The sequence below is a fragment of the Primulina tabacum genome, chromosome 1 (assembly GCF_025594145.1).
Source record: "Primulina tabacum isolate GXHZ01 chromosome 1, ASM2559414v2, whole genome shotgun sequence".
NCBI lineage: Eukaryota > Viridiplantae > Streptophyta > Magnoliopsida > Lamiales > Gesneriaceae > Primulina > Primulina tabacum.
Window position 1 is genome coordinate 52,259,149 of NC_134550.1, and position 144,179 is coordinate 52,403,327.

At 36.6% G+C, this 144,179-nt stretch overlaps 14 protein-coding genes, 1 long non-coding RNA gene and 2 pseudogenes across 18 annotated transcripts in view; 10 read left to right on the forward strand and 7 right to left on the reverse strand.

Annotated features, from left to right (window-relative positions):
• Positions 1-1,045: 1,045 nt before the first annotated feature.
• Positions 1,046-2,299, reverse strand: LOC142548278 (F-box protein At2g27310-like). Its single transcript, XM_075656596.1, has one exon. The coding sequence runs from the start codon at positions 2,221-2,223 to the stop codon at positions 1,231-1,233; it is 993 nt and encodes a 330-aa protein (XP_075512711.1). The 5' UTR covers positions 2,224-2,299; the 3' UTR covers positions 1,046-1,230.
• A 3,500-nt stretch (positions 2,300-5,799) lies between these two features.
• On the forward strand, positions 5,800-6,681 carry LOC142519533 (phylloplanin-like; annotated as a pseudogene).
• A 263-nt stretch (positions 6,682-6,944) lies between these two features.
• LOC142548289 (mRNA-decapping enzyme-like protein) lies at positions 6,945-12,784 on the reverse strand. Its single transcript, XM_075656605.1, has 8 exons — positions 12,505-12,784; positions 12,363-12,403; positions 12,168-12,217; positions 10,531-10,675; positions 9,782-9,838; positions 8,641-8,767; positions 7,312-7,785; positions 6,945-7,228 (listed from the first exon to the last, which is right to left on the reverse strand). Exons 1-8 carry the CDS (start codon positions 12,661-12,663, stop codon positions 7,172-7,174), a joined length of 1,110 nt encoding a protein of 369 aa, XP_075512720.1. The 5' UTR covers positions 12,664-12,784; the 3' UTR covers positions 6,945-7,171.
• A 500-nt stretch (positions 12,785-13,284) lies between these two features.
• Positions 13,285-17,701, reverse strand: LOC142548299 (OVARIAN TUMOR DOMAIN-containing deubiquitinating enzyme 6-like). The gene is made up of 9 exons (XM_075656612.1): positions 17,527-17,701; positions 15,997-16,973; positions 15,601-15,762; positions 15,318-15,395; positions 14,505-14,583; positions 14,269-14,414; positions 14,047-14,112; positions 13,799-13,973; positions 13,285-13,624 (listed from the first exon to the last, which is right to left on the reverse strand). Exons 2-9 carry the CDS (start codon positions 16,693-16,695, stop codon positions 13,401-13,403), a joined length of 1,629 nt encoding a protein of 542 aa, XP_075512727.1. The 5' UTR covers positions 16,696-16,973; positions 17,527-17,701; the 3' UTR covers positions 13,285-13,400.
• Positions 17,702-17,976: 275 nt separating this feature from the next.
• LOC142519541 (casparian strip membrane protein 3-like) lies at positions 17,977-19,030 on the reverse strand. The gene is made up of 3 exons (XM_075622589.1): positions 18,616-19,030; positions 18,385-18,508; positions 17,977-18,316 (listed from the first exon to the last, which is right to left on the reverse strand). Exons 1-3 carry the CDS (start codon positions 18,921-18,923, stop codon positions 18,101-18,103), a joined length of 648 nt encoding a protein of 215 aa, XP_075478704.1. The 5' UTR covers positions 18,924-19,030; the 3' UTR covers positions 17,977-18,100.
• Positions 19,031-22,446: 3,416 nt separating this feature from the next.
• LOC142519549 (NAC domain-containing protein 90-like) lies at positions 22,447-23,557 on the reverse strand. Its single transcript, XM_075622599.1, is given in 5 exon segments — positions 22,447-22,804; positions 22,978-23,127; positions 23,129-23,255; positions 23,408-23,517; positions 23,519-23,557. Coding segments are annotated over 5 exon segments (552 nt in total). The 3' UTR covers positions 22,447-22,678.
• A 2,099-nt stretch (positions 23,558-25,656) lies between these two features.
• Positions 25,657-26,211, reverse strand: LOC142512465 (uncharacterized). Its single transcript, XM_075619685.1, has 2 exons — positions 26,092-26,211; positions 25,657-26,043 (listed from the first exon to the last, which is right to left on the reverse strand). Exons 1-2 carry the CDS (start codon positions 26,209-26,211, stop codon positions 25,657-25,659), a joined length of 507 nt encoding a protein of 168 aa, XP_075475800.1.
• A 7,244-nt stretch (positions 26,212-33,455) lies between these two features.
• On the forward strand, positions 33,456-35,910 carry LOC142519558 (uncharacterized). The gene is made up of 2 exons (XM_075622607.1): positions 33,456-35,648; positions 35,701-35,910. Exon 1 carries the CDS (start codon positions 33,500-33,502, stop codon positions 34,652-34,654), a length of 1,155 nt encoding a protein of 384 aa, XP_075478722.1. The 5' UTR covers positions 33,456-33,499; the 3' UTR covers positions 34,655-35,648; positions 35,701-35,910.
• Positions 35,911-37,315: 1,405 nt separating this feature from the next.
• Positions 37,316-41,618, forward strand: LOC142519567 (uncharacterized). Its single transcript, XM_075622612.1, has 13 exons — positions 37,316-37,674; positions 37,779-37,987; positions 38,078-38,170; positions 38,353-38,469; positions 38,552-38,962; positions 39,045-39,633; positions 39,721-39,920; positions 40,007-40,114; positions 40,197-40,266; positions 40,341-40,448; positions 40,555-40,641; positions 40,754-40,800; positions 41,470-41,618. The coding sequence occupies exons 7-11, from the start codon at positions 39,838-39,840 to the stop codon at positions 40,639-40,641; spliced, it is 456 nt and encodes a 151-aa protein (XP_075478727.1). The 5' UTR covers positions 37,316-37,674; positions 37,779-37,987; positions 38,078-38,170; positions 38,353-38,469; positions 38,552-38,962; positions 39,045-39,633; positions 39,721-39,837; the 3' UTR covers positions 40,754-40,800; positions 41,470-41,618.
• A 12,648-nt stretch (positions 41,619-54,266) lies between these two features.
• On the reverse strand, positions 54,267-55,797 carry LOC142519573 (peroxidase 60-like). Its single transcript, XM_075622619.1, is given in 5 exon segments — positions 54,267-54,650; positions 54,652-54,722; positions 54,873-55,032; positions 55,284-55,463; positions 55,555-55,797. Coding segments are annotated over 5 exon segments (987 nt in total). The 5' UTR covers positions 55,786-55,797; the 3' UTR covers positions 54,267-54,305.
• Positions 55,798-62,318: 6,521 nt separating this feature from the next.
• Positions 62,319-64,894, forward strand: LOC142548309 (uncharacterized). 2 transcript variants are annotated; one of them, XM_075656625.1, is made up of 2 exons: positions 62,319-64,421; positions 64,535-64,894. In XM_075656625.1, exon 1 carries the CDS (start codon positions 62,938-62,940, stop codon positions 64,330-64,332), a length of 1,395 nt encoding a protein of 464 aa, XP_075512740.1. In that variant the 5' UTR covers positions 62,319-62,937; the 3' UTR covers positions 64,333-64,421; positions 64,535-64,894. The 2 variants fall into 2 exon arrangements, with proteins under 2 accessions (XP_075512740.1, XP_075512736.1); XM_075656621.1 differs by having other exon boundaries at positions 62,320-64,459.
• A 3,078-nt stretch (positions 64,895-67,972) lies between these two features.
• Positions 67,973-69,775, forward strand: LOC142512511 (putative calcium-binding protein CML48; annotated as a pseudogene).
• A 3,398-nt stretch (positions 69,776-73,173) lies between these two features.
• LOC142548322 (transcription factor TGA9-like) lies at positions 73,174-78,273 on the forward strand. Its single transcript, XM_075656631.1, has 12 exons — positions 73,174-73,776; positions 73,898-73,992; positions 74,298-74,371; positions 74,577-74,861; positions 75,615-75,662; positions 75,823-75,882; positions 75,985-76,062; positions 76,208-76,253; positions 77,073-77,344; positions 77,443-77,664; positions 77,750-77,892; positions 77,988-78,273. Exons 1-12 carry the CDS (start codon positions 73,655-73,657, stop codon positions 78,076-78,078), a joined length of 1,536 nt encoding a protein of 511 aa, XP_075512746.1. The 5' UTR covers positions 73,174-73,654; the 3' UTR covers positions 78,079-78,273.
• Positions 78,274-95,084: 16,811 nt separating this feature from the next.
• LOC142519581 (protein CENTRORADIALIS-like) lies at positions 95,085-96,475 on the forward strand. Its single transcript, XM_075622625.1, has 4 exons — positions 95,085-95,291; positions 95,411-95,472; positions 96,018-96,058; positions 96,147-96,475. Exons 1-4 carry the CDS (start codon positions 95,085-95,087, stop codon positions 96,362-96,364), a joined length of 528 nt encoding a protein of 175 aa, XP_075478740.1. The 3' UTR covers positions 96,365-96,475.
• Positions 96,476-99,510: 3,035 nt separating this feature from the next.
• On the forward strand, positions 99,511-119,653 carry LOC142548366 (uncharacterized). 2 transcript variants are annotated; one of them, XR_012820960.1, is made up of 3 exons: positions 99,511-100,017; positions 113,698-113,803; positions 119,424-119,557. It is a non-coding gene; the product is annotated as an uncharacterized LOC142548366 (long non-coding RNA). The 2 variants fall into 2 exon arrangements; XR_012820961.1 differs by having other exon boundaries at positions 99,512-100,017; positions 119,502-119,653.
• Positions 119,654-131,168: 11,515 nt separating this feature from the next.
• Positions 131,169-134,800, forward strand: LOC142548328 (fatty acyl-CoA reductase 3-like). 2 transcript variants are annotated; one of them, XM_075656634.1, is made up of 10 exons: positions 131,169-131,311; positions 131,571-131,674; positions 131,894-132,096; positions 132,207-132,307; positions 132,500-132,692; positions 133,214-133,375; positions 133,472-133,553; positions 133,653-133,919; positions 134,216-134,343; positions 134,475-134,800. In XM_075656634.1, exons 1-10 carry the CDS (start codon positions 131,233-131,235, stop codon positions 134,629-134,631), a joined length of 1,476 nt encoding a protein of 491 aa, XP_075512749.1. In that variant the 5' UTR covers positions 131,169-131,232; the 3' UTR covers positions 134,632-134,800. The 2 variants fall into 2 exon arrangements, with proteins under 2 accessions (XP_075512749.1, XP_075512756.1); XM_075656641.1 differs by lacking the exons at positions 134,216-134,343; positions 134,475-134,800 and adding an exon at positions 134,030-134,209 and having other exon boundaries at positions 133,653-133,984.
• A 6,857-nt stretch (positions 134,801-141,657) lies between these two features.
• The window catches only part of LOC142548344 (fatty acyl-CoA reductase 1-like), a 10,170-nt gene continuing 7,648 nt past the window's right edge, over positions 141,658-144,179 (forward strand). The window contains exons 1-7 of the mRNA XM_075656650.1: positions 141,658-141,847; positions 141,943-142,046; positions 142,194-142,393; positions 143,011-143,111; positions 143,302-143,503; positions 143,583-143,744; positions 143,868-143,949. Coding sequence (XP_075512765.1) covers positions 141,769-141,847; positions 141,943-142,046; positions 142,194-142,393; positions 143,011-143,111; positions 143,302-143,503; positions 143,583-143,744; positions 143,868-143,949 — 930 coding nt within the window. The 5' untranslated portion in view covers positions 141,658-141,768. The remainder of the gene's footprint in view (positions 141,848-141,942; positions 142,047-142,193; positions 142,394-143,010; positions 143,112-143,301; positions 143,504-143,582; positions 143,745-143,867; positions 143,950-144,179) is intronic.

Genomic DNA, 144,179 nt, shown 5'->3' on the forward strand with positions numbered 1-144,179 from the left:
CAAAACATTTCGTTGTCTTGTTGAGAATCCCGACCATTTTCGCGGTCTTTTGTGACACGTTTATAAGTGAGTCGGGTCATTCTTATACATATTTACAATTAAAAATAATATTTTTCGTAGGTTATCCAAATGGTAGATCCGTCTCATAAAATTAATATATGACTCTATCTCACAAAAATTTTGTATCATTTTTATTAATTTCCCCGTTTTATCAACTTATCATCAACACTAGATTACTTTTTATTTGACATTTTCAATTTCAATAAAAGAATATGTTGGGTGTGTATTTAAGGTTGCACTCAAACTTATATTTTGTATGATAAATTACAAAGTACTTTTGAATTCAATTATATCTGTTTTATTCTTTTTTCTCTATTACTTTTGAAAAAGAAAAATATTATCATGTGTATCATTCACATTTAATATGAGTATTTGGCTAGTTATTGCACATCATTGAAAGTTGTTTTTAGAGAAAATTAATAAATTGTCATTATAAAATTATTAATTTAAAATATATAAAAAGTTAAATCTGTATGTTAAATGTTTTAGAAAACAAGGTTGATTATAACCTTCTTATTCAACAAAAAAAATTATAGTTTACATGTTAGTATATTATTAGTTCAGAGGTTTATATATATATAAAATTTTTCTCCACTTGTCTAAATAAATTCAAGTTGAATCTGGATTAAAAAAATTGATTCACGTAACAAAATTTTGATTTAAAATCTGTACGTATTGGATATTTTTTGTAATAAAATATCTAAATAACTAAAATATATTTAAAACCAATAAATTTAAAATCCCTAATTTCAAAAACATCAGTATAAATCAAACCACAGGATGTGGTTTGTAGACACGTAGTTTTGAAAACTTTCTTTCCGTACACACATTTTCTCTCGCATCTTTAATTTTTATTGAACATTCAAAAGTTGAAATTAATCATTATTTTTAATTCTAATAGCATACAACTAGAGATAAATAATGGTTAATATTTACATTTTAATTAATCAATAATTTAAACAAAAAGCAAAAATATTCCATTAACTTCATGTGAAAAAGTATCTATATATTTTGAAAGCAAAGGGTTTTTTAAAACCCTTTCAAAGCTTTTACATTGAGCGATTCCTCACAAAAAATAAAATTGGAAAAAAAAAATAATTTTAAGTGTAAGATTTTGAAAAAATATAAGAATAAATGTAATAAATAGAACAACCTAGCTAGGCTCAAATTTCATCTACTCAGAAAATGTATCAAAATAGCCAAGAAAATGGAAACTCCGGTGGCTATGAACGCCAAATCCAGACTTCTCTCCCTCCTCTGCTTTCTCTCTATATACTCTATCTTCATCTTCATCAACATTTCATAGTTCTCTTTCTCCGTTCTTCGGCTACTTCTGCATCTCTGCCCTTCCATGGCTTCCCCTAAAATTGCCAAACTCTCCATCCCGCAAACGATCTTACCCTCCATGTCCTCTACCTGCATGTAAACCTCCCTCACGTGCATCTCCTCGCCTTCTCTTCCACCGCAAGTGACCATCACGGCACATTGAACAGCCTCGCCGTCGCCTCCGGCTGCCACCGTGGCGAACCGAAGCCGTACTTCCTCGGTTAGCCAGTGCCGCCGCGCCTCCACATCCTTTAGGCTGGCCACGTTCACCGCCCGATTCTTGGCGGGGTCGATTAGAACCCAGCTTACTCTCAGGCGATCGGATGCGATATCCATGCAGTTCCCATCCTCTCCGTCGAATTTGAGAGGCGTTGGAACTGTTTCTTTAGGGTCTAAAAGATCTAGCCTGAAAGGCGAACATATAAACCAGCCTGAATGAGTTTCCGCAACCATGACTTTGGAGTATACTAACTGGTCATCACAGTAAATATCCACCGCAGAGATCAATTCAGACGTGCCCGAAGGACTCCGTTTCTTGGTTCTCTTGGCGGAATGTTGGTAGCCGACTGCGGGGAAGGCGTCGCAGTAGAACGAACGGTAGCCAAAAGGGAAGCCTGAGATGACATCCCGGACACGTGGGTCGGTGGTGGATGGCCAAGTGGAGTTGCAAATCTCCCGCCATAGATGATCGTCGTTGCACAAAGAAAGCAACTGAGTGGAAGCGCAGCTGGTGGACGCGAGGGTGGGGCCATCGAGCCTGTTCAATATGTGGGATCGAACGATATCTGAATGGATCGCGGTGATCGGATCGGCGGCGGCGGATGAGGAGGGTGACATGGTTGTTGTATTGATCACTGTAAGCTTGGCGGACACTAGGAGAAGCGTTTGAATGAATATAGTCAGGATTTTTGGTTGTTTTTATAGGGAGAGGGGATTTGGTCCAAACATGGAGGCAACGGTCTCAACACGGAGCAATATGGCAATTGCTTGGAATATTCGTCCCACCTATTAATTACCATTATTATAATAACATATTATCATCATTTCTTTATTTTCAAATTAATTAATTAATTATAAAATTATTAAAACAAAATGTTAGATAAAATAAATATGTCTACTAATTTAATATCATATTTTCGTATCAAACGATTATATAACAATTGTAGTGAAGTTCATGTACTGAATCCATTCAGTAAGAGTCTTTTGGACGAGTATGTTGTCTCGAGTTTACCAAATGTTATTTATTTGACTAACATAACTTACAGGATACTTCACGTAAGAGTCCGGATCACATATGACCCGATACATTAATTGGATAGTCCAAACCATAGTCAATATGTATAGCACTTTCCTCATCATCCGGGCATGGAGATGCCCGGGACATTCACTTCCCGGGCAATTGAGCGCCCAGGCTCTCATACAAGCTCCCGGGAACTTCTACCCGGACCGCCTCGAGAAGCTCACCACACTCGATTGTATTAATATGAGCAATCTCATCTGTCAGAACAACATGTATTTGGCGTGTTAGATAAGTCATCAGAAATTATGGGCAGACGTCTTACTATACTTAGCGGGTGACACTGAAAACAAGATAATTATGAGATTTATTACTATAAATAACAGATATACTTCTCATTTACGGATTCTGAAATTTTGAATTCTCAAGCACCCACATATATTCTCACATTTATCGCTTGTATTCTTCGTCTTCAACCTGCTGACTTAAATATCGGAGTGACCACGCCGGACATCCCTCCGGCGCCCATCACGAGTTCTTTTCTTTGGTTGCAGATTTTATCTGAAGCCATTATCCTTACTCATATTTCCTAAACCACAAATTTGCATTGCCCACAAATCTTATACCCGATTCACCCGGATCTCAACAACAGCGATAGTGAGTTTTATCTTTATAAAAATATATGCGGACTAGATGCTTTAATGTAGTCGAACAAAACATATATACAGAGACTATTTTGTGTATTATTATGTGTGTGTATATATATAATCGAAAAATATTAATCATAACAAATGGCAATGAAAAGAGGAGAGAGATTCACGATTAATACAAAAGAAATAAACAAATTGCTAAATTATTAATTAAACAGAGACAGTTATCCACGGAAATATGGTAAATTCCATCCACCTAGTCCGTAAACTTCGTTATACAGTCGGCCAATTTCAGCTCTCACTACAATAAATAAATATTAAGTCATCTTTCAAAGCTTTTAATTAAATAAGCTTTTAATTAAATTTATTACTTTTTTTTTTCCCACAAATTTTGTAAATTCGGGTGTACTAAGTCAAAGCGATTATAAATCTCAAATTTGATCTTCCAATATTTTAATACAATTTATCGCTAAAAATAAAAACAAAAATAGTATGAAATCGAAGAAATGAAAAGGCGTAAAATAATTGAAAATATACTTAAAAAAAACACGAAAAACAAATGAAGCTGAAACTGAAATATTGCAGAGAGTTTTGCAAATGTTTCGCGATTGAGTTTTGAGTTGTTTTCTGCCGATTGATCTCCCTGGTTAATGGGGAGTTTCTTCAACTAACCACAACTTCTCACTCGAAACTGTTCGCTCGCTACTGCTAGACGAATTCAGATTTAGTGGAATTATTGATGAACTTTTCTCACTCGATCTATCTCATTGGCGTTCAAATTCCCAAAAATCTGAACGCCAAATGCCCATATTCATAATTTTCAAAATTCTAATCGAACTCGATGATTTTTGTAGATATTTGCTCTCTTTTGATGCAATTATGCATGTTTACCTTGCTTCTGGCCACGTCAAACATTGATCATCTCATGCATTCAAGAACTTCTTTGCTTGCTATTCAAAAAAAAAAAAAAAAAAAAAAAAAACTTCTTTGCTTGAGATCGATCGGGGACTCAGTACCGAAGAGTTTTTCCCACTTTCTTCCACAAATCACAACTTCTCCCACGATCTTTTCCTTGGAATTGTTCGCCCACTACTGCTACACCAATTCAGGTTTTGTAGAAATAAATTAATGGATTTGAGTTAATTTAATAAAGGCAAATAATTTTAAGTCAGACATTACTCAAACCCGAATATTATATTATATTTCTAACATTTTTAAAAAATTAGAATGTAAGATATTATTAAATATTAAGGATGAATATGGTACACAAGTTGTAGCTTTAAAAAGTACTTAAATAAATCAAGCCTTTTAAAATGTTTATATATATATATATAGTTTTTTGTGTTTTTATTATTCAATAAGAGATATTGATGTAATTAGCCATGACGGGGTGGGCAGCTTCTAATTAGGGCACGTGGTTGTGCAGTTTCACGTGTTGCATTTTGATTCGTTTGAAAAGCGGTCAAATTTGGATACGCTCAACTTGGGCAGCTTCTAATTAGGGCACGCGGTTTCACGTGTGGCATTGTGATTTGTACGAAAATCGGTCAAATTTGGATAACGGCCAACTGGACTACATTCATTCATCCGAATCCATGCGATATTATTAAATAATTGTTTTATTATTATTATTATATATATTACTAATTTATTTGTTTTGTATTGGAATAATGACTTCATTTATGCTTCCATCGAATCTTGAGATACATGGTAGTTTACTTTTACCAGAACCATATTTGGCTATTAGTAGGCATGAAATTACACGGTGAGTTCGGATTACACGGTGAGTTCGGTTATGGAGCCAAGTTTTCATTTTTACTCGAAATCAGAATTTTCTAAACTAAAGTTGAGTTAATATTGACAAATGAAGTCTTCGGACTACAAAAATATTAGACAAAATTTTATGTTAAAAAATAGAGAAAAAATCGAGCTGCCCGAACGATGCACATGGCTCCGTCCGTGTCACACTCATATATATCCGGGTTTTAGCCCGAGTGACCCAATTTTTTTTTTAAAAAAATTATATATAAATTTTGTATAATTTTGGAATAATATGATATTAGCCCGGGTAGATCAATTTAAAATATTAAAATAAAAAGAATCAATCATAAATCAATTAAAAGAAAGTTAAAGGCTGAAAATAATGGATATTTGATTTTCTAATTATTTAGATTTTTTAGGCTGCCGCCGAGGAAGAAAATGCGATTAACCAGCTCATTTTTCACTAATCTGCAGAGTATATGAATTTCCAATCTTGAAAATTATTATCAACTAATGTTGTGTTAGTCCTTGTCCAATTTGACTTCTGACATCGAGGCATATGACCGGAGAAAGTCTCTTTAAAATTGTGTGTATTCGATATTATGCATTTAAGATAATGAGAATGGACCGTATAACACTATAATTTTAGTGTCTATGACTTCCATCAAATTGAGTTATTCGACTTTGGCCGCATTATTGCAATTCGTAAGTTGTATTTTGACCGATACCATTTCATTATATTCAAGAATTAGCACATCCGTAGCCCAAAAAACGAAGAAATTCAAGTCTATAAATTTAAGTAAATGGAACCCTTTAATTTGCAATCAGTACTCAAAAGCTAAGCGAATTGAAAGCATCAAACTTAGTCCCAATTTCTTGACAATATGGCCATTAAAAATGTCTTGATTTTCCTCTTAGTTGCAATATTGGCAACAAGTTTTGCAGATGCCCAAAGTACAATTGGGAATAATACATGTTAATGGAACTCTGTATTGCACCACGAATGGCAATATTACTGCCGGCCCCAATGCCAGTGCCACTCCAGTGTTTCCAAGTAAATCCCCCCTCACTTATGTTTTTATATATTAGGATAGGATAGAATTATGATTAATCCCATCTCAAAAATGAAATCTTTTTTTTTAATATATAAATGAAGAAAATAAGTACAAAAACCCTTGCAATTGTATATATATGGCGCATGTATTCCGGATTCCTACTTTGCCTGATACAAGTTTGACACCCATTTTGCCTGCAGACGCTGCCTTGCAGGTTGCATGCTCGGCAGAGGTGGTGGCGTTGGCACCGGTGAACGGAACAACCAATTCAAATGGGGCATATTTGGTGGTGTTGATCCCTCGACCCAACGCAACCGTGAATTCAATAGTCTCCAACTGCCGATTGTTTGTTCTGACGCCGCTCTCAAGTTGCAATGCAGCACTTCCGGCCACGGGCCTCGTGTCGAACTCGCGCTTCGTGAAAACAGTATACGGGTTTCTTCCACTCACTTACATGGCCGCCGCAGGTTTTGCGCTCCAGCCGTAGCTGCCTTTTTGTATCCATACATATTGGAGGAAGTCTATGTATTCCATTAATAAATATAGTGTAATACTACGTGTACAATCATATTTATACAATTATTTTTACAACGCAAAAAATTCAGTACAAAAAATTTATTTATCAAAATCTCATGAAAAATTCAATACAAAATATCATAATATAATGAATACATCTCACGATATAAATATTATAAATATCACAATAACGATATATTTGTGTATTTTAACATTAGTCGTAAATGTATGCTTCGATTTGACAGGTATAGTGGAATAACATTTACATGATATTAATTTTATATATTTTTTCTTGGTTCAAGGTTAGATTTCTTCAAACAAAATCAGAAAGGCGTAGTGTAATAGCAACCAAGGTATTTAATAAAATTATGAACGATGATCTCTTCCATAGCCCAACAAACCAACAAAATACAAACATTCTTGAAACTGAAATCAACTAAAAAATTAACACAAACGTTATACAAGAGCTCAAGTACACATATCGTCATAGACAGAGACCTACGAATATTTTCTCCCCACAAGGTATAAAGTAGGAAACGATTCACCACATATTTTCCAAACTATTATCACATCTGATGAGCATTCAGCACTGCTCGGTAAACCATGTCTATAAATTGATTGTCCTGTGCACGCAAATATATGCAGAATAGGTAAAAATAATGTTTAATGATGAAAATTGAAGCAAAATCTATCAAGATTTGAATACCTGAACAAGCATTTGAAGTGCTTCCTGGACTTTTTCTCTGCTTATAGAAGGCCCATAATTTGGCGAAGGAAGAGGAGCTGGAGTGAGTGACAACGGAGGAGTTGGTGGTGGAAATGGCTGGAGTAAAGGAACACCATAAGGTCGTTGTAGATTAACAGGGGGATTCAGTGGAGGCGCAGTAGGTATAGATGAAGAAACCGGAGGCATGATAGTAAGTTGAGAAGAAGGTGGTGGGCCAAAAAATGATGACGGCTTCACAAGGTCGGTTGAACGCTTCATTGTGGCATTGGCTTCAGACGAGTCCAGAATTGACAGTATAGGTGTAGAAGTAGACAAGGCAGACGGAGCCTGAGCAGTTGCTATAGTGGGAAGAGTAACAACTTGTGGATGAGATGTAGTAATCACAGGTGCAGAGGAATGGTATGGCTGCCCAGATATTGCTGCATTTGAAGCAGGTCCTATATTCATAGCAGTCTGCAAACATTTAACTTTAGCTTGTCAAGTTTATCACATGCCAAAATAATTATATTACTGATGCAAGAGTCAGAATAACAGTCTGCTAAGGAATTAGAATGAATTAAAGTCAAACTCGAACACTTAGTCTCAGCACCACTGGAATAAAAAGAGAGACAAATCAAAATTTTTCGAACATGAGTCCATACCTCAAGAGTTTGAGGTTGGTCAACCTATACTATCCCTATCTTACAATTGATTGGCTTCTTGCCAACTTATTAGTGTACTTGCTCATTTAAATATAAATGAGGATCTAATAAAACAAAAATGTAAATGAACTTTGAAATTTTATGAGAACTTCAGAAAACATGACACCAACTAAAGGTCTTAAATGTACTTTATAGATTTACCAAAGATCATTGAGAACTAATTGCTCCCAAAATAACAAAAAGCCAGGTGCTCCCACATGTTTGCGAGTATCAAGACACATTTGTACGGACAAAATGTATCTTTCAATTTGTCACTCAGACCAAAAAGCACAAAACCACATAAACTAATATACTTTATTGGTAACTTCTATGAGAATGGCCCTCGGGTTGTTTTAACGAAGAAGCCTCTGTCAACAACTCGATCAAACCAGGAAGCACAAAACCAGCTGAATTGCACAATTTTTGTTTGAAACTTTTGCAATGACAGCCTCCTGGTTCCAACAATCTAGACAATTAAGGTTCAGAAAGATGCACAATCAGAAGAATGAACGCAAACAAACTTTAATAACAGTTCAAATATCTGACTTGATAGTTGTTCATTAGCTCATATAGCCATCCACAAAAAAACAGCAAACTTTGGAAAACTTAAAAAGGAAACGAAGCATACACTGAAGAAGTTCACAAAGGAAGGATCATCAGGGACATCATTGAAATTGGAGGCGGCCGAAGTTGATGGCTCTAGAGGGCCATCCATCACAGAAAGTGTTGGAACTGCTTCCAGTTCTTCAAACTCACTGCAACAAACAATCCTATTCAATATTTCTTTTTCAACAAACAAAACATGCTATTTAATTCCAGATATTAAAAAGTCCAAGATTAGATTCACAAGATAGAACACACAAAACATGCTATTTAATTCCAGATATTTAAAAGTCCAAGATTAGATTCACAAGATAGAACAGCACACTCGAGGCATAAAACACAATGATCCTAATAAAAGATGACAAAAGGTTAAAGCATAGCCAAGATTTGAAAACCCTAGTTCAATAAATTAATTTTGATTCAAGAAAATGACTGTTACTTTCAATAGAGCCCTAAACCCACAGACTGAACCCAAAACAAACCCAACCCTAATACATCATTTAATCTTCTCAATAATGCCAGAAAGGACCTTCCCGTTGTTCAGTTCCTTCATTCGCCCAATGGGTCTTTTCAAATTTAGCACTCACAAAAATCTCCACTTTCCCCACATATATCCAAGCGGCTCTTCCTGGGCCTGTCAGAGTTGACAAAACAGTTGACTCCTACAACCTCGTAATTAGTTGAAACCTTTTCATTTTTAGTGATGTTTTATATCCTTGTAAATAATAATAAGACCTTAACATTTCATTTCTACAGATAAAATTCTGGCATATTACTCACAAATAGGAGTTCAGACTTCAGCGATAAGTCATTAAAGACGAAAAAATAAATTCTATTTTCTCAGGGTGAACATCAGGAATGAACTGGGATGGGAGTAAATAGAAGCCCCGATGAAAAAAATGCATGATCCTGTTTGATTCCTTACCTAAACGAAGAAGAAGGGTAGCTCACTCAGGGACTAATGGGGTGTCACAGTCCCAGGATTAAAGTTCAACATAAATTACTCCTAAGTAATAATCCAGGTCCACGTCATTGTATAAACAGATAATAACTGCAGTTCTGTAGGAAAAATATGTAGTCGCCACACAATTTTTTGAACTACATCGAATTTGGTGCACTCAAATTTACTGTATCCATGAATTAAATAAACATAAACAGGCAATTACCTTTTACTAGAAGAAACCTTAGACTTCGTAGGCACCTTGGAAAATGCATTGAGTATCCTAATCATAAAATCACAGGATTAAGTAGCAGAATCACAACTTCCAACAACACAGATAAAAAAGACATGAATAAAAAATACTATCAAATTTCTAGCCAAAAAAACCAAAAATAAACTTGAAACATTGCTTATACTGTTTTCCGTCACCTATGTTACCATATAAATTTAAATGGAGAATTTTATATCAGAACAGGTGATGATCCCTTAAAATTCCAGTAAAGTTCTCATAATCAACACTTAATTTCACCCAGGAACCAAAAAAACTCAAGCAAAAGAATCTTGTGATATGGAACATCTTGCACAAGTGAACTGCTCTTATTCTTCTCAGGCGTTTTGTATATAATTTAAATATTTGCGGTAATCCCTAACCCACCCGAGGCATTTAATGAATATAATATGCCAACATCAGCGGCACCCAAGAAATTGATTTTATGGCAGTAAATGTTAAAGTATTTATATCAATGCAGCCCCATCTGTTTCATTTACTACAGTGACGACTATCAGTTGCTTGCCAATCATGCAAAAATAACAGGAATTTTTTTAAAAAATCCAGACAACAACCACACAGATCAATCAGCTGCATCTAGAGGGTCCACAAGTTCATGAAAATCAGGCCACTTACCAAATTACCTTGTCAGGAAAAATTAAAAAAAAACACAAAGTAACTACAATCTTTGATTATTATATACCAACCTGTTAAATAGATTTGCAACCTCTTCACATTCACGAGCATTGTAGAACCATATTCCATTTACCTCTTGAGAAGCATTTCGATATAATAGATATGGAACCTGCACTTCATACTCAAAATCTCCCAAGAGATTCTCAACAAGATTATCTGCGTACAGCAACAGACGGAAACGTCTCAATATAGATGGAGAGATATAAGTGCCAAACGAAGTAAGAAACTGCAGCATGAGATGCTTCTCTGACACACTAACAATGTTAACCTAATAATTCACGCAACATCTTTGAAGATAAGTTGATATTCCAACCTTCGGAAGATTCATAAAGGTGAGACTTGTTATGCAGATACATAATGATCTCATGTCATTTTATTCCAAATGATTCACCTAACAGGCACCAATGGCTTTCTTCTTTTCCTGAAACTCTATACTTTTCAATAATTATTTAATTAAGAATGAAGCAACTTAAACTTGCAGCCTCGGAGAATCTTCAAGGAAGATGTCTCATGTGTCTTTTTCATCATTTACCTAGTCTTTGTCTTCTACTAGTGAGTTTTTCAGGTTGTAGAATATTTTCCCAATTGACTGAGCATATTTTTTAAACACTCTATCAAATGACAACATTGTGCATACTTTCAAAGCATTGTGTTATAAAATGAATTGGTGCGGTCTAACATGCTGCAAACATTTCGAGATAACGCCCTCCACACATGATATCACTACCATAACAATTTGGATCACGCTTCCACATCATCTTCTTCTTCTTCTTTTTTTTCCGATCAATCCCCTTCATAATAATTATTTTTTCACAAACTCCAAATTTTTTTCCTTGCCAACTCATGGGAGTTTTTGAAAACTTCTAAGCATTAAAGGGGTTTACTTATCTCAAAATTTATTAACATTGGGTAGATGATGCGGAATTTTAAAAGAACGAGAATCGGCTAATTGTGTGCCACTGACACACCATTCAATTTTTATCAGCCTCAAAAGGAGACAATAGGGAGAAGAATGATGTGTCGGTAGGCTCGAAATGCTCAAACGATTCAAAAACCGCTTAAAACACCCCTAAATCACTATAGTCTGTATTCTCGTCTCGAAGGGTGATCAAACCAATTCTAGATTGTTTTAACTTTTTCGATTTTTTTACACAATCAAATTGAATAAGTTTGACCAAAGTGCATAAATGGTGTTCAAAATTTTGATACAAAACTAGTTCATGCCTAAATCTCTCGATTACGGATACGACTCCTCTCAATCAAATCAAGAAATATAGCAATCTCTCAGAGTGATCAAAAGTCTATCATGCTAATTAATGTATCATGTAATCACAAGTGTTTTGTGCCAACCAACCATGAACGCAACACAACCACTTTAATGTAAATTTTAGTGTTCTTCAAGTAATATAATCAGAATGAAACTAAAGACAAGATTTCATCATCTCAACATTGTCTAACTTTTTTAATGTCTTAGACAATATTAAGCTTTGAGACATAATTCATCAAAAATTTATCATGTGATTGTGGCCAAACAATGATAATGTTCGGCAATCAAAAAGCAACAATACTTCATCAATGTCAAAGGTCTCAATGTCACAGGTCTCACGTTTCGAAAGAAAATCTAAATAACAAGAGTTGAGAGACATACCGGTATTCCGCCTATTCATGACTATAAACTGGAAACGTGGTTGGGTATTCCTGAAACGGATCAAAATTCACATATTTCACAACCCCAACCTCAAAACAATATTATGAAGTAAAATCCACCAAATAACCTGTCTCTTCTATCTCAATAAAGAAAACGAAAAAGCTAAAGTTCTCAGAAGCCCAAGTAAGCCCTCACCTTTTAACCACAAAGAGGGAACCTTCCACATCCTTCCGACTCTAAAAAACCAATATAAAGAACTAATCAGCATCACTACCCCCCAAGAAATCAAACTCAATCAATAAGGCGAAAATTTACACACACATCTATGCAAGCATACCCATTGGCTGGTGTCGATGTTGAATTCGTAGAAGGTGACGTGAGCGGCAGTGATGAGAATTTCCTCCACGAAGGGATCGATTCTCTGTAGCACCGTCAGATTCAACATCTTCGTGCTCTTCTCATCTAGATTCGGCGTCAATCTCCCGTTTTGAGACATCGATTAAGGCGCTTTCTCCCCACTCTTTTCTTACCATACGTGTGTGGAGAGAGAAACCCTCTGGGGAGTAGAATATAAGAAAAGGTAGCAGCTTCAGTTCGTGATCTCGATAGATGACTGTCTCTGTGTGTGGGCAGGTTTTTTTTGCTACTGACAAGGATCATATCTTGCATATTCCCTATATTGCCCTTCCGTTGGTCTAAGAAAAGGCAGCAGCTAGCGAAACACTGTTTTCTCGGTTCGTACTCGTCTCCTGGGTATGGAAGAAAATTCATCAGCCAACTTTCTGCAGCCTAATTTTTCTATATGTAGTTTTATTTATGAATGACAATGCCACTAAAAAATTTCAGATGATATTTTAGTAATTTTCCACGACATAATCCAATCAAGCTTACAAAAGTGAATTGAAAACGATCTCTGCATACAAAAAAAGTCACGGTTCTAAAATTTGCTTTGGTCGAGTGATTCGGCATTTATGAATTAGTTCAAAGCAGAGATGGTTTTGTAAAGAAACTTCATTTGATTATATTATTTCTCGAAATTAGTTTGATCTCGAGAGGATTGAAGACAATAAAGGATGAGAAATAACCACACAAAATTATATGCGTGTAGTGAGAAATGTGAAAATTCAAATGTTCATTTATTGAGTTTCCTCGTATTCAGACAGCAAGGTTAAAATCTACAAAGCGGTCGTGTAGTCAACGAAATAGGATGTGTCGAGAGCACGGAGATTTTCATCATTTGGTAGCCTTGCCTTTCCATCGTCCATTGCTGCTGGTTTCGATCAAGTAACAGACCATCGAGTCGATATCATCCCCGAAAATACTGTAAGCTTCGATCACCTGCAAATAGCTGAATCCCATAGACAACATAATATGCAAGCTGTCATTTCGAACTGAGCCTGGCAAGCCAAACTTTAGCCCCACTTCCTGCTGCTGTGTGTCACTTCCTGAGGATGACTCTGAAATTCGAAAAGGTCAAAAACGACCGGGTGAAGTGTGAATTTCCATTACGTGAAAAATAAAAATTTACAACAGTAATACATCTTAATGAACTAAACATTAGCTGCAAGAACAGCAGCTACAGAATCATGGTTCAACTAATGGTAGATGGATCGGCATAATGGAATTCTTACTAGCTGCAGAAGATGATGGTTCAGCTCTAGAAGTTGATGATTCCTTAAGAGGTAGCCGTTGCTTGAACTTGTTATCCGAAAGATACTCGGCCCTCGAAGTTTCCATCACCATGCGTTCTATTTCTTGTTCGGTGAGCTCAAGATCTGAGTAGAAGCGTCCCTCAGCTACGAGTGCCTAACAAAGCAAGCCTCGCATATTATTTGGCGTACATTACATAGTTTGTTTTGCAAACAGGAAATAAACTTACATGATCAATCTGTTGATCCTGCTGAGATTTGATAGCTGCTTTGACCTGATCCTTGTCAATGTTATCCTGTCATATAAACCAATTAAGCAAGATATTGTTAATAACAAATATACCCTAACGATGAGGGTAATAACACACTTTAGTACAAAGATAAAGAACAACAAATATCAGTCAATCACGTCCTGTGCTAGAAAATATTTGCATTGAGATGCAGGCTCTCACCCCCTGCAGACTGCTAAATCCAAGTCCAGCACCAATGTTCAGCCGACGTGGATCAACAAGGGAGTTATAATGGTTTCGACGATGGTAACTCAGCCGTATTGGAGGCGTGTCCGTATTATAGCTTCCATGGAATATGTTAATGGGTTCTATCAAAAGATTATGTCATTCAAATGGAAGAAAGACCAGAAGGGACAAATGAATGCTGTAGAGAACATAATCTTATACAGGTAAAACACCTGTGCTGTAAGAATATATGTGGATAGGCCGATTGTACATTTCAGACAGAGCTTGAATCTCCATATTGTTTCCGTATACCTGCAAAAAATATAAATGAACATATTACATATAATGACGGGAAAGAACTATAAATTCTTAAATAACCATTCTCAGCCTGGTATTACTCTTCCCTTTTAAACCTCCGCTTGTTTGGGAAGTGAGAAAACAGGGCAATGGAAAACATAAGTGGAGGCTTCTTGTTAACAAACCTTTGTTAAAAGCAGTTCAAGAACCACTAGAATTCCTAAGGACTATAATTCAGGATAAAAGCACAATAATGTGCCACATATATGATGTGAAACTTAAGACTGCGGATTCACTGTACCATAAATGACAGAGAGCAGGTGAGATTGTCAATTTTCATCCTAATTCAATAATCCGTTCCCCACTCCCTTTCTCTTAGTACGTCAAGTTTGATGCCTTACAGCAACGTGGTCAATATTTTAAACAAGGAAACGAAAGCAAATTCATTGTTTGTGCACCTAAAATGCACAACTGAAATCTGACAATCCTCAGACCTACAGAGTCAACAAAAACTTTAAATAAACAAGCGATGCTGCTTATCACTTCCATCCTAATTTATACAAGTGTAAGCTTACAATCCATCAACTTCCTCTTAATTTGACCTCTCGATGTTGCGTGATCAATAACATATGATGAGATTGCATATATTTCTTAAAAAGAAAACCAGATGGATTCACAAATTTAGCAGCCAAAAAGTTTTCTTGAAGTTCGGATATAACAGTTTTTTAAGAAGCTTCAGTTCTGTTTACCTCATTTCTCCTCTTCCTCTTACAGTAGGTAGTGAAACCTTCTGTGATAAACTGAGAGAAGTGATCTCTTTCTCGCTCCTGAACAAAAAGAAATTTTTTACTGGAGGAAATTTTAGTACAAGGAAAAATGCCCCTCTCAAAAAATACATGAATTTTATGCAGCCATTTTTTAAATGCAAAATATAAATCAAGATGGAAATTTAAATTGCAACTTGTTAAGGAACAAACAAAGTTAATATACAAAAAAAAAAGACAATTATAACAAATTTTACTTATCTCATACCATGTAATCAATGCACATCTGCCTAACCAAATCACACTGTTCAGAATCACCATACACTTGATCTGCAACAGCGCGAAAAAGACAATTTCCATCCTCTAACATTTTTCTCACTTCCAACCCTTTAACCCGTTTTAATTCAGTCTCAAACTGATGCTCTCTCTCCTGCAATAAATATAACAAACTTCCCTTATTCCCTTATACCACATTGATCTACCACAAATCTAACTCTACAACAAGGCCTTTAAGATAAGAATAACTTACCTGATTCTTTATACATATTTTGGGGAAAAAACATGGACAAAAAAATTGTACAATATTCTCTAAATAAACTGAATAAACCAAAGACAATAAACTTTACAACTATATAGAGAATAAATGAAACCAGGGCAAACTCACTGCATCATCATAAGAGGAACTAAAGCATGTGTGCTGCTCATCAGAGCTGTTATACCCTTCACCCTCACAATGAGATCGAGGAGAAGATGGACGAGACTCAGTTGGAGATGACATGCTTGACACACCAGGCCGACCTGCTCCTCCTCTAGACGAGCCTATCCGCACAGCATTTGAGTCATTAGATGCATATATCCAAGAATTCAAGTTTCCCGAAGAAGACCTTGGGGATGGGCCGGAAGGTGGAGGTGGATACAAAATACGAGAAACCACCTGGAAAGAACCTCCAGTTATTGCATCAGTTTTTCCTTCTGTGACTGCATCTTTGCTGGACCCTTTTAACATCTTCCCCGAATCCACAGAATCACCAACACAACAAACCTCACGATTGTCAGCAATAGTTTCAGAATCTTGATTCAGATCAGGGTTCAAACTATGTGGAGACAGATCTTCACTTTTCTTTTCCTTGTTTTCGCCTTCACAAATGTCACAGGACTCTGTTGACTCTTCCACTACAATCTTATGTTGCCCTTCCACCAAATCATCATCTTTCATAGCTGGAGCAACCGGCGTAGAACTAACAACATGCTCTTGCAGTGAAGTTGAAGAAGACAAGGGACCAGGCACAGGAACGGAAGTTGATGGTCTGTTATGGTTAGATGACGAGCCAGAAGAACCTCGCTGGACTAAAATACGAGTCATTATTGCCCTATTTCAAATTCCACGTGGGCAGTTTATTCCTTTACTTCCACACAAATTAGATATATAAAATTGTAGGTTTCAATTTGCCGCGTGTTCTAGCCTTGGGGGCAGCGACACCAACACCTTGACTGAGTGATTTGTTCTTCACACCTCCCTCTACAATTTGAGACTCCTGAAATAATTTCTGCATTCCCCTAACAATTCTCATGAAACCTTGAATTCTTAATCTTTTTTATTCTTGAACTAAACTCTATCCGAGATAAAGAACCGGAATTTACCTGTGATAAAGCTCCGATTACAAACTTCACTAACTACAAACTTCACTAACAATCTCAAAAGTGCAAATTACAGAGAAGAAATAACATATACCACACCAACAAAAAGAACGATTAAAGGAAGGAATGAAAATCTATAAACTAAAAGCCCAGAAAAAAAAAACATCAGCAAGAATTTCAAATTGTGATGCCCAATTCACAAACTTGATAATAAACAACGTATCTTCAGAAATTATAACCAAGATAATGAAATCTTAGAAATATATCAAGCGGATTCCCCAACTGAAATTAAAATAACTCACAAATCTTCCACAAAAACAGAAACATCAGACGCGAAACAGATGCGAGAATATCGATATCCAAATCAAAATAAATAAATAAGAGCTCTCGCGGAAGTAAAACAGAGTTCAAGATTCTATAATCACGTAGAACAACAGTCAAATCAAAACAAAATTAAAACATCAACCGTAACGCACACGCAAACCTAATGAATCAAATCAAATTCAGCAAAAAGACGACACGAGAGTTGGCCGGATTCCAGTAAACCCCGACTCACCTGACTATGGAGCAATAGCGAAGACAACAGGGGCTTTAAGATGCGTCAATACAAGACGGTAGCTTCACCGCAAAGGAAAATCCCCAGCGTGCGTGAAGACGATACATATATGGGAGTGTGTGTATAGATAGGTTTGGCGAGAGAGAAATGGGAAAGTGATTTAGTTGGAGAGAAAAAAAGTAGGCCACGTGACTCTGGAATTTTATTAAAAAGAAAGAAGCCCTTTATCCACGTGGCAGGGATTATTTGTTACACGTGTAATCGCAGAAACTTTTATTTATTTAATTATTTATTTTTCCACCATATTTGTTTGTTTTTTCGAATTATCGAGTTTTTTACATGTTAGTAAAAATAAAATAAAAATAATGATAGCCAAAGTATTGAATTATCATTTGAGTTATTAATTTATTGACTTAGGCGTTTCTTTAATATATTCAAAAAAAATTATTTATATAGTGATTTATACGTAAGTACACATCAAACCAAGAGAAGAAAACGAGTGATCAAATCATGAAAAACAATACATGCACGTAGAACACTTAAATGGAATTTCTATTAACATTCCTTCGATTTCTCAGCTTCTGCTAAGACCCACAGCAGAGATTAACACCAGGAATATGAAGATGACGGCCGTGATAAAAGAAGCTACCACGGCGCCGCTAACACGCTGGCAGAAGTCGTTGAACTGTTGGCAAATAGCAAGCCAGTTGGTGTTGGAGTTCCCGTTGTGAGCTAGATACACAATGGCCGCGGCTGAGGCGGCCGCCGACGTTGTAAAAGTCACCAGCACCTGCAACATTGTGAGATTAGTTTTGATCGTGTGAAGAAATATGAATATGAATTTGGTCGATGTCTTACTGTGTCAAATATGATAAGGAGAAGCTTCACTCCTCTTGCATGTGGACGAACAATGCTCACAATGGAGAAAGGCAGAGACAGCACCAAATATCCGCTAGCAATCGCATTTGCCACCACAAAAAACCTGCAGATGTCGTCATAGTTTCGATCAATATATCTCAATGTGTATATATATATAAGCGGTGAAGTACTAAAGACAGACAGAAACTTAGGAAGAATATGGAGCATAACGTGAAAGTGGGGAAGTCATCATATTCGGCTTGGAACTGAAAGAACTGAGTGAAGAAAGGGAGAGTTTGATCGGTGGTTCCCATGGTGGTTGTGGCAACCAGAGCGGCAACAAGAGCACATATCCTCAGTATGAAGTCGAAAATGGCGACTCCTCTCCCCCATCCTCGTCCCGCAGGTCGTACATATGTAGGATCTGTTGCCTTGGTTATGGAGGTGTAAGTCGCATGGTTTTTGGATTTGGTGGACTTGGATTCAGGAGGAGGCATGCTGATTGCTGTTTCCTCGGCTCTCTTGCTCGAATCCGCCATCGAGTTATATATATGTTTAGGTTGTGATGGGGTGTGAAACTTATATAGGAGGGATTGAGAGAATAGTTTGATGGATTAGTTTTTATAGTGATCAAATGTTGTACTGATTAGTTCATATTTCATGAGTGAGGTTACACTTGTGTGTCTGTTTCAATTGGTGGAGGAGTAGTTGATGATACTTGCTCCACGGTTGGCGATATAGAATGATAAGCAACTATTTATTACAGTTGGCATCATAACTTCAATCATATTTACAAGATTTGATTTAAAATATTATATAATACCTACATGTTCCAAAAAAAAAAAAAAACACTCACATTAAATCAATTATATGATATATTTAATATATCACTTTTGATATGCTGCACACCTACGTGAGCACCGATGAGGTGTCACTCACCCATTGGATGCGCAATTTTTTCTATATTTCATCACATCCAATGGGTGAGTGACACTTCATCGGTGCTCACGTAGGTGTGCAGCATATCAAAACTGTTTAATATATTATTAAAAAAATATAATAGTAAATGCAGTAAAAAAATTGAAATACTATCACACATACTTCCATAAATAAAAAAATGGTGAAGAAAGTGAACTCCAAAATTTACCTCACATGCATCAAGATAAAAAAAAAATGAATTCCGTTTGTATGTGTTTTACTTCGCTGACCCTCATTTAATTTTGCACCATGTTTGGATTTTAAAACCACGGAATTTAATTTTGCACCATGTTTCCTTTAACTAAATTCCGTGGTTTTAGAATCCCAGAATGGTAAACTATCGTTGCTTCACCTACGTACTGAGATGTAGAAGAAAGATAAGCAGGAATCCTGCATCAAATGGTAAATTTTTAAGGTATTAAATTTGGTAGAACTTTCAGTAATCCACAATAAATTTGATTCACTCAAAACTATGGCATGAGAACAAATTGATTAATAAATGCAAATGACACTTTCCTTCAACAATCAACCTTTGCTTTTCAAACAAATGCATGACCATGCAGAAACTCCAAGTCGCTACCACCTGCGTTTTGTTGACACGAATCGAAACTTTTTCAAAAAAGATTCTTTCCCGAACACCTATAAGAATCATAGAAATGGAACATGGTGATGAGCAGGGATGCCAAGAAACTTCTGTGGTTTCTTGTTTGAAATAGACTTGCACAGTAGAATACCTAAAGATCCATTTTTTCACCATGAGAACGGTGAACACAGAAAAAGGAGTGCGTGTTTTCCTCAATTTTCTTGCAGTGTTAGCAATCCTCTCTGGTGTTGTCATAGAGAAAAATGATGTTGCTTTCGCTCGAGTTCCAACTTACTGTGACTGGAAGCATAAGTTCTGTTTCAGCTTTAGTTGGCATCATTTTCCTCACTATTTTCCCCATCCATTTCCTCCATTACTGAACATTCCACCAGCTTACGTTCCTTCATTGAATCCTCCCCCCATGCAGCCACAGCCAACTCCACCAGGACAAAACCCCCCTATTCCAGGATATCAGCCACCTCTTTTGCCTAAACACAAGCATCTTCCTAAACATGTTAAACCATTGCCTGCACCATCGTACCCAATTTATCAGCCACCAAGTCCCCCACAAATTCCAATTTATCAGCCTTCTCCTAGCCTACCACCTCCGACTCCGGTATACTCTCCTCCACCAAGCCCAGAGCAAGGTCCACCACTTGTTCCGACATACAATCCTCCAACCAGTCCATCTCCACCACCAATTCAAGTATACTCTCCTCCACCAAGCCCAGAGCAAAGTCCACCCCCCATTCCGACATATAATCCTCCAACAAGTCCACCACCAACTCCAGTTTCAGTTTATAATCCTCCACCAAGCCCACAGCAAAGTCCACCACTGATTCCGACATATAATCCTCCTACAAGTCCACCACCAACTCCAGTTCCAGTGTATAATCCTCCACCAAGTCCACAGCAAAGTCCGCCACCAGGTCCGACATATAATCCTCCTACAAGTCCACCACCAACTCCAGTTCCAGTCTATAATCCTCCACCAAGCCCACAACAAAGTCCACCTACATACAATCCTCCTACAAGTCCACCACCAACTCCAGTTCCAGTGTATAATCCTCCACCAAGTCCACAGCAAAGTCCGCCACCAGGTCCGACATATAATCCTCCTACAAGTCCACCACCAACTCCAGTTCCAGTCTATAATCCTCCACCAAGCCCACAACAGAGTCCGCCACCGGGTCCAACATATAATCCTCCTACAAGTCCACCACCAACTCCAGTTCCAGTCTATAATCCTCCACCAAGCCCACAACAAAGTCCACCTACATACAATCCTCCTACAAGTCCACCACCAACTCCAGTTCCAGTGTATAATCCTCCACCAAGTCCCCAGCAAAGTCCGCCACCAAGTCCGATATATAATCCTCCTATAAGCCCACCACCAACTCCAGTTCCAGTCTATAATCCTCCACCAAGCCCACAACAGAGTCCGCCACCAGGTCCGACATATAATCCTCCTACAAGTCCACCACCAACTCCTCTTCCAGTCTATAATCCTCCACCAAGCCCACAACAAAGTCCACCACCGGTTCCGATATACAGTCCTCCTACAAGTCCACCACCAACTCCAGTTCCAGTCTATTATCCTCCACCAAGCCCACAACAAAGTCCACCGACATACAATCCTCCTACAAGTCCACCACCAACTCCCGTTCCAGTCTATAATCCTCCACCAAGCCCACAGCAAAGTCCACCATCGATTCCGACATATAATCCTGCTACAAGTCCACCACCAACACCGGTTTCAGTTTATAATCCTCCACCAAGCCCACAGCAAAATCCACCTCTAGTTCCAACGTATAATCCTCCTGCAAGACCGATACCAACTCAAGTTCCAATTTACACTTCTCCACCAAGTCCACAACAAAGCTCACCGCCGACTTACAATCAACCAGCCAGTCCATTTCCACCAATTTCCACTTATAATCCTCCACCAAGTACACCGGAAAATCCTCCTCCAAGCCCTCCAATTTATGAACCACCACCAAGTCCACAACCACCTAAACCAGAGTACGGCTTCCCACCACCTCCGCCGCCGCCATATACATGAATTAAAGTGTTGGTTAGTTCTGACAATGCATTTGACATTACCGTGGTTTCATTTTCCGATAACTTAGTAAGGTGCATTGGGTTGTTGTTCGAGTTCCTTCCGCTTTGCCGGCTTTGTGGCAGCTTGTTTGACTCAAATAAATTTGTTCATTGAAATCTCCCCATTTTCAACGAATTCTGCTACTATTTCTATCAGTTATTATGATTTTAACAAATTTTGAGTTTGTGACATTATAACGTCAGCTGAAAATATCGGAATCAATATTTTTAAAAAAGGATTATAAATTAAAGCATAAATAACAATAATCTTACGGAGAGAAAAAATTTAGTATTAAAATTTTTATTTTATAAAAATGAATTTAATAATAAAAATAAACAATTCTTCACGGAATCATGCTGTTAAATCGAATACTAAGTTGCTGTTAGAATCTCTAAAAGTTGATTACACATTGACTTAAATAAGTCAACAAGACATACGTTTAGTAAATTAATAATAATAATAATAACAATAAATATAATTGAGATAGACGAGTCTTGAAAAATGACATGATTGGCCACAAATCTTTCAAATTAAATACACAAAATATCCTCGTAAAAAACATAATAAAATATTAAAAACAACAATAAATACAAAAAATTATGATCATTTCACCATAAAACAAAGCATGTCCATCAATGACCTTCGGAGTTGCCACATTCAACTTGATCGTTCCCGGCGGCCTGAGTCGGACGTCGATCAAATGCCCGAAAACTCCCTGATACCACGTAAACTCGGCACACGTTCACCTCATTTCGCAACTGCAAATTCATCTTCATCATTGAGTAATTAGTTGACCCAAAAACCAGAACATAATTAAGAACCACATACCAAAGGAGAAAGAGTCTGGCTCAACTTTACAGCTTAGCCAAAACACTGATAAATGTCAGATAATTGAATTTCTCGATTGGACTGTGAATTAAAATTTAATTACCTGAGGAACGGAGGAGGGAGAATCTTGCTGGATGACCTTATACTCATTCATCTCCCATTTAGTTTTCGTTCCCTTAGGAGTTTTCCCCTTGTAAAACACAAAGCTTTTCTTCACACCGATCACCTTACCGCCAGAAGAGTACACGTGACATCTGCGAGCCGGTGTTTTTCCAGTAGCCAGAGGCGGAAGTTCGATTGGGCCTCCCTCCACGTACCTCTCTTTCTTGTCGCGGCACGAAGAAAAACCACTGCTCGGCATCCCCAAGGCAAACCTCCCCGCTCTGTTCTGCATTTTGAAGTTGTAATTTTTAACGTATAATTTATGTACTCTTGCATGCATGAAAGAGAGAGCTGTTGTCTATATATCTAATTTTTTTATACAATACTTGTAAGTATTTTTAGACAGAAAAAAAAAATACCGAGGCACGTACTGGGTAGATAGATCCCAAGGCTCGAACTGATGAATATCAAGAATTGGGATAACTCGATCTATTTCGGGATTCTTATCTTCGAGCTTACTGTGGAGATAGAAGGAAACAATTTTCCTCTTCCGTCGGGTAAAATCTAAAGCCCGGCAGCATATTTTACGACCACCCCGCCCTTTTATCGCAATAGTTGATGTATATATATGGTACTTGTTAATACATATGAAACTAAATAAAATAATATTGGTTGGAGAGTCTCCGAGTTAAATGAGAATTTTGGCGACAGATTCTGTGGGGAAAACTTTCACGCGTCCGGCAATTAGTGTCAAATTCTTTAATTTAGTAGTTGTCTCGTGCCTCATATCCACATTGACATGGTTCATATGCCCGGACAATTTATGTAAAACTTTAGGTTTGATTTGGATCGACTCGACAAAATTATAATTTTAGTCATTTAAGTTAGTTTATTTTGGATTATAACTATGTTTTCCTTCCTTTTTTGTACGTGGCTATAAAATTTGAAAGGTATCCCAATAAATGGGGTCGGACTAAAGTGTGGGTATATTTGTTCAGGCTTTGCTCTATTTTCCACTCGAAAGTTGAAAGCTTGTAGCTGGTATACCGGTCCTTATATAATTTAAAATATATTTTTATTTTTCTGCAAGTGGATAAATTTTAATTAATTTGCTACATAAACTTTTGGGTTTTTGTTAAAATTAATTTTTTTAAAAAAATTATTTTTCAAAATGAGGTAGATCGTGGAACGTCACCATCAATTGTACCGTCCGCGCCACTAGTAGTAGCAGTGGACGCTGCAAAATTTTAATAAAAGTTTAAAGCGGTGGACACTGCCTTGTTGGCAATTGTACATGACAATTACAATCAACACAAAGTATATAATCTTTCAATTTCATTTCCAACAGCTAAAACTAGCATGAAACAGATTCAACAATCCACAATCCTTCCCTTTGGAAACTAGTTTCAAGGACAATTTTTTAAATGTTGCTAAAATCGAAAAAAGGTACAAATAAAAACTGTTACAGTTGAGCAGGGCCGAGTCACTTGTAATTATCCATTTACTAGAAACTACTATTATGAGCCATTGACAACTTGAACAGTTTATGCGTGGCCGCAGAAATTATCACTGACGGCCAGGTAAAACCTTTTTTCCAACAAAATCTGAATGTGTTATGGTACTATTCTCATGTTACAGGATTCAATCAAACTTCTTGTTTTGGGAAGAAAGAAATTATTTTATTCCATAAAGAAAATAGATTACAGATTACACATACATATAAGGCAAACTAACCACATGTTTCCTGTAGAAATTATTTGATTGTAGATATATATTTGTTTATATTTGATAAGATACAATTGGAAGATTTGATAGGATATCTTAGACATTTAGAACAATATGATAATATTTTCTTGTTTCCTAAATTTATGGGATTGATTCCTACTGTAGTCTATATGTTGTAGCAGTGTACTCATCAATAATATACAGAAATTATTCATTCTCTTGTGTTTTCACATTTCCTAATAATCTAAAACTCTATCTATCTGAAACTCAAAATACTAAATATTAAATATCATATCTAAATGATATCTTATCAGATTTGCTAATATTTGACACCCTGCCTCAAGTTGGTGCGTATATGTTAATCATGCCCAACTTGTTAACAAGAAATTTGAAGTTATTTTTGGTGAGGATACCAGCTATTTGTTGAGTTGTTGGAACAAAAGATATACAAATAGCTCCATTGGAAATCTCCTCTTTTATAAAATGCTTGGCAATTTCCAAATGCTTCATGCAATCATGTTGGACTGGGTCCTGAGCAATATTAATGTCAGCCTTATTATCACAGTAACGTTTCATTGGCGTGTCTATTGGTATCTTGAACTCTTCTGGTATTCGTTTCAACTAAAAAATCTCGCAAACACCATCGGCCATAGAACGATATTCTGCTCCAGCGCTGCTTCTTGCGAATTTTGTTTCTTATTTCGCCAAGTTACCAAGTTGCCCCAAACTACGTACAATAGCCTGATGTAGACTTCCTATCTGTCATTGAACCTGCCCAATCTGCATCAATCATCAGTGTAAACATCATTACTCTTCTGTGTAACATCATTACTCTTCTGTGTAGTTTTCTTGAATAACAACACTTTCCCTGTTGCACTTTTCAAATACCTTGAGGTTCGATAGACTGCATTCAAATGTTTCTCATAGGGTGAATGCATGTACTAACTCACAAGACTTATAGCAAATGTGATAACTGGTCGTGTATGTGATGAATAATGAGCTTCCCAACCAATTTCTGAAATCGAGAGATATCTACATGGTTAACTTCTTTGTCATCTCCAAGTTTCTGATTGGGGTAATTTGGGGCGTCTGGTGGTCTACATCCACTCACCCTCGTCTCTTCAAGAAGATCAAGAACATACTTCCATTGTGAAATGACGATTCCCTTGATTTTTGACAAATTGAGAGAACCTCCCAAATCAGGCTCTCGGTGATTGTTCAGTCCATACAAAGATTTCTTCAGTATACATACTTTCAAACCAAATCTCCCCTCGAATCCAGGAGGTCCATCCATATATACTTTGTCTTCTAAATCACCATTAAGGAAGTCATTTTTCACACCCTATTGTTGTAAGAACAAATCTAAATTAGCTGCAAGTGACAAGGGTACTTTCACACTAATCAACTTTGCTACAGGCGCAAAGGTTTCTAGGTAGTCAATGTCGTGGGTCTGAGTTAATCCTTTGGCCACCAGTCTTTTCTTATCACTTATGTCTCCCAAGTGACCCATCTGACTTGTATTTTGTTGTAAACACCCATTTGCATCCCACAATTGTCTTTCTTCTTGGCAGATCGACCATCTCCCATGTCCAATTTTTTTCAGGAGCTCTCATCTCCTTGAGAACAGTCTCTCTCTGGAACCTTTGGAGCATCCTGCACACTTTTAGAAATCTCCAAACAAGAGAGTTTTGAGGTAAAAACACGAAAATTGGGAGAGAGTTTATCATATGACATAAAGTCGGACAAGGGGTGTTTGGTACATGACCTTACACCATTTCGAAGAGCAATAGCATGTCTAAGTCAATAAATTCCCTAGATTCATATATATGACCAAAAATTGCGCAGGTTCAATGTGAGTATCACATGGAGATCCTATGGAGTCGTGACCATGCAGATGATCATCGGATTTCCCTTTTTGAATTGTATCCCGTCGTGACTAGGCAATGTCAAATGGTATCACCCTTGTGTTTGTTATATCCCTCTTTGATTCATCAGCATCACAATTTTCATGTGTTGGCATTAAGGGGAGGTTTGCACTATTAACTGATCTCTCGCTTTCTATCTCAGGTGTAACTACATTTCGAGAAGACAACAACACATCAGGATACTCAAGTAACTCTAAGTCTAAGGATTCTAAGTCTTAATGTCTCTTCCCCCCTGAAGATGAGTATCAAAAAAAGGTTTGTTTTCAGAGGATTCGTCCGAGGAACTACAGGATCGATTATGATTGCTGCCTGTCATTGCTGTTTTTTCCATGGAAAGGGGAATAGATCGAATGCCTCTGATACCATGTAGTTTTGGGAAGAAGGAAATTATTTTAATCCTTAAAGATAATAGAATACAGATTACTCATACATATAAAGCAAATTAACCACATGTTTCCTAATAATCTAAAACTTCATCTATCTGAAATTCAAAATACTAAACAGTAAAGAGTATGTCTCTTGTGAGACGGTCTCACGAATCTTTATCTGTGAGATGGGTCAAGCCTACCGATATTCACAATAAAAAATAATACTCCTAGTATAAAAAATAATATTTTTTCATGGATGACCCAAATAAGAAATCCGTCTCACAAAATACGATCCGTGAGACCGTCTCACACAAGTTTTTGCCAATATCAAATATCCTATCTAAATGGTATCTTATAAGATTTGCTAATATTTGACAAAACTTCCCACAGCCATCATAAAAACTATCAACTTGAACCAACACAACATGAACACCTCACTGGGATTTACCGCCTAATAAATTATAGCAAAGTATTTTTTTTAATGGACAAATCTGAGGCAAGGGTGCGGAGGAGGTAGCATAAGCCTCAAATATATGTGTTGAAAGTTGATTCACATAACCCTTTAAATGAGGTTATGGATCAAATATTGCAGCCTGAGATAGGATCTAAGAGCCACAATATCTGAAAGAATCCAACAGATAAGAGCAATGAGAAACATGAGGCTTCAAGGTAAATAGGGTTCATCAATAGAAAGAAATGTATTGTCGCCTGTTACAAGGGTCTCAGCCAATTGCGAATTGAAGATAAAAATATTAATTTTTTAAAACAAAAAATCAAGTATTCTCAACCAAAATATTCAGAACGTTATAAAGCCCTTATTTCACCGGTAATTATATATATTAGTTTATTAAAAAAACACAAGATTTCTAACTTTTCAAAATTTAAGAGATTCTGAACATTCCAACCACAAGAATGAAACTATTGCATATCTGTTAGAGTAAACCCACCCCCACCCCCCCCACCCCCCCAACACACACTCACCCCAAAAAATTAGTTCAGACTGATTCAGAGACGGCTCTTTAAAACCATTTGAAGTGTTATTCTAGGTAGTCAAGGAGGACTCACTTGATCGATAGAAATATTTTGAACTCATATTCTCTTGACTGATAACAACGATTTTCAAAAGATATAAGCTACACGTACTTTTACAGTTGTAAAGTTCCCAACCTTGAAATTTAATGCAACTTCGATGACTTGAAAAAACAGAACTCGTGGCATCTCATGGGAATCTTGGTCAAAACTTTTGGATGCCAAGAATTCGTATGGATTACATCATTCCAACAAAATGAGTATCTCTTTAGCTTTCCTTCCATGCTTGAATCAGGCACATTATGCAGTTATTTGTATCTTCATTTTCTTTATCCAATTGTTCATTAGATATTGCGCCAGTAACCACTCGGAAAATCATTAGCAAAATCGTTTCATGACACGTGATTTAAGATTTCTAAAAAATGCATATGGGAAACAAGAAAATGACTTGAATTTCCTATCACATATAGTTCTCGTTACACAAATTCATATTCTACTGGGAAAAGGTACAAAATTCTTTTTCTGCCAGCTATCGATTTTTTTCCTAACGCCACTAAACCTTGACTAACAGAAACAACTATGAACTCACTAAAATTCATCGCTTCCATTCAGAGAAAAAGTTCCATCTTACTTCAATTCACATTAATAGTACTCAGGGCTTGAATATTTATTAGTGAAGAAACAAATTTTTCGTTCCTTAGCATGCAAATAAATCTTAAATTGACTGGAACTTGAGAGAATAAGCCAAGATTAGAAAAAACTCAAATGGCATGCCAATAAACGACAGATTAAATTTCAGTCTAATGAAGTGTATGTACAATTTTTCTATACAAAGAACATCATATTATTCAGTCTCAGTAAAAGAACATCACATTATTAATTTCTCAGCTAAACGGACACAATACACTGTAGCTAAATAAAGAATAAAACAGATGAATCAATTAATCGATGAAACCAGTCTTTCTCCAAATGGCATTGCGCACCTGCCTGAGATCCCTCCCTTTCAATGTCCTACCAGCCCCCTCGAGCACAGAAAAGGACAACATCGGAGAATCGCGCGCCGCCACCACCTCGTGCGGGGGCAGTATCACACCACTTTCCTCCTCCTCATCCTTTTCCGACAAGATTTCATCAATCTCCATCGCCCTCCTCCGCATTGCTTCAGGGATCACAGGCACGTTAACAGGTGCCGATTGGTGAAAAAGACGCATCCTATCCACCTGAGGGAGAGGAGGCCTTTTCGGAATCATTATCCTGGACGAGAATGACGCCGCGGGTGAAGTGGAAGACGATGAGGACAGCGACACAGAAGCGGGCACCTTGTGGTTGAACACGGGTCGGCCGCCGGATCCAACTTTCGTACCGATGTTGTCGTTTAGAGCTGCTAAGATACCGTCACTTTTGTTGCGGTTTGGGGCGGTCTGGGTGGGACTAGGGATAGGGTTAGGGTCGACGTTCGATAAGGAAGAGCTTCCAGAAGGAGAGCTGAAAATATCGTGTTCTGACAGTTCGAGAGGAGGCGCGGCTGACGAGGACTGGGGCTGAAACATTCCCAAAAGCCTGTCCGACGGGGATGGAGGGCTACGGTGGTGGTTGAGGATACGGTTGGCGATGCTTCCGCGACCTCCGCCGCCGCCGCCGAGTTGTTCCATCACAGAAGAGTGTCGATTTGTGTGTGGAGAGCAAAACGGAGGCGTGAGGTAAGAGGTGTGAAACAATAATAATATAATTAAAATATAAAAATATAGTCCAGTTGGGTAAAAATCATATGTGTTGGTAACAAGCTGTTGGCCTACGATGAGACGCAACATAAATTGTACGTTAACGTACAATTTTGTTCGAAAGTCAAACGACATCGGTGCACATGAGAAAAGTTCGGTGCTCTGTATGTAATCTATTTTGACTTACTAGACTTTTGGAAACTATGGTCATCACAAGATCCTCGGGTGATTTGATTGGCGTGCATCACTTTTTTTTTACCATTTCAAAAAGAAACCATGTGAGTACGGTAGATTTGATATATAATTATCATTAGAGTAGATCTCTTGTAAGAAAAATTTTTATCTATCAGATGAGTCACTCCTACCGATATTCAAAATAAAAAGTAATATTCTTAGTATAAAAAGTAACACTTTTTCATGAATGACCCAAATAAGATATCTGTCTCACAAAATACGACCCGTGAAACTGTCACCCACAAGTTTTTGACTTATCATTATTTTTCATGATTTGAAATGAGATATTTATCATATAAAATTATAATTTCAAAAAATTTTATAAGAATTTTTTGTTAAGTAAATAGATTTGAGTCGGATCAGATATTTATCATATAAAATTGTAATGTGAAAAGATTTTAAAATTATCCTTCAGACATTTTAGTTTTAAAACATACAATTTGTTCTTAAACTTGACCTAAAAAAAAGTAAAAATCATTTTTCACTAGATCTTATAATTTTTATTGATTTGTACTTTTATTTAGTGTAATAGAGTGTGACTGAATTTTCATAACTTATAATTATATATAAAAAATCTCATATCATATTTAATTTAATGTGTAGAAATTTTTTATTAAATTAAAAACTTAAGGAACAATATATTAACTATGTCACGCCCCAAAACTCATGGTGGACATCAGCATTTTTTTAACAATCACACAACTGAAAACAACCAGCATCGTACCACAATATAAACCAGAATCAGTTTATAACATAGTTCCAAACGAAATAACAAATGTCTTTACAAATAAATAACCGAAAAAAAGCAGAATATAATTCGGAAACGTTACAACTGAATAATAATAATAATTTAATTAAACTAAATATTGAAAGTTCACCAGCCCCAAAACTGGTCCGATACCTCTTCCTCGAGTTCTTCATCGGGTATATCTGGGAAATGGTTGTAAGGGGGTCAGTAAGTGGGGGCCGTATCGAGCACAATATAACAACATGCATAATTTGCAAAAATCACATGACTTGCATAACATCATTCATATCACACGCATAACATTTACCAGACAATGAGATTCCTCTACCTTCTATAGTAAATGATATTAATCCCTCCTCTAAAGGGGCGAGGCCATATAGAGGTTACATCTCAACCGCGTAAAGGTCATGTCATGGTTGGGATTCCCACCCATATACAGTCGACTCCTCACAGTGCTCAAAATCGTATGACAATCAACACAAGAAAGGAGTAGGAGAAGAATTGTACTCGACGAATTTTTGAAAACAACATATGCATAAATTCGAAATTTCAACTTTAAAAACAAATCCACTTACAGTATATCTTGATGCTAAAAACGTGGAGTGCACGGCTTTGGATTGGATTGCTTCTCGTTCCTTCGTTCGGGCAGCGTTCGGCTCACGACCTAGGCTAACTTTTGACAGTGTACTCGACCGCAATAATTCTAAACGTGTACTCGACCGTATTTTCAAAAAAAAAAAAAGAAATAAATATGCATAAACGAAATTTAATCTTTAAAACAAGCTCACTCGTGTACTCGACCGCATTTTCAAAAAAAAAGAAATAAATATGCATAAACGAAATTTAATCTTTAAAACAAGCTCACTTACAGTATATTTTAGTGATAAAAAACGTGGAGTGCACGGCTTTGGATTGGATTGCTTCTGGCTTCTTGCTCGGGCAGCGCTTCGGTTCCTTTTTCCAGCCTAATTCTTGGACGAACACAATCAGAATTTCGGCTTAACTATGCTGCTGAAATTTCCGAATTATTGCAGCTAGTGAATCTCGAAATTTGGGTGTGAGAATGGCTAGGGTTGATGGAGTATTTGTAGGTGAGGGGAGAGGAGCTTAAGGTGGCAGCCAAATCTTTCTCATTTGGTATCGAAATCACACAATTTGTCTTCCATTTCGTCACCAAATCTTACCATTATTTGATCCCAATCATTCCTTGATTCATCACCCTTTTGATGGGTTCAAAATTTAGGTGGCTACATCAAAGATTTTGTGAGAAAGGGTTGATGGTTCCAATTAGCTTAGTATCTACCCATCACAATAATTAGGCATTTAATCTAGGAGCAATTTCGAAATTTGCTTGAAATTCTTATGCCCCAATTTTCGAAATATGCATGCCTTGTTGTAAATATTATTGATTTGATACCTAAGATTTCCAATATATAAAATTTCCAATACAAGGATGCAAAATTATTCACTACAAGAAAATCTACATTTAACCACACTCCAAAGACAACGGTTTTACGAAAAACTGTTGTCTTTTTTTTTTAACAACGGTTTCACAGGAAACCGTTGTCTTTGTGCTTTTTTTTTTTTTATCTAAGACAACGGTTTTTAAAAAACCGTTGTCTTTCATGGGTCAAAGACAACGGTTTTAAAAAAGCGTTGTCTATGAGCGGATTTTTTGGTTGCTACGACAACGTTTTGTAAAAATTCGTTGTGTTTTAGGTGTAATAGACAACAGTTTAAAAAACGTGTTTTTTAATATATATGACAACGGTTTTGGAAAATTGTTGTTAAAAACCATTAAAAAACTAAAAAAAAATAATAATTAAAAGGGAAAAAATAAGATTGAGCGGAAAAAAACCCATCCCCACAAATATTCATTCCTGCCCCGTATGTCCAAGGAAGAAGAAAACCCAACCCTACTCCCGTTGCTCTCTCCTTCACGCGTACGACGGCTTCCGGCCAGCTCCGCCCAGAACACCGGACAAGAAGCGTCGAGCTCCTGAAGTTCTTCCCCAAGCCCTTGCACCTATTTTCTATACTGAATCAAGAAGAAATCGAAGTTGGCTTCGCGAGATTTGTGTTCGATTGAGGCGAGATTTGCCTTCGATTCTTGGTTGTTTGTCTTGTATTGAGTAAGGAATTAAGTTTATGTGGAATGATTAGACAATATATGTTCCCCTGCTTTATTTATTTCATTGAACCCGTAGGTTATGAGTCCTAACACTTTGTTCTTCGAATTTTAGCAGAAGAAAATGACTGTTTAGATTAACCAAACCTTATTGTAAATGCGGGTTGGATTGGGAATAGTGAAAGATGATTGATTTTGTTGTTGTATTCAGCTTTTGTTACCATGATCCTATATCTATTGTTTTGTTTCAAAATGTATTAGCTCCATGTTCTCTTTTAGTTGAATCCCATTTTTACACAGCTCAATACCAGAGAATATAACATGTCTGTTTATTGAAATTTGCGCATCAAATACGATATCGGGGCGGAATTGGAAATTTTTTTTGGTGTTGAACAAAATCGGTTGCTATAATATAGTATAGTATAGTATATAGATAATAAGTATCTCTGTTTTCTGAATATATAATATAGTATAGATATAGGCTATATTATTTATTTTAATATTATATGTTTTCCTTGACATAGGCTATAGATATAGGATATATTATCTGTTTTCCTTGACATAGGCTATATTATTTGTTTTAATATTTACAACTGTTTTGAAGGTGTTGGTTGATTAGTTTTACCAAGAATGGAGAAAGAATGAATGTCAAAGGATAGACTATCACATGAATATGAATTTGGAGTAGAGTCTTTCTTGCAATTTGCAATGAAAAACGCAAAGGATCCTGACACAATATGTTGCCCATGTGCAAAATGTGGTAATCTAAAGAAGACAAATTTAGAAACTATACGGGCACATATGTATTCTAATGGTATAGATTTGACTTATCATACATGGATATGGCATGGGGAAAGATCTACGATAGGGAACTCAATGAATGGTAGTGATCAAGTAGGGCAAGATGGACAAAAATCTTTTGCTCAGGAACCGATAGATATGGTACATGATGCATATGATAGTTATGCTGGGAATCCAACTCAATTCAATAAGCTGCTTGAAGATGCAGAGAAATCTTTGTATCCTGGATGCATTAAATTTACGAAGTTATCTGCACTTGTGAAATTATTCAACTTGAAGGCAAAATATAGTTGGAGTGATAAAAGTTTCACTGACCTACTCAGTTTGTTAGGAGAAATTCTTCCAGATGACAATGAATTACCTTTATCTTTATACGATGCGAAGAGAAGCTTGTGTACATTAGGGATGAATTACGTGAAAATTCGTGCTTGCCCTAATGATTGTATCTTATACCGAAAGAAGTATGCCAATTTGACCAGTTGCCCTACTTGCGGGATTTCAAGGTGGAAGTTGGGCCAAAAAAATACGGTAAGGGAAGGAGTGTCTGCAAAGATCCTGTGGTACTTCCCACCTATTCTTAGATTTCAAAGAATGTTTCGGAACAAGGAGATATCGAAGGATTTGACATGGCATGCTGATAAAAGACTTCGTGATGACTACTTACGTCATCCAGCCGATGCGCCATCTTGGAAATTAGTTGATCGCAAGTGGCCTGGGTTTGCTAATGAGTCAAGAAATCTTAGATTGGCCATATCAGCTGACGGGATCAATCCCCATGGTTTGATGAGTTCTGCATACAGTTGTTGGCCAGTTTTAATGATCACTTACAATCTTCCTCCATGGTTGTGTATGAAGAGAAAATTTATGATGCTCACTTTGTTGATTTCTGGTCCCAAACAACCAGGAAATGATATTGATGTTTACTTAGCACCTCTAATTGATGACTTAAAATGCTTATGGGATACAGGCGTTGAAACATATGATGCATATCGACAATAAACTTTCTCACTTAGAGCTGTATTACTATGGACGATCAATGACTTTCCTGCATATGGGAACCTGTCAGGATGTGTTGTGAAAGGATATCATTCATGTCCTATTTGTGGTGAAGAAACCTATTCAACAAGATTGAAGCATAGTAAGAAAATGTCATATACAGGCCATAGAAGGTTTCTACCTGCAACTCATCCTTATCGACGGCAAAGAAAGGCATTTAACGGGAACCAAGAGTTCAACCCCGCTCCAAAACCATTGAGTGGCCATGAAGTTTTGGAAAGAGTTGAAAGAATTAATTGTCGCTGGGGAAAAAGTATTGGGATCCTTAAGTCGAGCAAGGATAATGTCAAATCTTGCTGGAAAAAGAGATCAATATTCTTTGAACTTGAGTATTGGGAACATCTACATGTTCGACATGTTCTTGATGTGATGCACATTGAAAAAAATGTATGTGAAAGTCTCATTGGCACGTTACTTGACATTCTTGGAAAAACAAAGGATGGAGTAGCCGCGAGATTGGACCTTGTGGAAATGAATGTGCGGACAGATTTAGCACCAAATATGGGGGAGAAGAGAACGTATTTGCCAGCAGCATGTTATACACTTAGTAAGGACGAGAAAAGAAAGATTTTGAATACTTTGGGTGGAATACAAGTCCCTACATGTTACTCATCCAATGTTAGAAACCTTGTATCGATGAAGGAATTGAGACTTGTTGGCCTTAAGTCACACGATTACCACACTTTAATACAACAATTGCTTCCTAGTGGCCATCCGTGGTGTCTTGCCCAAACATGTCAGAGACACTATCACTCGATTGTGTTTTTTCTTCAATGTGTTATGTAATAAAGTGATAGATGTGTCAAAGTTGGATGAAATGCAAAGAGAGATTGTGACGATATTGTGTTTACTTGAAAAGTATTTTCCACCTTCATTTTTTGATATAATGATTCATCTTACTATTCATCTTGTGCGGGAGGTGAAATTGTGTGGACCGGTTTGGTATAGGTACATGTATCCGTTTGAAAGATACATGAAGATTTTGAAAGGTTATGCGCGAAATCGCAATCGACCTGAAGGTTGTATAGCTGAATGTTATATTGCTGAAGAGGCTATTGAATTTTGCTCAGACTATCTGTCTAGTGTGCACACAATTGGGATCCCATCAAGTCATCGACAAATAGAACTTACGAAGCCTTTATCTGGTGCAGTAGTGCACTCTGCTTGTCACGATGAGTTGCAGCAAGCACATCGTTATGTGTTGGCAAATAATGTTGAGATTGATATTTATATCAAGTAATTTCTCCAAATTAATAATACTTTCATGCGCTTTGCTTACATTCTATTTGTTTATTTATTTTTAATAATAATTTAATTAGGGAACACATGGAGTATTTGATCGCCAGATTTTCTACTAGGGCTAAGTCCAAGAAGTGGTTACAAGATGAGCATAATCGAACGTTTATTATTTGGTTGCGTGATCGTGTAAGTTCCTTATGTATTACGTATTTACATACATTCTTTGATTCGATTTACGCAAGACAAATAATTTATCACATACAAAAATATAGGTTGCACATGTTGTTGACCATTCAACACATCAAGTATCCGAAAGATTGAAGTGGATATCGCGCGGACCTAGCAAGCAAGTCTTAAAGTACTCTGGTTATTTGATTGATGGGGTTAGCTACGCAACAAAAGAGCAGTGATGATGTACGAGTTGTTCAGAACTCTGGAGTTAGCTTAGTCGCAAAGACAATGCAAGTTGCTAGTGCAAAGGATAAAAATCCTATCGTCACAGATATGATTTTTTATGGAGTTATAGAGGAAATATGGTTACTTGATTACCACAAATTTCAAATTCCAATGTTTAAATGTAAATGGGTGGAGAATAATGGTGGTATTTTCATAGATGATCTTGGGTTCACGTTGGTAAACCTCAATAGAATTGGATTCAAATCTGACTCTTTCATCTTGGCTAGTCAAGCAAAGCAAGTATTTTACATTGAAGATCCTGAAAATCCTTTATGGAGTGTTGTACTTGCAACACCAAGTAGAGAGTATTTTGAATACATAAAGGGTGACGAGTGTGAAGACACTATTCTCCACTATCAATGTTTTAGCAGAGGGTTGCCATCAATGGATGTTGACGGAGCAGATGATAATGAACCACCATGCGTTCGTGAAGACTGTGATGGGACTTGGGTTAACAATATTTAACTAATGATTTGTTATCTTGCTTTTGACTAATGATTTGTTATCTTGCTTTCGACAATTGACTTGTTACCTTGATTTTGACTAATGATTTTTTATCTTGTCTTCGTTTTTATCGTGGTGTTGTGGGTTCTGAATTTGTTGTTTGGTCATCAATTGATTGTTTAATTATAAACATATGTTCAATATATTATATGTTGAAATTGTTCCTTTAGTGTTGCAACATAAAAGTTGCATAGATTTGTTGTGGAACAGTGGTGCGATGTGTTTTCGAAGTTCTCAATGTTGTAGTTTCCATAGCAAGCATATTATTTTTCAAAATTATGCCCGTAAATTTTGCCTATAAATTATGTTGCATATATCAATTGTTAAGTCCAAATTTTTTTGTGAACAGATTTGTGGACTCAATGGCATCCAATACCAACTTTGAAATAGGTTCTCCTGGTGATGACATGGTTGGAAACAATAAGAGATTAAGACAACATGCAAGTATTGGGAAAGGTAAAGAAAAAATTACGTCTGTTGGCACGAGAGAGAGCTTGGAATGCAACACAAATTTGGAATCAACAGATACCGACACCACAAGAAATTCTAGTGGTCGGACACATATGGATAAGCTTGCTAGACAAAGGGTTCAAGGAATCAGAAAGGATGTTACATTCAACGAACTGGGACAACCAATAGGAGAAGCTGCTGTTGAAATGCAAAGTTATGTTGGCGTACTTTCTCGAGAAAAGATTAAGATTAGTTACAAAAATTGGAAGCGTGTTCCAAGTGATGTTAAAGAATTGATATGGGAATCGGTTAATGTAAGTAAGTTGTCATGTTTTTACAGCTATAATATTTATATTATATGGTATATTTAATGTTGTTAGTTTATCTTTTGAACTTATTTCCAATTTTTTATTTACAGTTGATGTACAATGTTGACACAACATGGAAGAAGGGCTGTTTGAAATCAGCAAATAACAAGTGGCGTCAATACAAAACTCATCTACTCGAACATTCATTTTTAGCAAGCTTGACAAGCCAGAGGAGTTGAACGAGCCACCTACTGGCTATGGAATTAGCAAAAATGATTGGAGTTATTTTGTCATCAGTCGCATGTCCGACGACTTCATTGTAAGATTCTTAATTTATTCTTTCAAAATCAGTCTACCATAATTCATTATTTATATTGAAATTTGATTGTGGAATTTCTGAAATAACTAGAGACAAAGTGATCAACAAAAAGAGAGAAGAAAGTAAAATATATACCCTCATAGGCTTGCACGTAAAGGATATGCACGCTTTGCCGAAGAAATAGTAAGTCAACCAATTGATAATTGTGGTGTCCTCTCTTCTCTGTAGCGATTGGTTAGATTACGGATTTACAATTGTCTGTAGTTAATTTTATTTTTTGATGTTCTTAATCTCTTTGTTTTATCTGGGGTTTTTTTATTTTGATATTCTCTGGACTTTGATAAGTTACTAATTTCTTGTTGTAGGCTGATGAACTATGTGATGATGATGAGATCGATAGAGCTATTATTTGGAAGAAAGGACGACTTAACAAAGAAGGGAGCTTCGAGGGCGAGGATTTGATGAAAACAGTGGATAAGATTGTAAGAAAAATGAAAATAAGTCAACCAATAATTTTATTGCAACTGTACTCATTCAATAAAAAAAATGTTTTCAATATTACAGGATGCTTATATACAAGAAAAACGGGAGGGTAAGCTGAAAATTGAAGGGCCAAAAGATGGTATACTTACAAAAGCACTTGAGACTGAAGAACATGCTGGGCGTGTGAGAGGTATTGGAGGTCATATCACTCCAACGATCTACTTCAATGTTGGTAGAAACTGGAAGTGTTCTGATGTTGCGAAAGATGTAATCACTGAACACAAAAGGGAGTTGATGGAAGTAAAGAAGAAAATTTCATAACAAGATGCACGTATCAAAAAACTTGAAGCAATTGTTTATAATAGTGGTGTATGTGACATGTCGATCGATGACAAAGGCAGTTGCTCAGTGAAGTTAAATCAAATGAATGAAAGCGACATGAAACATGATGATGTGGAGTTGCAAGTCGTTAGCAAATTTGGTGTTTTACAGGTATGACAGTAGCTATAGGTAAAGTAATTACAACATAACATAGAGTAAGTAAAAGTTATCGAAATGCCTATTTTGATTTTAGGGTGAACAAGTTGCATTGACTTTGGAAGGTAGCAGAAATATTGTTGCATATGGTACAGTTGTCTGTGTCAAAGGAGAAGATAAATTGATCCATGGGTGTTCCGTTACCCCCATTATTGCATACGGGTTTCCATTGATGAAGCAGTGGACAAATCAACACCTTTGCCAGTTCCGATTCCTAGTGAATGTGAAACTATTGGTGATGCCGTAGGAACACTTGTGGCTTGGCCAGAACACTTGACATTGAAGTCCAATGAGGTACATGTGATATTCGATTGAAAATTAAATTGACTAAAAAGTTTATTATTAACTCTATCTAACATGTTTACATTTGCAATTACAAAAAATGTCGAAAGGAAGATAATTGAACAGTCAATGAAGAAAAATCATTTGTCAGCAAGTGTCCCAAGATCATTACATATGCTGTATTGTTATAGTAAGCGTGCTCTTCAAGAAGGAAGATACATATCAATGATTTTAGATCGTGATGTATTTGGCAATGATTACAAACTTATTCTGCACATTGACGACATCATTCCTTTGTATCATTTGAACCCAATTTCGGCGAATTGTGTAGTTGGCTACATATGGTAAGTGATTTGTTCTGAGTTATATGAGCAATTTATTTTGCCAAAATACATTATTGTTTTGTATGCTACTTATGTTTTAAATGCCAGGCATCTTTACAAAAACCTATTGAAAGATAAAAAGATGGAAAAATTCAGATTTGTCAATCCACATAGCATTTCATATGTGTCAAAAAATACACAAGACAAACAGGTAAGCTTGAAAGGATGAACCACAATGCAAGTGTTTTAGCAGATAGGCTCAGTGGTGCATCAGTGGATCAATTAGTTTTTGTGCCGTATAATGTCGGGTGAGTAAGAATTGCAATATCACTTTCAATCGCTTCATTTTCACAATTTATTGCATTTTATGCACTGATTATGCGTTTGTGCGTAGTTTTCATTGGATCCTCGTTGTCATTGAACCTTACAAGGAGGTTATTTATTTGTTGGATTCCATGTATCATCGCATTCGCGATGAGGACTGGAAATATGTAGTGGAAATGTGAGTTAATATTCTTTTTTTATTAAAGAAATTAATTTAGTCAATAAAAAACTCATATATTAATTATTGTTAATGTATGGAGGGCCTTGAGATTGTTTAATTCAAACAAGGGAAGGAAATGCAGGAAAAATGCTTTGTGGGAAGTGGTAAAGGTATGTGTAATTATGTTAAACAGTAACTTTAATGCTTATATTTTTAATTAACAATTTGTTTCTAATTACCATAGGCTCCTCGACAACCAGATGCAAAACAATGCGGTTATTATGTGATGAGATTTATGAGACAAATTATTGAAGAAATTGCAACTATCGAAAGAGATTCACTACGATTAATAGTAAAATTATATTGCTTCTTTGAAAATTTACATTATCGATTTCAACATTTTGAAAATTCAGTAATGATTGTTTTTTTAGTAACATAAGATGTATGTGTATTCACAGTTCACAAAATCGGAGTACTCTCGGGAAGAAATCGATGAGGTGCGTTCTGAGTTGGCAAAATGTATACATGATCATATTTATGAGTAGGTATGGAACGCTTCCCTCCATAATTTTATGTTTCTCTTTTCATTTCACAATTGTTTGATATCAGTAAATGAACATTCGCAAAGTTTCAAAAGTATAAATCCTCCATTTCCAGGGAATTGCTACTGTTGCGCTATTGAGACATTTCAGATATTTTTGTTGGTAAGTACTAAATAAATACATCTTCAGTCATTTGCCGAGGACATACCCCGTGTATTTGTATATATGGTGTGATACTTGATTGATTGATTTTATTTGGAATGATCGAGCTTGGCCGGCTCTGCATGCGATTTTGTTTTACGTTTGAATCGATGGACTTAATTTTCGAGTATACAGTTGTTATGTTGTTTTGATTTTTTTCGGGATGTCCTATTTACGGGGAGGTCATGCCGAAATTTCTGGAGAACTAAAACAAAATATTTGTACCATTATTAAATCCTTATTTATGTTCCTGGATGAAAACCTAACCAAATATGTCTGATATATCCCTTTTGATGATGACTTGATGATTTCCCCTTGGGAACTGTATGGTGTCATTTTAGTTTCCACATGTACTTATTGACGTAAATTTGTAGATATGCCAACCTAAATGATATTGTGTGAAAGGCGTGAATTTTATCATTAGAAACAAAGGCATGCATTCTATAATTTTATTCTTCAAAGCTCTTATTTATTGAAAATATGTTAGGTTTGGCGTTGTTTTCGCTAGCAACGGCGAAATAGTGCATGGAAATCTATGTGTTTTTGTTTTTGCATCTGGTGTTTTTTTTGGTTTTTGAGCTCAGCTAAATATTTGAAAAATATAACCATGGTTTTTGTTTTTCAAAACAGGATAGGTTCGAAATGATAAACACTTTGCAGCTTCGAAAGAAGGAGAAAGAAAGCTTCAAAAAAATATGCACATCTAGTGTTTTTGGTGTTGTAAGACTTATTTTGGATCAAATATTATGGATTATGGTACGTGGATGTGGGCACCATTTATGTTTTACTTTTGAGCTTAATTGTTTTAGGATGATTGTATGCTTTTATATTTTATTAGTTCTAATTGCAGGATTTTTTAATTTGTGTTTTTATATAATTATTAATTAATTTGTTCATTGTATATAAAATGTGAAAGACAACGGTTTTTAAAAAATTAACGGCAACGGTTATAAAATGACGCAAAACTGATTTGTAATCAAGGTCGAAGACGACGGTTTTCATTTGTTCTTAAAATAACTTACAACAACGGTTTCTATTCGTTGCGTAAATGTTGTTATAAACAACAAACAACAACGTTTTTTCTACATTTTTAAAATGTTGTCGTAACTTCGTAACAACAACGTTTTTAATTTGCATCGAAAAGGTTGTCGTAGTTGATATAACACAACGGTTTTGAAGCGTTGTAAAAGCGTTGTCGTAGCTAACATTACACAACATTTTAAAAACGTTGCAAAACCGTTGTTTTTGTTATATAAGACAACGGTTTATATCCGTTGTTGTTGACCAGAGTTTTTAACAACAGTGCTTACAACATCAGTTTTTCACCCTAAAAGACAACGGATAAAATCCGTTGTGTTTTAGCGTTTTTCTTCTAGTGATTCCTCAATTAACTCAAGAATCAATATTCTAATTTCCTTTAAAAGATTAATTACAAGGTTGATTAATAGAAATTATATTCGGTCCTCACAAACTAACACCAACTTTCTTCAAAAAATTTATACTATATATTTATAGTTAACAAACATCTAAATGTTAACGTAATGTTTGAAACTTATAGTAATTTCTATTTCTCAATCTTTTGAAAAGAATTAGTAAATGGATATTTTTTCCATGTGGTATTAAATATAAAAATTTTAAAAAGGTACTCCCATACACTTTTTTAAGATTAGATTTTCAGTGTTCGATCTGTGAACATGAAATTGATACTCGATCATGTTTTTTTTAACAAAGTATTATCCTTAGATATGATCTTTAGCAGCTAATTCTAAAGAACTCATAAGTCACGACTTTGCAATAAGATTTAATTAAAAACTGTTTTCCAGACAAAGCAAATCCTCGTATTTGTTGCGGTGCTCTTACAACTCCGTACGTACAGAACAAACTCTGCACGTATTTCAGCTCATGACACAGAAATGAGAAAACCAAAAGTGATACTCACGGGAAATTTAGGGTCCGCTCCCAGCAAGTGTCACTAGTACAGACGCAGGGTTTTGAAATGATCCTGAGCCTGAAATCACGAAAAAGATCGTTAAGAGGGGGCCAGGAGGGTGTCCTGGCGTAGCCCCTCCGACGCTCAAGTCAGTGACTGAGGATATAAGGGGGAGCAGCTAAGGGTGCTGCTGAAAACAATCTAGTGAATGAAATATCGTACGCTCAAACCTGGTATTTATAGGAAAATACCTGGGCTTGTCATGGGCCCTTCACCTGTGGGCTACCTGTGGGCCTTAGATAGGGGCCGGGGGTTTGGGCCAGATCTTGATGGGCTCATCCATGGAGTATCACCAGTCTCCCCCTCCCGAGTCGAACTGAATCGTAGGTTCAAAGTTCGACTAATGGTGTTGTCCTTGGTTCGTCGGCGATGAGGATGTATCGTACCAGAAAAAATTAATTTCGTTTGCCGTTAACAAACGATGTTCACCGCTGCAAAAATTACGGGGATCGACCTGCCCGGTCAGGTCGTGGGGGTGTGGGGGCAACGCCCCCAAAAGATTTTTTTTTTCTGCCGTCCTCCAGTCTCCAAAGATTTGGAAGCAAATCTAATAATAATCCTGCTCTGAAAGAAAAAGATATCAAATCAAATCACAATCTTGATAAGATTTGTGCTCCCCCTATAAATATAGGCTCCTTCCCCACTTCATTCTCGCTTCACCCCTACATAATTTTTCAATCACACTCACGCCCTGCTCACGCAACCCATCACCACACTCGGCCAGACGCCCATCACTCCAGCGCGCTCCCACCCTCTTCGACAGCTCACGCTCGAGCCACCGCCCAACTCCCTGCCTAGCCAACGCCTCGCCTCGCCACCTTGCCTATACCCCGTCCGCCCGAGCGCCCGAGCGCCACGCTCGCCTAGCCAACGCCTAGCCCCGAGTTCGCCTCCTTCCAAGCTCGCCCCTCGTCGAGCGCCCTGCCTACGCTCGCCCCGCCGGGTGCAACTCACCTTTCGCCTCGCCCAGCGCTTGAGCGCCCCGCCCAAGCCAGCTACACGCTCGCCCTGCCGAGGCACTCACCCGGCGTGCGTCTGCTCTTGCGCGCATCTCTCGCTTGAGTGCCCTGCCGAAGTGCTCGCCCCCTCGCGCATCACGCTCGCCCTGCTGCCCGAGCGTCTCGCTCGCTCCTGTCACGCTCGCCCGAGCGCCTCGCCCCTTCCGTGCACATACCCTGCCACGAGCTCGCCCGGCCGCACGCTCGCCCCTGCCACGAGCTCGCCAAGCCGCATGCTCGCCCCTGCTGCCCGAGCGTCTCGCTCGCTCCTGTCACGAGCTCGCCCCGCCGTGCCACACTCGCCCCTGCCACGAGCTCGCCCTTGCCACGAGCTCGCCCCGCCGTGCCACGCTCGCCCCTGCACCGAGCTCGCCCCGCCGTGCCACGCTCGCTCGAGCGCCGAGCGTCCCACGCTCGCCCAGCACCCGAGCACCCGCTCGCCCCTCGCCTGCCGCTCTCGCCCTCTCCAGCCGAGCGTCTGCCTGCCGCGCGCCCGAGCATCACACGCTCGCCCATCACCCGAGCACCAGCTCGCCCCGCACCCGAGCACCAGCTCGCCCCTCGCCCCTGCACGCCAGCCCTCACGCGCCGTAACGCACCTTGCTCAGCCATTCTTGCGATTCTATTGCTTTGAGTATTTTCCCCTGCCTCATCCGGGTCAGTTCTCTCCTCTTCCTGTTTGATTATCCTTAGCACTTATGTCTTCTTCCGATTCCGATTCCGATTCCGAGTCTAGTTCTTCGAGTGGTTCTGAGGGGTTTAGCGAGTCTAGCGAGTTCAGCAAGTCTAGCAGGTCTAGCAGGTCCAGCGAGTCTAGCCAGGGTAGGACTTCCCTAGATGATCCTGATTTTACCCTTGATCATTCTGAGGAGGAAGTCACCGCTCATAGTCGTCCGGGTAAGAAAGTTCGTCACGTGACCCAACAAATGAACATATCTGAGGCAGATAACTTATGGTATGGTCATTTGTCATCCCACATCCCTTCCGATAGCGAGCCAAAACTTAGAACTTTATGGCACATTCCTTCCTCCCACCAGATTATCATTCCTAGCCCAGAGGACCGGCCCTATTTAGCCCCTAAGGGCTATTATACCTTCTTTCAGCATCACTTTGATGCAGGTCTCCGTTTCCCTTTGTGCGATTTCTTCCAAGAATTAAGCAAGTACTACCAGGTGCATTTAGGTTTACTCACGCCCAATGCTTTCCGTTTGATAAGCTGTTTCGCTGTGTTATTCAGAGCTTTAGGCCTCCCTTTGAATTGCACCACTTTTTCCTACTTCTTAGTTTTGTCCAGGTCAAAAGATGGACCTTTCTATGTAACCTCCCGGTCTAGCCACAAACTGTTCGATGGGGCCCCCAGTCATGTGAAGGACTGGAAAAAATACTTCTTCTTTGTACAGCCACCCAAAGAATTGACTTGCTTTACCGATTGGTACCCTGTCTTCACTAAACCCAAACTTTCCAAGAGTTATAAGAAAGATGAGGAGTACCTGCAGATAATGAGTGTACTAGGAGATCGATGTTTTAACATTCCCAAACTTCTATCTGAGGATCTCCTATGTCATGCCGGGTTAAGTCCCGCTAAAATTAAGTTGAAGGAGAATGCTGGTAGATATTCTCATCTGTCCATACTTCTTGTTTTTCTTTTATTTATTATGTTACTTGATAAAATTCTCATTTGGTTCCTTGTCTCTGCTTGCAGGTACTAGAGTCATGAACGCCCTATTTCTCCGTGAACTTTCCAAGACAAAGGCCGGGGGTTCTTCATCAGCTTCCCAGAAATCCATTACCCCGGCAGTCACGATGGGCCCAAAGGGAGATTGTTTTGCTGCTGAGAAAAAGAAAACAGGTTCTTGTTCTACTACCGCGAAGAAGCCTGCTAGCTCCCCTAGCTCCCCTACTGCTGCGAAGAAGAAGAAGGCAGGCTCCTCCTCCTCCGCCTCAGAGTGAGCCTCCTCGCCACCTCCTCGCGCCAAGTCCCCTCCTCCGTCTGGTAAGAAAAATGCATCCACTGATCTTAGCCCGTCAGCCCCTCAGCATGGCAAGCGCAATATTTCTGAGATTTTTGTCGTATCGGTCTCTTCTCCAGAGGGGTCCGAGCCCGATGAGGGGCCTCCCCTCGCATCGGCGGTGCATCCTCTATACACTTCGGATTCGGCCATCGTGGGGCGGGGTCCTACTCCTCTAGCTCAGAAGATAATGTATCAGCTTCCTTCCGACGCCGATGCAGCGTTCATGGGTTCACTGGGGTGGTCAGACCTCCTCCGCCGGACATGCAGCAGTGTCATCGAGGTATACTTCTCCTTATAACCTTTAGATTGATGTTTAATATACATTTGATCTTCTTATCGTCTTTTCACCCTTGTCTACTTATGCAGGACATGATGTACGTCGGGGAGTTGACTGAGCGCGCTCACGCCGCTCGATCTGACTCTTGTCAAGAATTACGCGAGGTTCAGGCTCTCCGCGAACAGCTCCAGGCTACTATTGATGAGATGAAAGTGTCGCATGCCGAGGAGCTTTCGGAGTCCCAAGCTCAATTGTCGGAGTCCCAGATCCAGTGCGGCGAGCTCTCAAAACAGAAGCAGGAGTCTCAGCGGCTGATAGAGGATCAAGCTAAAGAGATCAAGAAGCTGAAGAAAGAATTAAAGAACTCACAGGCTGAGCTTAAAGACGCCAAGGCACGACATGTTGCAGAAGCCTCCTCCTTCAAAGAGGAATTTCTCAAATCCGAAGAATTTGTCGAGATCTGTGGCCCGAAAGCTTTTCACTACCTGGGGGTGGGTTTCGAGGGTGCAGTCGGCCTTTTCCATGCTCAGGGCTATCCTCCGCCAGGCGCCCCTACTGACTTTATCGACTTCGAGGGCTTCATATCGAGTCTCCCCCCCGATTCCTAGATTGAGCTCCTTTATTTATGTTATTTTCTGCATTGTTTTATTTTCCATAGGATTATGCGACTTTTGGGACGTTTACATTTGGTTATTTCCTTTTGCGCATTTTTGACATGTACGAACTCGTTTTATTTATGCAACCTTGAGTATTTTGCATTTGAATTTACTGCTTCTCACGAGTTTGTCTCTGATACTATTAACCTGTTAGGGCAAATAAAATCATCACCCTCTAACTCCTCTGCTAGATCATACCTTAGCAGAAAAATAAAAATCAACCACCTTCCCCTGCTAACTCCTCTGCTCGGTGTCAGGAAAATAGAAATTCACCATCTCCACCCTCTAACTCCTCTGCTAGGCGATGCCTTAGCAGGAAAATAGAAATCAACACCATCACCCTCTAACTCCTCTGCTAGGTGACACCTTAGCAGGAAAATAGAAATCAACACCATCACCCTCTAACTCCTCTGCTAGGTGACACCTTAGCAGGAAAATAAAAATCAACCACCTCCCCCCTCTAACTCCTCTGCTAGGTGACACCTTAGCAGGAAAATAGAAATTCACCATCTCCACCCTCTAACTCCTCTGCTAGGTGACACCTTAGCAGGAAAATAGAAATCAACATCATCACCCTCTAACTCCTCTGCTAGGTGACACCTTAGCAAGAAAATAGAAATCAACAACATCACCCTCTAACTCCTCTGCTAGGTCATACCTTAGCATGAAAATAGAAATCAACACCATCACCCTCTAACTCCTCTGCTAGGTGACACCTTAGCAGGAAAATAGAAATCAACACCATCACCTCTAACTCCTCTGCTAGGTGACACCTTAGCAGGAAAATAAAAATCAACACCATCACCCTCTAACTCCTCTGCTAGGTCATACCTTAGCAGGAAAATAAAAATCAACACCATCACCCTCTACTCCTCTACTAGGCGATACCTTAGCAGGAAAATAAAAATCACCCCCATCACCCTCTAACTCCTCTGCTAAGCCATACCTTAGCAGGAAAATAAAAATCAACACCATCACCCTCTACTCCTCTACTAGGCGATGTCTTAGCAGGAAAATAGAAATCAACACCATCACCTTCTACTCCTCTCCTAGGCGATGCCTTAGCAGGAAAATAGAAATCAACACCATCACCCTAACTCCTCTGCTAGGTGACACCTTAGCAGGAAAATAAAATCAACACCATCACCCTCTAACTCCTCTGCTAGGTCACCTTAGCAGGAAAATAAAATCAACACCATCACCCTCTACTCCTCTACTAGGCGATACCTTAGCAGGAAAAAAAAACACCATCACCCTCTAACTCCTCTGCTAGGTCATACCTTAGCAGGAAAATAAAATCAACACCATCCCCTCTACTCCTCTGCTAGGCGATTAGCAGGAAAATAGAAATCAACACCATCACCCTCTACTCCTCTACTAGGCGATGCCTTAGCAGGAAAATAAAATCAACACCATCACCCTCTAACTCCTCTGCTATGACCCTTAGCAGGAAAATAGAAATCAACACCATCACCTCTAACTCCTCTGCTAGGTGACACCTTAGCAGGAAAATAGAAATGTACCACCTCCACCCTCTGCTCCTCTACTAGGCGATGCCTTAGTAGGAAAATAGAAATTTTTCACGTTGCTCCTCTACTAAGCGATGCCTTCGTAGGAAAATAAAATTTTTCACGCTGCTCCTCTACTAGGCGATACCTTAGTAGGAAAATAAAATAATGTTACCACTCTCACGATACCACAGCATTCATGAACTAAAAGGAAGAACTTGATTTTATTGAATTCCGATGGATTACACAAGAAAATTCAGGAAATAAAATACATCAATGACAGAATCAAGAATAATACTTCCTAAGGTGATAAGCATTCCAAGGCCTCTTCAAAGCTTTGCCTTGCGCATTCTCTAAGTAATAGGCTCCAGAGCTCAACCTCTCGACCACCTTGAAGGGACCCTCCCACTTTGGGTCCAATTTTTCCCTCTGCTCTTCTGGCACCTTCCTCAGGACCAAATCACCCACCTGAAAGTTTTTTTGCACGACTCTTCGATTATAAGACTGTGCAATACGGTTCTTATAAGCTTCCAATTGAATGTTGGCAGCCTCTCTCTTTCCTTCCAAAAGATCAAGGTCAGTAGCGCGTCTCGCACAATTGTCCTCGTCATAAAACATCACCCTTGCCGATTCCAACCCGATCTCAGCCGGGAGCACTGCTTCATTACCGTAGACCAAACTGAAAGGAGTTTCTTTGGTTCCATCTCTCGGAGTGGTTCGGTATGCCCATAAGACACTTGGTAGCTCATCCACCCAATTGCCTTTGGCTTTGCCCAGTCGAACTTTCAGACCCTGTACCAGCGTCCGATTAGTCACCTCCGCCTGGCCATTACTCTGCGGGTAAGCTACAGAGGTAAAGACTTGTTGGATCTTCATCTCTTTACACCAAGCTTCGATTTTGGCCCCTTGGAACTGTCTCCCATTATCGGATATCAGCCTCCTAGGTACCCCGTACCTGCATACTATACTCTTCCACAAGAATTTCAGGACGTCGTTCTCAGTGATTCTGGCCAAAGGCTCTGCTTCCACCCACTTTGAAAAATAATCAACTGCTACCAGTAGGAATTTTTTCTGAGCAGGAGCTATAGGAAAAGGTCCCACGATATCCATTCCCCACTGGTCAAAGGGATAGGCGGCCGTGACAACCTTCATCATCGCGGCCGGCCGGTGATTCAACCGCGCATGACGTTGACAACTATCACAAGACATTACCAACTCTTGATCATCATGCAGCACTGAGGGCCAAGAATAACCGGCGAGCAGTACTTTCCTCGCCAAGGCATATGCCCCCAAGTGATTTCCACAACATCCCTCATGAACTTCTCGGAGCACATAATCAGCCTCTTGGTAACTCAAACACCGAAGAAGCGGCCCTGCAAAAGATGTTCTAAACATCACTTCCCCAATCATTACATAACGCGAGCATTTCATCTTCAACTTACGAACTTCACGAGGGTTATCAGGAAGCTTTCCCTCTTTCAGGTAATCAATTATGTCAGTCCTCCAATCCTCTTCTCCATGGTCAACTGCAGGTGAACTCGTGTGAGGTTCCCATCGTTCCAGCCATTTTGTCTAGAGTGTCTGCCTTTTCATTTTCTTTCCTGAGAATCTGTTCAAATGTAATCTCTGTGAATTTCTCTCTGATTCTGTCCACTTCTCGAGCATACTCAATAAGCTTCTCATCTTTCACATCATACATCCCCTTCATCTGTTGCGCTACCAACTGTGAGTCAGAAAAAATAAGTACCCGGGTAGCTCCCACATTTATGGCTGCTCGAAGTCCTGCCAACACAGCCTCATACTCTGCCCCATTATTGGATGCTCGAAAGTCCAACCTTACAGCCAACTTCACTTCTTCCCCAGCTGGTGAAATCAGTACTACTCCCACCCCACTTCCGTCCTTCGACGAGGAACCATCCACATACACCTTCCAAGGGTCCTCATTCTCCTGATGTACAGTTTCAGCCAAAAAATCGGCTAACGCTTGTGCTTTAATAGCTGTTCTCGGCTCATACTGGATGTCATATTCTCCCAACTCCGTAGTCCACTTAACCAGGCGGCCGGACATATCAGAATGAGTGAGAATTCTGCCTAATGGACTGTTAGTGAGCACCACAATCGGATGAGATAAGAAGTAAGGCCTCAAGCGTCTGGCTGTCATTACCAACGCCAAAGCCAATTTTTCCAACCCCGAGTATCGGATCTCTGCCCCCTTGAGTGCATGCGAAACATAGTACACCGGCTGTTGAACTGATCCATCAAGCTTGACAAGGACCAAACTCACGGCCCCTTCAGTGGCAGATAAATATACCCACAAAGGCTCCCCTGCTGCCGGTTTGGCTAGAACAGGAAGCTCGGCAAGGTACTCCTTCAGTTCTGTGAAAGCCTTCTCGCAATCCGGCTCCCACTCAAATTTTTTCGCCTTTCGCAGGGTCCGGAAAAAAGGTAAACTTCTATGGGCGGATCTCGAGATAAAACGTGCCAGCGCAGCAATCCTCCCTGCCAACTGCTGAACATCTTTGGGCCCCTGAGGAGAGACCATATTTTGGATAGCTTGAACTTTCTCAGGGTTAGCCTCAATTCCCCTCTCCGTCACCATATAACCCAGAAACTTCCCACTCTTCACCCAAATATACACTTCTGAGGGTTCAACTTCAGCCCATAGGACCTAAGGGTGGAAAAGGTCTCCACTAAGTCAGGTATGAGCAGGGCTGAATCCTTAGACTTTACCATGATGTCATCACATACACTTCCACATTCCTCCCCACCTGCTTAGAAAAGACTTTATCCATCAACCGCTGATATGTGGCTCCGACATTTTTTAGTCCGAAGGGCATGACCACGTAACAGAAAGTTCCTTAAGAGGTGATGAAACTTACTTTACCTTGATCCTCCACGGCCAAGGGGATTTGATGGTACCCCTGATAAGCGTCCAGCATGCACAAATACTGGTGTCCGGCTGTGGAGTCCACCAACTGATCTATCCGCGGCAAGGGATAACAATCTTTAGGACATGCCTTGTTGAGATCTCTGAAGTCCACACACATCCTCCATTTTCCTGAACTTTTCGGAACAAGAACGACATTCGAGAGCCAAGTAGGAAATTGTACCTCTCGAATGTGCCCAGCACTGAGCAACTCTCCCACCTCCTTTTTTATAACTATATCTTTCTCGGGCCCGAAGTGTCTTTTCTTCTGCTTCACGGGACGAGAATTCGGCAAGATGTTTAACCGATGTTCTGCTACATCTGGACTCGTCCCTGTGAGCTCTTGGGCTGACCAAGCGAACCTGTTGAGATTAGCTTGTAAACAAGTAATAAGTTTTTCCCTTACCTCTGGGTCAAGGTCAGGGGCTATTCTTAGAGTTTTCTATTCAGGCCCCAATGTCACGATCTCCGGCTTCTCATCCATCACCTCATGAACCTCCCTCCTTACCACGGGCAACCCGCTTCGCCCCCTTCTAATCATATTGACCTCCACACGTGCCCTCTTCCCCTCTTCTTTCACTATCCCCTCATAACACCGACGAGCGACTTTCTGGTCCCCACATAAGACTCCAACCTCCCTCCCCACAGGAAACTTCAACTTCTGATGATACGTGGACGCTACAGCTCTGAAATCCTTTAGGGCTGGTCGCCCCAGAATTCCATTGTAAGCGGATGGGGTCTCCACCACAGTAAATGTCGTCATCTTGGTCACCCGCCGAGGCTCATGCCCCAAAGATAAAGGAAGGACAATTTGACCCAGCGGCGGGATGGCATGTCCTGCGAACCCATATAGAGGAGTGGAGATTGGCTCAAACTCAAATCCTTCCACCTTCATCTGATCCAGAGTACTCTTGAACAGGATATTAACAGAGCTTCCATTATCAATAAAGATTCGTGCCACATCATAATTGGCAATGGTGGTCGTCACCACCAAGGCATCGTTATGAGGAGCCACAATGCCTCGGAGATCCTCTGGCCCAAAACTGATGACAGGATCATGGGGTAAGTTCGCACTCCTCGATATTTCAAAATTCTCCAACCTCCTCCCATGCGCCTTCCGCGCTCGCCCGGAATCCCCATCAGTAGCACCCCCCGAGATCATATGAATCATTCCTCTCGTCGGGTGATTATCCTCATTCGTTCTCCTCCTCGGTTCAGCGGGCTCCCGAGGGACATCCTGACCTCGACCCTCTCTCCTCGGCTCTTCGATCCTCGGATGTATCCATGGAGGGCCTCGACCCCGCCTAGAAGACGGGCGAGATCTCAGCTCACTCCCGGACGAGGACCCTTCTTGTCTACCCCGTGGCGGAGGTCGAGCACTGCTCTCAACCCTCTGCGACTTCTCCCCCCTCTCCCCCGACTCCCTCACCTCCATCAACTTATCCCGACTCCTACTCAGAGGAACATGTGATGAGAATTGTCCTCTACTTTTGGTTCTGTCCTCATCTCTTTCCCCTACACCCCTCTTCTTTCCACCTCTCTCGGCTCCCTCCACCCTACTTCCTCCGGGCCGGTTTTCCATCCTCCTGTATCGTTGAGCATTCTCCAAGTTTACATATTTCTCAGCTCGAGCCAACAAATCATCATAGCTCGACGGAGGCTTCTTGACCAACGACTTAAAAAACTCTCATCCCCTTAGTCCTTGTGTAAAGGCACTTATCATGATGTCAGGTAGCCGCTGGTATTTCTAGCGCTGCAGTGTTGAAGCGCTGGACAAACTCCCGCAACGTTTCAGCCTCTTGTTGTTTCATCACAAACAGACTCAAATAGTTCTTTTGATGCCTCTTGCTGCTGGCAAATCGGTGCAAGAAGGCTGCAGAGAAATCCTCGAACGATTGTATGGAGTTGGGCTGCAGGGTATTAAACCATTGCTGGGCTGACCTCACCAACGTGCCCAGAAACACCCTGCACCTGACTCCGTCCGAATATTGGTGCAAAAGAGCCGCATTCTCAAATCTCGCCAAGTGTTCCTCAGGGTCTGTATGTCCGTCATACTCTCCAACGTTTGATTGTCGGAAATTCGGAGGAAGCCCTTCCTCCAAGATGGCTAGTGAAAAAGGGCTTCCTCTCTTGGGTACCGGCACCCTGCTTCCCACCTGCTCCCTCAACCTCCTTATCTCTTTCCACATCTCTCCCATCTCACTAATCTCCCCACTCTGGAGGGGTTGCGTCTCTTCAACCCTGCTATGATGGACCTCAACATTTTCCTCCCGCTCCTGATGGGCGGCCTGTTCCTCTACAAACATAGACTCTTGATTCCTCTTCATGGCCTCATCCACTGTTAGGGTGATAAATTGGCCCAACTGTTCCAGGGTCAAGTTTCCCACATTCTCATTGGGACGGGTTTGCTCGACCCTCGTCTCGTGGATGGGCTGCTCAGTTCTGGCCTCTTGACGAGGTTGTTCTTGTCTCGTCTCAAGATGCGGTTGTTCCTGTCCCGCCTCAGCGCGAGATGGTTCGGGTCCCCTCCGAGGACGCGATGATGCTGAGGTGGCTCTTCCACTCCCTCTCATCCCTACCATCTCTACGTCTTAACTCAAAGTTTCCCACAGACGGCGCCAAGTGATACTCACGGAAAATTTAGGGTCCGCTCTCAGCAAGTGTCACTAGTACAGACGCAGGGTTTTGAAATGATCCTGAGCCTGAAATCACAAAAAAGACCGTTAAGAGGGGGCCAGGAGGGTGTCCTGGCGTAGCCCCTCCGACGCTCAAGTCAGTGACTGAGGATATAAGGGGGAGCAGCTAAGGGTGCTGCTGAAAACAATCTAGTGAATGAAATATCGTACGCTCAAACCTGGTATTTATAGGAGAATACCTGGGCTTGTCATGGGCCCTTCACCTGTGGGCTACCTGTGGGCTACCTGTGGGCCTTAGATAGGGGCCGGGGGTTTGGGCCAGATCTTGATGGGCTCATCCATGGGGTATCAAAAAGGAAATAAATTAAGTACATTTTGATGCAGACTTTCCTCTGCATAATCTCAAATTCACACACACGATAACTTTATATGTCTTGATTTTGTCATATATCTCTTATTTGAATCAGGAACTGAGCGTAGCGTTGCATACGCGCCTAATCTCTCCTTGTTTGCCAGTGAGCACTTGAACCACGCCTAACTTCATCATGGCTTGGGCAAAACCCGCAGAGAAACCGCTCCCTTTAGCAATGGTGTTGACTGTGGGACTCGACAGCGGGTCCAGAGCCAATTCTTGATCGATTTGGAGAACCCCTCTTCTCATGAGTATTTGTTTGAAGTAGGAGTTGTCGACTGTGAGTGAACTCAAAGGGTTCTGATCAAGATTTGCGGTGTTATCAACGGTAACATTTTGTGGGCATCGCGCTCTCAATGTGGCGAGTAGTGTTGCATTCATGGTTGGATCAGGTTTCTCCGGTGTTGTTGAAATTGTAGAGACGGTCCATGAAGAGCGAGCAGTGAGCAACTCCAACGGTGTGACCACCTGCATGCGTTTATAGTTCTTACATAGATCCAAAAACGTCAACATTTTGAGAATGGCCTAGTCTAAGTAATCGTATAGTTTGTTTAAGAATTATATATATTTGGAAGAATTCAGATTAGAAATCCAAGTTCTTGATCATAGTGGACATACCAATAAGATAAACCATATCGTCGGCGTTAAGTCCTTTAGCTGCAAAGGCTTTGATTGAATCAGAGACCGATACTGAAGGGGGCGGGAGATCCACATTACTAGCAAGAGATACCGTCCCATCTTTCCTCCCCGTCTGCACCGTGTATCGCCCTCCTCCGCTCTGTATGTGCATGCACACAATATAATGTATAATAGCCATATATACATAAGGGACCAAATAAGGCAGCTTTGTTGTGTATCCTATTTATTAATGCACTATGCGTACTAGTTAAACACAAATTTAGATTATTTCGTATATTTATAGAGAAGGGGGTGGGACATCGAGAAGATATGGATCGATCGATCCCGTGTGTTTTGGCCGGGGCCCGAAACTCAAATGCTAATTAGCCAGAAAGATTTGTTTATAGTTACCATGGAAACAGCATCTCTTGTAGCCATGACAATTATATCAGCGCATGAAACAACTCCAGCACAGATTTTCTCCAGCACGCGTTTGGCCGATTCGATAATTTCGTACCCTCGGACGCTTAGATTTGGGATAGCTGTTTTCTCGCTGTTGCTTCCATCCAGGAGAATTGATGCATCACACCCCTTCAATCAAACAAATATTTTCAATGAATGTGTAGCTTCTTTTATTATAAGATATATATATATATTATTGGTATTATTATCTTCATCTTACATTGACAAAGCAATCGTGAAACTGCATGCGGAGGAGAGCAGCGGTAATGGTGGGATCTCTGCGGTACGAAGCAGAAATGACAGCTGCTACGGCGGTCTCCACATCAGTGAACCGGCATTTTCCTCGGTAGAACCCTACCTGAAGACCGTCACCATTGCTCCGCCCACACAAGGCCGCGAAGAGAATTATAAAGACAGCGGCTAATGTGAATTTTCCGACACCCTTCGACATTTTTTAAAAATTTAAAAATGTTGGTATAACTCTTAGAGCGAGACTTGAAAAAGACTGATGGATTTGAAGTTCATTTTATGGCTATATATACTAATGCTACTAAATCATGTATGACGAATGTGCTTGTGGCTTGCACGATGGGAATGTGATTTTTAATAACAAACGTGCGTCCACGAAATTGAAAATACATGAAAGAAAACCAAGAATATAACCACTTCTTATATAGCTATAAATCTAATACATTACTAATTAAATCTTCGACATTATACATTCATGATAATCCATACCAATTAATTTACATATCAGCTAATGTAGGACTGCACTTTACCAAAAGTTATAGTTTTTGGTTACAGTCAACTCAAATCTTTTAAACCACACAACATTTCAATCACCACGTTTCGATTGTTCTACCTAGCATGAACAATTATTGCACACAACAATCTCATTCCCAATAATTTCACTACTTGCAATCAATGAGAATCGAAATCGTGACCTTGACTTTGATACCAATTATAGAATCGAGCGCTTGCCATTTTACCAAAAGTTATAGCTGATGGTAACCATGCAACTCAAATCTTTGAAACCGTAGAGCAGCTTAATCACCGCGTTTCGTTTGTTCTATCCAACATGAACAATTATTGCATCCAACACCTAATTAACATAGCAAGTGAAATTAAGATTTATAATTAAATTGTCAAAAAAAAAATATGGGATTACATATCTTCAAATTAAGCGTAGCCATATATAATGTTTATTTATTCTTCGAGGAATATATAATTTATTTGAAGTAATTAATAAATGATCATTGGTTGTTGGTGTTGTACCTAAAAGTAAAATGATATAATTAATGTATATTTTGGTTTTGAGCCATAATAATGGAGATTAACACATAAATAATCAAATTCTTACATTGACTAATCAGGACTTTTGCTCCTCTGATTTGTGCCCCTCACCCCGGCCCGACAGGATTGTGAGAGTAGGTAAATCATGGTGACACAGCCAACCAGCAGCAGCTAAACCTTATGCTACGCCGCGCACAAGGAGCTCCCCCTCATTGGAGAGAATTTAACTCCCACACTGCCGCTTGCGAGACTTGATCCCTGGTCATTGCTCCAAGATTCACTGCTGCTGACCAACTGAGCTAAGTCCATGCGGGCTTGTACTTTAATTTATTAAGAACGTTGATGTGTGTCGGTCGGTCGAACAAGAATTGACAGTTGTATAAGAATTCATTTGGTTAAAATGTGTTCGCAATTATTTTTTAAATAAAATCTTTTCTTAAAAAATGTAGTGTTTGTTTATAAAAGTTTTAAAAAACACTTAAAACTTTTTACAAGACGGAATTTATGGTTTTTTTTGTATTTCTATTTATTTAAAAAAATATTTTTTAACGTTTATGGAAACGCTATAACCGCTTCTTATTTTTTTAATACAAACACATAAATAAATTGGACTTATTTAAGTGTTTTTTTAAGCTAAAAATTATATATCCAAACTCACTCTAAAAGACCTGAATGTCAAAAGTGTCATACTAATATTGATCAAGTTGTTTTACAGTCATTAGAATAATTTAATTACAAATATTTAGAATAATAAGTTAGGTCGAGAAGAGTAAATTCGGTTGACTCCGAAAATTTTAGGTTGCATTATATTGGATGGATATGAAGTTAGAAATTTTAAATCTATAATAACAAATTTAGTGATTTGTCTGGCAAATTCAAATACCTATGCAAATCCAAATCTTTTCGATATAAGCGCAACCTAAATTGATACTGATGAGGACCGAGTGAATCGGGTGGGAACTTGGTAGAGGTTTCACCGAGTCGGGTTGATGAGCTTGAGATAGTTGTCCGGGCACCTGGACCTGTACTTTCAAGAGAGAAAGACGTTAATGGGCGCTGAAAAATTCTCCGACGTTCAAGTCAGTCAACGATTATTTGGAGAGTTTTGTAATAAATATTGTAAGCAATATGTAAGTGAATCCCTCAATGTTTTAACAAACCTGATATTTATAGAAAGAAAGTCAATGATGACCTTGTCACGCCCCGAAACTCGGGATTGACACCGACGTTGTTTAACAATCACACAATCGAAACAACAAGCCTTTCGTAGTACAGTGTAAACCGAAACCAGTTTATCATTCATAATTTCGACGAAATAAGCCTTTGTCTTTACAATTACCGAAATAAATAAGACGACAGAGTTTTAATGTGGAAACGTAAATCTAAATACTAATAACTTAAACATAATCAATTTCCTTGAGCATTCACCATCCCCAAAACTGTTCGAATTCTTCCTCCTCAATCTGTTCTTCGGACTTATCTGGGAAGGGTTGTAAGGGGGGTGAGTATTTGAGAATACTCAGCAAATGGGGGAAAATCGAGCACAATAAAGACAACATGCATAAATTTCGAATCATAATCATGAGTTCATACGTATTTCATAACACATGCATAAACTTTACTAGCCACTGTGATTTATCTAACTTTCTATGGTTTACTGACGTCAGTCCCTAATTTTTACTCCTCTAAGGGGGCGAGGCCGTATAGCGGTTATATCCCCCACCGCGTAAGGGTACGTCATTGTTGGGATTCCCACCCATATACAGTCGACTTCTCACAGTGCTTAAAACCGAATGACACAACGCAAGAAGGAGTAGGAAAAGAATTGTACTCGACCGAAGTTTTTATCAAAAACCGAAAATCACATATGCATAAAACTCGAAACTTTAAGTTTAAAAACAAGCCCACTTACAGTGTTTTTAGCTGCGAAAAACGTAGGTGCTCGGCTTCGGGAAGTGGATCGTTCCTTGTTCTTCACTCGGCGGCACTACGGCTCGATTTTTCTTGGAAGATTTTCAGCAGAGTTTGACTAGGAAAAGCTGCTGAATTTCGAGATTTCAGCAAGGGGATTTTCGAAAATTAGGTGTGATGAATGGCTAGGTATGGTGCACTATTTATAGGGGAGAGGGTTAAGCTAAATTTGGTGGCTAAATCCTTACCAAAATTTGTGTCCAAATCTCATAAATTGGCTCCAATTATTCCTTGCCATGGCTGATGATGTATCTTCCTAAATTGTGGATTTTTTTCCTTGATTCCCCACCCCTTGGATGGCTCGAAAATTGGTGCAAGGGAGAGGGAGATTTGTTTCCATTCTTGTGGCTTAATCTTGCATTCATGGGTCAAGATATCTAGGCATCTATCCTAGTAGAGATTTTCGAAAATCATGCAAGATTTATGCCTTAGTCTTCTAGTCCAGTATATTGCCTTCCAATCTTGCACTATATTCCCCAAATTTCGAAAATATGCATGATATTCTAATGACTTAATATTGTATCTCCAACGTATTACAATATATCTCCTCAAATATAAGTTCCCAAAAACATAGCAATAAAATCCTAAAAAAATCCCTTACAAATATTTAATTACATGGTGGGAAAATCCTGGTTCTTACAGACCTTGTTTTCATTACCCACTTAATAATTATGGCAAGATGGTTGCTCATACCTTGCTTTTCTAACACGACAAATTGTCCATTTCGCCTTGTCAAATAATTGTGATTTTGTCAGTAATAATTACCAAGATAAGGTATCACATACTTGTGCACTCGAGTGAAGTGCTATTATCGAGGTAATCCGGGTAGAGAACTATCACCCGGGAACTCGTCTGGAAGCCCGGTTTCTGGCAGCCCAGGGAGATATGTCTCGGGCAGTCATTTGTCAGGCTATTATCAACCGGCCCAAAGCTTGTCAGGACCTAACCCATGACCCGAGATCATCCAGTACTCATGACCCGGGCCTCCTCAGTGGTATCACCATTCCCTCTCTAAATAATCGGGCTAGAGTCTTTCTCGTTGTCCCGATCACTCTCTTGTTCCCGGTTATGGAAAATTTTTGTCGTTTCATATTCTTGGATCGGTAGTGTTGATGTCATGATGACGTATGCCCTAGAATCTGAACGGCTCAAAACGCTTCGAATTCCGAGAAAGTAAATAGACTGAGACGCTTCGTATTCCGAGCATGTTCTTTCATATCCCTACACAATTTCCAAGATCCATCCTGACCGCTCCTTTCCTTCTTAGATCAACAGTTAAGATCAATTCCTTTTACCTATATAAAACAACAAACCCTCCTCATTTGTCACTTTTTCAATCTCGCACTCTTTCCACAACCTTTCCTCACATTTCCAGCGTGTTGTGCTTCTCCTCTGGCGACCGCTACCATCTCCTTCAATTCTTCCAACAACTCGTAAGTTTCTCGTTCTTCACCATTTTCTACAATATGTCTGACTCTACCTCGTCTATTTCTCGGTCAAATGAGCGAGGCTCGTCTGGTTTACGAGTCTACCACGATGCCCTCTGATTCCCCTTCTTGCCCCCCCCCCCCCCCCCCCCAAACCCTCTTTTTCTGGCCCCTGCCAAGTTCTGAAAAATGGCAAAAGTAAAGCTCGGGCTTCCAACACTTCTCACCATTGATGGTTCGAGTTACCTTATATGTAATGAATACTGTTTTGATCTTATGTGGAATTCGTAATGATTCGACATGATATATATTAGGTTTATATGAATTTTGCCCAAAAAAAGCTTAATTGAACACGATCTAAAGAAAAAGTCAATTTCAACTATAACTTAAATTTTTTTAAGTTCATTTATTATTATTAAATTCAAATAAATATATATTTTTATTTTCAAGATTATTTTACTAATTAATTTTTATAAGAAATATATTTATTTATTTAACAATTATTATGATAAATAATTAATACATTAAAATATTAGAGTTATTAATTAATATAAATATATCTCAGTAGATAGATAAATTACATACTCGAATATAATATAATTTTTGACATATTTATAAACATATAACAATATTCTTCTTCTTTATCAATGTTATATTACTTCTTTATCAATGTTATATTATAGTTGTATATTAGTTAAATTAAATTCAACAAATAAATCACATATATTTCTATAATATATTTTTATAAATTAATAAAATAAATAAATGTATGTCACCCGAGTTCCGATGTATTATTATTAGACGATCAAAACAATTCTGGTCATTATTTTACTAGTATCGATTTTTTAATGATTCAAAAAGTTATTCAATATGAAAAAAAAAAAAAAAATCCCCTGAAAAAATCCACGCTTGATTTATAAAACGTATAGTGGTTTTTAGACTAATATTTTAATTTAAATAAAAAATAGTTATTTCATTATATTTGTGTCAATATATTAAAATATATTTTAGTTGTGTATATGATTTATTTATTGAGTTGAATTTTATTAATATAATTATTTATAAATATAATTTTAATCAATATAAATATAATTTTAATCAATAAAATAATATTTAGAAATAAAATATATATTCGATTAATTTAATATAAATAATTAGACTTGAAATAATTTGGTTAAGATTAAAATTTAACTATATAGTCTAGTGTAATCAAACCACTTGTTCAATATAGCAAATTTAAATTTACATATCAAAATTAGAGATGTCAATGAGTCCGAGTTTTATCCAGATCCACAATGGACTCGCGTGTATGGAACGGGTTTGGGCAGACTAAATGGGTCATGAAACAGGTCTCGGGTCCAATTTTTCATACCCGTTCGGATATGAGACGGGTCATGGGTCCTATAATACCCGCCTCATATATGTGGATATAAATATTATAGAGTTTTAGTTTTATTAACTTTCATTTTTTTAGTAGCTCACCTCAACCATAACGGTCTTAGCTAGGACTGTTGTATTTGAATATGCTTTTAGCAATAGTAGAAGAAGTTTTGGCCTCATCTTATTAGGCTTAATCCAAGGTCTTTGGAAGCATTGATGTGCTCGCGAAGATGGTTGTGGATGAGATGAAAGGTAAATAAATTACAATTTTATTTTGTTATGTACTTTCATTTTAATTTTTTTATAGTACTTTCTTTATTTAAATTACTTTTTTTTTTCAGTTTGAAATTACAGTTTTATTTTCTCAATGTATTTTTTCTATTTAATTTTGTAGTTAATTCTTCAAATAGTTTACCAACTTGTCATACCATTCTTGATGAAGAGGAAGACGATCCCGAAGACTGTGTCTGAAATATTGCCTACTCGCTGATTTTATATTGATCTGTTTAAGTTATGTTATGACTTATTTTTGGGGATATCAAGTTTTTGGGAGAGCTAATAACTCTTTTTTTGATATCATTATTTATGTCGTGAAAATAATTTGTTTGTTATTATTAAGTGTAATCGAAGACGTGAATTAATTTTCCACAATGTTGTATTTTGAGGCTTGTCTGTTTCATAATTCAGTCATGTGAGAAGAAATATTACTTTTTATTTTAAAAAAATTCGGGTCTCACGTGTCTACTCGACCCCATTTCATATTCGAGGTGAAGTAGATCCGAAGAATATTTAACCGAAATGGAATGAATATTAATGAGCCAAAATTTTTTAAATTTGGCGGATATAAGAAGTTATTGGGTTTAACCATACTCACCCCCATTAACCGCCTCACTGATATCTCTAACCAAAATACCTTTGTACACGATTTAAATCCCTTCAATTTTATCAGCCGCTGTGATTTTAAGAAATTCGGTAGTCGGTTCTTTGTTGGTCGGAAGAAGAGAGACCTGTGGTGTGGTAGTAACGGGTACGTGGCAATGGACGGAGCTTTACCATCAAACTTTCGGACGTGGTGGTGGGCTGGTGGCTGCCGGTCTAATTTTACAGTGATTCTTAGTCGTTCTTTTATCCGAAAAAACTAGTAATTTTATGGGTTTTTATTTTTATGCCCGATCCCCCTCCTTGTGGTTAAGGTAACGACTTCGAGCATGACGAGCTCCCATAGTGTGACGAGGGTGTGTACAAGGCCCGGGAACGAGTTTTTCCGGCCAAATTCTTGTCCGTATGTGGGTTATTAGCATGATTATCATCTCTGTTTGAGAGGTTGCCTGTTGACTTCATGATTTCGGAGAGTATAGCAAAGCTTGCCTTTTTAATTATTTTTTGAATGAGCAAAGCTTGCTTTTAGGGATTCTTGTTTCCCTATATACAGAAGAGACTGTTATCGGATTTAGGAATCGAGGCGAAAAAATCCCTATTCAGGCTACTTCCGTAAATTGTCAAGCTTATCTTTTCTTTGTTGTTCTGGGAAAATGAACTTGATCTCTCTTCGTCCTACACTGGTCTCAAAAGCTCGCGGTTTCTCCTTCTCGTACTGCTTTCTATCAGGTAATCACCATACACAACTACAACGGCATGACACATGTGGAGAAGATGTCCATGAATTGAAGGAGAACCAAGAACTTTCAATTGGCTCGCCACTTCGAATCCAAAAGTTGATTGCCTCCCAGTCTGATCCACTCCTCGCCAAAGAAATCTTTGATTTAGCTTCACGGAAACCTGGTTTTCGGCACTCATACGGCACCTTCCACACCCTTATCCTGAAACTTGGTCGCTCTCACCACTTCTCCCTCATGCAATCTGTACTATCCAGTCTCAAGTCTCAACAATACGCCATCTCTTCTTCTCTCTTTACTCGCATCATTCAAATCTATGGTGATGCAAAAATGCCAGAGAAAGCTCTCAAAACATTCTATACTATTCTCGAGTTCAATATCAAGCCTTCTCCGAAACACCTAAATCGTATCCTCGAAATCCTTGTTGCTCAACTGAACTTCATTCGCCCTGCATTTGACCTCTTTAGATCTGCCCACAAGTATGATGTCGCTCCTAACACGGAATCTTACAATATCTTAATGCGAGCTTTCTGTTTGAATGGTGATTTAAGCATAGCTTACTCTTTGTTGAATCAAATGTTCAAGAGGGATGTTGATCCTAATGTGGAGTCATATAGGATTTTAATGCAAGCTTTGTGTAGGAAGAGTCAGGTGAACAAGGCTGTTGATTTGCTGGAAGATATGTTGAATAAGGGGTTTGTTCCGGATACATTGAGCTATACCACTCTATTGAATAGCTTGTGTAGGAAGACAAAGCTCAAGGAGGCTTACAAGCTTCTTTGTAGGATGAAAGTGAAAGGATGCAATCCTGATATTGTTCATTACAACACGGTAATTTTGGGGTTTTGTAGAGTAGGTCGTGGCGCTGATGCTTGTAAGGTTCTTGATGACATGCCTTCAAATGGGTGCTTACCGAATTCGGTGTCATACCAAACAGTAGTTGGGGGTTTATGCAATCAGGGAATGCATGACGAGGCAAAGAGCTATTTAAAGGTGATGATTTCAAAGGGGCTTCTTCCCCATTGTTCAGCTGTCCATTCACTAATTAAAGGTTTTAGCAATATTGGTAAAATTGATGATGCTTGTGAAGTGTTATTTGAATTCTTAAGGCATGGGAAAAGTCCGCATGTTGACACATGGAACGAACTTTTACCTAGGATTTATGAGGCAGAAGACAGGGAAGATTTGGAGGAAATTCTAAATAATATAGTGAAGGTGGATATGAATCCAAACACCAGAATAGTGGATATTGGTCCCCATTTGGAGGAATACTTGATCAAAAAAATAAAAGCTAGACCAAGGAGCGCTTGATTGTACATGTGGAATTGCTGCTGGAGTTGAATCATGCATTCTTGCTGCTTGTGCTGCAGACTGCAGTCAAGCAAGGGGTTTAACATATGGTTGAGCTTTTCTTTGCATTTCATCCGATACAGCACATGTGAGATGCTTGTATTTATATTTGTCATATTTTTAATGTCTTTGTTCAATTATTTCTGTGTTTCGTGTAATTGAGAGATATACATGCTGTTAAAAGAAAGATCAACGGTGATTGCTACTCATTGTCGCTTCCCCAGAATCAACTTACTCATCCATTCTGTTCTTGTAAGAGGAACATTAACTGGAAAATCTAACATCTAACAAAGTTAGGCGCCTGTTTTTTCTCCACCTTTAAGATTATGTTTTCCCACTTAATACAGGCCATGAGTAGTTACTTAATGGCCTGGTCTTATTGCCGTGTGTGTATGACAAACAAAGTTTTTCTTATGTAATATGTAGCTGCAAAATGTTCCTTGCTGTATAGTTGTGGTCTCTCGCAGATTACTTCTTCCATAGTTATTAATCTTACTATAGCCTCTCGCAGATTACTTCTTCCATAGATACCAATCTTACTATAGCCTCTCCTGTCAATGGTGATCTATCGTCAACAATTTATCTCTATTAAGTATCAACTCTAGTAACAAGTTACAGTTTCTTCCTGCCCTGCACTATCAGTCGGATTTTATTTATGAAATATTAAACTTCTTGTAGTCCATGTACTTGTTCTGTTTGCAGCCTGTAGGTGTGCTGGTTCCACGTTGAAAATTTTATATTGAATTTGAATTTATTGCTTCTGTTACAGTTTAGGGAGGAAAGATATATCCACAGAGATAGAATTGTCTATCTTTGACTAAGATCTGGATTAGCTAGGCCATTATTCGGGTTTGATTTCATCTGCTATGTTTATTTTTCTACTCTAAACAATTTTTTTGAGCTATCTAATTTATATGATGCAATGATATAAAGTTTACATTTGAATTTCTGACCATCACTAAATCATTTTCCTCTGTTGCACGGAACTTATTTGCTGTTATTTTCAACTTCTGTTTCAATGTTATTGACCTTGGATATCATATATAGAATGGCATTGGATTATTAAATTCGACAATGTTTTCTAGATTACATATTCAGAGATCTATTAAATAAAAAGACCAATATTCTTTTCAGGATAAAAAATAAAACAAATTTTCACTTCCTATCTGTATGCTCCTCTGGTTTGGGTATTGGTGTGTCTTGGAGTTTTATTTTTGAGGCCTGTAGGCAGTGGATGTTAACCGAATTGCTTGAACACAATGGCTCTGTAAAAACTCGTGTTCTGAGTATTAGGTAATGTAGCTGTTCTCTGGAATCAAGATTGTAGATACGAGACTGATCGAGTCAAGACCACCCAAAACACTATTGACATAAATGACGATACAGTTTTCAGTGGTGCAAGATAGCGAAACTGCAACCATTTGGCAACTAAGAAATTTAGGAATTTGATAGCTATTGTGATTAGGTTATCATGAACACTTCTCCTTGCAACATCTGCACATTTCAAAACCCAAAAAACATCAGTGCCAAACATATTTATGCAATATTGCATTTTTAAACAAAAATTCACCAAAAGTCATCATACCCATTGAAATTTCGGTCAAATATGATCCTACGTTGAACGCGAAAAGCATTACTCCGATGACGATGACGGCTAAATGTAACTCCATTTGGTGTCTTTCATCCTGTTTTTAATTAACTCCATCTTTATCTTTTGTCACACTTGATCTTCTACTTCACAATGTATCAGTTCTGTTCTTGTAAGGATTATTTATAGGAGGGAAATCGAACTCAATAATGTTTGTTGGAGTATTGTTTCTTGAGGTGCAAGAAGTCAACTTTAGCTGGAAATGATTTTTTTATGTGTTGTTTAATGAGGAAATGAAGTTAAAACTTGTAGAGAACGGTTTCGAACAACTTGCTTGATTCCAAGAGATCAATTCATAGGTCTCTTGTGAGATGTTCTTACGAATCTTTATTTATAAGACGGGTCAATTTTACCGATATTCACAATAAAAGTAATACTCTTAGCATAAAAAGTAATATTTTTTCATGGATGACCCAAATAAGATATCCGTCTTACAAAATACGACCCGCGAGACCGTCTCACACAAATTTTTGTCTCAATTCCACGCTACTTGAAACTATATATGTTTTCTAAAAAAAAAGAAAAAAAGAAAAGAAACTATACATATTTAATTGGTCTTAGACATTTTACCAACAGTTTCATTCTTCGAAAGTAACACATATTGACCTCTTGATTTTGGTTTTGTCCCATTCACCCTTTGTTTGGTTGAATGAGGAGTTTCCTCGTTGGTTGGTTGAGTTTGTAATGAACGATTTATCTTAATTTAATTACAAGCTTACCTTTAAAAAAAAAGCAAATTGAATATTATAAAATAATTAATTTAATTTAATGAACATAAATGATTTATCGAATTAAACTTTGACTAACTTCGTAGCAACTTGGTTAGGGATTATATATCAACTTGTCTGCTTCATTCCAGTTATCTGAAAGCTCATAGTAAATTGAAATGGTTTCGTAGGGCGGTAATCGATCGTACTCCCCATCTGCTCCTACCGCAATCAACCCGCAACAACCCATGTGTTGGGCATAGAGCATTTGGTCTATTAGATTTGTTTTTTTTTTGAGTGAGAAATTGGACAAGTAAGGTCTAGATAAGTGAATGGTAAATGAGAAATGTCTTACATAAGAAAATAATCATAGTATTGGTGAGCTTATATTGAGTTACACTTTGTGAAGGTGTAAAAAAGATTGGTCAAAAGGCTTTTTCTCGCGCACGTCGACGCAGGGAGGCCCAAATCTTGGGCCCGATTTGCAATGGAAAAATGCTTGACTTGTGTGCAAGCGTACGAACGCGACCTGGGTGTGTCGAATATCGGACCGATCAAGACAAAATTTCCCACTAAGGTTTACATGGCTTTTGCTATTTTTTATTTTCCAAAATTCTATTATGGATAATCTTCCATCTGTCTGACTCTCCATATGGCCTACCTGTTGGTATGACCTTCCTTTTTATTTTCCAAAATTCTATTATGGATGACCTTCCATCTGTCTGACTCTCCACATGGCCTGCCTGTTGGTGCTCCAGCTGGACTGACCTTTGGTGCTCTAGCTGGACTGACATTTGGCCTTTCGGATGACCAACAGTGACTGTCCATATGGAACGTGAGTGCTTATATATAGATGTAGCCTCAAGTTCTTCAGAAGTATGGAACACACTCCCCTGCATTTTCGTTCCTTCAACACTTTTTTTTGTTGTCTCGGCTGTTGTTGCTTCCTCCGGTTGCTGCTCCTCTGCCTTCGTGATAAAGTTCAGGTACCTTTCAGTTTGCCGTTGTGGTACATCGTGCTAGGTTAATGTTTGTTGTTCCGTTGTATCATGAGAAACATACGTCCAAATACATCGTCGAAGCATATACCGGAGGGAACGAATATGTCTTGAGGACACTGTATTTCGTACAGGCCTCGGTTTAGATCATTTCAAGCTTTTCACTACCGTTTCCTTCACTATATTGTTCGCTGGTTTTCTTCTCAAATGTTTTTTGTATTATATCATTCGATATTTTGTGTAACGCAATGTTGGCCCATCCCTACCACACGCCTGCAGCTCAATATCCATCCAACCATTCTTCGTCGTATGCACCGTACGCCTACCCGCAGGGCAGCACTACCTCGTGCGGGTCGGGTCAGACTCCGCCGCCGCACGGTTTTGGTTCCTAACAGTATCAGCAACCGCATAATGTTTACATTTCGTTTCCTCCGGGCACCCACCCGGATGTGGTTCGAAGCTTCCAGATGGTGGACAGAAACCAAAATGGTTATATTGAAGAAATGGAGCTCCAACAAGCTCTCGCTTGGAATTACCAAAAGTTTAGTCTTAGGACTTTACATTTTCTCATCTTTTTGTTCAGGAATCGCAGAGAATCTTCTTTTAGAATCGGTCAGTTTTCCCGTTTTGGAATAATTTTCAAATCTAATTTTGGGTTCAATCTGCTTCGGCATTTTCCGTGTCTCTAACATTACAAAATCTTTAATCTTTCTGAGCGGGTGTGACTGATTTTGTTTTACAACATTTCTTTTGGTTCACGAAATCTGGTGGCATTGACGATTGAGTATTGAAATATTTAGGACCAAAAGAGTTTACTGAAGTATGGAGTTGCCTTGGCCAATGGCGGGTGAGTACCTTTGTTAGTGTCGGAAATAAAAAAGATCGTCTTTTCTATGTAAATAGTTTTTTTTTCCAGCATATTGTAGGACAGTTCACGAGTTTTAAATTGTTTAATCCCTGAAGGAAGAATCCCTGTGCTATGGTTGTGATCTTATATGTGAATGCTTAGTACTTCCATTCTTCAAGAATGTGATTTGTTTTGTACATAATCATCACCTCACATGGTTCGCGTCGCTGAACGGGCCGCGATAAAGTTCTACTTGAATCGGTTGTGTAACTATAACACCACATTTTTTTTGAATTTTGGCGATTTCGCTGTCGTCGCGGAATGGAACAGCGATTTTGCAGCAGCTGCCATTGCGGAATGTTTTCTGTAATTTTTTTCAATTAATTTTTTTTCAAGTTATATATTTATTTCTATTTTTCAAATAATTTTTTTCTATTATAGAATGTGCAACAGACATTCATAAAAAAAAGTTTATTTCTTGTAGGCCATTTTTGAAAGATTTGCAGGGATCGCGGTGGGAAAATTGATGCTACAGAATTGAGGGATGTACTATATAGCATTGGATTTGCCTCAGTTCTCCAACTTCTGATTTCCAGATACGATTATGGCAGTGGACTGGGGAGGGTAGAGCTGAATTTTGACAGTTTTGTTGAGTAAGAAGAGCTTATTTTTTAATATAATCGAAATTCAATTGCTTTTAGATTGTTGACCTGGATTAAATCTGTTAACGATCTTTTTTCCAATGCAGGTCTGGAATGATTGTGAAGGTGAGCTATAATTACAATGAAGTTGACTAATCCGACGGATGCTCGAGCATTTTCTATACGTCCGCATGGCTATTTGCATGTTTCTGTTTTTCTCCGTTTTTACTCATTTGAGTCGTAGTTGGAGTAACACTCAGGGAGCAATATAACGAGACAGAATCAAGATATACTTTTAATTTTTTTGGAAACAGTGAAAGTAAATTTCTCTCTTCCGAGTGAATCGGGTATAAGATATGTAGACAATCCACCGGATGATGAAGATAATTTGTGTTTAGGAAATTTGAGTAAGGATAATGGCTTCAATCAAGACCTGTAAAGAAGGAGAGGAATTCGTGAATGGGTGCCGGAGGGGTGTTCGGCGTGGCCACTCTGATACTTAAGTCAGCAGGTGAAGAAGAAAAGCAGAGTATCTATATATGTAATGATATACGTGCAAAATACTCAAGATTTCAAAGTTCCAGCCTCCTTTAAAGGAGAAGTATACCTGCTATTTATAGGAGGAGATCTCATTATTACCTTGTTTTCAGTGCTTACCTGCTAAGTATGATAGGGCGGTTGCCCATACCCTGTGCTTCTGATGGCTTCTATAACACGCCAAACACATGCTATTCTGACAGATTAGATAGCACATACCAATACACTCGAGTTCGGTGTGCTTCTCGAGGTAGCTCGGGTAGAAGTTTCCGGAAGCTTGCATAAGAGCACGGGCGCTCGATTGTTCGGGAAGAAAATATCCCGGTTGTCCCCATGCTCGGTCTTCCCGGGCATCCCCATGCCCGGCTACTGAAGAAGGTACTATGCATATTGACTCTGATTTGGGTTATTTAATTAGTCCGGACCCTCATGAGATATCATCAATGATATTAATTATAATCTCAAAATTAGTGGCAATTTATTTTATTTTTTAAAAAAATGAAAGAAGCAAATATGTTTTCGAACCTCTTAAATCTAAGATATAATTTTTTTACATAAAAATAAAAGAAAATAGTAAATATTGTGAATTTACTCCTCTTTAATTCTTCTGTAATATTAAATTTTAAACTAGAACTGAAAATTGTTTTAAGGGAGTGTTTGCAACCGTTTCAAAATGGTACTCTCGACTTTCAACCTTTTTTTAAAAAAAGTAAACAAATTTGGGTGTTTTACTTAAATTTTGCGCTAATTTTTACTTAATTTAATCGAAATAAAAGAATTATCGGATTGTTAAATCATGTTTATCAAATATTATCCACTTCCGATTTACAATATTTCACTTTTGCTTTCAAACACTCATCCACTTCTAATTTTTTTTCATTTCTTCGTAATATATAAATCTAATCACTCCTACAAATACATAAAAAAAAAAAAAAAAAAAAACTCCATATTATTGTTTGTCTATGAATATTATAAATTATAACGCACTAGAAAAAATAGATTGGGTTATTGGAAACTTTTAAGACCCAAATTTCACTACAGGCCCAAATCCTCGAACCATGCTAATGTCGAGGATGGATATTTTATATCAAATGTTATAATTCAAGAAAAGATTCTTTAAACCATTGACAATACATAGCAGTTAATGCACTCCTCGTTTTTTGGAGCAAAATAATTGCTAAACTTTTGATTTTGTAAGACGATCTCACGTATATTTTTTCTTAAAACTTGGTCAATCTTACAATAAAAAGCAATATTTTGACATTAAGAAATAATTTTTTTTCTATTTATGACCCAAATATAAGATCTGTCTCATGAAATTGACACATGAGACCATCTCACAGGAGTTTTTGTGTTATATTTTTTGTGTAGTCATACACAATCATGTTAATGATATGCTACTCGTGGGACAATAATTTAAGGGTGTATATTTATCAATAGATACAGGGTATACAATTTTTTTTCGATACAGTACTTCACATGTGAGGATAAATGAACTCTTAATTACAATTCACATACTCTTGAATCATTGTGTGAAGGATATATCACACATAAATTTTACGCACAATTATTTGGGAGGCAAATTCTTCCAACCCCAATAATTGTGCATGAATATCTTCTCACTTGAATATATTTTTGTTCAAAGAAAAAAAAATTTATGTATCCAATGAAATTACATGTCCTCTGAAAGAATCTTTTTTGTAACGAATATGTAAAATACATATTTATTTTAAATGTCCAAAACAAGAAATTAAAATATTCTTTAAATAAGGAAAAAAATAACCTATCATTTAATGATTTATTCGAGATAAATCAAAAAAAAAAACTACAGAAACCAATAATTGAAATTCAGGAAGGAGAATAAGTGGTAGGGGATATATCATCCCAGACCAAAATGACCTGATGAAACCACCAAACATTTACTCTCTCTCTCTATATATATATATATATATATAATTGACCATATTAATGATTCATCTCTTCGACGAAAGACATCAAGGATGCACTAATAAAAGTCAATTGTTTGAGCTGTGATTTAAAAATTTTAGTTGTATTATTATTATTATCAGATATAATTTATGATAAAATGACAAACGTTCGATGTTACACGACAGTTTACTATTGATATTTGAGGAATAACAATTTTATGGATTCTTTCAAGTAAGTTATGGAAAATGCCAACTACAAATTTTAGTTAATTACATTAAAAAAAAAGTATCCCACATCCTCATACATTAATGATAAAGTAGGCATAATTTATATTTAATTTTAGAGAGTAACCATCTTCACTTTAAATTATTTCAAGTTAACAGGAGAAGAACACATGTCCACTTGAAACATTTAATCTAATGCATTATATATGGTATTAAAATATGATCTAGAATATTAGTTTGAATTTAAAATCAATTTGGAAATTAATTTCCCATTAAAGGAAAAGAATCTAAATTAATTTATTTGGAATGACCTTGTGTGATTACACGGAAAAGATGGTGACCCATCAACAAAAGCCGATAATACCAAATAAATCCATTTCAAAACCTGGATTAATAATATGCCCAAGTTGGTGATTATTATTAATCTAAAGATATGATACAAAAGTATCTTAAATGCAATCATAATTAATTAATAAATCTTGTCAAGTGCTAGACTTGTCAAATGCTCAAAACAATATTGCCAAAAAGTAAACTCTTTATTTTAAAACATAAAATAAATGCCAATAAACCTTCTACAGTGAGCAATAGGAGAATCCAACTATAGTTATCGAATTTCAGTTTTAGTTTTTTTTTTTTAAAATTTTTCCTCATTTTTTTGATCTGATGTCAAGATGGTGTCGATCCGATGAAATATGACACTCAATTATGTAGTACTACCATCAATATTCCATATAAAAAATGGTTAAATGAATTTTTTTTTTAAATACAAAGTGCGTGTACACATTCGACATGAGTAAATACAGACCATTTGCAGCTCAATCGACATATAGTGGAAAAATTGCGGTTGAAGTACCTCTTGTCGTCAATGTTTTCATGATCAGAACCAGTTTATCTTATAAAACGATTCAATTAATTTGATTATTCAACTAGAGAGTCAGAACAGAAATGTTCGCGGTCTGTTCTAACCGCGGAAATTTTGAAATATTTGATCAAGATTATTTTGTTGACTAACTCATTTGACTTGTCTAGCTTTGATTCCAAAATTTTTACCTCAAACAAAGAATGACTCTTACTCATTCAGTAAATGAAAAAATTGAAATCTTCTGTACTTTTAAAATTTTGAATAAACCCATAGAAAGGCCAATTAAAAAGCAGAGTCGGTCACCTACAGTGGAGTAGGAGTCATTCATGAATCTAGTGCCTTTTTTTATTATCATTTTATTATTATATTGTTTCCTTTGGACAAAATATTTTTTCTTTTATTTCCATTAATAAAAACCCCACAAAGACTGAGGGCCTCGGAGCTAAGACAAGTTTACGAAATTACAAGGACAAGAATTACTGTGCCATATGATGAATCTCTCATTTCTGATGCTACTAAATCTAGCTACTACTATACAGAGTAATCGCGGTTTGATTTAATTTCTTGGCAGAGGGGAAGAGAAAAGAAAGCTGGACAGGGACCCCCTAAAATATCAAATTCTTGCCAACCGGATAGAGATATATAGAGAAACGGACCCTTCTCTTCTCATTTGATGGCTACTGAAAAGAAAGATTGATCCAAGTTGTTCATCTCAAAAGTGTTGGATTGCCAGTTGGGTTTTTGGAGACAAGGGGATTTTTCCAAAAAAGAAAAAAAGAAGAAGCCATAGTTTATTCGTTCTCCCTGTGATAATCTTTGGACTGAAGTTGAGTTGCAGTTTTCTTTAAAGCCTGAAGATGATGTGAAGCTGTGAAAATCATTAAGTTTGCATGGCGAGTAATAGAGTGGGAGAACCTTCATCTACTTTATCAGACTCGGGAGCTTCACACCATCATCATCAAATCCCATTCGGGATTCCTCACATGCTTCATCATTCCAACACAAGCTTCATGTAATCGAATCGCATGATCAGAATTCTATTTACTTGTTCTTTTTTTCCAGATTCATGATTCGTGCGGTGTTTCATACTTCTGACACGGGTTTTTGTTTTTATTTCTTTTTATGACAAAAAGAAATCACGAGGTATCTGATTTTGATTTTGGAGAACTGGAAGAAGCAATAGTACTGCAAGGAGTTAAGCTCAACAATAATAATGAAATCAAACAAAGTATACCCTCTCTCTCTCACACAGTGTAACTGGTCTGTTTGTGTATTTTTTTAATAAGTCTGGGTGGGGCGGGGAACTTGCCATTTTTGATAGAGAAATCATTTTTGAGCAAAGGTTCGAATGGCGTAAGATTTCGAATAAGGAAGGAAACTTGATCAGTTTTCATAATTTTACCGACTCCATAACTGCTGCGAGAGTATAAAGGGAGATTAGGTTCCTCCCCTTTCTATGAAATGCAAATTAAAGCATGTAATTGATCTGCTGAACGATTCTTAAAGAATTTGTTTTTCGTGATTTTTCTGCAGCTTTATATTCTACAGTCAAGCCTGCAGCAACTCTGGAGATGTTTCCTTCTTGGCCTATCAGATTCCAGCAAAGAGTACTTTCATCCCTTTACAATAATCTGCTTCATATTTTGACCATTTGAAGCTTTTATCTGTTAGGATCACTCTCTCTTTTTGCATGAAGCTCCGGGGGAGGGATGCATAAAATTTATCTTTTAAAATGCTTGCAAAAAAGTGGTTTCCAAATAATATTATTTGACGTGTTCTCTTCTGGTGATTCATCTTTTTACAATGCTGCAGGGAAGCTCGAAATCTGGAGAGGAGAGTACTGATTCTGGCCGATCACCACTGAACACACTTTCCTCCACCAGATTGGAGACTGAGTGCGAGTCTCCCATCAGCAGGAAAGCATCACCGGACCACCAGACCGCGGCGGCGGCGGCCTTTGACCACAATCACCGCCACCTTCAGCCGTTGCAACCGCCGCTACTGCGGATACAACAAGTGGAGATGGCGAGTGGAAGTGATAGCCCCGAAACGGAAATCTCACAAGCTATTGCAGCTGCAAAACAAACCCCAGATAAGGTGCTTATGTTTTCTGTCTCTCAATCTTTAATTCTTCTTCTTAACCTCACAATAACAACAAGAACTCATGAATAGCTGCCATCTTCCATATTAACAAGACAAAATAATAATATACTTATAATAAATCTATCCGAAAATCACAAAAAAACAGCAGATCATTTATATCATAACTTTTGTTCTGAAGCTTCTGATAACGTATGGATTTTCTGATTTTTTTAATGAGTTTTCTCTGTCATCTATCCCAAGAACTGGAGTTTCCTTTCTTTCTGTTTTTCTTTCACGCTGCTTTTGCTTTAATCTTCATAGGTAATAGAGCAACCAAATCCAAGAAAATTTAATGGCAGGCTATGGGACTGAATATAGTGAATATTTTTTGGGCCATTTTGCCGGTCAGCTTATTATTATTTTTTCAAGAAACAGTGTACATATCAGCATCACAACTCAGAAAATGCCCATATAAATATTCTCTAATAATTACTAACTTCGTATAGTTGGTAAAAACAAAAAAATCAAAAGATCTTCCAAAGATTTTGCCATTTATGATTAATTATGTTTTTTTTTTTTGTAAATCTCGTTTTCTCCACGTCATAATAATAATGAAATTATATAAATATTTTCAACATTATCAATTACAAATATGTAAAATACGGACCAAAAATTTCTTGTCAGTACCATTTATACCTTCTTCTTTTACTGTTGTTTATTTTAGAAAAAAGACGACTTTTCTCTTAATTCTTTCTTAAAAATATGCAGAGAAGAAGGGGGCCGGGTTCGAGTTCAGAAAAAGTTCATGATGCTAAGGTGATGATGATTGGTGAAAAGAAAACAACGTTTATATATATGCACATGGGGGCACACACCAATATAATCCTGGATTTAAATATCTTCGTAACATATCAATATTTATTCAGAAATAATTAAAATCTAATGTTGAATCTCATGATTTGCTCTCTTTTTTTAGACATTGAGACGTTTAGCTCAAAACAGGGAAGCAGCAAGAAAGAGCAGGATCAGGAAAAAGGTCGAATATATATATAAAAAATATTTATTAAAAATTTGATTCTTTGTTATGAAAATTAAAGATCAACTACATATCTACTCTTCACCAAACCAAAATTTGCAGGCGTACGTACAGCAGCTAGAATCAAGTAGGATCAGGCTCTCGCAACTTGAGCAAGATCTTCAGAGGGCAAGGTCACAGGTAATGAATAGAAGTTTGAAAATCGTGACCAAGAATTAAATGCCCGCAAAAAATAATTTTTTTAACGAAAAAAATTTAGGAAATGCTCCGAAATTAATTTTCTGAATATCCCTTTAATCGTCTTCTCAATTATTGTGGTCAACAGGGACTTTTCTTAGGAGGTGGGGTCGGTAATGGTAATATCAGCTCCGGTGAGTTACACACACGCTGAACTACCTACCCTCTTCTGCATACTAGACAACAATAACTTTCTATATTTTTTTAACATACTTTCCATGAATATTCCTTTCAATTTTTCTTTTTCTGCTGAAAACTCGTATGTTAAAAATATGTAAAAAACCAACTTTATAATTTGTCACTTTTTTCTTTTATTATGTGGTTTTGAGATGATTCCCTAAAAATTTCACCTTTGTGTCAGCATGGTAAGAAACAGAGAATCTTTGAGGCAGAGTTGTGTGTGGTGGGGTTTTTAGGTTCATAAGGTTATAATATTGGTCATGGTGCAATGTTGTTTATTTTGATGTGAATTTATAATATTCACGAATATAATTTGGAATATTTTTAGTTTAAATATTTTATAAGGCTCTCTTCTTTTATTACAAAATGATGATTATAAGTAGGTGATATTCACTGTAATTAAGTCTTCCATTCAAATTGATTTGGTAAAGATACCATACTGTCAAACATTGTAATATAAAACTTCTACTTTTAATGACAAACTATGGTGATATTCATGTTGCTTAAGTCTGCCATTCGCATTGGTCAAATATATATATATATATATATATCATATTGTCAAACATTGTAATTATTCAACTTTTATAAACTTTTGATTTAAGTATCCACAATTTTTAGTACAACCTGCAGCATCCTCAATTTACAATCTAATCAAAGAAAATCTAGATATTTGTTCAACTATATAAATATTATTAGCTAATTAAGTCTATGCTATATATATATATATATATAAACGTTTAACAAATATATATTTCATTGAATTAATATTGTAGGTGGTGCAGTATTTGACATGGAATATGCCAGATGGACAGACGAAGATCATGTCCATATGACGGAGCTGCGAAGCGCATTGCAATCACATTTATCAGATGGTGATCTGAGGGTGATAGTTGATGGTTACATAACACATTATGACGAAATCTTTCGTTTGAGAGGAGTCGCTGCTAAATCTGATGTCTTCCATCTCATCACGGGAATGTGGACTACACCGGTCGAGCGTTGTTTCCTTTGGATAGGTGGCTTTCGCCCTTCTGATTTAATCAAGGTTTGGATGATATATTGCTCTGGTTGGATGATCCCTAGAGCTTGTAACCATGCATTGTCTTACATCTGAGATATGACGTGTTGTTTTTCTTTTGTCAGATGTTGATATCGCAATTAGACCCCTTGACGGAGCAACAGTTAGTGGGGATATATGGTCTCCAACAGTCCACACAGCAGGCGGAGGAAGCTCTTTCCCAAGGACTCGATCAATTACACCAATCTTTGCTTGATGCCATAGCCAATGCCTCTCTTAACGATAGTATGCATCATATGGTGGTTGCTCTCGGCAAGATTTCCAATCTCGAAGGTTTTGTTCGTCAGGTATTCGACATGCATATCATGTGGATTAATCTTTTCAAGACTTCATGGTTATTTGTGATTGATATTTTTGTTTTCCAAAAAGCAGGCCGATAATCTAAGACAACAGACCCTTCACCAGTTACGGCGTGTGCTAACCATTCGACAAGCTGCGAGATGTTTCTTGGTGATCGGAGAGTACTACGGTCGATTACGAGCTTTAAGTTCTTTATGGGCTTCTCGTCCAAGAGAGTGAGAACAAATTCATAATTTCACGTATTTTGTCGGAAATTTCTGCTAATTATTTATAGTTCGTTTGATATATATCCGATCCTGAACAATTTCAGGGCTTTGATCACGGATAATAATGGGGAAATGACTCCGAATATACAAATGGTACAATCCTCTCATCAGATTAATCAGTTCTCACACTTCTGATAATTACCAGTTTCTTTAAAATTAGATCGATGGAATTTATGCTGTGTCAGCATTCAGATTTATATTTAGGGTTTTGCTTCTCTATTAATTTTCTCTAGCTTTTAGTTAATTATTATATATTAAAATCTTATATTATAAATGTAGTTATTAATCAATTTCATGTACATTAAAGCTAATAGTCCACCGGAATCATGATCACAAGTGGCACGTTTTCTTCAACTAAATTAAAAGAAATCAAATTTCCGTAAATATATTTACAAAAAATATTTAGACAGATCGATTGCCAAATATATATTTAAGACATGGGATGTCAACTGAACTAAAAAAAAAAATTATATCTCGTATGCTATTATTATAGGCCTGAAAATTGTTCAGTATCCTACTATTTTAACTGAATAGATCATCCTAAGATAATTAATAATTATCCTAACTAATTATTATAATTTGTCTTATTATTAATTTTTGTGTTTACATGTTATAATAACCATAAGATTATGCTATATATATATATATATATATATAAAAGATGTGTTTAATGGTAAAAATTTGTGTGAAACGGTCTTACTGGTGCTATTTTGTGATACGAGTATCTTATTTAGGTCATTCATGAAAAAATATTACTTTTTATGCTAAGAGTATTACTTTTTATTGTGAATATCAATAGGATTGATCCGTCTCACAGATAAAGATTCGTGAGACCGTCTCACAGATAAAGATTCGTGAGACCGTCTCACAAAAAACCTACTCGTGGTTAATAGTAATCTTTTACTTTTATTATTTAAAAAATAAACAACATATGTATCCAATAATTTTGGTGAATTAAAATAACTCACGTGTGAATTAATAATAATTTACATTTTTCAATAAAAATCAGAATCCAAACTTTACAAATACAAACCGAAAAAAATTATTTATTATAAGCGGAGGTAAAATCGTAACATGTCACTTAATCATAATTTCAATCATAAAATTTATTAATCGAAATAAACATTTTATTGCTTATTCATCATTATTTCACATCTTACAAAATTAATTTAATAATATCAGTATCATTTATCCATATATATTAGTCTCTGACAATATTACATACGCCACAATATACACCCAATAATCGCTAATAAATGGTTAATGAATTTGAGTTATTGGATCTACCCTGAGGTAATATCGTCCCGTTGCATTTACGGGGCTGAATCCGCTCTAGGTTCAAATCCAACCCGATCCGTGGACAGTTCTCTGAATTGCGATTGTTTACTTATGTTTCTTGTAAGAGGTCTCACGAATCTTTATTTGAGAGACGAGTCAATCCCTACCGATATTCACAATAAAAAGTAATAATATTAGGATAAAAAATAATATTTTTTCATAGATGACCCAAATAAGAGATATGTCTCACAAAATACGACCCGTAAGATCGTCTCACATAAATTTTTGCCTAATTTGTATGGAATGGTTGTTTGGTCGATGGAGTACGGTGTATTTATTATTTAAGCACCAAAGGACAACGTGTATTAAATTAAGCATTATTGAAGAGGTTGCGAAGCTTTGTCTGTTTTCTGGTTTATATCTTATTTAATTACAAACTTTATACATTATAAAATATAAATAATGGATCCTTTGTTTACATTTATTTAAATCCCTTTTCAATTTTTAGTTGAATAATTCAATAAAGAAATCTCAACATTATTTACATAGTATAAATTGTTTGATTATAATATTTACATATGGTATAAATTTTTTTCTAAAAGTAATTTATAATGACATCATAACGACGTAATTAACATGCAATTTCCCTTCACATTTAACAACAATTTGTGTCACAATCAGCGTGCCTTGTCAAATTTAATTAATTTGTATATGGTAGCAACCTTTTGTCAAATTAGGTTATGCCAATCCAAAGTGAGACCAAACATTAAATACTATGTTTTTATATTAAATGAAAATTCTAGTGCTTTATCTTGTTCCATCAAGTCCAAGTTATTGATCATGGGTTATTTTATTTAAAAATGTAGCGATTTAATTAAAATATTACATAAGAAACACCCATAAGAATTAAAGAATAACAAAATATCCGAGAAATTATATTATGATTTCATTTTTTTAAAAAAAAGATATATAATGAAAATATGTTTAGAAAGTCACTCACACAACATTCTATACCTTTTTTCGTATTCAAAATTGATAAAATGTAACCGATTATATATTATAGTTTCATCTTACTCAAGTTCCGTAAAGGATTCGAAGTATAAATCATTATGTTATCTTATTATATAGATTTATCATTTTATCATTCGAACAAACAGTGTTATATATAATCTTACGTCGTCATTATTTTGGGATCGGTAATGAGTAGGTCTCTTGTGAGACGGTCTCACGAATCTTTATCTGTGAGACGAACCTTATCGATATTCACAATAAAAAATAATACTCTTAGGTACCGTTTGGTTCATGGGATGAGATATATAGTATGAAGATAATTAATATTTTGTAATAATAAAATAAATAGAAAATGATAGTTAATATAGTGTTTGATTTAATTGATTTGATTGATTAAATTTGAGATAATATGATATTATCATTATGTCATTGTTGAAAATATTAATAGAATATTAATAATATTTATTTATTAAGGGTAATATCGTAATTTTATATTATTGATTTGATTGATGTGAGATAAATTATTACGAATTTGATTGATGTGAAATAAATAATTAATAATTTGATTGATCGAGATAAATAATAATTGTACAAAACAAGTGATATGATATGACTATTTATATTAGTACTTATAAGTACTTGAACCAAACAGTACATTAGTATAAAAAAGAGACCCGTTTCACAAAATACGACCCGTGTGACCGTCTAACACAAGTTTTTGTCATCATTCATAGTTTTTTCAAATTAAAAACGTTTTGATCTTGTCAAGAGTGACCATCAAGCTAAGAATTCTGGCAAGAAAAGGGTATTATTGTATCATAAAAATCAAAATATATGACAGTATAAATTATATTTGTGTCTCCCGACATTGAATCGGCCCTTAATTACCTGCAAACTTGGAAAAATTCAATGCCGAAGTGGTTTGAATTTTGTCAAATTACAGCTCATATATACGATTTGTGATTTAAAACAATCTTGTATTAGTTAGTTGATGTTATAAGGAAATAGTCAGTCAACAAATTAAGTATTTTTTTAGCGTATTAGATGAGCGGTAGATATTTGTTCTGATAATTTGTTGCTATTATTATTTGAATTTTGTCATCATCATAAAGGTTGACATTTGCTTAAATAATAGATATATGTAGATAATAATTTGATGATTGAAATAAAGTAATTCATTTTAGTTTTGTTCATGGTTGGTACTGAAGATTATGGTACACTTGGATGGATTGAAACTCTTTTGAAGTTGATGGGTGAAGTTAGTTAAGAATAGATCTCCTGTGAGACGGTATCACGTATATTTATTCGTAAGACGGGTAAACTATGCACGTATTTACAATAAAAAGTAAGCAAAAACTTGTGTGAGACGGTATCACGGATCGTATTTTTGTGAGACATATATCTTATTAAGGTCATCCATAAATTCTTTTTACTTTTTATGCTAAGAATATTAATTTTTATTATGAATATCGGTTGGGTTGACCTGTCTCACAGATAAAGATTAGTAAGACCGTCTCACAAGAGACCTACTATAAAAAGTAATATTTTTTTTATGAGTGACCCAAATAAAATATATTTCTCACAAAATTAACTTGTAAGACTGTTTCACATGATTTTTTGTGCTTGTGAGACAAGATTCTTGCCATATTAAATTTTTTGTGTAAAAAATATGTATTATTTTATTAATATAAAATTCTTATAGATCAGTGATTAGATAAAATTTAATGAGATAATTTTAACTTTTAAATAAATTAAAAATAAGTTAGAGAAAAAAAGAAAAAAGACAGGAAGATATTCAAAAATTACTACTAATATCATCAAAGTTAGCTAATAAATATCATGAACTGATAAAATTACAGAGAAACATTGACGTCGGACATATAAAAATTAGTTATTATGAGATAAACTTGTTGAAAATTTTAAAAGTACTTCTGAACTAAAATTCAACCCTGTCTTGTCTAAATAATAATAATAACAAAATATTCAAGCCTTTTTAGATTCTTCGGCCATAAGGAAGGGCCCACTTGAAGAAGGACTGATAACCAAATTATTGGGGCGTCCAACTGGGAAAGTGGGCCTAAAGTCATTTAACAGGCTCCATTTTCAATGGTATTAATTAAGATTAACTCAAAATACATGTTCCATTTCTTAATATGAATTAATCACTTAATTTTATAGATAATTTTCTCTTTTATCTGATTATCCTTATTTAATTATATTTGTGATCTTAGTAAATACGACAAGATAATATATGCAAAGATTTGTATTATGTTATTTATCCTAAAAATAGGGTGATTGTCAGACTCTTAGACACTTTCTTTATTCTCTTATGATTTAGAACACTTAAATTAATGTATTATATTAATGAAGAAATTGAATCCAGCATTAACAAAAGCATTAAATCGTACAAGGTAAAATTTTTATCCCCTATGTGTCATGTGTTAATTATTATTAAGTAACAAAATGCAATCATAATTGGCAAAAACTTGTGTGTCACGGATCGTATTTTGTGAGACATATATCTTATTTGGGTTATCAATGAAAAAGTATTACTTTTTATGCTAAGAGTATTACTTTATATTGTGAATATCGTTAGGATTGACCCATCTCACATATAAAAATTCAAGAGACCGTCTCACAAGAGATCTACTCATTATAATTTATCCAACTATCATGTATAGATTACCAATTACAAGTTAAAACGAAACACAAAAATTCTTATGAGATTATCCTACTGTTCATTTTTGTGATATATATCTCATATTCGACCCATGAAAATGTAATATTTTTTATGTTAAAAGTATTGTAATCCATGTACGAAGGATTTAAATTTATGAGACCGTCTCACAACATATACGATACTTGAAATGAAATTAGTTTCATGCTTGTAGTGTTAGATATAAATCGCCAAAAAGAAAAGTTAAAAAAGGGAAAAATTTAATGATAATCGTTGGTTTATCAGTACCACTGGAATTGGATAGCATGTACTATCTTCTGCTGTTGGGTTTTTAATAATAAATTTTAAAATAATTTTTTTTCCAAAAGTAATGCAAGTCGTGGCGTTTTGCAGTACCAATAGGGGACGATGCAATTAAATTTGTAATTTTTTTTTGTAATTTTTTGTTTCTCTTTCATATAATACATGTTTATTTATTTAATAAATTGAGATTTAAGGTCACGTACCAAACACGCTGATTTATTAATTCTTTAGAAAAATAATTTTCAAAAAGTGAGATGATCTCATAGATTTTTATGTAAAACGAGTAAAAAATGTCCATGCCTACAATAAAAAAAATAATTTAATATAAAGCAATAACTTTTCATAAAATGGGTTAGGTCCGAGAACCATATTACAAAATTGGTACGTAAAACTATCTTATTGAAATTTTTGTTATTTTCAAAAGTGTTGTGAATCGGTAAACCACATTTTTTTAAAAAAAAACCATATATTTTTATAATTTATCTTAGAAAAAGTTTTAATCTTTTTACTTTTTTAAAAAACGTTTACTCATATTTAAATATAGGTTGGTTTAATTTTTCTAAAAAAAATAAAAGGTGTATGTGTGTTAGTTTAAAAGATACATGTGTGTGTCCTTGTTATGCACACGCAAAATTCTCGAAAAATGAAAGAAAATGTGTATGTTTTCTTCTTCTTTTTTTTCCTATTATTATTCATATTTCTAAGAAAGTGTGTATGAATGTATGTGTGCATGAATAGACACATATTCTTTTTATAATTTTTTCGAAAACTAAAAAGATATATTTAAATATATGATTTAAAAAAATAAAAAGAGCGTAATTTCAAGAATTTTGCGTATTTTGACGATTATTATCCCGATACCATTATTATTTTTTATTAATCATGATAGTAAAAAAACTTTACTAAAAAAATAGTGACACATATATATAATGTGTGAGAACCCGAAATTCCAGCAGTAGCTAGCATTTTGCAGCAGCTAACAAAATTTAGCATCAAGGCAAAGAGTTCAGCAGAAGCTTCCAGCAACAACTGATATTTCAAAAGCTGTTATTTTCCAACAGACATAATCCAGCAGCAGGTATAATCCAGCAGAAGAAGAGTTCAGTAGCGTGAGATTCCAGCAGACAGCTACTGATTCTGCTTATGACTTGTAACTGAAACATTTATCATGGATTAAAGGCTATAATGACACATAATAGCAGATTATGACCATTAATTGAGAGGCTAACAGTCAGAAACTTTGCCTATAAGTAACACCCTTAAATATCTGAATTGGTGTTACACAAATCTTGAGTATCATTTGAAAATTCGAGTTAAGAGAGTGCCTATTTTCGAGCAATAGAAACCAGTAGCAAGAACAAGCAGATTCCAGATTTCAACCGAAACTTTCTAGCAAATTACAGTAAGTGGGCTTATGTATAAATATCTTGAAATCAGTTTGATAATTCCCGTTTTATGTATTTCTGATATCTGATTTTGAAGCACTGAAACCTAGTGAACTAATGGTAGGAATATATATTCTGAACATTACTGAATTCTGATTACTGATTACCGGCCTCATCCCTTAGAGGAGAGAACATATAGGTGATTGATATCAGTTTAGCCATGAAATTCACAAAGAGCAAGAGTCCCAAACTTCGATGGAAGCTCCGATCCTGAGGTCGGACAGAATTGGATGAAGGAGGTGGAGAATCATCTTCGACTACTTGAGGTTCCACAAGGGATCAAGGTAGATGTAATTACACATTTTCTTGTGGATAAAGCAGCCAAATGGTGGGAAGGAGTATCACCAGCTATGTTAGGAACATGACCTATCACGTGGCAAAGGTTCCGAGAGGCATTTCTAAAGCAGTACTTCTCGACAGCAGTTCGAGTGCAGAAGCTGTCAGAATTTGAAAGTTTGGTTTAAGAACCAAACATGACAGCAGTGGAGTATTCATCTAAGTTTCACTCATTAGGAACTTACTCCCCAACTATCATGAGAGACGAAGCCTTGAAGATACATCGCTTCAAGAAAGGATTGAATAGTCGTATTCAATCTGCCCTTGCTGTTATCGAGCCCAATAGCTTTGATGAATTGATGGGAGCCGCCACCAGGGCTGAGAATGATATCAAGAGGCGTGAAGGTGAGAACAAACTCAAACGTCCTCAGTCAAGCCAGTACCAATCGTGCCAACAATTCAAGAAGCCTAGGTTCTCAAGCAATCAGTTTACCAGTGCTCCAGCCAAAGGAACCACTTCTTCTCAATCAAGCAGAGAGTAAGTCAAGTGCCAAACTTGTGGATTCACTCACACTGGTGAATGCCGTAGGAATTCTAGAGCTTGTTTTCGTTGTGAAAAGATGGACCACCGCATTGCTCAATGCTCTTTTCCAGATCCAAGGAATGGTCCTGCAGGAGGAACAACTCCAAACAAGCCTAAGGAGAACAAGCCAAATGCTTGAGTCTATGCTATCACTCAAGAAGAGGCTGACAACTCAAATGATATCGTAGCTGGTACCACTCTAATCAATAATATACCTGCTTATGTGTTATTTGATTGTGGTGCTACGCATTCATTCATGTCTAAGAGATTTGCCAAGAAGTTAGGAGCTAAGTCTGATAACTTAGAAGAATCATATAGAGTAGCAACTCCTGCAAATCGAATTTTAGAAACTCGCACTCTATATCGAGATGTTATTGTACTCATAGAAAATAAGAATTTCAAGGCAAACCTAATCCAACTAAACATGGTAGAATTCGATGTAATTCTTGGAATGAATTGGTTAGCCAAGAATTATGCTTTAGTAGAGTGTCATGGAAAGACGACAACCATCCAAGCTCCACACCAAGAGAAACTGCTATTGCATGGTAAGACAAAAGAAAGAAAGACTCTTCTTTCTGCTTCTCAAACTTGGAAAGCCATGAAGAGTGGAGAAGAAGTTTACCTAGCTATGTTAAGCGAGGTAAAGGAAGAAACTACACTTGCCCTAGAAGAGATTCCGGTAGTACAAGAGTTTCCGAATGTCTTTCCTGATGAACTACCTGGCGAAATTCCCTACCGCGAAGTGGAATTTGAGATTAATTTAGTACCCAATTCTACACCAATCTCAAAAGCACCATACCGTATGGCTCCAGCAGAGTTGAAAGAACTCAAAGAACAACTTCAAGAATTGTTGGATAAGAAGCAGATCCGACCCAGTACATCTCCGTGGGGAGCCCCTTTACTATTTGTGAAAAAGAAAGACGGGATTATGAGGTTATGTATCGACTATAGAGAGTTGAACAAGATTACAATTAAGAATAAATATCCTCTCCCGAGAATAGATGACCTTTTTGATCAATTGAAAGGAGCCAAGGTCTTTTCAAAACTCGATCTGAGGTCAGGATACCATCAACTGAAGGTCAAAGCGGAAGATGTCCCTAAAACAGCTTTCAAGACAAGATACGGCCATTACGAGTTTACAGTGATGCCGTTTGGACTGACCAATGCTCTAGCAGTATTCATGACCTCATGAATAGAGTCTTCAAACCATACCTCGATAGGTTCGTGGTCGTATTCATCGACGATATTCTGTTATATTCTCCAAGTTAAGAAGACCTACAAAGAACATCTTCGTCTCACCCTCCAGACGCTGAGAGAGAAGGAACTGTACGTCAAGTTCAAGAAATGTAAATTCTGGCTAGAGAGCGTCACATTCTTGGGACACATAATATCAGCAGCAGGAATATCTGTGGATCCTAAGAAAGTTGAATGCAATCTCAGATTGGCCTAAACCAAAGACTGTGACAGAAATTCGAAGCTTCTTGGGATTAGCAGGCTATTACCGAAAGTTTGTTGAAAGATTCTCTTCAATAGCAATACCTCTCATCAAACTCACACAGAAGAACTCAAAATTTCAATGGAGTGAACATTGTGAGAAAAGCTTCGAGACTTTGAAGAAAAAGCTTACCTCCACGCCAGTGTTGGTATTGCAAACTGAAGGCAAAGACTTCACCATCTACAGTGATGCATCTAAAGAAGGTTTAGGATGTGTACTTATGCAAGAGAGAAGGGTGATTGCATACGCGTCGAGACAGTTGAAGCCCTATGAACAGAATTACCCAACAAATGATCTCGAACTAGCTGCAGTGGTGTTCGCATTAAAAATTTGGAGACATTATCTTTATGGAGCCAAGTGTGAGATTTTCACTGATCACCAAAGTCTCAAATATTTGTTCACTCAAAAGGAACTAAATATGAGACAAAGACGGTGGATTGAACTCATGAAGGATTACGACTTGACGATAAGCTACCACCAAAGCAAAGCCAACAAGGTAGCAGATGCTTTAAGTCGAAAGAATACGAATAAGGTGATCCTGACATCACTTTCAGCACAACCATGCCTTCGAGAGACAATCAAGATAAGTCAAGATAGAGATTCTGCTTTAGTGAAACTGAAAGAGCAAGCTAAAGAAGGGAAAATCACCAGATTTTGAGATATACAACAAAGGAATCTTGTGGATGAAAGGACGATTGTGCGTACCAGACATTGATAACCTTCGACAAGAAGTAATGTCTGAAGCACAGTAAATCAAAATTTTCAGTTCATCCTGGCAGTACCAAGATGTACAAAGATTTGAAGAAAAATTTCTGGTGGAGCGGAATGAAGAAAGACGTGGCAATGTTTGTTTCTAAATGTCACGTGTGCCAGCAAGTCAAAACAGAGCACCGGAGACCTGGTGGACTTCTTCAACCATTAAAAATCCCGATTGGAAATGAGAATATATTTCCATGGATTTTGTAGTTGGTTTACCCAAGTCGAGACAAGGTTATGATGGAATATGGGTAATAGTAGATAGACTCACGAAATCTGCGCATTTCTTACCTGTCCGCATGTACTATAATTTGGACAAGTTAGCCACATTGTACATGAATGATATCGTGCGATTACATGGAGTTCCAGCTAGCATATTGTCAGACAGAGATCCTAGGTTTACATCTCGATTTTGGAAGAGCTTTCAACAAGTTATGGGGACGAAAGTTACTCTTAGTACGGCATATCACCCTCAAACTGATGGCCAAACTGAGAGGACAATACAAACTCTTGAGGATATGTAGAGAGCGTGTGCTCTAGACTTCAATGGTAATTGGAGTGAACATCTGCCCTTAATCGAGTTCGCATACAATAATAGTTACCACAGTAGTATTGAAATGACACCATACGAAACTCTATATGGACGAAAGTGTCGATCACCACTGTATTGGGATGAAGTAGGGGAAAAAGCCATCGTTGGACCCGAACTAATCCAAGAAACAGTGGATAAAGTTGCTATGATCAAAGAGCGACTAAAATCTGCACAAGATCGACAGAAAAGCTGGACTAACCTGAAAAGAATGACACGTGGAATTTGTAGTGGGCGAAAAGGCATATGTGAAAGTGTCACCCATGAAGGGTGTAATCCGATTCAATAAGGCTGGGAAACTGAATCCCAGATATGTTGGACCTTTTGACATTCTAGAGAAAGTGGGAACACTTGCTTACAGATTGGCACTTCCCCCTGATATGTCAAGGATCCATAATGTTTTCCACGTGTCACAGTTAAGAAGATATATTTTCGATCCAAGTCATATTCTTGAAGCTGGACCACTGTTGGTTGAGGGAAATTTAAATGAAGAACTGAAGTATGAAGAAATTCCGATTCGGATTGTGGATAACAAAGACTAAGTAATAAGACGACGAACTATTCCATATGTCAAAGTACAAAGGTCCAATCACACCGAAAGAGAATCTACTTGGGAGTTGGAAGAAAAGATACGATAACAATACCTTTACCTCTTTGAGGATCATGTATAACCAAGTTCCGGGGACGAAACTTCTCATAAAGAAGGAGGGATGTGAGAACCCAAAATTCCAGCAGTAGCTAGCATTTTGCATCAGCTAAAAAAATTCAGCAGCAAGACAAAGAGTTTAGCAGAAGCTTCCAGCAGCAAGTGATATTTCAGGAGCTGTTATTTTCCAGCAGACATAATCCAGCAGCAGATATAATCCAGCAGCAGAAGAGTTCAGTAGCGTGAGATTCCAGCAGACAGCTACTGATTCTGCTTATGACTTGTAACTGAAACATTTATCATGAATTAAAGGCTGTAATGACACATAATGGCAGATTATGACCATTAATTGGGAGACTAACAGTCAGAAACTTTGCCTATAAATAACACCCTTAAATATCTGAATTGGTGTTACACAAATCTTGAGTATCACTTGAAAATTCAAGTTAAGAGAGTGCCTATTTTCGAGCAATAGAAACCAGTAGCAAGAACAAGCAGATTCCAGATTTCAACCGAAACTTTCTAGCAAATTACAGTAAGTGAGCTTATGTATAAATATCTTGAAATCAATTTGATAATTCTCGTTTTATGTATTTCTGATCTCTGATTTTTGAAGCACTGAAACCTAGTGAACTAATGGTAGGAATATATATTCTGAACATTATTGAATTCTGATTACTGACCTCACCCCTTAGAGGAGAGAACTTATAGGGGACTGATATCAGTTTAGCCATGAAATTCACAAACGTGCTCAGTGCTTACTTGTTAAATTTCTGATTTCTGTTCTGAAAATAAGAGTTTCTGTATAATATTTGTATTACTGCTACTGTTGAAAATGACTTTGAAAACTGGGAGTTATTCTCGCCCCCGCTTACTGAGTGACAACCATACCACTAACCCATCAAACCCATCTCAGATAAGAACGAGGAACAATTATTAGAAGAAGAAGAGCAGATCCAGTTCTAGGGCTGGTGAAGAAGACTGTCATTTCTCAGTTCTAGTTTATGTTTTTTCGTTGTATCTGTTAAGACGTTGTTATATTTGGTTTTATATTTTCGCTGTAAAACATTAATCATTTGACTTTGTATCAGACAATGGATATTCAGTATTATGAATAAAAGACTGATTTCTGATTTTTTACTTCTGAGGCTTGTTGTTTTCGAATGTAAATTTGAGAGCAACGCTGGTGTCGACCAACCCCATCCCAGGGGCGTGACACAAGGTCTTTTACTTTTTTTTAAAAATCTGCATATTCCAGTTGTTACTATTATGCCAATTAATAATCATAGTACTAGTGAAATAAAATAAAAATTAAGTAGACCGATACATATACGTCTTTCTATTTTTTTATAAAACTTAACCAAATATATTTAAAGATAAGTAGAAGAATTTTTAGAAGATTAAAATGAATAAAGTTTAAACAGTCTTTTTTAAAAATAGTTTACCAGTTCACCGCAATTTAAGAATGACAAACACTTTAATTAAACGGTCTCGCGAATAAATGATTTAGTGGAACAACCAGCATGACTTTTCTCACGAACCATGTAGACATTATGCGTAGCTAGGAAATTAAGCAATTGAGTACTACTTGTCGTCTGTCCAGGACATAAATAAATGATATATGTATAGTTTTAATTTGTAGTAATTATTACATAAAAATACAAAACCTTATAAAAAATATTATCAAGTAAAAAGTTTTAATTTGTAATACTAACTACAGTGTAAATTTATTTTCTTTCGGAAGATAAAATTTGTGGGAATATTGTTCAATTTTTTGGGGGATAATTATTAAGTTATTTGCTTATTATTAATTAATATAACAATTGAGTGATTATATAAACAATATTTCGATCTGCTAATTGATACGACATCCAAGAATCTGCATCAACATGTTTAACGTTGTGGTGTGAAAAAATCTTGGTACTTATTATTATATTCACTCGATATACGCGTCTGAGCAATGCAGCTGAGCAATCAATCTTAAATTTTTTATTCTAACTTTTAAAAACTATATATAATCTTTCGAAAATTATATACCAAACCCAAACCTCTGAGTTTATTACCTATATTAATAATTAATTACTACAACTCATAACATATTTATTTACAGTCCAAAAATTGGATTTATATATATATTATTTATTACTGCAATTCATAAAATATTTATTTACAGTCCGAAAATTGCAATTCATAAAATATTTATTTACAGTCCAAAAATTAATAATTAATTACTACAGTTCAGTAGCGTGAGATTCCAGCAGACAGCTACTGATTCTGCTTATGACTTGTAACTGAAACATTTATCATGAATTAAAGGCTGTAATGACACATAATGGCAGATTATGACCATTAATTGGGAGACTAACAGTCAGAAACTTTGCCTATAAATAACACCCTTAAATATCTGAATTGGTGTTACACAAATCTTGAGTATCACTTGAAAATTCAAGTTAAGAGAGTGCCTATTTTCGAGCAATAGAAACCAGTAGCAAGAACAAGCAGATTCCAGATTTCAACCGAAACTTTCTAGCAAATTACAGTAAGTGAGCTTATGTATAAATATCTTGAAATCAATTTGATAATTCTCGTTTTATGTATTTCTGATCTCTGATTTTTGAAGCACTGAAACCTAGTGAACTAATGGTAGGAATATATATTCTGAACATTACTGAATTCTGATTACTGACCTCACCCCTTAGAGGAGAGAACTTATAGGGGACTGATATCAGTTTAGCCATGAAATTCACAAACGTGCTCAGTGCTTACTTGTTAAATTTCTGATTTCTGTTCTGAAAATAAGAGTTTCTGTATAATATTTGTATTACTGCTACTGTTGAAAATGACTTTGAAAACTGGGAGTTATTCTCGCCCCCGCTTACTGAGTGACAACCATACCACTAACCCATCAAACCCATCTCAGATAAGAACGAGGAACAATTATTAGAAGAAGAAGAGCAGATCCAGTTCTAGGGCTGGTGAAGAAGACTGTCATTTCTCAGTTCTAGTTTATGTTTTTTCGTTGTATCTGTTAAGACGTTGTTATATTTGGTTTTATATTTTCGCTGTAAAACATTAATCATTTGACTTTGTATCAGACAATGGATATTCAGTATTATGAATAAAAGACTGATTTCTGATTTTTTACTTCTGAGGCTTGTTGTTTTCGAATGTAAATTTGAGAGCAACGCTGGTGTCGACCAACCCCATCCCAGGGGCGTGACACAAGGTCTTTTACTTTTTTTTAAAAATCTGCATATTCCAGTTGTTACTATTATGCCAATTAATAATCATAGTACTAGTGAAATAAAATAAAAATTAAGTAGACCGATACATATACGTCTTTCTATTTTTTTATAAAACTTAACCAAATATATTTAAAGATAAGTAGAAGAATTTTTAGAAGATTAAAATGAATAAAGTTTAAACAGTCTTTTTTAAAAATAGTTTACCAGTTCACCGCAATTTAAGAATGACAAACACTTTAATTAAACGGTCTCGCGAATAAATGATTTAGTGGAACAACCAGCATGACTTTTCTCACGAACCATGTAGACATTATGCGTAGCTAGGAAATTAAGCAATTGAGTACTACTTGTCGTCTGTCCAGGACATAAATAAATGATATATGTATAGTTTTAATTTGTAGTAATTATTACATAAAAATACAAAACCTTATAAAAAATATTATCAAGTAAAAAGTTTTAATTTGTAATACTAACTACAGTGTAAATTTATTTTCTTTCGGAAGATAAAATTTGTGGGAATATTGTTCAATTTTTTGGGGGATAATTATTAAGTTATTTGCTTATTATTAATTAATATAACAATTGAGTGATTATATAAACAATATTTCGATCTGCTAATTGATACGACATCCAAGAATCTGCATCAACATGTTTAACGTTGTGGTGTGAAAAAATCTTGGTACTTATTATTATATTCACTCGATATACGCGTCTGAGCAATGCAGCTGAGCAATCAATCTTAAATTTTTTATTCTAACTTTTAAAAACTATATATAATCTTTCGAAAATTATATACCAAACCCAAACCTCTGAGTTTATTACCTATATTAATAATTAATTACTACAACTCATAACATATTTATTTACAGTCCAAAAATTGGATTTATATATATATTATTTATTACTGCAATTCATAAAATATTTATTTACAGTCCGAAAATTGGAATTTTAATTATTAGGCTAGAAAAGAACACAAAATTTCACGTCAGGGGATGTCATTCAACATGCGTGATTAATTGGTCAAGTACTGAAATAATGGGGAATTGGGCCTTCTGTTACTTTGTCACATGTTTCTTGAATTTGCTTATTAATCGAGCAGCACAAATACAATGCATGTAATTATTTTTATTAAATAGATGAAAGCCAAACAATTTATGACACATCGAACACGCACAGCGCCATATAGGGTTTCTCAATAATTTGGTCGAATAAAGAAATATTTGCTAATATATTCCTTTGGTTGTATTTGAACAGGATAATATTTTGGATTTGTGGATGAATTTCAAATAAAATGATTGGAATTCCAGATAACTTAATAGGTTGTAGGCCGTATATTTGAAATTCAATCAGAAAAATAATATACTTGAGAAACATAAGTGATTTCAAATCACACATTTTATATATTATTTTCTCTAAAAATAGTAATGTAATATTGAATGATACTGTGATACTTTCAGGAAAAGTTTCTGATAAATTCTCCTTTTTAAGCCTTGAATATCAATATCACAATTTGTTTTTAGCATATGCAAAATAGAATAAGTTAGCGGAAAAAAATATGTTCTCTTTTTTCCTTCACATATTTGCTTAATTAAGAAGACACGGAATTCCGGTATAGAGATATATCTGAGTAGGTCTCTGGTAAGACTAAGATGGATCATGAGATGGATCTATCCGATCCATATTTAGAATAAAAAATAATATTTTTGAGATTAAAAATAATATTTTACATGAATCGGGTCGGATATGAAACACGTCTCAATAAATTGATTATGTATATATCTCTTCCAAGACCATCGTATCGTGCCTTTCTTTCCACATTTATCAGAGAAGAGAACAGCAAGTACTGGCCCTGTTCAATCAGTCTTGCCGGCCCGAATTAACCTAGGGTATATACGATCTTTATCCAGTTTCTATCTCTCTTTTTAAAAAACACCGAATGAATATTAAAAATAAAAATCTATTTATGAATAAAATGAGACTTTTTTCTAAAAATAAAACCTTTTCAAAGAGCTCTCATGTTATTCGATTTTGTCTAGGCTAGGTATAAATCAAAATTATAATCATTAATATGAGCTAGTAACTTAACATGTTTTCTTTGTTTTGTGATATTTCTAAGTTCACGCAACACAATATGATTGTAACTACTTTTTGGAGTATTATGTTGAGCATTCATTTGCCATGTGTGTATATGGTTTTTTTTTTTTTAAATTTCGTTTTGCACATATGATTGAATCTTTGTGAATTTGGTATTTAATATTGTCAGAATTAAGTTTTAATTTTGTATTTTTCAATTTTAAGCAATTTTATATTTTTTATGGATAGTCTAATGTGTCATTGCATACGTGAGCATCATGTCGACACTGCATCAACATTGCGTCAAAAAAAAAATGAACAAGATTGCATTAATATGAGAAAACTATTTTTTTGGTCCAGTTTGTACGACTCTTTGTGATTTTGGTCCTCAATTTTATCAAATTTTAGTTTTAGTCTTGTATCTTTAATTTTTTTAGGTATTTTTATTTTTTTAATGGGAATGCTAATATAGCACTATAAACATGGATGTCAAATAATTGACTGGATTGATGTCACATCCGAAAAAGGAATAAATTTGCCCCAAAAAAAAAATACGGCGGACCGGTAAAAATGAAATTTGACAGTTGAAGACTAAAGCCAATGGGCACATATTGAAACCCCTATTCCAGTACTGAATTCGAAATGATTCGCAAGTAACTCAGTAGCGTCTTGCTGCCACTATAAATATTCGGGGTGGCCGGGTTTAAATACCATTACCAGAAAAAGTGTCATTTTCTACCACTAACTGTTCAAGTACGATTTAAATGGCGAGAATCTCATCAGATCCTCTTGTTATCAGTAGAGTGATCGGAGATGTTGTTGATCACTTCTCCACCACTGTTATAATGAGTGTCACTTACAACTCAAACAAGCAAGAACTGCACAATGGCTACGAGTACTTTCCTTCTGCAGTCACTTGTAAACCTAGGGTTGAAGTTCATGGAGGTGATCTCAGATCATTTTTCACCCTGGTAAGTTACACTTGTTGATTTTACTGTACAAGTTACTGGTGATAACTAGTTATGTTCTTCGTTTAGTATCTTAACCACATGGTTGAAATATTTACTTTCTTTTGTTTTTGTTTGATCAGGTTATGACAGACCCGGATGCTCCAGGTCCAAGCGATCCGTACCTTAGGGAGAACTTGCACTGGTATACATATATATATACACATAAGACATATATTCTTTTGTGTATATATCGAGAACAAGAAGAAGAACAGCAAACTAAAATTTTATGGTGTAAATGTATATGACCTAAGTTCATTAGCGTACTAGGGTTCTTCCAACTTCATGGAGTAATATTTTTCGTTAACAGAAGTTCATAGAAGATATATACTCGAACATCTTCTGTCATACATAAACTATGATTTTAATGTCATTCAACCCATTCTATGGTGATCAGCACATCCCTAAAAATATTCTTGCAAAAAAAGTGAATCTGGAGAAGTGATAAAAAGAAGAGAACTTTCAAAGATACCGACCTATTTGTGAAATCGAGATAAGGTTTCTTGCATATTATATTTCATTGTTGCTTTTGTTTTTTGAAGTTTTCAGATATATATACATGTTAATTCGATCATTCTTAATTAACTTTTAGAATGCTAGAAAGGAAATAAACAACTTACTATTCGCGGTGATGTGTTTTATATATTTTGGAGAAGGAAATTATATGTTTATGATTTGACAAACTGACAGGATGGTCACAGATATCCCAGGCACCACGGATTCCTCATTCGGTATGAACAAATTATTCTCCACCCACTAGCACAAATTAGAATAAACTAATTTTTTTAAAAAGGGCAATAAATGTAAAAAAATTTCCAGGGAAAGAAGTTGTTAGCTATGAAAAGCCAATGCCAAACATCGGAATCCACAGGTTTGTATTTCTTCTGTTCAAGCAACAGAAGAGACAATCAGTTAACCCACAAGTCTCTAGAGATTGCTTCAGTACCAGGAAATTTGCAGAGGAAAACGGGTTAGGTCTTCCTGTTGCTGCTGTTTTCTTCAATTGCCAACGCGAGACTGCTGCAAGAAGACGCTAGCTAGCTAGCTGGATCGATGGATGTGGGCATGTGGCTACATATAGAATATGGGATTCGGCTAGCATGGAAGAAAAACTGGGAAATCATAATGATTAACGTAGGTTCTTGTTGTAGTGGGAGCCAAATTTTCCGCACAATTAATTGGTATCCATGAATTGTGCTAGTAATGCTTGATGATTTCTACTGTTAGGAATAAGTTTCTAATTTCAATCCATCTTGGAATGATTTCTTCTTCTTGTTTTTTTCTTTTCAAAAACTTGCGTTTGTGATTAGATGTGGGCCATTAATTATATGATATTTATCCCTTTTAACGATCGAGGACTGTGGAATGTGTGCTCGTAAAAAATATCGACCAGCGAACGAGTCATCTTATATTTTAAGTGTTTGTACAATAAATTATGTTTTTTAAAACCTAATATAAGTATTTATTCTTTGCATGACTCATTGTATTTTATAAAATTTTATGCATATATGTGCATACAAATACCCACACACACTATTTCTCTTTACTTTAGTGTGTGTATATCTATAATATTTTCCAGATCCCCACAATATATCCATCTGAATACAGATTTTCCAGATCCACATAGCAAAGTTGAGCAAGAAACCATAGAATCTATCAGCAAGAAACTATGAAATCTTTCTCGTAGATTTCATGATTTCTTGCAGGGGAAAATCTCAACTCAAGTTAGGCTTCACGTTGGTTTTTCAGTTACGTTGCAGCACAATTGCGTTTCAAAAAATCGCGTTAATACAAATTTTATAAAAAGTCAAGGGCTGAAACACCTATTTAATTTTCACGAGGATGTAAGTGACACTAATTACTGATTAATTACAACAAGGTATATTTATAGTATTTTTAATTAATTTAGCCGTAGCCAAAATAATATAAACTACATTTTATAACATATATCCAACAAACTCCCGAAGTACTATTTTGACTATTAGGTATATATAAGTTTTATTTCAAAACAAAGCCCCCCAATTTTATCACTCGAAGTGAGAAAACATCGCATTGATCACTGTTAATATGGAGAGTGAGCCTCCCGCATATATGAACATACCATCAACCTGGAAATTATCAGCATCTTCTTCTCTATTTGGGTATAACAATAAACACTAAAAAAATTCTAAAATAGTCTACGTAAACTACCATAAATCTAGCAAATAAACCAGAAATTTTTATTTCAAAAATGATAGCGAATATACATATATACATTCTGATTACGGACTCTTCCGCCACGATACAATGTGGTCTTGTTCCGAACCGCACAACTAGTGAGTGGTATGTGATCAACGAAAGAATTTGGTTGCCATAAGTTACATGTAACGCGATCCATTGTACTATATATCGTGTTTAAGAAGGCGAAAAGGCTTACTTGTTTAATACCACTTCTCCGATAGATGTATCCTTCAAAATTTGTTTCTGTTTGCACCAAAAAAAGAAAATTTGTGCAAACAGGATCGATTCACCCAACAGAGAAATCTTTAAAATATTGACTTTGATGAATTCTAATTCTTAATATTCATTAAATGAAAAGATATATCAAACAAAGTTGTAACAAGGAACAAAAGCACATATTGTATTTACACACACATACAAGCACACACAAATTTCTATTACATCTCCACTCGAAATTTTGAGCTCCAGAAGATATGACCAAGTATTGGATGATTGGAAACTTATCTAACCTTGTCGAAAACGAACACAAAATGAATCAAAATTCAAAGACAAACCAACCAGCATGAATTAATATTATCAGCGTACGTGCAGTAGAGCGCCCTAATGTATAGCCAATACTAGAAGAATGAATTTCGTGGTAGGTGTCGTGTTTAATGAAGAAGTTGCAAGGTACAAAATTAGACGAGGGGACTACCTCTTCCATTTGTTGACAATATAATATATGGCAAAAACTTGTGTGAGACGGTCTCACGGATCGTATTTTATGAGACAGATCTCTTATTTGGGTCATTCATGAAAAAATATTACTTTTTATGCTAAGAGTATTACTTTTTATTGTAAATATCGGTAGAGTTGACCGGTCTCACGGAATAAAGATTCGTGAGACCGTCTCACAAAAGACCTATTATACATATATACATATATATATATGTATGTATGTATGTATGTATGAGTTTTTTGTCCCGGTCACTTGCACATGGATGCACAATATTTATTATTGAACGACTTCAGGAGAATAAATGGAGTATGAAGGAAATACGTTTTAGTTTTCGAATTAACGAATAATGCTTATATCGTGGTAGGATCCAAGAGCGGAGCCGTGGCACCGCGCTGTCCCTGCCGGAATCTCAGGACGAAAGGAATGTCAAGCCCACGAGATACTGGATGAAAATAGATTATTTACGTTTGCTCTTCCATCTTAATTATATTTAATCTTTATTGTCATGATGTATGAGGTAATTTACACTTTAAATATATAATTTAGTGGATTAAATATGATACAGTAACTGAGTATATTTATGAAGTAGTGAAAAATCAAATTTAAAATAATGATGATTTTTTGGGAAGTTATGTAAGGGCGAAAATGTTTTCCAAATAGAAAATCTTATTATGTGGCTTTATTTTCTGGAAAGTTGAACGGAGAGACGAAATAGGGCTAAAAATTTCTTTGTATATTCCAGTAGTAAAAGTCATGTTTATATTAATAAATATTAATATTATTATGGAGATATTATTTCTTCGTCGAGGCCTGCGAATATATTTTTTAGTAAAAATTATAATTTTTGTTTTGTACTATTGCTTCTATACAATTTTGATAATTTATGTTATTGAAATTGAGTTTTAGTATTATGCTTTTCAGACTTTGATAATCTTAATTTTTTTCATTGGAAGTTTAATATGAAACACCGCATACATTAACAATACATTGGCTCAATTCAACGTCTCATCAGTGTCACATAACGTTATGTTTGAAAAAATAATTAAAACTGTAAAAACAATATAAAGATAATGGATTAAAATTAAAATTGGACAAACCAAAATCATAAATATTTTTGGGCCTTAGATATTGGGCCTTCATATACTTTTCTTAATTGATAAACCTTTATCAAAATCCTTATTGGGCTTGAAATTGGACTCAAATTATATGACATTGCATAGAATCCCCAGTCACGCGAATTCCACGTGGAAATGTAAAAGCATGGTCTTACGTTCCGTCTACTACTACTCGGAGTCACTCCTACTCTGATCTAAACGTAATTCGAGAATCTACATTTCCAGCAAACCTTCATCTAACCACCATCTTCCGAATTCACACGCAAAAAGAAAAACAAAAAATTAAGACTAGAATTTGGATCTGCTTGTGCAAAAATTTATGATCGGAAGCGATGCATGGCAATTTCAAAGAACAGACAATCGAATACGTACTTGCGGCGGGATGGGAGATCCTATATGTGCTCGATCAGGGCGGGTTGGGTCCTACATCGAACGGCGATGCTGCTGTAGTGACCCGACCCAAGACCAAAGACAAGGATGAAAATGACGGGGAAAAGCTTCGGGCTAGGTTGAATTCAGCTCTTATTAGGGGGAAAACCCAATGTTAAGTGGGGCGATGTCGCGGGTTTGGAGAGTGCTAAACAAGCGTTGTTGTAGGCGCTGATTATTCCGGTGAAGTTCACCCAGATCTTTATGGGTTAGATTTCTGATTTTGATACCCTTTTCCTCGATAAGTTTTTTTGTTTGTTTGATTGAGCTGTGTGTGAAAATTAGTAAGTAGACCTCCCAACTATTTCATTTAACAAAATGAGTCGTTGAATTTTTCTCCAATATGAAAGGTCACATGAACTCTGCCCATTGAAATAGTCGGTCACAAGCCTGGATAAAGGAGAAGTGTTGGAAAAAATATATCATCGTTGGTGTTATGCCTGTGACAGCCAACCAACTATGGCGTCACACCTCTTCATATGGAGATTAGTTCAAACAGCTTAACGCAAAGTGCTAGGTCGTCGCCCTCAGTGGCATCAGGTTGCAGTGATGGTGTAATGCCCGAAAATTTTGTTATTGTAATCTGAAATAATTTATTGATAATTGATGTGATTATAGACGGAAAGATCAGATCGAGAAAGATAAAAGAAGACTTGAATTATGTGCGAGGACTGAACCCCTCGCACATATGCGCGACGGAGCAGGACGCATATGTGCGAGGTAGGCAGAGAACCTCACGCATATGCGCGACTAGGACCCGCGCATATGCGCGAGTATGGCAGAGAACCCCGCGCATATGCGCGAGTATGGCAGAGTACAAGTATAGAAGATATGCTTAGAGCTGTAGTGCTAGATTTTGGCACTAGTTGGCAAGATTCTTTGCCTCTTTGTGAATTTTCGTACAACAACAGCTATCAGACGAGTATAGAGATGGCTCCATTTGAAGCGTTGTACGGCAAGAAGTGCAGATCCCCTCTTTATTGGGACGATATCTCCGAGGTACCTGAGATTAGGCCTGATATGATCCGAGATATGACTGAAAAAGTGAAACCGATTCAGAAGAGAATGAAGACAGCTCAAGACAGACATGCCAAATATGCCAATGTTCGTCGTCGACCGTTGGTATTTGAGGCAGGAGACATAGTATTTCTGAAGATTTCTCCTTTAAGAGGCATTGTCAGATTTGGCAAGAAAGGGAAGTTATCTCCACGATATATCGGTCCTTATGAGATTCTCGAGAAGATAGTAGATCGTGCCTATCGACTCGCCTTACCGCCTTCTCTATCTGGAATACATGATGTCTTTCATGTATCTTTATTGCGGAAGTATCTTCCTGATGCATCTCATATTCTTCACCCAGACGAGGCAGAATTTGATAAGACACTGAGTTATTTTGAAAAGCCGATCCAGATTCTTTCCGCTTGTGAAAATTCAGTGGAGTCGTCATGGCATCGAAGAAGCTTCTTGGGAGATTGAGTCAGACATGAGACAGAAATTCCCAAAGTTATTTCACTGATGTGAGTTTCCTGTTTAACTTCTGTTATCCATTTCTTATTGTATCTGATTTGATTGCCTGTGATTTCGAGGACGAAATTAGATCTTAGAGGGGGAGAAATGTAATGCCCGAGAATTTTGTTATTGTAATCTGAAATGATTTATTGATCATTGATGTGATTATAGACGGAAATGATCAGACCAGGAAAGATAAAAGGAGACTTGAATTATGTGCGAGGACTGAACCCCTCGCGCATATGCGCGACCGAGCAGGATCGTATATGCGCGAGGTAGGCAGAGAACCTCGCGCATATGCGCGACCAGGACCCGCGCATATGCGCGAGTATGGCAGAGAACCTCGCGCATATGCGCCGGGAGAGAACGCGCATATGTGCGAGCTGAGGAAAGAAAGATTGCCGAGACCAGTAGGTCTCGCGCATATGCGCTTAGGGAGGTCGCGCATATGCGCGAGACGTGCAGTTCAAAGATGAAGCCACTTGGACTTGGCATGCATATAATATGATAAGTTTCTTATTTCTTCAGACTTGCAAGGAAGAGAACGAGAAAAGTGCCAGGGAAATTTCAAGTTCCTTCGAAGATTATAATTTGAATTTTGCAAGATCCGTCCGTCATAATTTCAATCCGAGTTCAGTACCGTGTTCCTATCGACAAAGACTTCAACTGGACGTAAGATTTTTATGTTTTGATATGATTTGAAAATATGATATGGAAGAAATCCTGATATGACTGATATTATTTGTTCCTGAGATTGTTATCGTTGTATAATCGAAATCAGATTGAAGAACGGATACCGTATGGAATTGTTATGATTTTCAGATTGAATTTGATTGAGATTATACAGATCTGATTTCAGATTGAGTTTGTTATCGATTATGAGTTGTTGAGATTGATATCTGTTGATATCTGTATTGCTGGGTATATTGAGATTGTGCAGTTATGCCGTTGAAACAGAATTAGATTGAGTTCTGATTATATCAAGTATTGATTGAGTTGTATATTGATATTGTACTCCTCAATATTGTCATTGCCAGATTGAGTATTGACAAATTTGAATTCAAGACTTCGACTTCGTCAGATTGACAAGAGAAAAGTATAAATCAATGTTGAACCGGGAAGATATGACTCGAGTTAGATCTGACTTGAGTTTCCCAAAACCACATAATTTATTAATTGCATTGATGTTTGCAATTAATGAGATTGATATGCTTAGTCTATTGATTTATATTAAAGCATGTACAGAGTTTGGGCAGATGTGCCTACTCTTTGGCAGAGCCGCCAAGACACTGGACTTTTGGTGTATCGATGTTGCTTAGACGTAGATCGACTTCTATCGCTGAGATTCGATACAGAATGCCAAAGTCTGAGTTAGACCGGGATCCCTAGATTAGAGAAGAGTCGAGTATGAGATTATGAGTCACGAGTTGATTTACAGTTTTATATCGATTCATATCTTTCAGATTATGATACATGTTATTGATATCTGTTTCTTGCTTTTATATCTGTTTATATGATTGCATGTATACGTTGTTTATACTGGGAATATATTTCTCACCGGAGTTATCCGGCTGTTGTTGTGTTTGTATGTGTGCATGACAACAGGTGGGACATGATCAGGGTCAAGAAGAGGATGGGTGATAAAGATTAGCGTGGAGATCCGGACTTAGAAGTAGATTTGTTTCATTACCTGATATGTAGTGAATGAACAATTGTTTGTTATGATTTACTTTTGTACAAAACTTGTACTTTAGATCTGGATGTTGATCTTGTAAATGAAATAAGAATTATTTCATATGTTGCGCACTCGTGTATTTAAAAAAAAATAATTTTAGACCCAGATTAATTAATTGATCCTAATAATGATTAAGAAAATGAATTAAGTTCGTGTCCCCACAGCAGGTGGTATGAGAGCTGTAGGTTTATTTGACTGAGATAGAAGCTAGTGAGCGGGGTGGATTGAGTTTTCTTTCCTGCTTTTACATGCTAGCATTGCATTATGTTGTGATGTTTTACTGCTTTGAAATGCATGTTTATCTGAATATCTGATTTGATTGGAAATATGTATTGTGAGAATGAATCAGAATCGATTCTTGATCAACAGTAAGATGATTAGAGGAGGACTGAAACAGAACTGTTGTATTTGGTTACTAATCCTTTTGATAATCAGATATGCCTCCTTGAAGAGTCGCAGAACAGGGTAATACCTCCACCAATCCAATGGATGTCACAACAACTCCGATGGAAACCCTACTGAAGAGATTTCAGTCGCTCAAACCACCGACTTTGAAGGGCACAGAGAATTATGTTGAGTGCGAGAGTTGGCTAGATGACATTGAGATGCTGTTTGATTCCTTGGATTATATAGATGAGCGCCGAGTCAGATTGATTGGGCACCAGTTGCATGATGTTGCGAAGAATTGGTGACTTACGACTAAGAGGGCTTTGGAGCATCGAGGTACAGTTATTACTTGGAAAATCTTTAAGACTGAGTTTTATCAAAGATTTTTTCCAGTATCCTACAGAAAAGACAAGGGAGCGGAGTTTGCTAATCTGAGACAGGGTCAGTTGAATATTGAAGAGTATGTGACTAAGTTCTCTACCTTGTTACGTTTTGCTCCGCAAGTTGCTGAGAATGATGAAGCTGTTGCTGATCAGTTTATCAATGGGCTGAATCCTAAGATCTTTACACTAGTGAATACCAGGCGACCGAATAACTTTGTTGATGCCTTGAATAGAGCAAAAGGAGCTGAAACTGGCCTGATTAGGCAGATAGGAGCTTCGTATGTTGCCCCAGCACCGAAACAGCAATAATCTCCCACTCAGTTCCACCAACCCCCTCCCAGATTTGAGAGTGGCAGTAGTAGCAGTGGAAAGAAAGATCAGTTGAAAGCTAGGGGAAGACAGTTCAAGAGGCCTGGTAGTAGTTCATCTAGCTCCAGTGGTTCCACACAGAGTTATACCGGAGCTTATTGCAGTACTTGTAGAGGGAGACATCCCACATAGCAATGCCAAGGAGTATTTGGTAGTTGCGACATCTGCAGACACCAGGGACATTTTGCTAGGGTCTGTCCACAACGAAGTTCCCAGAGATCCCAGGGAGCAGAATCATCTGGATCAGTGGCTCAGATTGATAGACGATCAGCTGCTGTTCACTCCTTCCAGCCACCGACTACTACTCAGTCACAGCAGATGCCAGGAGGAAGCCAGACTGTTAGCCAGCCTCCGAGACAGCAGGCCAGAGTATTTGCTTTGACTGAAAAATAGGCTCAAAAAGCATCAGACGATGTTGTTGCAGGTAACTGTTCTCTTTGTGGTTATCCTGATTATGTATTGATTGATACGGATGCATCCCACACATTTACTTCTGAACGATTTGCATTGATTCGTGCATTGCCTGTTGAGTCATTATCTTCTATAGTATCTGTCTCTTCACCTTTGGGGAGAGGTATTATATCAGTGAATTCTGTGAAACATTGTATGCTACAGTATGACAGGCATGAGATTGAGTTGGATTGTATTGTACTTGGGTTGTCTGATTTTGACTGCATTATTGGTATCGATATGCTGACCAAGTACAGAGCTACCGTAGATTGTTTCCAGAAGATTGTGAGTTTCAGACCTGATATGGCTGATGAATGGAAATTTTACGGTAAGGGTTCTAGATCGAGAATTCCTTTGATATCTGCATTATCTATGACTCGATTATTACAGAAAGGAGCAGAGGGTTTCCTTGTGTATTCAGTAGACGTACTGAAATCGAGCCCATCATTGGCTGATTTGCCAGGGGTATGTGAGTTTGCTGATGTCTTCCCAGATGAGATTCCGGGTTTGCCTCTAGTCAGAGAGATAGACTTCAGCATTGAATTGGTAACATGTATAGTTCCGATCTCTAGAGCTCCATACAGAATGGCACCGATTGAACTGAAAGAATTGAAAGATCAGTTAGAAGATTTACTAGCCAAGGGTTACATCAGACCGAGTGTTTCTCCTTGGGGTTCTCCAGTATTGTGTGTCAGAAAGAAGGATGGTTCAATGAGACTTTGCATTGACTATCGGCAACTGAACAAGGCTACGGTAAAGAACAAATATCCTTTGCCTCGTATCGATGATTTATTTGATAAGTTGCAGGGTTCTTCTGTTTATTCCAAGATCGATCTGAGATCTGGATATCATCAGCTGAGAGTCAAAGATTCTGATATCTCGAAGACAGCTTTCAGAACCAGGTATGGCCATTATGAGTTTATTGTCATGCCGTTTGGTTTAACCAATACTCCAGCTGTATTTATGTGTTTGATGAACCGCATATTTCAGAAGTATCTTGATGATTTCGTGATTATTTTTATCGATGATATTTTGATTTACTCGAATAATATGATTGAGCATGCTGAGCATTTGAGAACTGTGCTGGGAATTTTGAGGGCTGAGAAATTGTATGCCAAACTGTCTAAATGTAAATTCTGGCTGAAACAAGTTGTATTTTTGGGACATATTATATCTGGAAACGGTATTTCTGTTGATCCTAGCAAGGTTGAGGCAGTGATTAGTTGGCCTAGACCGACATCTGTGCCAGAGATACGCAGTTTTATGGGTTTAGCAGGCTATTACCGTCGATTTATTAAAGATTTCTAGAGCATTGCTAAGCCTATTACTCAATTGACTCAGAAGAATGCACTTGGTCAGAGGAATGTGAATCCAGCTTCCTCGAATTGAAGAAAAGATTGACCAGTGCTCCGGTGTTGACTATCCCGTCAGGTACTGGTGATTTTGTCATTTATTGTGATGCTTCTCACAGAGGATTGTGTTGTGTTTTGATGCAGCGAGGACATGTTATTGCCTATGCCTCGAGACAATTGAAGCCACATGAGTCTCGCAACCCAATTCATGATCTTGAATTGGCAGCCATTGTCTTTGCATTGAAGATTTGGCGACACTATCTATACGGTGAGAAGTTTGAGATTTATTCTGATCACAAGAGTTTGAAATATCTGTTTTCACAGTCAGAACTGAATATGAGGCAACGAAGATGGCTTGATTTACTGAAAGATTTTGATTGTGAGATCAAATACTATCCTGGAAAGTCGAATGCAGCAGCTGATGCACTGAGTCGAAAGGTATGTTCTTTGTCCTTATCGACGATCGGTGTTTCGAATTTGATTGAATATTGCTGTCTTTTTGGATTGATATTTGAGACAGATTGTCAACCATTGAGACTCTATGCTGTTCAAGTTGAACCAGAGCTGATTTTGAGAATTAAAGACGCTCAAAAAGTTGATCAGAATGTGCAGAACTCGATTTCGATGGTCAGAGCAGGGCATCGATCACAATATCAGGTACGTGATGATGTATTGTATGTGAATAATCGTCTCGTTGTGCCAGATGTTTCAGATTTGAAACGACAGATATTGTCAGAAGCGCACCTTAGTCGATTCAGTATTCATCCTGGTGGTAGAAAGATGTATAATGATTTGAAAAGACAGTTTTGGTGGAAACAAATGAAAGCAGATATTGTAGAGTTTGTATCAAAATGTTTGAATTGCCAACAGGTGAAAGCCGAAAGAAAGAAACCAGGAGGTTTGTTGCATAGTTTGTCTATTCCTGAATGGAAATGAGATCACATTTCTATGGATTTTGTGACGAAGCTACCGCGATCCTCCCGAGGTTGTGATGCGATTTGGGTTGTGATTGACAGATTAACCAAATCAGCATATTTTATTCCGTACAAGATGACGTACAGACATGACCAGGTGACAGAGATCTATGTCAGAGAAGTGGTCAGATTGCATGGAGTGCCGAAGTCGATTGTATCAGACCGTGATCCTCGGTTTACTTCGCACTTTTGGCACAGTTTGCAGCAAGCTCTAGATACTAAATTGCACCTTAGTACTGCATATCATCCACAGTCCGACGGACAGTCAGAGCGGACTATCCAGACATTGGAAGATATGCTTAGAGCTCTAGTGCTAGATTTTGGCACTAGTTGGCAAGATTCTTTGCCTCTTTGTGAATTTTCGTACAACAACACCTATCAGACGAGTATAGAGATGGCTCCATTTGAAGCGTTGTACGGCAAGAAGTGCATATCCCCTCTTTATTGGGACGATATCTCCGAGGTACCTGAGATTGGGCCTGATATGATCCGAGATATGACGGAAAAAGTGAAACTGATTCAGAAGAGAATGAAGACAGCTCAAGACACACAGGCCAAATATACCAATGTTCGTCGTCGACCGTTGGTATTTGAGGCAGGAGACAGAGTATTTCTGAAGATTTATTCTTTAAGAGGCATTGTCAGATTTGGCAAGAAAAGAAGTTGTCTCCATGATATATCAGTCCTTATGAGATTCTCGAGAAGATAGGAGATCGTGCCTATCGACTCGCCTTACCGCCTTCTCTATCTTGAATACATGATGTCTTTCATGTATCTTTATTGCAGAAGTATCTTCCTGATGCATCTCATATTCTTCACCCAGACGAGGAAGAACTTGATGAGTACACTGAGTTATTTTGAAAAGCCGATCCAGATTCTTTCCGCTTGTGAAATTTCAGTGGAGTCGTCATGGCATCGAAGAAGCTACTTGGGAGATTGAGTCAGACATGAGACAGAAATTTCCAAAGTTATTTCACTGATGTGATTTTCCTGTTTAACTTCTGTTATCCATTTCTTATTGTATCTGATTTGATTGCATGTGATTTCGGGGACGAAATCAAATCTTAGAGAGGGAGAAATGTAATGCTCGAGAATTATGTTATTGTAATCTGAAATGATTTATTGATCATTGATGTGATTATAGACGGAAATGATCAGACCGGGAAAGATAAAAAAAGACTTGAATTATGTGCGAGGACTGAACCCCTCGCGCATATGCGCGACCGAGCAGGGCGTATATGCGCGAGGTAGGCAGAGAACCTCGCGCATATGCGCGACCAGGACCCGCGCATATGCGCGAGTATGGCAGAGAACCTCGCGCATATGCACCGGAATAGGACGCGCATATGCGCGAGCTGAGGAAAGAAAGATTGCTGAGACCAGTAGGTGTTGCGCATATGCGCCGAGGGAGGTCGCGCATATGCGCGAGACGTGCAGTTCAAAGATGAAGCCACTTGGATTTGGCATGCATATAATATGATAAGTTTCTTATTTCTTCAGACTTGCAAGGAAGAGAACGAGAAAAGTGCCAGGGAAATTTCAAGTTCCTTCGAAGATTATAATTTTGATTTTTGCAAGATCCGTCCTTCAGAATTTCAATCCGAGTTCAGTACCGTGTTCCTATCGACAAAGACTTCAACTGGACGTAAGTTTTATTATGTTTTGATATGATTTGAAAATATGATATGGAAGAAATTCTGATATGACTGATATTATTTGTTCCTGATATTGTTATCGTTGTATAATCGAAATCAGATTGAAGAACGGATACCGTATGGAATTGTTATGATTTTCAGATTGAATTTGATTGAGATTATACAGATTTGATATCAGATTGAGTTTATTATCGATTATGAGTTGTTGAGATTGATATCTGTTGATATCTGTTTTACTGGGTATATTGAGATTGTGCAGTTATGCCGTTGAAACAGAATTAGATTGAGTTCTGATTATATCCAGTATTGATTGAGTTGTATATTGATATTGTACTCCTCAATATTGTCATTGCCAGATTGAGTTTTGACAGATTTGAATTCAAGACTTCGACTTCGTCAGATTGACAAGAGAAAGGTATAAATCAATGTTGAACCGGGAAGATACGACTCAAGTTAGATCTGACTTGAGTTTTTCGAAGCCACATAATTTATTCATTGCATTGATGTTTGCAATTAATGAGATTGATATGCTTAGTCTATTGATTTATAGTAAAGCATGTATAGAGTTTGGGCAGATGTGCCTACTCTTTGGCAGAGCCGCCAAGACACTGGACTTTTGGTGTATCGATGTTGCTTAGACGTAGATCGACTTCTATCGCTGAGATTCGATACAGAATGCCAAAGTCTGAGTTAGACCGGGATCCTTAGATTAGAGAAGAGTCGAGTATGAGATTATGAGTCACGAGTTGATTTACAGTTTTATATCGATTCATATCTTTCAGATTATGATACATGTTATTGATATCTGTTTATATGATAGCATGTATACGTTGTTTATACTGGGAATATATTTCTCACCGGAGTTATCCGGCTGTTGTTGTGTTTGTATGTGTGCATGACAACAGGTGGGACAGGATCAGGGTCAAGAAGAGGATGGGTGATAAAGATTAGCGTGGAGATCCGGACTTAGAAGTAGATTTGTTTCATTACCTGATATGTAGTGAATGAACAGTAGTTTGTTATGATTTACTTTTGTACAAAACTTGTACTTTAGATCTGGATGTTGATCTTGTAAATGAAATAAGAATTATTTCATATGTTGCGCACTCGAGTATTTAAAAAAAAATTTTTTTTGACCTAGATTAATTAATTGATCCTAATAATGATTAAGAAAATGAATTAGGTTCAGGTCCCCACAGATGGGTTCTCGCACCTTACTGGATGGGGGCGAGTAAAGAAGCTATTTTAGACTAGGATTAAGAAGGTTAGATTAGCATCTTGGAACATAGGAACATTGACAGGCTATTTAATAGATTTAGTGGATGTCATGGGGAGAAGGAAGGTAAACATAGCTTGTCATCAAGAGACAACGTGGAATTAAAAGAAGGTTTTAAACTTTTATGTTTAGTAATGAATAAAACTAGAAATGGAGTAGAAATAGTGGTGGATAAAGCCTATAGGGATGCAATTGTTGCGGTTAGGAGGCTTGGAGATAGGATATTAACACAACTTTAGCCTTAGAACCAAAGATCATTCATATCATTAGTGCGTATGCACCACAAGTGAGATTAGATGATGAGACTAAGAAGGAAATTTGGGACACTGTAGGAGACGTAGTTAGTAGAATCTCCTGTAAGGAAAAGATCTTCTTAGACGAGATTTAAATGGCCATGTAGGTAAGGATAAAGTTGGATATGAGAGGGTCCATTGAGGTCAAGGCTTTCTGGTTCAAAATAACACAGAGATTTCTATTCTAGCCTTTGCCTTAGCGAGTGATATTGGGATAGTACCGGGGCAGAGCTTTGGCCCTCGTCCCCCCCGGGGGGCCTATGCTCTCGTACATATTTTCTATAAGAAGACGGAGAGTCATTTAGTAACCTTTAGGAGTTGGCATGATATAAGTCAAATTGATTACTTTCTTGTAAGAAGACTAGACCTAGGTGGTTACAAGGAGAACACTTGAAGAGCCAACATAGGTTATCAGTCTTAGATCTTTTCCTTAAGAGTAGAAGCAGAGTGAACAAATGTCAGATTAAGCCGAGAATCTAGTGGTGGACTATGAAGGCAGATGTATGCCAAACTCTTAGGAATAGGATTTTAGATAGTTAGTTAGTCCTCGAAGGATAAGAGGATGTAAAGCATAAAAATAAGACCGATACCTCTGAGTTATTTGAACTCATGACTAACCATATAAGTGGGGCGAAGGAACTACTTGGAGAGGGTAAAGGGAAGTGAAGACTAAACAAGGAGATATGGTGGTAGAACAATGAGGTGCAATAAGCCATTAAGGAAAAGATAATAAGGTTCAAGAACTTGCTAGAAGCTAGATCAAGAATCTTATGAGCTGTATAAACAAGCCAAGAGACTCAGTAGTGGAGCAGTAAGAGATGTTAAAAAAAGAACTTATAATGATTTGTATGATAGGCTATGTACCAAAAAAGGAGAGAAATATATTTTTAAGATAAAAAAGTCAGGGATCAAAACACTAAAATATTTAAGCCATGACAGGTGTATCGAGCACGAAGAAGGTAGAATTTTAATGCAAGATAAAGCTATCCTAATTAGGTGGAGGGATTACTTTAAGAATTTACTCAATGGGACAAGTACGAAGGAGTGAATTGTGGGTAGACCTGAGATGCAAAAAGTAAGGCATCTAGTGTTTCAATGAAGAGCTAGTGCTAAGGAAGTAACAAAGGCACCGAAGAGGATGAAACTGGGGAAGGTCGATCGGATGAGAACAATTGAGGTATGGAAGTGTTTATGAGAAGTTGAGATCCAATGACTGACCGTGCTCTTTAATAGGATTCTAGATACTAGGAAGATGTCAAAATCTTGAAGACATAATATTGTAGTGCCAATTTATAAGAATAAATTAAATATATAGGAATGCTCAAAATATAAAAGGATTAAGCTTATTAGCCATAGGATGAAGTTATGAGAGTAAGTGATAGAGCAGAGAATTAGGAGTATCACTACAGTATCAGATAACCAATTTGGTTTTATCTCGGGTAGGTATTCAATTTAAACTATTTTCGTGATTAGACAAATGATAGAGAAATATAGAGAATAAGAAAAGAGCATGCATATGATATTTATCGATTTAGATAAAACCTATGATAGAGTGCCTAGAGAATCAATCTGATGGGTACTTAGAAGGAAGCATGTGCCTCAATACTACATCGAGATCATTAAAGATATGTATAAAGCTGTTGTAACCATTGCTAGGTCTATTGGAGGGATGTCAGTAAATTTCCTGTGGCAGTAGGACTTCATCAAGGATCGACTTTAAGCATTTACCTCTTTGCTTTGGTTATGGATGAGCTGACATGGCATATTTAGGATGAGGTACCTTTTGGTGTATGTTGTTTGCAGATGATATTGTTCTAATATGAAGGTTTTGAATTAGTCATTAAAAATGGAAATATTTTGTTTGTAATTTTGGTCCTGAATCTATATAAATGGGAAGTCTAATTTAGATTGAAGACCGAGAAGACACAGAATGTGAAACTTTTTCTATTTAGGATCTATTATCCAAAATGCTGAATGCATTAGAGAGGATATGAACCATATGATTAAAGCATAGTGAATGAAATGAATGATGACATCATGAGTTTTATGGGATAGAAGGATCTGTGAGACCAAACATGGTCTCAATCCTACATATCTTAGATTGATAGCAGGTTAATGGAAGAAGTAGAAGGAGGGGTAGGCCATTGAAAATTTGAATAAATGTGGTTAAAGAGGATATCTTAGATCTTGGTCTAAAAGATGACATATGGGAAAATATCTTAGTTTGAATAACTAATATCCATGTAGCCGACCTTACAACTAGTGATAATGTGCTACAATGATGATGTTGATGGTGATGAATTTCATAACGTTTATTTAAAATGGGACATTTAAATAAATCTTAAACAACTTGGTTTGAAATTCATCCTTGTTCTCAAACTCTTAACCCACAAAAAAGTTAGACAAATTATTAAAAGAGCGAGTAACATTCATTTCAACATCTCCTACAATGGTTAGTAGTATAGAATCTTGCACATCTTGTACTAAATAAGAACATTCAACTTGTGTTTTCTATGTTGTACATAATGTAAGCTCATCAACATGATTATCTTAATCCGCAACAATTTCATGCTCAGCTATTTTATTTACCACATTATCAATCTGTGCAATTTTTTGTGCTCATTCATTTCATTGTTTAAAACATTATAAAAAAAATACTCCATCAAAATATTCATCATATGTTTTCTCATGACCACCACATACATCAATTTCTCCATTATCAATTCTCTCATCATTAAAATCTTTACAAACTCCAACATCACTACCAGTGTAATATTTTTCATAACTGGTTTCAAAGCGGCCACTTGTTTTGATGATTTCAACATGAACAAAATGTCTAACATTTGAAACTACAAAAAACAAATATGTTTTCAATTCTCGTGAACTGTTTATATAGATTGGTCTCAAATTATACCTCAAATTTTGGTTAGTAACTTAACCTCAATACCATATAATTCGTATCCATATGAAGCGTCTCAAAATTTGCATCTCCAACATCTTCAATATTTATATCACTCTCATCAATAGATATAACATATCATCCCAAAATATTATCGTCACACCATGAATATTTATGTTTATCGTTAATCTTCCACCTACCATCAAAATTAATTAGATTTGAATCATATTTTTGTTCACACAATCCGTAAAAAAAGTATAAATAAGTGATGTAAGGTTAATAGAAACATACATTTTGACATATTTAAATTCATGTATTAAATTACTATGCGACCAAAAATAATTTACTTTTATGACATGAACAACATATTAAAGGAAATAAATAATGACCGACTGACTGACCAATTAGTCCATTGATCGAGCTACCAAAATACACGTAAAGAGTAAATGACAAGGAAAAAATAAGAAAAGACGCCCATGGAGAACTTTAAAATAAGAAAAGACGCCCATGGGAAAAACTAAGAAATTAAAAATGATCATAGCGTAAATACCACTTTATTTTATCAACCAATCTTATTTTTCGTCATAAATTATTGTCTGATGTTAGGCAAAATACGCCCATGGAGAACTTTTGTTTTATATGGCCCACCTGGAACAGGAAAGTCATTCTTTTCAAAAGTTGTTGCCACTGAAGCTGATTCCACCTGTTTCAGGTATCGCTTACACATCTACATGGGCTCAAATATTTTATAAGTAGCATCGTCTTTAAATAAACTCATTGTGTATTGTTAGTAGAATAAGTTTCATCTGAACAAGTTTTTAGTAATATGTTTTCTTCCTATTTTAGTTTAGTATAAATAGTCTTTTTCTTCTGTTGGACAACAACTTCGGGAGTTCATTTTCCTCTCTGTAAGCTGAACAATTGAGTTTCTCCAGTTTATGAGAAAAGTTCTTATGAGATTTAACATGGTATCAGAGCAAAATTGCCGATCTAAAATGCTTGTTTGATTTTTTTTCTTCGACGAGTTGCTCTGTAACAGCACCGATTTGAGAATCGGTGCGCGATAACTTCAATTCTTCTTTTCTGGAGCTTCGGTCGAGATTTATCTATCTCCGAGTATCTTCAATGGCAGATAATATTGGATTCAATGACCACTCTACATTCATCCATTTGACACTCCTGGTATGTGCCTTGTTAATGATCACTTGACAGGGGCAGACAATTATGGAGTGTGGAGTCGAGCAATGCTTATCGCATTACGTGCAAAAAATAAAACTGGATTTATCGACGGTACGTGTAGAAAGCCTGCTATTGAACAACCATCTTTGCATCAATGGGAGAGATGATCATGAATTCGGTTTCGAAAGAAATTTTTGGAGGTATTGTTTACACAATTGATGCATTTGCTGTTTGGAATGATCTCAAGGATCAATACAATAAAGTGAATGGTTCACGGATTTTTGCTCTGCATCGAGAAATTGGACGCTTACTGCAGGGTAGCAACACTGTGTCGAGTTATTATTGTAGATTGAAGCAGTTGTGGGATGAGTATTCATCATTAGTCGCGCTTCCATTGTGTGAATGTGATACTGCAAGACAATACATTGCACATGATCAGCAACACAAGCTTCTACAGTTTTTGATGGGACTAAATGACGGTTATGCTCAAATTCGAAGCCAAATTTTGATCATGAACCCTCTGCCTTATGTAGGACAAGCATTCTCTGTTATAACCCAAGAGGAATCACACAGGTCACTCTCTACGGCTGAATTGCCATCGACAGCCCTTTTCTCTGTACAAGGCAAACTGAATAATCAGAAAAGAGATACACACTGGAATGGTCATACCAAGGAGTTCTGTTACATACTTGTTGGATATCCTCCGGGTCACAAGCTGTACAAAGCTAACAAAAATAGGAGGGGGCAAACTGGAAGATCATACAAGGATGCTCCTAAAAATCAAAGGCCATATGCAAACTTAACTGATGTTGCACTAGTAGAGACTCCGCCCATGGCTAATGCAGAAGTCACCAGTACTACCAGTGAGTCTGTATTCACACCATCTCAGTATGTCGAAATATTAAAGACGTTGGAAACACACAAGGTTCAATCTCCCACTGAACCAACTGTGAACATGGCAGGTATACCTGATACTTCGAATTCTCCATCACAATGGATAATTGATAGTGGTTCAAATGCGCATATGGTTAGTGATTCTAGTTTGCTGCACAACTCTAAGGCCATAGTGACCTCTCCTAGGTATGTGGGATTGCCAAATGGTAGCAAGGCCTCTGTCAGTCGAATATGATTTATTTTACTCACTAATTCTATCACACTTGACCATGTATTGCATATGCCAGATTTCAACTTCAATCTTCTTTCAATATCCAAGTTTACCAAGGACCACAATTGTTTTGTTACATTTTACCCTCACTTTTGTTTATTTCAGGACCTCAAGACTGAGAAATTAATGGGGATTGGTAAAGAATTCAATGGACTTTATCATCTTGATACAAAATTCTTTTCCAGCTCATATCACATCCTAGTACCTTTTACTCAGTCTCTTGATTCAGTTTGCAATAATTCTGTTCGTAATAATAGTTCAATTGTCAATGTTTCTGGTGATAATTTTCTTTGGCATAAACGCTTTGGACACATGTCTATTTCTAGAATGCAATTGCTGCCATTTTTGCAGAAATCTGTAAGTCTTCCCCATTGTTCCATTTGTCCCATGTCTAAGCAAACAAGACTTAAATTTCCCTCAATGAGTTCATCTAAATCTTCTTGCTGTTTTGAGTTGATTCATGTTGATCTCTGGTTCCATACTCCCACCCATAACGATGAGAAATACTTTCCTACAATCGTTGATGACTTTTCTAAAGCAACTTGAGTTTACCTCATGCATTTTAAAGTTGAGGTGCTGCAAAATCTTAAAGTTTTCTTCCGGATGGTTCATACTCAATTCTCTGCCACCATAAAAATCATCCGAATGGACAATGCAGGTGATTTCTTCAAAAGTGAATGCACCTTGTTGTTCAAATCTCTAGGCATGATACATCAAAGTTCATGTCCTTACACCCCACAACAAAATGGAGCTGTTGAACGTAAACATAGGCACATATTGACATAGCCCGTGCTCTGCGGTTTCAATCCTCATTACCTTTACGATTTTGGGGAGAGTGTGTCTTGACATCTTGTTATCTCATTAACCGTACCCCCAGTCCATTAATTCAGAATAAGACACCTTATGAGATCTTGTACCATAAAACTCCATCCTTTGATCATATTCGTGTCTTTGGTTGTCTATGTTATGCCACCTCTTTAACCCTTCGAGATAAGTTCTCTGCTCGAGCTAATTCTTGTGTATTCTTGGGTTATTCTAGCACTCAAAAAGGGTACAGGGTTATGAATCTTGCTACTGGGAAATTTCTTGCTTCAAGAGATGTTGTCTTTCATGAAAATATTTTTCCTTTTGCTATTCCAGATCCATTATTACCTATATTTCCATCAGACCCTTGTTCAATTACATCAGATTTGGTTGGGGACGTCTCACCTACTTATTCTGATCCTCTTGACCAACCAGTCCCACCGCTTGTTCCTCATACTAACAATCCAATCTCCCAACCACACAGAAAATCCTTGCGTGTCTCCACACCTCCCATTTGGACCAAGAACTATTCTTGTCCCACATTGTCTTACAGCAATTTAGCCACCTCTAAATATCCTCTAAACCATTATCTTTCTTATTCTAAATTTTCCCAACCTTATAAGAAATTTTTGGCATGTGTTTCTTCTGACAGAGAGCCTAGCTCTTATCATGAGGCCATCTTAGACACTAGGTGGAAGGCAGCCATGGATTTAGAACTAGCAGCCTTAGAGTCTAACCACACTTGGGATTTGGTTCAGTTGCCGGTTGGGAAGAAGTCTATTGGTTGTAGGTGGGTGTATAAAATTAAACGACATCCAGATGGAACTGTTGATCATTTTAAAGCTCGTCTTGTAGCCAAGGGATACACACAGCAAGAAGGCGTAGATTATCATGATACTTTCTCCCCCACAGCCAAGATCGTCACTATACGTTGTTTAATAAGTGTTGCAGCTACGAAGCATTGGCCCCTTTATCAAATGGACGTCACCAATGCTTTTCTCCAAGGAGATCTTGAGGAAGAGGTGTATATGCAAATACCACATGGGCATCCTCTTCAAGGGGAGAAACGTGTTTTACGGTTGCTTAAGTCTCTATACGGTCTTAAGCAGGCTTCTCGGCAGTGGAATACTAAATTTGCTAGTGTTATGAAGCTAGCAGGTTTTGTTCAATCCGATAATGATCATTCCCTCTTTACTAAGCCTGATTGTACTCATATCACGTTATTGTTGGTATATGTAGATGATATTATAGTGACGGGAAGTAGTGAGAAAGCCATTACTGATCTAAAGAATTTCTTGCATTCTCACATTCATATTGAAGACCTTGGCTCATTGCGTTATTTTCTCGGCATAGAAGTTGCTCGCTCCAAGGCAGGGATTTATCTCAACCAACGTAAATATGTGTTAGAATTGCTAGCAGACTCGGGTTTGACAGGTGCTAAAGTTTGTGATACTCCTGTTATTCAGCACCAAAAGCTGACCAGTCATGAACTTGATGTGTTTAACCAACAGAGTTTTACTTCTGGCCTCACTGATGATTTGTTGTCTGATCCCAGTGCTTATAAAAGATTGGTTGGTAGACTCATTTACCTTACAATTACAAGACCTGACATTTGTTATGCTGTGCAAGTCCTAAGTCAATTTATGCATGCACCAAAGAAATCACACATGGACTCGGCAATACGTGTTTTGCGCTACTTGAAGTCTGCACCAGGATTGGGCATTTTGTTATGTGCCAATAATGTTTTTTCTCTGCATGCTTATTGTGACTCCGATTGGACATCATGTCCGATGACACGCCGTTCGATCACAGGTTATTGTATCGATTTGGGAGAATCTTTGATCTCTTGGAAGTCTAAGAAGCAAAATACAGTGTCATGCTCCTCCGCCGAAGCGGAATATCGAGCAATGGCAAGCACCACTTGTGAGATTACATGGATAATTGGGCTACTGACAGATATGGGAGTGACATTACTTTCAATTCCAACTTTGTATTGTGATAACCAAGCAGTGCTTCACATTGCTGCGAATCCATTATATCATGAGCGCACCAAGCACATAGAGATTGATTGCCATCTGATTAGAGAAAAGATAAAGAGTGGCGTGATCAAAACCGCACATATCCCTACCACAGAGCAAATAGCTGACATCTTCACCAAGGGACTCAGTCGGGAACAACATTCTTATCTCCTATCCAAGATTGGTGTCTTGAACCTACACCAATCTTGAAGGGGAGTGTTACTAGAATAAGTTTCATCTGAACACGTTTTTAGTAATACGTTTTCTTCCTATTTTAGTTAGTATAAATAGTCTTTTTCTTCTGTTGGACAACAACTTCGAGAGCTCATTTTCCTCTCTGTAAGCTGAACAATTGAGTTTCTCCAGTTTATGAGAAAAGTTCTTATGAGATTTAACACGTATAATCCATTTGTTCTTCCAATCCTACTATTTAAATTTTGTTGGACTTTCCAAGAGCATGCTGCATAGACAACCGAGGTTGAAGGGTTCTCCAAACTCCTTGAAAATCTGGATTGATTTGTATTCAATCACTTGTATCCATCATAACTTTTGTCTAACTATATATTTTTCTGTAAGCTATTAGGCAGCGATTTGATAAACTCATTTACATATCTCTCCTAGAACTAAAAGGAACAACAACACATGTTAAAAATCAAGATCTACAGTGTCAAGTGTATCAATACAGGCCTATCAACTACACCATAATCCTGAGATATAAAACAAGGGCCGAATAACAACAATAACGGGTAACAAGGAAATCTCTAGAGCTGCCGTTTCGAGGTTTCTTTTTAATGTGTGAATAGACTACCTTTGATAGAAAAATGTTCCAAGAAGATGAATGATCCTAGTTGCACATAGTGAGCAGGGAGGATATGGCTTTGTTGGGTTAGAATAATGTTGATTTAATAATTAATCTTCTAATTTTCTAGCCAATTTCAGACTGCATCTCTAATTTGTTAGACTGAACAGAATCAGATTGAGATAATAAATTCATTTGGTACATAAGAAAACTGTTTATCTTCAACCTTGTAAGCTCTCTTTTTATATGTTTATACACAACTTCATAGTATAAGCAATTTTTGTTCCTTCTTTCGTTTTTTTTTTTTTGAAAGTTCCTTTCATTTTGAATGTTTGAAAAGTGGTGTAAAGCAATTGTCCATGCGGAGAAAGGAAATTGAGTTGCTCTCAGTAACTATGGCTCGTCTGTTTGGGTTGTCACAATTAAAATCGTGGCCTTGTGACAGGGAATGAAAAAGCACAGTCTCCTTCAGGAAGATATTCTTCCAGCTATGGCATCGAACAGAAATGTTCCAACGGTTACTCAACGAATTCATGGATCTACTCTCTAAAAATAACTCACCCGAACTAAACCTCAACCAGATGAATCTAACCCCAGATAGAATGGATACCGATCCTCCGGCGATAGATAAAAAGGGTTCGGATTCGATAGCCGTTAACTTACCAAGTTCTACGAGTCATTGATACCGAACAAATAAATCTGGATCATTCTGCCTCGGATCAACCAACTGTGACTGAAAAGATTTCTTGATCTTAATAAATGTACCATGGTGGGTGATTTTACAGATACCAAACATTGTGTTTGTCACCCAGCTGGATCGGATTTTGAGTGTGTGACGAAAGATGTGACAATGGGGGAGCTGTAAAAAAATGAGAGCTATAGCTCTGTATGTTGGTCCCACGTGCGGAATTTGAGATAACAAATCTCGAAAATAAAGAATAAACTGGACACCGAGATTTACGTGGAAAACCCCTAAAAATTATTAGGGTAAAAACCACGGGCAAGATGAAAAGAATTCCACTATAATATTTTGTGGTGTACAACTCACTCACTGTGTTTCAAAGAGATCACACACTTTCTTAATACAGGAGAACAAAACACCTCACAAATATTATAAAACTAAGCATTCAAATGCTTATAAGATGAGAGAAAACTCGAAGAAAGGATGATTTCAGAATGAAGGAGGAAGCTCTATTTATAAAACTTCTGTCAGTGTGAAGACGCGTTAAAAACGCGTCCTCTGAAAAATCCTCGTCAACAATTTTGTCTGCCTAATTTTCCAATTGCTAACATTGATGACCCCTCATTTAATGCATATATTTTTCTTGCCGACATTTCTCCAACTTGGAGATTTGATTGAGAATCACACATCTCCACACATCTTTTCAATCTTGCCATTCCCTGCTGCTTACGTTTCTGCTAGGCCACTTGAGGATCTACACCCCTCAAACTTATCAGTGTTCACTGGCTTGGTCAGAAAATCAGCTATGCTGTCCTTCGTATTGATCTTCTGCATATCCACGCTTCCTTCTTCTACTACTTCCCGTACAAAGTGAAATTGTAATCCAATGTGTTTTGTCCTGGAATGAAAGGCTGGATTTCTTACGATGTGCAAGGCACTCTGACTGTCACAAAACAAAGAAACATTTTCTTGTTTGTGCCTGATCTCCTCCAATAACCTTTTAATCCATATTGCCTCCTTGTAACCTTGAGTAGCTGTCATGTATTCTGCCTCTGTTGTAGATAACGCCACAACTGTTTGCAGTTTTGAAACCCAGCTTACTGCTCCTCCTGCAAGTGTAAACACATAACCAGTAGTAGCTTTCCTCTTATCAGGATCCCCTGCATAATCTGAATCGACATAGCCCCTGAGTGTAAAATCTGATCCTCCATAACATAATGCAGCATTCGAGGTACCCTTAATATATCGAAGGATCCTCTTAACAGTGCTCCAATGCTCTCGTCCAGGATTCGCCATATACCGACTAACTGCTCCCACTGCTTGAGCAATGTCCGGTCTTGTACAGATCATGGCGAACATCAAACTTCCCACTGCCGATGCATATGGTACTCGAGACATCTCTATCCTTTCTGCTTCACTGCTAGGACACATCTCGGATGATAACTTGAAGTTAACAGGAAGAGGGATCGAGATTGGCTTACTATCTTTCATGTTGAAGCGTTGCAAGACTTTCTTCAATATGTGAAAGCCAAATCTTTCTATTACTTCTATCTCGGTGAACTTGCATCCCTAGAATCTTGTTTGCTGGTCCCAAGTCCTTCATATCAAATTCCCTAGCCAACTGTGTCTTCAATCCTTGGACCTGATCTTTGTTGGGGTCTGCTACCAACATGTCGTCCACATACAAGAACAAAATGATATAATCATCATCAGACCTCTTGAAATATGTACAAAGGTCTGCACATAATATGTTGTATCCAAGGCTAATGATATAGGAATCAAATCACTTGTACCAACACCTCGGCGCCTGTTTGAGACCGTACAGAGATTTGTTCAACCTGCAAACCAAGTTCTTTTTGTCTTTTTCCGCAAAATCTTATGGCTGGAGCATATAGATTTCTTCTTCAAGATCTCCATGAAGAAACGCTGTTTTCACATCTAGCTGTTCTAGATGTAGGTCAAACACCGCACATAATGCCAACACTACTCTGACTGTCGTAATCCGAACCACTGAAGAAAATATCTCATTGAAGTCAATGCCTTCTTTCTGAGCATACCCTTTTATCACCAATCTAGCACGATACCGCTCCACTTGGTTATTGCCATCACGCTTGATCTTATAGACCCATCTGTTTCCAATGGCTTTCCTCCCTCGTGGTAGTGTAACAAGATCCCAAGTTTTATTCTTGTCCAATGCCTCCAATTCTTCTTGCATTGCTATCATCCACAAGGATACATCCGAGCTTTGAGTAGCCTCGTGGAAACTCGATGGCTCACCATCCTCTGATAATAGACAATATGCAATATTGCTTTCAGTGACATAATCTAAAAGCCAACCTGGTGGTCTTCTGTCTCGAGTTGACTGCCTCACATTGGAAACCTCAAACTCAACATGTTCTTGTTCTTCGTGCTCTGCTACTGCTTCACAAGAAACTTGACCTTTGTTCGTCTTATTTTCCACCTGAAAAATAGTAGTTTCTGAATTCGATGTGCCTTTGTCTCCCTTTACTTTATCTTCCTCAAAGATAACATCCCTGCTGATGACAAGCTTGTAAACAGTAGGATCCCACAAGCGAAACCCCTTTACTCCATCAGCATAACCCAAGAAGCTACATTTTCTGGATTTTGAATCAAACTTCGATCTTTCTTGCTCATTGTACGAACGTACACAGGACTTCCAAATGTATGCAAATGAGAATAATCTGTCGACTTCCCAGTCCACATATCCATCGGAGTCTTCAGATCAATCGCCACTGAAGGAGAACGATTGATAATATAACAAGCGGTTTTGACTGCTTCTGCCCAAAATGACTTTTCTAGACCTGCAGTCCTCAACATAGCTCTTGTTCTGTTCAACAAGGTTCTATTCATTCGCTCCGCCACTCCATTCTGTTGAGGTGTGTAAGCCGTCGTAAATTGTCTTTTGATGCCCTCATGTTGACAAAATGCATCAAATTCGTCACTGGTATATTCTCCTCCATTGTCAGTCCTCAAACACTTGATTTTCTTTTCTAAATCAAGTTCAATCCGCGCTTTGAAATCTTTGAAGATCTGGAAAACATCTGATTTCTTCTTGATCGGATACACCCAAAATCTCCTAGAGAAATCATCAATGAACGAGACAAAGTATCTCGCTCCTCCTAGATATACAACCGGTGCTTGCCAAACATCTGAATGAATCAGCTCCAATATACTTTTGCTCCTGGCAGTAGAAGTGCCAAACTTTAATCTGTGTTGTTTAATGGTAACACAATGCTCACAAAAGGGTAATGACACTTTTGTAAGTCCCGGCAGCAGGTTCCATTCTGAGAGAATTTTCAACCCTCGTTCTCACATATGCCCGAGCTTTCTATTCCATAACACTGTTAATTCTTCTCCTGAACCAATTGATGGAACATCTAGTTCTGCCTCTTTGTGTGTTTCTCCCAAAAGTACATACAGATTTGCAGCAACATTTTCCGCCTTCATAACCACAAGCGCGCCCTTCACAATTTTCATGATCCCGTTTTCGATACAAGTTTTGCACCCGATATCATCCAATTGCCCCAAGGACAAAAGATTTTTCGTCAGTCCTTTCACATGTCGTACCTCCTGTATGGTGCGAATGGTGTCATCAAACATTTTAATTTTTACACTACCGACCCAGCGATTTCCAAGGCATGATCATTTCCCATGAATACAGATCACCCTGAGACTGGTTCATAATAATCAAACCATTCTCCCCGAGATATCATGTGCCACGTCGCTCCTGAAACCATTATCCATGTGTCACAAAATTTGTGCCTGCCTTCTGCAATAGTTGCTGTTTCGCTGAATAATATTTCACCACTGCCTGAAGTACTGGCCATGTTTCATTGAGAACTTTTATCGATACTCGAACACTCTTTCTTGAAGTGCCCTTTACAGCCACATTTAAAGCAGTAAATATTTTTCTTCTTACTTCTTGACTTTGATCTACCTCGCCTTTGGCTCCCACTGGAGTCACGGTCCATGAATCTTCCTCTTATCATCGGTAAAGCCTCTTCCTGCTTCGAGGTTACCAACCTATCTTCCTTATTCTTGCGCCGGCTTTCTTCTCCGAGAACCACAGTTAAGACATCGTCGAATCTTAGAAAGCTCATAAGAATATTGTTGGTAATGTTGATGATAAGTTGATCATATGAATCTGGTAGACTTTGAAGTAGAAGCTCTGCACGTTCATTTTCCCCTATTTTATGCCCCATGGAAGTGAGTTGTGCAAATAGAGTATTTAGTGTGTTGATATGGTCGGTCATCGATGAGGATTCCACCATCCGAAGAGTATAAAACCTTCTCTTTAGGAAAATCATGTTGTGTAGCGACTTGACCTCGTACATCTTTTTCAGAGTATCCCAGATAACTTTTGCTGTTTTTATCTCAGAGATACTTGACAGTACTTCGTCTGCTATAGCTAAGTGTAAATTAGCAACAACATTATCATTCATCTCGTTCCACTTTCCATCATCCGTAATTTCCACCGGTCTATCTCCAATAGCCACCAAGCAATTCTCCTTTCTTAAAACTTCTTGTATCTTTATTTTCCACAGCATAAAATTGCTTCCGTTGAACGTTGCTATCTCGTACCTTCCCGCCATTATGTCTACAACAATTTTAGTAGATTGGACAAAATAATACCGCCTTAAATAAAAAATCTTAAAAAATCTTTTCTGATGTGGAAGATCAGTCCAGGCTGCAACCACAGAGCATACTCAGAATTTTAAGAAATTTTAAACCAAGGCTCTGATACCACTTGTTGGTCCCACGTGCGGAATTTGAGATAATAAATCCCGAAAATAAAGAATAAACTGGACACCGAGATTTACGTGGAAAACACCTAAAAATTATTAAGGTAAAAACCACGAGCAAGATAAAAAGAATTCCACTATAATATTTTGTGGTGTACAACTCACTCACTGTGTTTCCAAATAGATCACGCACTCTCTTAATACAGGAGAACAAAACAGTTCACAAATATTATAGAACTAAGCATTCAAATGCTTATAAGATGAGAGAAAACTCGAAGAAGGGATGATTTCATAATGAAGGGGGAAGCTCTATTTATAGAGCCTCTGTCAGTGTGAAGACGCGTCCTCTGAAAAATTCTCGTCAACAATTTTGTCTGCCTAATTTTCCAATTGCTAACATTGATGACCCCTCATTTAATGCATATCTTTTTCTTGCCCACAGTTTATAGTTTTACTGAATCAATTTACTTGTTTTTGGCCTTGTACATTTTCGTAGATTGGAAATCGAAAATTATACTTGATAGATGAACCTTGAGTGATAATATAACATAATATAACATAAAAACTACTGTTTGATACGTCATATAAGATAATCAAAAGATCTTCAAAGGTCCGTGATGAAAAATTGATAGATATAGATATTTCATTAGTTGTATGATGTTTGATTTGTGGGTTTTATATCAATAAATTTCTTATAAAAGACATGAGATACAACTTTTTTTGTTTAGCTTGTATAAAATGAAAGTTTTGGTTATATATTTTGGGTTAATAAACATTGTTTTTTTTTTTTTTGGAAGGGGGTTAATAAACAACGTTGTTACTTTGACCGGGAAACATCAAAGTACTGTAACAAGTTTTACATGTCGATTCAAGAGCACATGCTACATATTTTTAATATTTATTATAATAAAAAATTTATTATATCTATTAATTATTAATATCATTAAAGTTAAAATTCTTAATGGTATGTTGGTGGAAATTTCTAATAAAAACTATTTAATGCTTAATATAGTTACACAGATTTCTGGTGGAAATTTCTAATAAAAACTATTTAATACTTAATATAGTTACACAGATTTCTAATATGTTATTTTTTCATTTAAAATAAATTAATTATATATAATTAAAAATTTATAATAAATTTTTTAATGATTATTTATCACATCCTTAAAAATCATACCAAACATAATATTATTTTATCCTTATTTACTTCAATCATTTTTTTTATCATTTCTCTCTTAATCATTTCATTATTTAATCCCCAACCAAACGCAGCCTAATAGGTAAAACAAAATAACAAAGAATCGGGCATTGCCAGTATGAATATCCCAGGACATAGTTGGAACTTTGAAGAATTTTGTCTTTTTTTAAGTTAAAAAAAAAACTATTAAAAAAACATTAATATTTTTCTAGCTACCATTTAAAAAAATAAAATCACAGGCAGCTCACCCGATTCAATTATTTATTATTGATAAAGCAGAGTGAGCAGTATGACTAATCAATAAGATTTACATAAAAAGCCAAACAACATTAAACTGTTTTAGATGGCAGTTCAACTTTTATTCAGGTTTATGTGATTAATACACATACCTGCTGCCACTGGCAGCTGATTTTTTGGCATGATAAATTAATACACATACAACCTGGTTTTACCTTTTTTAAAAACATTATATATATATATATATATATATATATATACTATATTATTAAGTTTAAGACATTTATAATAACTAATTTTTTGTATCATTGTTTGTTTTAATAATTATATATATCAATAAAATGTTAAAAATTTAAATCAAGTCACATGTAATTCAGCTTATAGAGTCTTTGTTCTTTAATTATCAAGTTGCAGGTTCAATTCCTACTTGGTTCTTTTTTTTTTTATTTTTTTAATTCATATATCAAAATTGCAGTGTAGTTCATCAATATTTCTTATAAAATTACGTTTTGATTCTCATTTAAATATAAACCAAATGAATTATAAAAATATTGTACATATATTATATATATGTTTGCCAATTAGGTACCTAAATTCCATGGAGTGAAAAACGCAGCAAAAGTTTAAATTTCAAACGAGAGCATGTGCCAGGAGAAATTTTCTCAGGAATGTATGTGTTGTTGCGTGGACATCATTCCAGCCCTTCATTTAATCATATATGGACTTTGGCTATGCTACGTCGGGAGGAGTGTGTGTGTTTTACACACGATGATGTATTGAGCGAACCTTATATATATATATATATTCCTCGATTAAAAAAAATAAAAAAATAGTACCCAAATTATCGAGACATACATATACTAGTTTTATTTATAATATTATGAAATTTTATTTATGTAAAATGTTTAAAAAATTTATATTCAATTCGAACGAGTGCATCTATATTAGTTGCAGGTAGTTGATAGATGAGACATGAAATAAATAGCGAAATAAATAGCTAGGTTTTCTTGCATGGTTTTGAAAATGTCGTATAGCTAGGTTTTCTTGCATGGTTTTGAAAATGTCGTGTAGGAATTAATGCTTGTGACGAAAACATAATCTAGGAAAAGAAAAAAGAGCAGAAGCATGCCAGTTAAAGGTAATTCGTACGTGGGTGTATGTATGGGCAAGCATATTCTCTCAGTTTCAAATTATTGTTTGTACATCTTAAAAACTAGTTACTCTGCACACGCGATGCGTGTGTACAATCTTTTTTATCATTATCAATAGATTAAAGTGAAATTTGAAAAATTATAGAGGGACTAAATTGATATTTGAATGGTTCAAATAAAAAAAATAAAAATAAAAATGTGTGTTGAAATTAAAAAAAAATAAAAAACAAAAAACAAAAGTGTAATATTAGTATCATATAAGGGTACATTTGGAAAAAAAATTTGGTGTCCTCTCTATGTAGTTATTATCATTTGCTAACACTTAATAATATAGTATAGAAGTATATATGACAATACTAAAAAAAATTACACGTACACGTATATATTTAATATAATTGCTAAATTATTTATGTAAAATTCAAACAAAATATATATATATATGGCAAAAATTGGTGTGAGACGGTTTCATGGGTCGTATTTTGTGAGACAAATATCTTATTTGGGTTATCCATGAAAAATATTACTTTTTATTCTAAGTATATTACTTTTTATTGTGAATATCGATAGAGTTGACCAAGATTTGTGAGACCGTCTCACAAGAATCATACTATATATATATATATATATATTTTTTAAAAAAATAAATTTATATACATGTAATGCTTACGCATTATTAGTTATTATAAAATACGAGAGAGCGACATATCATATCAAATTTCTTTTCAATTTTGCCCCGAAAATCATAAGTAAACAAATCATTTTAAAATAAAATATATTATATATAGACAACATATAATATTTTCATATATTATATGACACCATGCAATGCGTGTCTTGTGAGAAATTACTCGATTAAAAGAAAACCACTTAGACAAAAGCTATGATAAAATAACTTGATTAAAAGAATTCACGCATATTAAAATTTTGTTTTTTTAGTAATTAATGAATATAAATCAAAGAAAACAATAATGTGTAATTCTAATTTAATAATTTAATTTGATTGATATGAGATTTTTTTTATAAAGGGAAAAGACAGAGGATGTAGATCGAGAAATAATCACGTACTAAGAAAGAAGTTGGCAGTCAACAGTAAATCCACCGCGTAAACCTTGCGTGCACTTAAACCATATACAGATGTTTATATTTGCATCTACAATATTATATATATTTGCGTCCAAACTCGTATCTTATTTTGTTTACTTGGCTCTGATTTGATGGGGAAATGCAAGTACAATATTAGGCCAAAGTGAAAGTGTGATATCTTTGGTCTCACATATTAAAAAATAAATATTTAAAATTAGTTTATAATGAGCTATAATGAACTTTTTTATAGTAACTTGGGCTAATCATTTTCGTAAAATAATGACGAATACGAAGTAGTTGCTATATGAGCTCATTGTGCAGTCACATAGGCCCGAGCATGTGTGATTGCACAATGAGCCTCAATAGCAATTACTTCTTATCCGTGCTCACTTTACGAAAATGATTAAATCAAGTTGCTATAGAAATCCATTGTAACCTATTATAAACTCATTTTTAATTTTTTAACTTTTTTTTACCATGTGGGACAAGAGGTATCACAATCACCACTCCTTCAGAACGCAACGTTCTCATCGCGGCCTAACCCCTCGATCCACCAGCGTCGAGAATCTAAAGGTGGCTCCTACAAGTTCAAGAGGTGACTTCCGTCATGTACTATTTTGTCCCGTAAGTTCAAGAGGTGTCTCCCATGTATGTAGCATTTTGCCCCGTATAGCACTTATTCCCTGGTGTTTCTTGCCCGTGACCGGCTCTGATATCATTGTCACGCCTCAAGCCCGGGCACTTGCCTGTGTGACTGCATAATAGGTCCCTATAGCAATTCAACTTAAGGTATCTGAAATCTCTGTTGTTCAGAACTTGCCCGAGGTTTTTCCAGAAGAAATAAATTCCTTGCCTCCGCAAAGAGAGATTGAGTTCTCCGTCGAGCTATCACCCGGAGCAATGCCCAAGTCCAATACCCCATACCGAATGGCATCTACAGAATTAAAGATCCAATTACAAAAGCTTATTGACATAAAATACATACAACCCAGCTCATCACCTTGGGAAGCCCCGATGTTATTCGTAAAAAATAAAGATGGCACATTAAGACTATGCATCGACTATCGTGATCTAAATAATATCACTCTAAAGAACAAGTATCCATTACAGCGTATTGACGAACTGTTCGACACTCTTCAAAGATCCAAAGTTTATTCGAAGTTGGACCTAAGGCAAAGATATTACCAGCTGCTGATATGAGAAAAGGATATACCCTAGACTGCTTTTAACACTCGGTATGGTCACTACGAGTTTTTAGTGATGCTGTTCGGATAGACAAATGCGCTAGCTAATTTCATGGATCTGATACCATTCTGTCACGCCCCGAGCCCGAGCTCGTGCATGCGTCAATTAAATGGACTTTTATTACAACTTGGGTTAATCATTTTAAAACGAGGACGAATACGAAGTAGTTGCTATATGAGCACATTGTGCAGTCATGCAGGTGCGAGCTCAGGCTCAAGCTTGGGGTGTGACACAAAGAATTAAATTGTGGAGGGCCTTATTCTTACAAATAAATTTAGTTTGTGTCTATTATATGTGATATTTAGCTTTATTTAATGAGAATATAGTGGTAAGTATTTGATCTTAATAATCGATGTCAAAGAGTGAGGTCATGAGTTCAAGTATCTCAAGAAATATATTTATATAATTATTGGGAGGGAGAAATGTTGGTTTAAGCGTACACAAGTAAGAGTAGTGTTGGAATGAGTGATTTCTTGAGAAGTTCTCGCGCGTCAAGCTGCTGATATTGTGCAACTTGATCTGGTTAGTCAAGTGGGTCGTAAAAGAGCGACGTCAGATCTTAACGGGTAATACTTTATCTGCCGAGTACAAGACCGACGATAGAGAAATAATAAGACTTATCTCTAAGGAATGTGAGAGCACCAGCAGATAGACACACACTTCTCCGGACTCATGTGCTTAACAGCCTGACCAATTAGTACTCAAGTAGACGATACATACGTTGCCACAAATATAAGAAAATAAAGTTACGTTTTGACTAACAATTATAGTTTTTGACTTAGTAATAAACGTTTGATCCTAACAATAAATATATATATATTACACTATTTATTTGAGAGAATCGAAATTTTTTTAAAAAAAACATATATAATTTAGACGAAAAGAATAGATTTGCATACACGTGTTGTAGATGTTAACTTTAGTTTAATACTCAAGTGTTCATCCCAGTTAATGATGGTAATCCTGTCAAAGTCAAAATTATGCAAGTTGGCCGGACAAACATGTGGGATCACATGGCAAGCTAAGGACAAAAGTATGCATCAAATTGTCGGCCAATCAATATTGTCTTCCGGTAATCAAAGTTCATCCTATGGATCCATTTTCGTGTGAAACTGAGTTATTGATCACAGTTCAGTTGTCAGTCATCACTTTGAATTTGGGCTACACAATAACTTATTAGAGATTAAGTAGATAATATTTATTTTTATGAGTAATATTGTAAGCTTTATTTGCTATTAATTCGAGTATTATATGTAAAATAATATTGGTTTTAGTAATATATATGATATAGTTGGGTTATAAATTTATCAAAATAGATTTTTATTAAATAAATAAAAATGTGTATATCCTTGTCCATTTATTTTAAATTATCACAATTTGTTACTCCACTGGTTATATATAGAGGTGGAAACTTTCATGTTTTGTCCGGTAAATTGTAGGTTTCTTTTTTAACTTTTGGTCTTCTACTGGTTCACTGATTTGTATTTTTTTCGTTTTAAATCTTTTTTCATAGAAATATTAATGTGACACTGGATAATGATGACATGTCGTCGAAAATTATTGATAATGTGACAATGGATATTGCTGACGTGTTTGATATTACGTCAGTACTCCGTTGGAAAATGACCACGAGAAAATGATTGAAAAATACAAGTTAGTGGACCAAGACCATAAATTGAGATAATAATTAAAAAAAAAAACACACACACGTTTGTGTGTGTTTTGCACATGAGAGCTCTATAAATATCCTTAGAAAAGCAGTGTCTTTCTCAATTTTTTTCCCACTCTTGTTGAAGTTTCATTATATTGGTGCGATGGAGTTGGGCAGCATTCTTCAGTTCGTGGAGAACAGTTGTATTCTTGTCACCGGTGCCACTGGCTTTCTTGCTAAGAGTACTACTTTCTTAACTATCTTCTCGCATCACCCTTTATTAATTATATACAACAAAATTTGAAATTTTAGTATAAATTTTTGGTCATCCTGTGTCTGTATTTGATTTTGTTCTTACATTTGCATGATTTTCACGTATACTTGAGGATATTTACTTAATCACTTGAATTTAGAGCACTGAATTAAGAAGTAAACACATAAAATTACACATTTCTAGCTATGTTAATGTGCTTAATTGGTTCATATATATATTATTTGAAGTTTTCATTGAGAAGATACTTCGAGTTCAGCCAAATGTAAAGAAGTTTTATGTTCTTTTGAGGGCTCAAGATACAAACTCTGCCATGCTCCGTTTCAATCATGAGGTACGCAATTAACGGCCGATACATTTTATACACAAGAAAATAACATACAGTTTTCAATTCTTCCTTGTTTCAGCAGTAACATATTGTTCCATAGAACTGAGATCCAAAATATAGAAGAAAGTAGCGTTTCCACCACTCTATCATCCATTGCGGAAAATTCCCCACTGCTGCCTGTCATTGATTTCGGTCTACGACCACTGTTTTCATAATTTTGTGCAGGTTATATCGAAAGATTTGTTCAGGGTTCTGAAAGGAAATTATGGTGAAAATTTCCATTCTTTTTTGTCGCAAAAAGTTAGAGTGGTGGCAGGAGATATTACTTTCGAAAATTTGGGTGTGAAAGATTCAAATTTACTTGAGGAGATGTGGAAAGAAATTGATATTGTTGTTAACTCAGCTGCCACTACTAACTTTGATGAAAGGTAAGAGATATCTTTTATTATTATTATTAAACAATATTTTAGTACATTGATTGCACGAAAAGAAATGTTAATTCTTTTTATTAACTAATTTATACAACATTTGCATGCAGATATGACGCTTCGATTAAAATAAATACGCTTGGTGCATTGCATGTCTTGAATTTCTCCAAGAAATGTGCCAAATTAAAGGTGCTCCTTCACGTATCAACAGGTTGGTATAATCCATTCAAACAAACATATATATATATATATATATTATATATATATATATATATAACTTATATTAACAATTTTCATAAACCGAGAAGACATATACAAAATAGTTATTGTAGGAGCTTACTGTGCAGTCTCGACATAGTCTCAATAATAATAAATTAAATGAATGATTGCAATCCTGTTTCAGCTTACGTATGTGGTGAAAAAGGAGGACTAATAATGGAGACCCCTTACAAAATGGGGGAGGCACTGAACGGGACACCAGGTTTGGACATTTACTCTGAGAAGAAATTGATGGAGGACACGCTCAAACAGCTAGGGGCTCAAAACTATTCCCAAGATGATATTAAATCAGCCATGAAAGATTTTGGTATCCAAAGGTTCGAAATATTTATTTGAAAATTACATTTTTGGTCCTATAAATCCGCTTCTTTGTATTTTGGTCGTCTATGTTGTCAAATATTAATTTCAATACGATATCTTTGTTTTTTTTTTTTTTTTGGCAATTTTAGTTATTTCTCTCACTTGACGCTGACATTGCACCAATGAGATGTTGATGTGGCGTTAAAATGTGTATTGTCACATCAGCACTTTCGATTAAAAAAAACTAAAATTGCCAAAAATCGAAAGATACAAGAATAAAGCTGAAATTTGATAACAAAGATTGATCAGAAAAAAAAAAAATTATACGACCAAAATCACACTTTTTCTCTAATAATAACTTATAATTATTATATTGTCAAAAATAACTTATAATTATTATGTTAAAAAAACTTATAAATATTATATCTGGTGTATACAGCACTAAGATTAAGACATAAAACAATATCCATTTTAATAGCTAGACAAATGAAGATATGCAATTTAATAAGTTGACATAAATTGTCTATGTTCTCGCCAGGGCAAGGAAATTCGGATGGCCAAATACCTACGTGTTCACTAAAGTAATGGGAGAAATGATGCTGGGAGAATTGAAAGAAAACGTGCCACTTGTAATAATTCGTCCCACGATTATTACAAGTACTTACAAAGAACCCTTTCCTGGTTGGGCTGAAGGAGTCCGGTAAAATAGTTTAATCATAAAAAAACCATTTATTTTTCTTGAAATATTGTGATTTAATCTATATTTTCATTTTCTGATTGATGAAATGAATTGCAGAACAATAGATAGCTTAGCTGTTGGATATGGTAAGGGAAAACTAACATGTTTTACTGGTGATCCCAAGAGCATTGTTGATGTGGTGAGTTAATTTTGAAAATTATACACACACAAAATAGTATTCTATTCTCTAAATTTTTTGAATTCTTCCACAACTGAGTGATCGAAAGAATTTTCGCAGATACCGGCGGACATGGTGATAAATGCAATGATCGTAGCAATGGCAGCCAATGCAAATCAACCAAATGAAAGCATATATCATGTTGGATCCTCCGTATCAAACCCTTTGGAACTGAAGTGGTTTCAAGAATACGGGCACCTATACTTCTCTCGGAACCCATGGATAGACAATGATGGAAAGCCCATAATCGTGGGCAAAGTCAATATGTTCGATACAATGGATAGTTTCCAAAGATACATGGCTCTTCATTACTTGCTTCCTTTGAAGGTCTGGTTCGGATTAATTAATCTTGCTCTATTATATTCGACGCATATGATGTTCACCGTATTGTCGTCTATGTTTATGGTATCTTGGTCCACTATATTGTCAAAATTGAGTCTTGATTTTCTTTTTTTAATAACAATTTTAGTCATTAATTTTCATGAAAGTGCTGACATGACACAACACATGACGTCGTTGTCATGTCAGTGCCATGTGATTTCTTGGGAGATTTATGTGTTTGTAAGGTCTGGTTGTGTAAATTGTACATGCTAACAAAGAGTTTGGATTTGATGTATTTTTAGGGACTAGAAATATTGAACACTGCGTGCTGCCGATACTTCAATAACATGTACGTCGAGTTATGCAGAAAGATCAAATATGTGATGCGCTTAGTGGATCTCTATGTACCTTATTTGTTCTTCAAAGGATAGTAAGTAACTATGACCTTCCATGGCTAAATTTTCAGTTTACCAAATCATAGAAAGAAAGAAAGAAAGAAAGAAAGACAAAAGCACACGTAAATATAATTTATAAATGAAATTGTCTTTTGTTTTTTGGCAGCTTCGATGATTTGAATACAGAAAAACTGAGAAGGGAAGCAAAGGAAAGTGGGGTCGTCGAGGCTGAAATGTTCTATTTTGATCCAAAAGAAATAAAATGGGATGAATACTTCATGAACATTCATATGCCTGGAGCAGTGAAATATGTCTTCAAGTGAATGATCGATTAGTTATTAGTGTGATTTCGAAGTAATTAATTGCTACTTATTGATATGTGATCCAATTCATGATTGAACAATGATCAATTAATCCAAGTATTTTTATATTTTATTTTATATATATTTAATCGTATCCATTATTTCTAAATTCACTATATATTGAACTCGATGTGCAATTTATATTTATCCACAGATTGGATTAAAAATCAACCGACTTTCATGTATTTGCGAGATTCGACATATATTGCAATATTTAAACTGTTTTCTAATAATGATAATATGGTTTCGAGTTGGCGTCTTTATCTGGGATTGGACAAATGGGTATACCACCAAAATCTCTCCCATGTGCCATTGACAAAATACTGCCTGGTGTTGTTTAAAATATTAAGGACACTTGATTTCTTGCAAGTTACAAACAAAAGCAACTAATTAATTCCATTTCATCAAAAAGGAATGGGAGAAAGCTAAAAAGGATATAACTTCTATATATATACATATATATATATATATATACATATATATAGTTTTGATATATTACACACTCACCGTATACACTTATGTAAGCATCGATTAGATGATGAGATGACACTAAGCATCGATTAGATGATGAGTGTCGATGAGATGACACTAAGCATCGATTAGATGATGAGATGACACTCATTTATTGGATGTGCATGTGCAATTTTTCTATGTTTCATAACATCCAATATGTGTCACCTTATCGATGATCACATCAATGTTCATGATAGGTGTGCCGCATATTAAAACTATATATATATAGTTTGATCCAAAAATATATTTAGAATGAGAAGCTTTATTTCAAATATAAGAAATTTATCGGATAAAAGAAATACATCCTACTGGAATTTATAACTTTGAAGTGTGATAGTATTTTTTTCCCGGCAGCAAAAGTTTAGATTTAGTGTCTCAAATTTTCTTTTTTTTTTTTTGGAATTTTTCGTCTTAATAAATAAAACAAATTTGTACGTAAAATATATTGATATACAAATTTATATTTCTCATCGACTCATCCTTTCAGTTTGAGATGAATTAGTTAAGATCGTGATGAGTTTAGATATTTGAATAGACAATCTGAGATCATTTATAAATAATTATTTATGTAATTTTCATTTCAAACAGATTTCAAATTTTAACTTTGAAAATTTTAATACGAACTTCCAAACTTGAGATTATAAGTTACTCCCGCTTTACCATTCATTTGTAAGATAATAAAAATAAAAGAAAGTTTTTTGCGATATGGTCTCACGAGTCTTTATATGTGAGACGTGTCAACCCTACCGATATCCGCAATAAAAAGTAATACTCTTAGCATAAAAAAGTAATAATTTTCAAGGATGACCCAAATAAGAGATCTGTCTCACAAAATAAAATACGTAAAACCATCTCACACAAGTTTTTGCCTAAAAATAAAATTGTTACTATTATGGGTTTTTTGGTATTAAAAAGTATAAAATGTATTTATAAGATAAAATAAAAGTTGATAGAGTTTGTTGAAGGTGAATATTTTTTGCAATGAATTTTTTAGATAATTTGATTTAGAAATTAATTCTGCCAATTAATTAATGGCGATAGTGTGTGAAGTTTGAAAGTGCTTTGGAGATTGACTAATTGTTGCACAAAAATTTGACAAATAATAAGTATGATATTTTATAATTTCTAGTTAAATATTTATCCAACGACGTACATAAATTCCCCATCCGATTATATTTTGGGATAACGGGTATTACAAGTAACCATAATAAAAGAATTGATTGCGGACATAATTAAGTTGACTCTTCGTGATTGTTTGATGGTTGTACGAAACACTATTTTTTAAAATTTCGTTTTCATCTTAGTATTAAAAGTTGATATAATATAATTTTCTAAAAAGTAAATGATTACCTCATTCCCAGTTAACCGATTAATTTGCGAGACAGCAATCGCGTAATGAAGTATGAATATTAATAAACTCAAACTAAAATACAAAAGTAATAATAATTTATAAAAACTCCCGAGAGACGGTCTTACGAGTCAATTTTGTGAGACATATATTCTATTTAGGTCACTTATGAAAAATATTACTTTATATATCAAAAGTATTATTTTTTTATTGTAAATATACGCATGATTAACATATGTCACGAATAAAGATCATTGACGCCGTCTAACAAGAGATGATCTCTTCGAAGAAAGAATATAAAATCAACTATAACATTGGATATTAATATAAGAAGTTGATCTTAAAAAGAAAACTAAATAACTTGTGTCAATTGAACAAATACAAACCAAACAACATTCGGGAAAACATTGTTTTATTTCATTTTGGAGGAAAACATAAACAAAGATTTGAATAAATATGCATGTTACTGATATATTATATGCACGCACATTATAATTACTAGAAAACATGAATTAGCCAGCCGCCTGTTCGTCCCACGTGTGGAATTTGAGATAATAAAACCCGAAAATAAAGAATAAACTGGACACCGAGATTTACGTGAAAAATCCCTAAAAATTATTAGGGTAAAAACCATGGGCAAGATGAAAAGAATTCCACTATAATATTTTACGGTGTACAACTCACTCACCGTGTTTCCAAAGAGAACACACACACTCTCTTAATACAGGAGAACAAAACACCTCACAAATACTATAGAACTAAGCACTCAAATGCTATAGGATGAGAGAAAACTCGAAGAATGGATGATTTCATAATGAATGGGGGAGCTTTATTTATAGAGCCCTTTGACCGTGTAGAAACGCGTTTTCTCCTCTGAAAATTTCCGCGAAATTTCCTGCAGCCAACCCACGTTTTTTTCCCCTCAAAGAATAGTCAAATTTCAATTCATTGAATAATGCATTTAATACATTGTCTTGCCGACATTTCTCCCACTTGAAGATTTGATTGAGGATCAAACACATCTCCACACATCCTTTCAATCTTGCAATTCCCTGCTGCTTACGTTTCTGCTAAGCCACTTGAGGATCTACACCCCTCAAACTTGTCAATATTCACTGGCTTGGTCAGAAAATCAGCTATGTTATCTTTTGTATGAATTTTCTGCATATCCACGCTTCCTTCCTCTACTACTTCTCGCACAAAGTGAAATTGGACCCCAATGTGTTTCGTCCTGAAATGAAAGGCTGGATTCCTTACGATGTGCAAGGCACTCTGACTGTCACAAAACAAAGAAATATTCTCTTGTTTGTGTCCGATCTCCTCCAATAACCTTTTAATCCATATTGCCTCCTTATAAGCTTGAGTAGCTGTCATGTATTCTGCCTCTGTTGTAGATAACGCCACAACTGTCTGCAGTTTTGAAACCCAGCTTATTGCTCCTCCTGTAAGTGTAAACACATAACTAGTATTAGATTTCCTCTTATCAGGATCACCTGCATAATCTGAATCGACATAGCCTCTGAGTGTAAAATCCGATCCTTCATAACATAATGCAGTGCTCCAATGCTCTCCGTTATCCTTCATAACATAAAATCCGATCCTTCATAACAAATCCGATCCTTCATAACATAATTCGAGGTACCCTTAATATATCGAAGGATCCTCTTAACAGTGCTCCAATGCTCTCGTCCAGGATTCGCCATATACCGACTAACTGCTCCCACTGCTTGAGCAATGTCCGGTCTTGTACAGATCATGGCGAACATCAAACTTCTCACTGCTGATGCATATGGTACTCGAGAAATCTCCATCCTCTCTGTTTCACTGCTAGGACACATCTCGGAGGATAACTTGAACCTAACAGAAAGAGGGGTCGATATTGGCTTACTATCTTGCATTTTGAAGCGTTGCAAGATTTTTTTCAAATAATTTTTCTGCGATAGCCAAATCTTTATGTTATTTCTGTCTCGGTTAACTTTCATCCCGAGAATCTTGTTTGCTGGTCTCAAGTCCTTCATATCAAATTCCCTAGCCAACTGTGCCTTCAATCCTTAGCCGTGATCTTTGTTGGGACCTGCTACCAACATGTCGTCCACATACAACAGTAAAATGATATAATCATCACCAGACTTCGTACAAGGGTCTGCACTCAGTCTGTTGTATCCAAAGCTCGTGATATAGGAATCAAATCTCTTGTACCAACATCTCGGCGCCTGTTTGAGACCGTACAAAGATTTGTTCAACCTGCAAACCAAGTTCTCTTTGCCTTTTTCCGCAAAACCTTCTGGCTGGAGCATATAGATTTATTCTTCAAGATCTCCATGGAGAAATACCGTTTTCACATCTAGTTATTCTAGATGTAGGTCAAACGCCGCACACAATGCCAACACTGCTCTGACTGTTGTAAGCCGAACCACATGAGAAAATATCTCATTGAAGTCAATGCCTTCTTTCTGAGCATACTCTTTTACCACCAATCTAGCACGATACCGCTCCACTTGGTTATTGCCATCACGCTTGATCTTATAGACCCATCTGTTTCCAATGGCTTTCCTCCCTCGTGGTAGTGTAACAAGATCCCAAGTTTTATTCTTGTCCAATGCCTACAATTTTTCTTGCATTGCTATCATCCACAAGGATACATCCGAGCTTTAAGTAGCCTCGTAGAAACTCGATGGCTCACCATCCTCTGATAATAGACAATATGCAATATTGCTTTCAGTGACATAATCTGAAAGCCAACCAGGTGGTCTTCTGTCTCGAGTTGACTGCCTCACATTGGAAACCTCAGACTCAACATGTTCTTGTTCTTCGTGCTCTGGTACTGCTTCACAAGAAACTTGACCTTTGTCCGTCTTATTTTCCACCTGAAAAATAGTAGTTTCTGAATTCGGTGTGCCTTTGTCTCCCTTTACTTTATCTTCCTCGAAGATAACATCCCTGCTGATGACAAGCTTGTGAACAGTAGGATCACACAAGCGAAACCCCTTTACTCCATCAGCATAACCCAAGAAGATACATTTTCTGGATTTCGAATCCAACTTTGATATTTCTTGCTCATTGTACAGAACGTACACCGGACTTCCAAATGTATGCAAATGAGAATAATCTGTCGGCTTCCCGGTCCACATCTCCATCGGAGTCTTCAGATCAATCGCCACTGAAGGATAACGATTGATAATATAACAAGCGGTTTTGACTGCTTCCGCCAAAAATGACTTGTTCAGACCCGCAGTCCTCAACATAGCTCTTGTTCTGTCCAACAAGCTCATGTTCATCCGCTCCGCCACTCCATTCTATTGAGGTGTGTAAGCCGTCGTGAATTATCTTTTGATGCCTTCATGTTGACAATATGCATCAAACTCATCACTGGTATATTCTCCTCCATTGTCAGTCTTCAGACACTTGATTTTCTTTTCAGAATCAAGTTCAACCCGCGCTTTGAAATCTTTGAAAATCTGAAAAACATCTGATTTCTTCTTGATTGGATACACCCAACATTTCCTAGAGAAATCGTCAATGAACGAGACAAAGTATCTCGCTCCTCCTAGGGATACAATCGGTGCTTGCCAAACATCCGAATGAATCAGCTCCAATATATTTTTTCTCCTGGCAGTAGAAGTGCCAAACTTTAATCTGTGTTGTTTACTGGTAACACAATGCTCACAAAAGGAGGGTAGTGACACTTTTGTAAGTCCCGGCAGCAGCTTCCGTTCTGAGAGAATTTTCAACCCTCGTTCTGACATATGCCCGAGCTTTCTATGCCATAACACCGTTAATTCTTCTCCTGAACCAATTGATGCAACAGCTATTTCTGCCTCTTTGTATGTTTCTCCCAAAAGTACATACAGATTTACAGCAAATTTTTCCGCCTTCATAACCACAAGCGCACCCTTCACAATTTTCATGATCCTGTTCTCGACCCGAGTTTTGCACCCGATATTATCCAATTGCCCAAGGACAAAAGATTTTTTGTCAGTCCCTTCACATGTCGTACCTCCTGTATGGTGCGAATGGTGCCATCAAATATTTTAATTTTGATAGTACTGACCCCAGCGAATACTTTGAAGTAGAAGCTCCGCACGTTCATTTTCCCCTATTGTATGCCCCATGGAAGTGAGTTGGGTAAATAGAGTATTTAGTGTGTTGATATGGTCGGTCATCGATGAGGATTCCGCCATCCGAAGAGTATAAAGCCTCATCTTTAGGAAAATCATGTTGTGTAACGACTTGACCTCGTACATCTTTGTCAGAGTATCACAGATAATTTTGGCTGTTTTTATCTCAGAGATACTTGACAAAACTTCGTCTGCTATAGCCAAGTGTAAATTGGCAACATCATTGTCATTCATCTTATTCCACTTTCCATCATCCGTAATTTCCACCGGTCTATCTCCAATAGCTGCCGAGAAATTCTTCTTTCTTAAAACTGCTTGTATCTTTAATTTTCACAGCATAAAATTGCTTCCGTTGAATTTTGTTATCTCGTACCTGCGCGTCATTATGTCTACAATAATTTAGTAGACTGGACAAAATAATCTCGCCTTAAATAAAAAATTTCAAAAAATCTTTTCTGATGTGGAAGATCAGTCTAGGCTGCAACCACAGAGCATACTCAGAATTTTAAGAAATTTTAAACCAAGGCTCTGATACCACTTGTTGGTCCCACGTGCGGAATTTGAGATAATAAAACCCGAAAATAAAGAATAAACTGGACACCGAGATTTACGTGGAAAATCCCTAAAAATTATTAGGGTAAAAACCACGGGCAAGATGAAAAGAATTCCACTATAATATTTTACGGTGTACAACTCACTGACTGTGTTTCCAAAGAGAACACACACTCTCTTAATACAGCAGAACAAAACACCTCACAAATATTATAGAACTAAGCACTCAAATGCTATAGGATGAGAGAAAACTCGAAAAAGTGATGATTTCAGAATGAAGAGGAGAGCTCTATATATAGAGCCCCTTGACCGTGTGAAAACGTGTTTTCTACTCCGAGAATTTCCGCGAAATTTCCTGCAACCAACCCGTTTTTTTCCCTAAAAAAATAGTCAAAATTTCAATTCATTGAATAATGCATTTAATGCATTGTCTTGCCGAAACCGCCAACCAAAACGTCGATGATTTGCAGGTAATATGTATATAAATGTGCGCATCGGAACTGATAGAAACCTGTGCAATTCCCTTAATTATAATAATTGCCATTTTGTGCATGCAATTATTTTGCAATGGAAGATACTGAAATTGTGCGATATTTTGAGGGCAAGACCATTTTCATCACTGGTGCCACTGGCTTTCTTGCAAAGAGTTAGATTCCTTTGCCATCAATGTTATATTCACGAAATTTATTGTACACTTTTGCCTTTTTTCAACCCTCTTTCAATACCTCTAATTTTCTGCAGTTTTCTTGGAAAAAATACTTCGTGTGCAGCCAAATGTGAAGAAATTGTTTCTTCTAATTAGGCCGACAACCAAGAGGTCCATCGAACAACGCCTACATGAAGAGGTATTGAGAATAATGCATCTATTTCTTGAAATATCCCGTATTCGTTCTGTCATGTATATATATATATATATATTGGCTAGATGGCGACTTGAATTAATCATATTTAGAAACCTGATCATGACCTCGCTTTTATTACTGTTTTCGTAGATTCTCGGCATCGATTTGTTTCGTGTTCTACGAGAAAGGATGGGAGAAGACTTGATCTCTTTGTTGGAAAAAGTTGTACCTATTCCGGGTGACATTTCTCATGACAACTTGGGAATTCTCGACTCAGGGTTGAAACATAATATGTTACAAGAAATAAACATTATTGTGAACTCAGCTGCAACGACCAATTTTGATGAGAGGTATGATAAGGTGGTTTGAGGTTTCATTCTTTTGTTCCTACCAGAAATTTCGAGACAAAGAATATCTGAAAATAGTTAAATTTTGCATTAGAAAAAATTATATTTTTCAATATTTATTTTTAACATATGAAATATGTGTATTTCAAATATCATTATAAGCGGGAAATAGAAGCGAAAAACTAATTAACTAATGGAAAAAAATGCCCTTCTAGAGATATATTTTTGATTGGAGGATCGGGTATATATTTCACTATATGGAGTGTAAAATGGGAGAATTACTATATATGTATCATATAATATAAAATGTGAAGTTACTGTCTCACTGAGGTTGAAAATTTATGTTTAATATTATTTATAAGTGGTTACAATGGTTCTTATAGTTACTTGAGTTGATTATTTTCGTAAATCGATGATGAAAACAATATAGTTCTTATAGGATATCATTATATGATCGCACGTCGCGTGAGGTTTTTTGTTGGACTCGCATAGCAATTACTATATTACCATGTAGATAGAACCTATAAGCTAGCTAGCTAGCTTGAAAGCCTAAATTAAATTGTTGAATACTTGACGAATACTTGTAAGTTCTTGAATCAGCATTTCGATTATGTATGCAGATATGATGTGGCGTTGGGGATTAATGCGTTGGGAGCCACGAATGTGGAAAACTTTGCAAGAAAATGTTCAAAATTAGAGACACTACTCCATGTTTCCACGGGTTAGTAATACCATATTCAAGCTTTTAATTGATTCGAAAATTAATTTTGAAACATATGAATAGGCTTAGGCCTATGCTCAAAGAATGGCTATTTCTTTTAAAAAAGAGTTGGCTTGTTGTTTCTCATATTCTCGGTGTTTAATTCTCCACCAAATAATAACTAACACCTCGCCTTTTGTTTGATCAACAGCATATGTACAAGGGAAGAATGGTGTCGGACCCATACCAGAGAGAGCATTTCGTAAGGGAGATACCCTTGATGGTGCTAAGATCTCGTATTTAGACATTAACACGGAGATGAAGATCGCGAAGGAAAGGTTGAGGGAACTTCAAACACAGAATGCAACAGAAAAAGAAATCACAAGGGCTATGAAGGATTTAGGCATTGAAAGGTTGTAACCAATATTTCTTATATGTATTTATAAAGATTTTGATGAATATAAACTTAATTGAGATAGTTGAATTAATCAGAGCAATGCTACATGGATGGCCAAACACGTACGTGTTCACGAAGGCAATGGGGGAGATGGTTTTGGAGAATTTCAAGGGAGAGGCCAATCTTATTATACTACGTCCCACTATAATAACTAGCACTATTACAGAGCCTTTCTCTGGTTGGATTGAAGGTTTAAGGTAGTGATTTATATAAGGTTGCGTTCGGATCGATGAATTTGAACGTTGAAATCTAAGCTTTTATTTTTTATGATTAATTTACAAATAATTCGAATTTTTTAAATGTTAATTGGGTGATAACAGAACTTTGGACAGCCTCTTTGTTGCCTACGGAAAAGGGAAACTGAAATTTTTCGTAGGTGATCCCGAGTCAACAGTAGACATGGTAAGTTGGTCTACCTGTCTATCTAACGTGTTATTTTTATAATTTTGAACATTATATCTGAAAATTCGAAAGTAACTTTTTTTTGTTTGTTAACAGAAGTACTAATTTATTAATTGTAAATATAAACGGGAAATTTTCCAAAATATCATCTAATTTGATCTATTTTTTTGTTTTTATTCTCCGGCTTATCAAAATTAGGTCATGGTCATGTGAGTTATGTTTTAAAACAT

Excerpts from the sequence above, each read along its gene's own strand:
- LOC142548278 (XM_075656596.1), bottom strand. The coding sequence starts at position 2,223 with ATGTCACCCTCCTCATCCGCCGCCGCCGATCCGATCACCGCGATCCAT.
- LOC142548289 (XM_075656605.1), bottom strand. The coding sequence starts at position 12,663 with ATGTCTCAAAACGGGAGATTGACGCCGAATCTAGATGAGAAGAGCACG. Across the intron at positions 8,768-9,781 it reads AAGGTTTCTTCTAGTAAAAG|TGAGTTTGAAGAACTGGAAG; the intron begins GTAATTGCCTGT and ends TGTTTGTTGCAG. Across the intron at positions 7,786-8,640 it reads CCTTTGTGAACTTCTTCAGT|ACTGCTATGAATATAGGACC; the intron begins GTATGCTTCGTT and ends AAATGTTTGCAG.
- LOC142548299 (XM_075656612.1), bottom strand. The coding sequence starts at position 16,695 with ATGACTCGTATTTTAGTCCAGCGAGGTTCTTCTGGCTCGTCATCTAAC. Across the intron at positions 15,396-15,600 it reads AGATGTGCATTGATTACATG|GAGCGAGAAAGAGATCACTT; the intron begins GTATGAGATAAG and ends CTTTTTGTTCAG. Across the intron at positions 13,974-14,046 it reads AGGATCAACAGATTGATCAT|GCACTCGTAGCTGAGGGACG; the intron begins GTAAGTTTATTT and ends TTGCTTTGTTAG.
- LOC142519541 (XM_075622589.1), bottom strand. The coding sequence starts at position 18,923 with ATGGCGGATTCGAGCAAGAGAGCCGAGGAAACAGCAATCAGCATGCCT. Across the intron at positions 18,509-18,615 it reads GATGACTTCCCCACTTTCAC|GTTTTTTGTGGTGGCAAATG; the intron begins GTTATGCTCCAT and ends CGACATCTGCAG. Across the intron at positions 18,317-18,384 it reads TCCTTATCATATTTGACACA|GTGCTGGTGACTTTTACAAC; the intron begins GTAAGACATCGA and ends ACAATGTTGCAG.
- LOC142512465 (XM_075619685.1), bottom strand. The coding sequence starts at position 26,211 with ATGGGTCACTTGGGAGACATAAGTGATAAGAAAAGACTGGTGGCCAAA. Across the intron at positions 26,044-26,091 it reads CAAAGTTGATTAGTGTGAAA|GGTGTGAAAAATGACTTCCT; the intron begins GTACCCTTGTCA and ends TTACAACAATAG.
- LOC142519558 (XM_075622607.1), top strand. The coding sequence starts at position 33,500 with ATGTCAAAGGATAGACTATCACATGAATATGAATTTGGAGTAGAGTCT.
- LOC142519567 (XM_075622612.1), top strand. The coding sequence starts at position 39,838 with ATGAACCACAATGCAAGTGTTTTAGCAGATAGGCTCAGTGGTGCATCA. Across the intron at positions 39,921-40,006 it reads TTTGTGCCGTATAATGTCGG|TTTTCATTGGATCCTCGTTG; the intron begins GTGAGTAAGAAT and ends GTTTGTGCGTAG. Across the intron at positions 40,267-40,340 it reads CTTTGTGGGAAGTGGTAAAG|GCTCCTCGACAACCAGATGC; the intron begins GTATGTGTAATT and ends TAATTACCATAG.
- LOC142548309 (XM_075656625.1), top strand. The coding sequence starts at position 62,938 with ATGAACTTGATCTCTCTTCGTCCTACACTGGTCTCAAAAGCTCGCGGT.
- LOC142548322 (XM_075656631.1), top strand. The coding sequence starts at position 73,655 with ATGGCGAGTAATAGAGTGGGAGAACCTTCATCTACTTTATCAGACTCG. Across the intron at positions 73,777-73,897 it reads CATTCCAACACAAGCTTCAT|AAATCACGAGGTATCTGATT; the intron begins GTAATCGAATCG and ends TATGACAAAAAG. Across the intron at positions 77,665-77,749 it reads TCGAAGGTTTTGTTCGTCAG|GCCGATAATCTAAGACAACA; the intron begins GTATTCGACATG and ends TCCAAAAAGCAG.
- LOC142519581 (XM_075622625.1), top strand. The coding sequence starts at position 95,085 with ATGGCGAGAATCTCATCAGATCCTCTTGTTATCAGTAGAGTGATCGGA. Across the intron at positions 95,292-95,410 it reads TCAGATCATTTTTCACCCTG|GTTATGACAGACCCGGATGC; the intron begins GTAAGTTACACT and ends TTGTTTGATCAG. Across the intron at positions 95,473-96,017 it reads CTTAGGGAGAACTTGCACTG|GATGGTCACAGATATCCCAG; the intron begins GTATACATATAT and ends ACAAACTGACAG.
- LOC142548328 (XM_075656634.1), top strand. The coding sequence starts at position 131,233 with ATGGAGTTGGGCAGCATTCTTCAGTTCGTGGAGAACAGTTGTATTCTT. Across the intron at positions 132,097-132,206 it reads ACTACTAACTTTGATGAAAG|ATATGACGCTTCGATTAAAA; the intron begins GTAAGAGATATC and ends ATTTGCATGCAG. Across the intron at positions 133,920-134,215 it reads ATTACTTGCTTCCTTTGAAG|GGACTAGAAATATTGAACAC; the intron begins GTCTGGTTCGGA and ends ATGTATTTTTAG.